At 32.8% G+C, this 140,718-nt stretch overlaps 18 protein-coding genes and 2 long non-coding RNA genes across 25 annotated transcripts in view; 8 read left to right on the top strand and 12 right to left on the bottom strand.

Moving 5' to 3' along the window:
* The window catches only part of LOC108840827 (midasin), a 22,978-nt gene extending 2,553 nt beyond the window's left edge, over positions 1–20,425 (bottom strand). The window contains exons 1-58 of one of the 2 annotated variants that reach the window (XM_018613643.2): positions 20,244–20,425; positions 19,833–20,161; positions 19,660–19,744; positions 19,272–19,537; positions 18,997–19,179; positions 18,720–18,889; positions 18,479–18,588; positions 18,271–18,390; positions 18,046–18,124; positions 17,420–17,542; positions 17,244–17,343; positions 17,098–17,167; positions 16,895–17,014; positions 16,766–16,822; positions 16,518–16,691; positions 16,323–16,445; positions 14,478–16,217; positions 14,111–14,142; positions 12,035–13,998; positions 11,073–11,944; positions 9,503–10,996; positions 9,249–9,426; positions 9,089–9,154; positions 8,756–8,826; positions 8,439–8,687; positions 8,218–8,350; positions 8,058–8,143; positions 7,876–7,961; positions 7,495–7,636; positions 7,326–7,415; positions 7,087–7,210; positions 6,836–6,990; positions 6,630–6,743; positions 6,188–6,517; positions 5,924–6,106; positions 5,704–5,805; positions 5,410–5,628; positions 5,208–5,327; positions 5,030–5,108; positions 4,805–4,935; positions 4,561–4,725; positions 4,366–4,441; positions 4,154–4,266; positions 3,978–4,060; positions 3,786–3,899; positions 3,510–3,578; positions 3,265–3,421; positions 2,994–3,151; positions 2,815–2,909; positions 2,509–2,711; positions 2,203–2,418; positions 1,873–2,094; positions 1,627–1,785; positions 1,323–1,541; positions 939–1,223; positions 710–844; positions 374–580; positions 1–282 (exon numbers count right to left, since the gene is read on the bottom strand). The exon at positions 1–282 is cut by the window's left edge and continues 2,022 nt beyond it. In XM_018613643.2, coding sequence (XP_018469145.2) covers positions 1–282; positions 374–580; positions 710–844; positions 939–1,223; positions 1,323–1,541; positions 1,627–1,785; positions 1,873–2,094; positions 2,203–2,418; positions 2,509–2,711; positions 2,815–2,909; positions 2,994–3,151; positions 3,265–3,421; positions 3,510–3,578; positions 3,786–3,899; positions 3,978–4,060; positions 4,154–4,266; positions 4,366–4,441; positions 4,561–4,725; positions 4,805–4,935; positions 5,030–5,108; positions 5,208–5,327; positions 5,410–5,628; positions 5,704–5,805; positions 5,924–6,106; positions 6,188–6,517; positions 6,630–6,743; positions 6,836–6,990; positions 7,087–7,210; positions 7,326–7,415; positions 7,495–7,636; positions 7,876–7,961; positions 8,058–8,143; positions 8,218–8,350; positions 8,439–8,687; positions 8,756–8,826; positions 9,089–9,154; positions 9,249–9,426; positions 9,503–10,996; positions 11,073–11,944; positions 12,035–13,998; positions 14,111–14,142; positions 14,478–16,217; positions 16,323–16,445; positions 16,518–16,691; positions 16,766–16,822; positions 16,895–17,014; positions 17,098–17,167; positions 17,244–17,343; positions 17,420–17,542; positions 18,046–18,124; positions 18,271–18,390; positions 18,479–18,588; positions 18,720–18,889; positions 18,997–19,179; positions 19,272–19,537; positions 19,660–19,744; positions 19,833–20,161; positions 20,244–20,348 — 13,932 coding nt within the window. In that variant the 5' untranslated portion in view covers positions 20,349–20,425. The remainder of the gene's footprint in view (positions 283–373; positions 581–709; positions 845–938; positions 1,224–1,322; positions 1,542–1,626; positions 1,786–1,872; positions 2,095–2,202; positions 2,419–2,508; positions 2,712–2,814; positions 2,910–2,993; positions 3,152–3,264; positions 3,422–3,509; positions 3,579–3,785; positions 3,900–3,977; positions 4,061–4,153; positions 4,267–4,365; positions 4,442–4,560; positions 4,726–4,804; positions 4,936–5,029; positions 5,109–5,207; positions 5,328–5,409; positions 5,629–5,703; positions 5,806–5,923; positions 6,107–6,187; positions 6,518–6,629; positions 6,744–6,835; positions 6,991–7,086; positions 7,211–7,325; positions 7,416–7,494; positions 7,637–7,875; positions 7,962–8,057; positions 8,144–8,217; positions 8,351–8,438; positions 8,688–8,755; positions 8,827–9,088; positions 9,155–9,248; positions 9,427–9,502; positions 10,997–11,072; positions 11,945–12,034; positions 13,999–14,110; positions 14,143–14,477; positions 16,218–16,322; positions 16,446–16,517; positions 16,692–16,765; positions 16,823–16,894; positions 17,015–17,097; positions 17,168–17,243; positions 17,344–17,419; positions 17,543–18,045; positions 18,125–18,270; positions 18,391–18,478; positions 18,589–18,719; positions 18,890–18,996; positions 19,180–19,271; positions 19,538–19,659; positions 19,745–19,832; positions 20,162–20,243) is intronic. The other variant, XM_018613644.2, reaches the window with a different exon arrangement.
* Positions 20,426–32,338: 11,913 nt separating this feature from the next.
* Positions 32,339–33,351, top strand: LOC130499157 (non-specific lipid transfer protein GPI-anchored 24-like). The gene is made up of 3 exons (XM_056993108.1): positions 32,339–32,780; positions 32,890–32,931; positions 33,100–33,351. Exons 1-3 carry the CDS (start codon positions 32,444–32,446, stop codon positions 33,183–33,185), a joined length of 465 nt encoding a protein of 154 aa, XP_056849088.1. The 5' UTR covers positions 32,339–32,443; the 3' UTR covers positions 33,186–33,351.
* A 611-nt stretch (positions 33,352–33,962) lies between these two features.
* LOC108843506 (protein FLX-like 2) lies at positions 33,963–38,819 on the top strand. Its single transcript, XM_056996675.1, has 8 exons — positions 33,963–34,140; positions 34,214–34,393; positions 34,491–34,714; positions 34,805–35,171; positions 37,316–37,832; positions 37,897–38,042; positions 38,128–38,198; positions 38,334–38,819. Exons 5-8 carry the CDS (start codon positions 37,321–37,323, stop codon positions 38,547–38,549), a joined length of 945 nt encoding a protein of 314 aa, XP_056852655.1. The 5' UTR covers positions 33,963–34,140; positions 34,214–34,393; positions 34,491–34,714; positions 34,805–35,171; positions 37,316–37,320; the 3' UTR covers positions 38,550–38,819.
* Positions 38,820–39,000: 181 nt separating this feature from the next.
* Positions 39,001–40,563, bottom strand: LOC108843505 (F-box/kelch-repeat protein At4g38940). Of its 2 annotated transcripts, none has more exons than XM_018616718.2 (2): positions 40,403–40,563; positions 39,001–40,324 (listed from the first exon to the last, which is right to left on the bottom strand). In XM_018616718.2, exon 2 carries the CDS (start codon positions 40,245–40,247, stop codon positions 39,264–39,266), a length of 984 nt encoding a protein of 327 aa, XP_018472220.1. In that variant the 5' UTR covers positions 40,248–40,324; positions 40,403–40,563; the 3' UTR covers positions 39,001–39,263. The 2 variants fall into 2 exon arrangements, with proteins under 2 accessions (XP_018472220.1, XP_018472219.1); XM_018616717.2 differs by having other exon boundaries at positions 40,407–40,563.
* Positions 40,564–43,101: 2,538 nt separating this feature from the next.
* LOC108839774 (uncharacterized) lies at positions 43,102–45,759 on the top strand. Of its 2 annotated transcripts, none has more exons than XM_056996660.1 (6): positions 43,102–43,328; positions 43,500–43,761; positions 43,843–44,026; positions 44,443–45,021; positions 45,110–45,301; positions 45,424–45,759. In XM_056996660.1, the coding sequence occupies exons 2-6, from the start codon at positions 43,505–43,507 to the stop codon at positions 45,598–45,600; spliced, it is 1,389 nt and encodes a 462-aa protein (XP_056852640.1). In that variant the 5' UTR covers positions 43,102–43,328; positions 43,500–43,504; the 3' UTR covers positions 45,601–45,759. The 2 variants fall into 2 exon arrangements, with proteins under 2 accessions (XP_056852640.1, XP_018468050.1); XM_018612548.2 differs by having other exon boundaries at positions 43,103–43,328; positions 43,496–43,761.
* Positions 45,760–54,278: 8,519 nt separating this feature from the next.
* LOC108832716 (F-box protein DOR-like) lies at positions 54,279–55,761 on the top strand. Its single transcript, XM_056996654.1, has one exon. It carries the CDS (start codon positions 54,310–54,312, stop codon positions 55,546–55,548), a length of 1,239 nt encoding a protein of 412 aa, XP_056852634.1. The 5' UTR covers positions 54,279–54,309; the 3' UTR covers positions 55,549–55,761.
* Positions 55,762–59,391: 3,630 nt separating this feature from the next.
* On the bottom strand, positions 59,392–63,520 carry LOC130504044 (uncharacterized). The gene is made up of 3 exons (XR_008941101.1): positions 63,158–63,520; positions 62,962–63,080; positions 59,392–59,540 (listed from the first exon to the last, which is right to left on the bottom strand). It is a non-coding gene; the product is annotated as an uncharacterized LOC130504044 (long non-coding RNA).
* A 4,289-nt stretch (positions 63,521–67,809) lies between these two features.
* LOC108829801 (putative F-box protein At3g23960) lies at positions 67,810–69,008 on the top strand. Its single transcript, XM_018603394.2, is given in 2 exon segments — positions 67,810–68,241; positions 68,244–69,008. Coding segments are annotated over 2 exon segments (1,026 nt in total). The 5' UTR covers positions 67,810–67,856; the 3' UTR covers positions 68,885–69,008.
* A 517-nt stretch (positions 69,009–69,525) lies between these two features.
* Positions 69,526–72,452, top strand: LOC108825778 (uncharacterized). Of its 3 annotated transcripts, none has more exons than XM_056996640.1 (9): positions 69,535–69,632; positions 70,103–70,196; positions 70,459–70,596; positions 70,717–70,798; positions 70,876–71,044; positions 71,132–71,268; positions 71,356–71,605; positions 71,678–71,741; positions 71,818–72,452. In XM_056996640.1, the coding sequence occupies exons 2-9, from the start codon at positions 70,142–70,144 to the stop codon at positions 72,228–72,230; spliced, it is 1,308 nt and encodes a 435-aa protein (XP_056852620.1). In that variant the 5' UTR covers positions 69,535–69,632; positions 70,103–70,141; the 3' UTR covers positions 72,231–72,452. The 3 variants fall into 3 exon arrangements, with proteins under 3 accessions (XP_056852626.1, XP_056852620.1, XP_056852622.1); XM_056996642.1 differs by having other exon boundaries at positions 70,103–70,203; XM_056996646.1 differs by lacking the exon at positions 70,103–70,196 and having other exon boundaries at positions 69,526–69,632; positions 70,457–70,596.
* A 3,999-nt stretch (positions 72,453–76,451) lies between these two features.
* LOC108842039 (histone acetyltransferase HAC2) lies at positions 76,452–81,540 on the top strand. Its single transcript, XM_018614843.2, has 13 exons — positions 76,452–76,619; positions 77,178–78,098; positions 78,181–78,462; positions 78,556–78,816; positions 78,909–79,037; positions 79,118–79,318; positions 79,419–79,561; positions 79,644–79,947; positions 80,058–80,197; positions 80,290–80,368; positions 80,459–80,857; positions 80,960–81,186; positions 81,275–81,540. The coding sequence occupies exons 2-13, from the start codon at positions 77,244–77,246 to the stop codon at positions 81,315–81,317; spliced, it is 3,063 nt and encodes a 1,020-aa protein (XP_018470345.1). The 5' UTR covers positions 76,452–76,619; positions 77,178–77,243; the 3' UTR covers positions 81,318–81,540.
* Positions 81,541–81,749: 209 nt separating this feature from the next.
* Positions 81,750–86,333, bottom strand: LOC108817413 (protein CROWDED NUCLEI 1-like). Its single transcript, XM_018590090.2, is given in 9 exon segments — positions 81,750–82,136; positions 82,239–82,392; positions 82,474–84,443; positions 84,538–84,621; positions 84,704–84,974; positions 85,062–85,115; positions 85,117–85,313; positions 85,461–85,670; positions 85,982–86,333. Coding segments are annotated over 9 exon segments (3,282 nt in total). The 5' UTR covers positions 86,111–86,333; the 3' UTR covers positions 81,750–81,923.
* LOC130501813 (uncharacterized) lies at positions 86,178–87,139 on the top strand. Its single transcript, XR_008939892.1, has 2 exons — positions 86,178–86,292; positions 86,769–87,139. It is a non-coding gene; the product is annotated as an uncharacterized LOC130501813 (long non-coding RNA).
* Positions 87,140–87,152: 13 nt separating this feature from the next.
* LOC108817403 (cyclin-B1-2) lies at positions 87,153–88,629 on the bottom strand. Its single transcript, XM_018590078.2, has 4 exons — positions 88,434–88,629; positions 88,074–88,174; positions 87,652–87,749; positions 87,153–87,392 (listed from the first exon to the last, which is right to left on the bottom strand). Exons 1-4 carry the CDS (start codon positions 88,557–88,559, stop codon positions 87,292–87,294), a joined length of 426 nt encoding a protein of 141 aa, XP_018445580.1. The 5' UTR covers positions 88,560–88,629; the 3' UTR covers positions 87,153–87,291.
* Positions 88,630–92,179: 3,550 nt separating this feature from the next.
* LOC108841216 (transcription factor TCP1-like) lies at positions 92,180–93,744 on the bottom strand. The gene is made up of 2 exons (XM_018613997.2): positions 92,491–93,744; positions 92,180–92,393 (listed from the first exon to the last, which is right to left on the bottom strand). Exons 1-2 carry the CDS (start codon positions 93,482–93,484, stop codon positions 92,383–92,385), a joined length of 1,005 nt encoding a protein of 334 aa, XP_018469499.1. The 5' UTR covers positions 93,485–93,744; the 3' UTR covers positions 92,180–92,382.
* Positions 93,745–98,180: 4,436 nt separating this feature from the next.
* LOC108833477 (uncharacterized) lies at positions 98,181–101,482 on the bottom strand. Its single transcript, XM_056999538.1, has 15 exons — positions 101,162–101,482; positions 100,991–101,088; positions 100,772–100,858; positions 100,570–100,690; positions 100,433–100,451; positions 100,270–100,343; positions 100,156–100,174; positions 99,876–100,075; positions 99,643–99,785; positions 99,368–99,559; positions 99,202–99,292; positions 98,955–99,123; positions 98,758–98,868; positions 98,587–98,676; positions 98,181–98,445 (listed from the first exon to the last, which is right to left on the bottom strand). Exons 1-15 carry the CDS (start codon positions 101,297–101,299, stop codon positions 98,441–98,443), a joined length of 1,557 nt encoding a protein of 518 aa, XP_056855518.1. The 5' UTR covers positions 101,300–101,482; the 3' UTR covers positions 98,181–98,440.
* Positions 101,483–102,885: 1,403 nt separating this feature from the next.
* On the bottom strand, positions 102,886–104,150 carry LOC130508497 (uncharacterized). Its single transcript, XM_057004039.1, has 4 exons — positions 103,822–104,150; positions 103,651–103,748; positions 103,432–103,518; positions 102,886–102,901 (listed from the first exon to the last, which is right to left on the bottom strand). Exons 1-4 carry the CDS (start codon positions 103,957–103,959, stop codon positions 102,886–102,888), a joined length of 339 nt encoding a protein of 112 aa, XP_056860019.1. The 5' UTR covers positions 103,960–104,150.
* Positions 104,151–120,836: 16,686 nt separating this feature from the next.
* Positions 120,837–121,532, bottom strand: LOC108832705 (putative lipid-binding protein AIR1). Its single transcript, XM_018606162.2, has one exon. The coding sequence runs from the start codon at positions 121,464–121,466 to the stop codon at positions 121,137–121,139; it is 330 nt and encodes a 109-aa protein (XP_018461664.1). The 5' UTR covers positions 121,467–121,532; the 3' UTR covers positions 120,837–121,136.
* A 6,784-nt stretch (positions 121,533–128,316) lies between these two features.
* LOC130498561 (putative lipid-binding protein AIR1) lies at positions 128,317–129,014 on the bottom strand. Its single transcript, XM_056992027.1, has one exon. It carries the CDS (start codon positions 128,944–128,946, stop codon positions 128,617–128,619), a length of 330 nt encoding a protein of 109 aa, XP_056848007.1. The 5' UTR covers positions 128,947–129,014; the 3' UTR covers positions 128,317–128,616.
* A 6,120-nt stretch (positions 129,015–135,134) lies between these two features.
* On the bottom strand, positions 135,135–135,466 carry LOC108832697 (fructose-bisphosphate aldolase 2, chloroplastic-like). The gene has a single exon (XM_018606154.2). The coding sequence runs from the start codon at positions 135,375–135,377 to the stop codon at positions 135,150–135,152; it is 228 nt and encodes a 75-aa protein (XP_018461656.2). The 5' UTR covers positions 135,378–135,466; the 3' UTR covers positions 135,135–135,149.
* LOC130494641 (thiol protease aleurain-like) lies at positions 135,450–136,980 on the bottom strand. Its single transcript, XM_057004038.1, has 4 exons — positions 136,969–136,980; positions 136,223–136,293; positions 135,879–136,143; positions 135,450–135,794 (listed from the first exon to the last, which is right to left on the bottom strand). The coding sequence occupies exons 1-4, from the start codon at positions 136,978–136,980 to the stop codon at positions 135,480–135,482; spliced, it is 663 nt and encodes a 220-aa protein (XP_056860018.1). The 3' UTR covers positions 135,450–135,479.
* Positions 136,981–140,718: the final 3,738 nt, after the last annotated feature.

Here is a 140,718-nt window from a genome sequence, read left to right as displayed (position 1 = left end):
CTTGTCAGCAACAGATGGTCCAGATTCATTCTTCTCATTCTTATTTTCTGCATCTTCATCTTCATCTTTGTCAAACGGCTTTTCATCAGCTTTTTCAGCATCAGAACCCGCGTCTCCCATTTTAGAGTCCAACTGCTCGTCCCCGCTTTCCTCGTCCTCCTTGTCTTCTTCCGAATCTTCACTAAGACTATATTCTTTGCCCTCAAATTCGTCGGTCATCTCAATGCCTTTATTCTTATCAGGCACATCGTCCGGACTATCTTGCTCTTTCTCTTCTTCTTCCTGCACAGACAACGTAATAATATCTATATTGGTGAAATTTTCCCATGCAAAATTCCGGAATGGGTGGAAATAAGGAAAATACGACATATACCTTCTTATCTGTGCCACGAAGTTGATCTTCATCTTCTATTTGGTCACTTACATCTTTTGCTCCCACACCATCTCCCATTCCAGTACCTTCTGCAGTTTCTGATTTTTCAGTTTTGGAGTCATCATCTTCATCGTTTTTGGAGATGCCAAACCCTTTTGTAAACAGATCAACCAGAACAGTTGCAAGGACATGGGTTATCAATGACACCTACAAACCAAAAGTTCAAAAGGTTACAAAATATTGAATTAATAGGATAACGTTATAGCCCAAACGAGTAAAAAAATAATGTACTGAATGCCTACGAAAGAACAGCAAAAAATAAAATAAAAAATATACCCTTTTACTTATCGCCAAAAACTCTTGGAGGTAAGAATCGCCAAAGTTCAATAAAAGATCCAAAAATGCTTGAAGTTGCTTCAACTGGTCTCCAACACAAGCTGAAAGGACGCCCGATGAGTTCAATAGTTGCTCCTGTGAGAATAACAGCCTCGGTTCAAATCAGGTTTGAAGAAAAATAAAGAAAGAAAAAATAACATCCCGTAGTTCAAGAGATAATCTGACTTACAATGGAACCAAATGTTTCTGACAGCAGTTTGCATAGGTTATCAAGGTTCAGGTCAATTTCTGCCTTCTTAAACAGACCATCCCACATAAGAATATTCCCTTCCTCTTCTTCTTCTTGAGAAACACTTCGTTCTTTATAAAAGCAAAGCTTGCCAATCACATCCTTAACACTAGCAAATGTATTGGCCACATTTGCTTCTAAAGCAAATTGTTCCTTGGCTTCCATTCCAGTAGTTTGGTCTCCCGTTTCAAGCAAACAGTTCAGACTTTCAGCCAGCAATTTCCCCTGCATTAAATTTATTTCGTAAATCCGACCCTAGAACCCTAGACAAATAATCTATGTGCTACACTAGAATCCATAGAGGTTGAAAAAAGATTGAGATACCTCTTTAAAGACGGGGGCAAAATGACTAAGAAGAACATCGCTGGCACAGGTTTTCTCATTATCTTTACAGAAAGCAGAAATTTGATTCTCAAGGTCGGCAAGCTGATCAAAGTTGTGGCATAGTAGCTGAACCATATGCTGTGTGACAAACTGATTAATACATTTACTTGGCGTAACGATTAAACCGTTGGAATCAAGTAGAAGCCTATCCAGTGAAGCCTGATGAAAAACACATCTTCAGACTATTGCAATTTGCAAGAATAACAGACAAGAGAGATTGAAAAGAAGTATGAGGATTCTGCACCTTTGAATTTTGAGCGATGGGAATTAGTTTTTCTATGAAGCTGAGCAAACTATGTGATGAAGTTTTAACAGTTTGACAGGAGTCCAAGTGTGTACTTCCAATTGTTCTCAGCAACGCCAATTCCTCCAGAAGCATTGCACTAATGTTATCAAATAGTTGCTGCAATATCACAGAAAGTAACAAATTAACCAAGTGTTGTTGGAACAGAGGATCAGTGCACATCATTCAAGTTAGAAGCTGAAATACCTTTTGTAGCCACATGCAATTAAATATAGCATGTTGATTTTGGGGAAAACTCAACAAAGAATCATCCTTTCTGTCCTCCTCCACTGAATCTCCCAGTAATTTTGCCAAGGGTAAAACACGATGGCGAAAGCAGTTTAGAAGTTCAGCAAAACCGTAAGCAGTTTTCCTTTGCTGCCGTTGTATTTCCACAAGATGGTTGAGAAATGAGATTGAGCGCTTGACCTGTTAACATAGGAAATTTAGTGCGAGGACAATAAAAATTTGAAACAACTGGTTAAAATGGGATTCAGAGAAGCTCGGGTATAAATTACAAGCTTTTGAAAAGCCTACCTGCTCGGATGTAATATCTGAGTGTTTTCGTTCAAGATTTAACATGAGTTGCACTGAAGCCAAGCTCTTAAAGTAAAATTCATTCGCAGCTCTCCACTCAGCCAATGAACTTTCCTTGTTTTGATCTTCAACAACCCTGGATGTATGTGTTAGTAGCAACAGATGATTTGGATCGTATGCTGGCTGGTAAAGCAACCCTTTGAAGTGATCTGACATCTAAAAAAAGATCATCATAGAATTAGTTAATCGGTAAGAAGATCATATGTCGAAGTACATAAACAGATGCAACAAACAAAAGTTTCGTACCTCTACATTTTCAAACTTGTGTTTCTGCAAACCACATTTCTCCAATGACTTGAGGAGGTCAGGCAAGGCCCTCTTTTTTGCAACATCTCTATCGCTGTTTCTCCATAGATCTGAACAGCTAGCTATCTTCTCACCAATCTTAGAAACTGTACTCCACAATATTTTCCAATCACCCTGATAGACAGGGGAAGGGTACTGATGATCTGCAAAGATATAATGCAATCTTAAGAATATGCAGATTCCGCAAAAGCAAAAAAAAAAGATCATATGGAACCCAGAGTGAATGGAGCAAGTGTACAAACAAACCTTTACCCGTCAGTAATTCTTTAAAATGCATTTCTTGGTGGAAGCATCCTACCGACTCCTTTAATTTATTCCTCCAAACAGCATACCAGGAAAACCTACCACAAAGAGTTTACATAATGGAGAGTTCAGCTTCCGTAAACTTCTAGTAATGTAGAAGGTCACAAGGTACACATGTATACCTGTCATTCAATTGTTCTGCATCTAAATTACTGACTAGAACCTCGATCCGCATGTTGGAGGCTCCATCCATTACATCTGGAGCTAGTAGAGGGAGAAATTGCACTCTTTCCTTTGCTAGGTTTGGCCTATCAAGCATTACAGGGCGCTGTAGTATGTTCTGCTCAGAAACAAGAAGACATTTAAGGCTCGAAAATGTTATATCATAGGAAGCAAAACTTCTCTATATAATAATCCCTAGAAAATGAAATAGAAGAGTCAACAATTACTTACAGAAAAATCCTGTATCAGCTTCTTGACCTTTTGCCTGGTTCTTTTAATGGGCTCACTGAGCAGATGATTATCTGGCCTCTCCCACCGACAAAGTTTTAAATGGTCTTTCAACGCAGCTTCAACAGTTTTTCTATTCAAATCTAACTGCTCCATAACACTGATAAACAAATTTGAACTAAGAACAATACCCTGGCCAAACAATTTTGAACTGATAAAACTCAAGACAGAATTGTAAAGGAGCTTACACTGGAAGAAACTGAATATAGAATCCAAAAATATTGTAGCAAATTTCAACCTTCCTCTTGTGTGAATCACTGTTAAAGAAAAAAGTATGAGTTAAGGCAAAAAGACAGCCAGTACGGAAAACACAGTCATGTTAGAACTTAGAAGTCACTGTAAACAGTGGATGTGCAATCAACATTGACGACTGAAGGAAATAACGCTGAAACCCAATTAAAACCTTCAAGAATGAAACGGACGAAGAAATATAAAAACTAGGTGATAAATCATACGCAGCTAACCTTGAATATATACCCAACGAGCTACCCATACTTAAATGAAGAAGGAAGCAAAGGAGAAGCTCAAGACGTCTCCTAAATTCACCAATATTTGACGTTTCAATGAACTCCACCAAACTGCGATAAAAGATCCATTAGATGACTGAATTTGCAAGAATACATATGTAAGCACCACAATATTCGTTTGGTGCATACCTTTGTGAAATAGACTCATTTTCATGTTCTAAAAATTCAACAGAATCCTTCTGGAAGAGAACTGAAAACAAAGGAAGCCACAACTGCAACGAGAAAATAAAATAAGTGTTACCCATAAAAGTGTCATTGTTCATGGCTACAAATTTTTCTAACTACTAGTTAGTAACTAGTCCTACCTTCCTTGCGCTTAGTTCATACTGCTCCTGAACCTCATCAAGCAATGTAGGCCAGCACTCGAATTCTAACTTCTGCCAAGAGCTTGCGAGGGAAATAATTGGCCCCAAAAGATCTATAGGACACAAAATCACAATATGGCACTCGATAAATAGAGTAAATAATGGAAGAAACAAATAGTATAACTATAGAGAGAAAAGATTATTATCCATACCAGAGATGGGCAATTTACATCCCTCTTCCTGTAACTTATGGACCTTGCAAATCAGAAATTGCAATCCTGGAAGGGCCTTCGCAAAACAATGGCAAACAGGAAAGTAATGATTATGAGGAATACTAAAACATCAACGTGAAGGGAAGGCGGTTCCATGGGTATAAGCTACCACAACTAAATGGAGTGTATGTATACCTTTGCCAACGGAGTCCTTGAAGGAATATCCATGAGCATTCGAAGGATATCAGAAAGTTTCTGAAGACCAGGATGGTCCTCTTGTTCTTGCAATAGAGAATAAATTCTCGATTGAAGAGGTGTGAGAAACTTGACCATTTTTCCCAGCTCAGGACCATCAAAGTCCTATAAAAGATATTGTCAGAACCCAGGCGGAAGTAACATAAATAAGAAAACTTCTTTAGCAATCAAAAAGCTAGCAGACCTTATAGAAGTTGTATTTACTGGCAGACTGATCGTATGAAGTGAAGGTTTTTTTGTATTCCACGCAAAGACGAAGCAGGTGTTCTGGAACAAGTTTTGCATCCAAGCTTGATGTAAATAGACCCTTCAGCCCTGTTGGAATCAAGAGATAATCCAGTAATATATTTAGTATAATGAATCAGCCACATTAAATAAACAACAGCGAGAAATGGTGTCTGATGGCCACCTTTGATCATATTTACTCCAAGTTCATAGGAATCGGTGAATGAATCCAGCCTTCTACTATCAGTAATACATCTTCCAGTCTGAATATAATACATATTGTATTGTTAGATACAAAGGAATTGTGACTAGTACTTATGCAACAATTGAAGATTTAAAATAGAAAAGCTTTTTGGTGATACCTTTTCAGAGAGGTCACAAAAACCAAATAGCTCATTATGTGTGCTATATATATTATCCACATGCTCCTGTATCAAGTCCCAATCATCCTCCAAATTTTCGTCACCCTGGTCAGTTGGCGTCTGTGGAGAACAAAAGAAAAATCAGAAGTGATAAACAATAGAATTTACAAGTTCCAGTAATACATTAGAATGAAAGGTTTACCATAAGTTTCATATCATCATCAGCCAGATACTCTTGCCAAAAACTATCCTCTGGGAAGTACTCGCCAAGGGCAGATATATCTACTTTCATGACACTCTCAATTTTGAAGTCGCGGGAACGAAATTTGTACAGCCCAGAAAGAGCGTCAGCCTTTGTTTTTACTTGAAACTTCATCTCCATCCAATATCTCGCCAATTCAAAATATATGCTCTCCAGTATCTGCAGATGGAAATTCATAGAAGTTAGATAACAAATATCTATATTCACATGCACATAACTGGCAAATAAGTTTACCTCAAAAGAAGCTTTATCCATTACCCCAGTGTTTGCAACAAAGTGCGAAACACGAGCATGCATATTTTTATATAGAGCAGTTTTGAGTTGCAACTCGGAGACCTACGGTAATCAAGTAGAACATAATATATACATAAGCAACTTTCAAAAGTCTGTTAATCCTTTCCATTCTGTGAAAGAAAATCATAATATAAATTCAAGAAATCATAAGAAACATTACCTTTTTGGAATCGTGTGCACTTGAAACAGAGATCAATTTGTGCAGCATGCCAACATCCAAACCTAAGGACTTAGCACGAGAATCTGCATCATGAGAAAGGTGCAGCGGCGGCAAACACTCAATGTAGGTAGCTGAAGCGAAGGAAGAGCCCCTTGGAAATCTCATTAAGGCATAGATTGTTTCCTGCAAGGATCATAACTCATTATTATTTTGTACACAAAATGACATGTACAAACATTTTTGATAAACAAAAGGTTTAAGTACCATGACTGAGTCAACCGTGTCTATGTCAAATCTGTTGAGAATTTTTCCCAAGAGAGCACCAGAGACAAAGAGTGATAAACCCAATTTCATCTCGTATACCGAAACTTGTATTGGCTGAGTTATATCAACATATTCGGAATAGTCACTGGATAGCCTATCAATAAACGATGTTGCCGTCTCCTGCCAGTTGAAAACTTGCTCAACAACCTGGTTCCAGTCAAGCTTGTCAATATCCTTAACCAGACTTATTGGCCGTGTGAGGAATCCCGCAAACTCAGCCAGCGCTCTTCTTAAATTCTGGTACTTATTAGGATCAGAGCGAAAAATGACCTGTTTCAGAAGGAAAACAAAAGAAACAACAAGTGAACAGTTGGGAGGTGGGATAGATCATATAAAAATCACGAAGCAAATAGGGGGGAATGCTACAGCGGATGCTACGTACCTTTCTTCGCAACTTTTTACGCTCAGTTTTGAGCTTAGATAACCGACATTCAGTTGTTTCGTCATTGTCTCCAGTGTAAAGCAATCCAGACAGATACTCACATTCTTCCCGGACCTGTTAGCGCATTGATATATGTCAATAAAAACAATCAAAGACAGACAATAAGTAACTGCTGTTGTGACCTAAACAATGCAAAGAACAACCACCTCTAAGTTAAGCTTCAGCGATGAAATTTTTTCTTGTATTTCTGCCAGCTTACAAGTGATCTTCATGGCTGGATCTATAACATTCAAGCTATTCAAAAGATTGAAGCGCAGTCCTCCAAGATAAATCCATGCCAGACCAAGATTGGAGTAGAACTCTACAAAAGTTAGGAAAAAAACTGTAAGAACAAGTACACACGTCTAAAACGGTTTACCTTGCGGAGACTAAGATTGTTACAGCCTATATACATTACCATTTGGTGAGCACTCCGAATAAAGATGTTTCGCCAATGGTTCGACATATGAGCGACTAACAGATTTCAATTTCTGATGGCTTGATAAGCTGATCAGTGAAATGAGAGACTTAATGCCATCCATCTGCATAAACGAGAAGAGACGCATAAACTTGGAGGTGTAGCTATTCTCCACAAAGATTCTAAACTTTTAAGAAGATTCCAATATGTTTTACAGGAAAGAGGGAAGACTATTATACCTTGTTCTGTTCCTTCTCAACTGCATGAAATGCAGACTTAATATCTGCAAACACTTCAGGCTCATATGACTTTTGGTGCGTATACACCATCTACAAAAGTTGAAATAATGATCAAAATCAGTGTGAAAAGAAACAGATGATACCATCAAAGCGTATCACGACTCCAAACCTGTTGGAAAAGGGAACGCGCTATTGACAGTAAAGAACCAGGCAACTCTTGATAGGATTGTGAGCTTTTCCATAGAACTCGTGAAGCAGAAAGAAATTTCATCGATTGAACAGAATAGTCCTTAACAGCAAAAGCATTATCCCTGCATAAACATTAATAAAAAAAAGCTTTTACTTTTTGTTAATAGAACCATAGTTTTACATCATAAAACATTGAAAGTGTATTATCCTGGGAGGTAAGAATTGCAACCACAGTAAAAGGCATCAATAATTGTCGCAAATGAATATTAGGTATACCAAATTTCAAAGAAAAGTATGGAACATGTTAGCTGCCACACCAAATGTTAAGATATCACAGTCATAATGGAGTTACATCACTTACAGAATATGATCAATGGTAGCTGCTTTTACAGGCTGAATCAGCATAGAAGGCGATATAACCCGACAGTTACTGATTTCTGAGATACTCTGTAAGCCCCGTGAACATGAATGAGATGAAAGAAATATGTTACATACTGCGCAATCTAGATAACGACTGAACAAAAGTCATTTAATTTTGTTTACCATGAGACCGATTTGACAATTTTTCCACAAGACAGAATGCCACCAATACCACATTTCGAGAACAAAACCAGCAATTTTGGTGTCCACTGCAACAAAGCCAAATATAAGCAACCAGATTACTTTGGTAGGTAAAAGTAATTGAATACCCGACTATATTTACCTTGTAGGACAGAGGCACGGGCTTCGATTGCCCACAGTAGTTTTTGATGAGCTACAAGAGTCTGAGGAGGTCTTGATGAGGATAAGGAATACTCAAGAGCAGGTTTAAGCAGATTTCGAACATCCAAAAGATCCTGCAACTCAGAAAAGTAAGTTTGGGGAGAAGTAAACAGGTTAACCAGGGATTTACAAAGAGACATTTTAATTCAAATATTCACTAACCTTATGTTCAGTAGATCGTGCCACCAATAGGTGCTGAAGTGCAGCAAGTAACTCTACATCTAACGAACTACTTTCACTTCTAGCAATAGAACATATCTCCATCCAACTACTAAAGCCAGACCCTGTAGCCACAATCTCTGGGCGGAAAATACAACATGCAGCAGATCTATTTTCAATATTATCATTCTCACTGACAACCATTCTATCCTGCAGTCTCTTCTTCTCTTGTTCCATCCTCTCCAAAAACATCTGGCGATGATGGTCAATTGTGAGAGGAGATAGAGATATTTGAATACACACGGTAGACGAAAACAAACCTGGTTTATCTCATCCAGCTGAACAGCAGCTGCATCATCCTTGTCGGCAATGTAAGAGGAAATACAAAGACCTGTATATAATGGAAGGGAAAAACAGGAAAATACAACAACATTAGTCACAGCTAAAATACTCTCAACTGACGGAGTAAGTTATACCCTCAACATTAATCACAGCTACAATTTCTACGTTAAGCCACAACAATCAATTATCACATGCTCGATGACAAAATTATAGATAGTGCTCAGCAATGTTTCTTGAACACTACATTATCCTTGTCTCTGAGACAAGTAAATCGAAACATGGATGAGCAGATATTAATTAATAAAAATTACCTTCCAACGCAAGCAAACATAACTCAGGGCCAGAAAATGCAATGGCTTTGGTAAAATGATCATTTCCTGCCAACACCAAACAAATGTCAGAGAGTTTAATTTCTTTAGCAGAACAATCAAAGGTGTAGTATCAAAGATTTCAGATTATCAGATATCCAACCTTGTCCATCTGATTCTGATGTTAATGGCCAAATTGTACTGCAGAGCTGTAGAAACTTCTGCTGCTTAAGGTACAACTCTGCACAAACCGGCAAGGAAGGATGGCCCCCGTAGGCCCATAGTAAAGACTTTTCTGGCTCACCATGCAAAGCTATATTGTTAATATTTTTGCTTTCCTCCTGCAGAAGACATCCGAAATTATTTAGTAACCAGTATTTTACTTTGAAGACAAAGCTAACGGATATCTTGGCTTACCAAAACCACATGAACTTCTTCAGGAAAAGAAATGTCCAACTTTTTGACAGCCTTTATTAGTGACCAAAAGGAAAACAATTTACACTCATCTGAAGATGAGATCAAATCAGACCAGAAGAATGAATGCTTTTCAATAAGTTCAGTGTACAACTGAATCAACACCGTGAAAAATGGTGATCCAACAAGTTCGCAAAGAATTTTCTTCTCCAATGCGCGAAGGGAATCCAGAAAGCGAATAAAAGAGGATACATCGGTGTGGTTGTGGTTATTTTCTGCAAGCCACTGCTGATAGGAAAGCCGAAGAACGCCAACAGAGCTAAGAGACTCAAAGAGGGTTTTGCTAAGGGGTTTTGACTGTTCATTCGATGCTGCTAAATCAATCAACTTCGAGGACATCATCGGGATTGGAACAGCATCTGGATCCACGTTGCAGAGGGATTTTAGGTTTTTTCGACATCTGGATATGTGACTCCAGATTGGATGCTGCAACTCATCTTTCAACATATTGAGAAAACACAGGAAAAAGGGACAGTATTGTTGCAGCGTGGAACCAAACCAACTAATCCACACCAGATAGAGTTGAATATCCTCTTCGGTTGCCTGTTCCATTGTCCAGTTGGCAGCATACAATAGCTTCTTTGATGCCAAATTCTGGTCGACTTTTGCTGTATCTGCCACACGAGTTGACCCAATTAAGGCTCTAGGAAACAAGATTTTATTTATCGTCCAAGAATCGGCAGTATAAATTATTCTCCGTTCCCCAGAAGCCAACTCCCTATCTCTCAACTTGACATTGTAGCTTATTTCAGACTGTTGTGATGCGTATTGGGCTCCTAGAAACTCCAGATACATGCAATTCTGCCTGACAGTTGTTTCTCTTGAGTACCACATCAAGTCTCTCAAATTGAAAGGCTTTGGCCATCCCCCAGACAGGCACATATTCCCACCCATAAATGATTTAGTATCTGACAAATACGTATCACGCCCAAGATCAACAATATCTTTTCCGTCAGTTACACCAAGGGAAGAGAGATAGATGTGCTCCCAACTTAGCTGTAAGCTCCACAGAAGTTGGTTACCATTCTTGAGCAGAAGTTGGAAGAGGTGAACCCACTGTTCAAGCTCAAGATACGTTATCCGTACACCAATGGTCTGACCATTGCGCCATGCATGAACATGTGCTTTGGCCATGGAAGCAACGAGCTTATCACCTGGAATACCTGATAGAGCAAGAAACCTTTTCACACCTCTCAGCACAAGCTCATCACAGTTAGAGGCTTCCTCGTTGAGCTGCCAATGTGGCCCCATCATAAATACCTCAACACCTCTATTCCGCATCGCTCTTGACACCTCCCCAAACTTGGGATTAACGGACAGAAACAAACGAAAGTTAGGGTGTGGAATAACAGTGACAGGTTCGCCATCAATAACCCCACATTCATTTATAGTGATCGATCCACAAGGTTCCACCAAAGAGTTGATTCTATCAAGTACCTGAAATTTAAGTTAATGATGCCAATTAGATACAAGGGAAATTATTAACAAGATATTATAAAGGGAGATTATTTACCGTGGGATTGCAGAGATTTGCATTTTCAAGAACAACCCACTCTCCATTTTCTATTGCTTTTATCAGCATTCCAGTCACCCATTCAAATTTCGTTGATTGTTTTTTCTCATCAGATTGCAGCTTCACAATTGTCTTCATGATTTGGTCCAGACTCTTCTTTGACCAACTAACGGGCAAAACACCTTCCCCCAAGACCTTAGTCATATATTCTACAATCTCGGTCAATTTGGAGAGAGAGTCAGAGTCGTTCAAGAAGGATGAAGGGTTTTCCGAGAGGCACGAATCAATCTTATATAAAAAGGAAAGCCAGCTGGACAATAGGCTCTTGCTTTTGCTCAAAAGGGTCTCCTGGGAAGACTGTGATAACAAACTGCTATACTCATCAACAAGATGCTGAACTCGAGCGACCACCAATCTGAAATTACGGAATGCATTGTACTGCTCAAAACAACCGAGAAGATCAGAGCTGTCAGTCGCTGATGAAAGATTTAATTCATTAAGCGGGAATCCTGTTAACTGGGCTAATATTCTGATCACTGAAGTCTTTCCAGATGACGATGGTCCAACTAGGATGCACAGCCATTTATTCTGCACGCAATGTGCAACGGCTTCCAGATTCTGACGGATTTCAGGCAAAATCTTCAACTGCTCACTGGAAATATTAGACTGGGTGAAATTTCGTTTAACAGCAGCAGTTCCCACAACTAAGTAACCAGGACTCAGCTGAACTCGAGGATACGGATTTATAGAAGGGATCTTATCAAAAATAGCCTTATAGATACTCAGAACTACTTTCCGGTCAGTTGCGGTACGCATTCTTTGAACATACAGAACATTGAGAAAGCTTTCAACTTCTAAGTCATATTTTTCCCCTGAAACGACATGATAACTCAAATTAGTCTAAAGCAAGTACTGTTGCCTGGAAATGCTAATATGAAAAACAAAATGATTTTAGGTACTACCTTGCACAAATTGACATGATCTGATCACATCACGTAGATTGAACTCCCATGGTGAGCCATCATGACCGAATTTTCTATCTACCATAGTACCATCATGTAGCTGCCTATTCAGCGTAATAAGCTTTGAAAGCAATGGACTGGGAATAGAAGGGTAAAGCGAGCGACATATGAAGAGGTAATCATCTTCAACTAACTCGTCCACATACACTTTTGTGAATCGGTTAAGGAAAGATTTGGGAAGACCTTTCCTGCCACCACCTTGAGAAGAAGGATTCTGACATGCAAAAACTCTAAACGTCGGGGGGCATTCAAAGGTACAGCCTAGTTCTGGAATGAAGACTTGAGCACGATGATCCAAAATGGCATTCAAACCCTCTAGAACGGATTGTGGGGCAAGATTTAGTTCATCTAACAAAACCCAGGAGCCTTCTTTTAGAGCTTGCAAGAGAATTCCATCAGACCACGCGAACTTCATGTCCTCATCGCTTTCAACAGGTAGATCCGATCCCAGCAAATCCATCATGTCAGTCTGCTCTGAAAGATTTATGCGCACAACCTTGTGCCCAGAATATTTACCCAACGCCATTATAAGACTTGTTTTTCCAACGCCAGGGCTACCTTCCAATAATATTGGTTTCGAAAGCTGCATTGCACGCAATACTCTCAACACATTCCTGCAGGTGGTTGGTGCTAAGAACTCGAATCCACCAATTTCAGTAGTTTCATCACCTTTACTTATGTAAAAAGGATCGATGCCAAACATTTCTCCATGCAGAACACTCTTACTTTCTTGACAAATTGCTTTGGCACCACCCCAGCCATATTGCTCCATTCTTGAAATATCCGAAGGGAGTGTATCGCTAGTGAGAGCCTTAAGTTGTTGTAAGAGGAAAGCAAAGCATTTTTCCCTCATATCTTTACCATCTCTCCCAGAAAGACCAGTTCCAAGACTTAGACCATCAAGTAACACGAGAAATGCTCCATGAAGAATAGCATATGCTGGTCCTACACTCTCATGTATCACATTGACAAACGCAACCCAAGAGAGGAGATCTCTGACAGTAAGCGTTCTTCCAGTCTGCAACCGGTTAAACCATTCCCAGAAGTTGATAATAGGATCTACGATATTAGATTCCTTTGAGTTGCAAAGGACAGAAAAAGCAATACTTCTGAGCTCCTCAGTCTCTGAAATAGAAGGGACCCATATCTCAGTAAAACGGTTACGAAGTGCAGGTGACAACTCCTTCTTTCCATAATCACCACCCGGATTCATGGTAGCAAGAACAAAAAACTTCTCATCAGCTACAACTTCCTCCAAGACGGGACCACCTTTCTCAGCTAAGGTCAATTTCCTGCTTGGCTCCAACACACTGTTCAGTCTTTCTAAAACACTATCATCAGCCAGAGATATCTCATCCACAAGAAAGAAGTTTCCAGCTCTCATTGCTTCCACAAGAGGACCATCTTGCCACACAAAAATTGAACGCCACTTTTGATACAGCATCACCATATTGTTCCTTATGTTTTGAAGAACATCAATATTCAGTGTTGTGACTGCCATTCCTAGTACAGAGTCATTTTTGTACTTTTCCAGAACTGAATCTATTGATTTGATCAACACTTCAGCTCTACCAATATCTGCAGAAAGATCAATATCTTGGCTAAAAGGTACCAATGCCTCAGAGAGCTTCAACTGCTTGACTTGATTCTCGTATTCCTTGACTAAATTGGATCTGTCCCTCACAGGAAAGAACCCCCCAAGGAAATCAGATGTTTCTGTGTATTGATGACAGTTAAGGATGTGCAACCTTAGCTTCTTATACTCGCTTAGTAGTTGGCAGATTGTTGTTTTGCCTCCACCAGTTTCACCAACAAGAAGAACAGGCTCACGCAGTTTATAAGAACGTTCAATGAGAAAAAATAGTCTCCACATACTTCGAGTCCAGGTGACTGTTTTGTTTTCCCTATAAAAGATTGAAGTAGCACCATAGAATTCAGCTCACAGTGACATGATAAAAACAAGCTCGAAAACAAAATGATTCAATAACAGAAGAATATGAGGGGAAAGGCAATTACATGGAAAATGGCTGTTCCAGCTTTAGAAGCTCCTGGGCCAAAAACAAAAAAAAAAACAGAACAAAAAAAATCAGTATCCACATCAGAATAACGTAAAAACCAAAACTAAGTAATAGTGCAGTAAACTAAGTAATAGTGCAGTAAGACCAACAGCTTCCTTGACACATAAATTAACAGGATGAAAGTTAGTGGACCTAAAAATACAAACGATCAAGAACAAGAAGCTCATGGTATGATAAAGCTACACAACTGGATATATGAAGTTAGAAGAACAACTATAAAAACACATTTCAGAAATTAAAATGAACTAGTTTAATAATCAAAAAACAGTTTGCAAAGAAGTTTCAAACTAGAAAACAAAACTTACCTCTTTGTACACATCTTCTTTTGCAAGACTGACCCGGAAATGTCTTTCCAACACCTCTTGAACAACTAGCTTCTCACTATCATCACGCAGCCTTTCCGCAAGGAGGTAATACCCTTCTCTGGCGAGCTCTTCATTTGATTTACCTCCATAAGCCCTAAAACGATCTGCCCACCGGAATAGATCTCTTGGAGTTATAAATCCATGTTTTCCAGCAAATGCTTTGCTACTCTGCCTGTTGCGCTGCAGGTCTTTCATCACTTCAACAATCTTTGTAGCGTGACTTTTTGCGATCTCACACTTCTCAAAAAGAATTTCACTCAGTTCGTCTTCTGGAATCTCATCAACATGAATCTCCACAAAACGGTTACGAAAAGCTCGAGACAGTATTTTGCGTCCACCATATAAAGCAGGAGGGTTCTGTGTAGCGAAGAGCATGAAATTGGGATGCGCTGAGATTGTTTCACCCAACTCGGGTACAAAAAGCTCCCTATTGTCATCAAGCAGTCTGTTCAGTGCCTCTAAGACATCAGATGGGGCCAAATTTAGTTCATCTAAGACAATCCAGTGACCACCCCTGACTGCCTTCACCAACGCTCCTTCATGAAATACAAGCTTCCCTGAAGAATCAGTCATATAGGAACCCAAATATTCTTGGATATCAGTCTGCTCGTGATTATTGATTCGAACAAACTTGTTTCCACTCAACGCTGCAAGATATTTGACAAGGCTTGTTTTCCCACTGGACGTTGGCCCTTGTAAGAGAACAGGATATCTTTTGACAAAGATGGCATGAGCCAGATGATGAAGGTGTTCAATCACACTCTTCGTCTTAACATATTTCTTGGTAGATTCATCAGAACTGCCCTTTAACTCGCCCAAGTATCTTTGAAGTGGTTGGGCTCGGCTACTTTCCCTTGAAATAAGTTCTATGAGTGGTTTCATGATCTTAGCACTGGAAGCATCTAATAAGGAGAGGAAAAACATGGAAAATCCATCATATAATGCTTTCTGAAATCCGCCAATTCCTTCTGCTTTTATCGCATACTCTAGCGCACGGTAAAGAGACCTTAAGCTATACTGTGGCTTCTGATTAGCACCGTCCTGCAAGCATTCTTCAGATAACCTTCTAGCTTCTTTGTAAAAGCGGACAATGTTGCCTACTAACTTACTGTCAGATTCACGTCCACCTAAGAATCGCCTCACAAATATCTCCAAGTCATCGTCACACAAGTCATCATCCACAGCATACTCTGTAAATCTGCTACGAAAGGAGAACGGCAAGTCTCGTTTACCGGCATCCGTGGCTGGATTCATACAGGCAAACAAACGGAAATTCAAATGTCTAGGAATGCCCATTACATCACCTCTCTCAGCTAAACAAAGTGATCCTCTCACTCCTTCGAGAACACCAACAAGCCTGCCCAATATCTCCGGTGGGGCTAAGTTCACTTCATCTAGTAAAACCCAATACCCCTCCCTGAGGGCAGTCACAAATGCACCTTCGACAAATTTAAAAACCATTCCACCTGAACAAATCTGTTGATGAATCTTCTCCACTTTTTTGGACAGACAAGTCCATTTCTCAATCACTTCTGGTTTCTTCCTCTTCCTACCAGACCTAGACCTATCTTCCCCACTTTTGACGTGATGGTCAATAGTTTTCTTTAACCCTTTCAAAAATGTTTCCCACTTCTTAGCTCTAAAGTTTTTTCGGAGCCACGTCATAACGTCTGAATCATCCTGGATACCAAAACGAAAAGGACTCAGCAAAATACTAAACTCATTCTGAACATATCTGGTTAGGAGTGAGTGCAGGAGAAAGTCTAAGAGAATAAGTTTTAAAACCTTCATCTTTGAATTTCTTCCCAATTCAATGAATTCATTGTACAGCATTTTGCACATAAGCTTTGCATCAATAGGCTTAAAACCTCCCAATAGATCAACTATATCACTTTGCTGGCTCAAGTTCTGAAAAAAAAAAAAGTAATCATAAATTATATGAAACAGTTACTAAAGAGAAGAATGTACGTTCAAACACACCAAAACTGTGAGTTTCTGTCCGATCCACTGTGCAAGATTTTGAACTAGAGTAGTTTTCCCTGTCCCTGTTTCTCCTACTAAGAGAACTGGCTCGTTGTGCTCAACAGAGCGGGCTATTTTCTCAAGTAACCGTGTGGATGTGCGTGTTTCAACAAACCTCGACCGGTCATGTGACTGGAAAAAAAAATCAATAAGTCTTTGACATTTTAATATTTGTATCAATAGGACGGAGATGCTTAAAAACTAACCGCAGTTTCGCCAAGTGGTAGAGAAACTCTGCCAATTTTAAGAGTTTTAGAAAGTTCCTGCAATTCACTGGAAAATTAATAACAATCTCAATAGAGCAAGGAAACACACTCTCATGAACACTAAGATACCTGAATTGGGGGCTTATGCTGAGATTCTGGAACAGGAACATTCCAAACGCTAGCCACGATTTCACTTACTGTCACTCGATTTTGAGTTGACATATAAGAAGCCGAGAATATATCTGCTGCCTGAGGAAAAGCACAAAAACGCCTAATTAATAAATGAAATCTAGAATAAGAGACAAGCATAAGTAAACTTCAAAGAATCTTACCTCCTGAGAAATTGCATGACCATCATACGAGGGCAGACCCTGAACCCGTTCACACAACTTGAGCAAATCTCTGGAAAAGATGACCATTCAGAAACAACAGTTGACCAATCTATTAAGAACAATAAAACTCTTGGATATATGCTTACCTCAGTGAAAATCTACTTGGGGAACTGAATGTAGCTGAGTTTTCAGTTGACGAACCAGAAAACTGGGGACGAAGAGCAGAGTTGACTTTTTCATAAGTTTCTGCAAAGATGGAAAGTGAAGTTTCACTGTGAGTACAGAAACCATATTAAGGGGAATATGCGCAGAAGGAACCTACCAATAAGTTTCTCTGTAATAGGTATCAGGTTCTGATACCGAGCACCCACAATATTTTGCAAGCTTTCACGATCTGGTGGATAAACAACAATTCTCCTCCAAAGAGGACTTAGAGAATTTCCAGCTACATTAAAAACAGACAAAAATGATACGGTTAGAGTAACGACTCTTAAGTGCAGCAAGAAAAGTAAGGGGTTTCATAAGCTCTAAAGCCACGAGCTAATATAAGCACTAAAGGACCTCATAAAAGCGTTACTATTGAGAACATTAAAAGAAAGGAAAATTAGCAATTCGAGGTAGGTTGGTTATTTGCGAATGGCTACATTAATCAATACGTAGATTAGCCTTCTCAACTGGGAACAATAGCCAAAATGACAATTCATTATAACAGCCGTTGGTTGAGCCTCTTAATCTCCCTTGATGTTTGGCTCTATGCTTCAAGCAATAAACTTCAATGTAAAGTTGCAGGCATCAAGATTACCCAACTAAACTACCCTTTAACCTAATTCGCAATTCACCTCTAGATCACATTACTTTAGGAAGATCGCATACAGCAACGGTTAGCACAGAACAGGCCAACCAATGCAACAGCTAACTGCCAAACTAATTAATGTCTGAATGATATACCTTCCCTGATGTGTGATACACTGCATTCGGGTGTGGATATGGTTGAAAACAGTTGGAAACTCTCTGCTATCTGTATCACCTGCGAAAAGTTAAGAAGCATTGAAACTTAAAAACATTTTTGAGGAAAACACACAAATACCTAAAAGAGAGTAATATAACAAAATATCTGCCTTACAATAGTGTTCCACATAAAAAGTTACAGAGCAGTAAAGAGAATGTATTTACCTCCCCCTGGCTGGTCACAAATGAGCATGAGCCTCCAAGCAAAGGTGACAAGATGAGGGGGACATCGGATGGAGCTTTGTCTATGTCCTCAAGAACCACCCAGAAACCATTCATAATAGCCTGTCCAGATGAAAAGCAAAAAATTATTAACGTATAAGTAGGAGAATAGATACTACGAGGGGTGCCATCTGAATTCCATGCAACAAACCTGGGTAAGTGAGCCAGGCTGCCATTTAAATTCTCCAGGTTGATCAGTACACACATAAGTGCCAACCAACGTTTTCCCGTCAAGTTGATCATCCATGTGGATAAATACAACTATCAAAAATAAACAAAATATAGTGAGGAATATCAAGATAGTTGTTTTTCCTCTTCCAGCATAGTAGAAGGTTCCTTGAATTTAGTTGAGTACAAAAAATTGAGATAAGTAGATATTAAAAATATCATACCATGGTTACCACTCTCATCAGCCAACTTTCTAATGAGGGCAGACTTTCCAGAGCCCGAGGGACCGTACAGAAGAACAGGACGTTTTTGACTAACCGCCAATGAGACCATTTCAAAAGATTTCTTCACCCTAGAGTGAATTTCAAATGGTTCAGCGAAAGATTTGACATCCCTGAATTGAAGAGGAAGGAAGAATCAAGCCGAAATGAGAAAATTAACATCAAGTACACGTGGCATAAGAGGAGAAATTTATTGAAAAGAAACACAAAGTAAACCGACCAGGTGTCCAGCCTTCGGATCTTCTTCAATGGCTCCTTTTCTTCAACCCCTGCTGATTGTTTCTTGTGAATACCAGGTGCAAGGGCACTAAAATCTTGAAAAGTCCGTAACCCCTTGTACGTTGGCAGCTGAATGTATGATCCAGCCCTTTCTATTTCTATATCCTGGCAAAACTCTTCCCAGCTGAATGTATCGAAGAAAATAAACCTTCAGAAACAAAACTTAAAGACGCAAACTGAATAAAGAAGTTTTTAAGTACAGTTAAAATGGCTTACCGTAGCAAGTATGAGAATGCTTCCTCTCCTTCAAAACCGTAACCTCCTGCCATTCTATCAGTGCATCTTAAAACAACAGACAGAATTTGTATCCCACACCACACAGCCTCTCGATGCTTTTGCCTTTTCTGGCTAGGACAGTCTGAGAGCCTTTTCATGGAGTCCAAGTAACAGGACCAATCCCACAACTTAGAGAAAACCTCAGGTCTGATAACCAGAAAACGATATGATACTTGAAGAGAAAGCAAGTATGCAGCCGTAGTAGCCTGATTCAAGGGAGGAAAAAAAAATCAACAAAACCAACCGAAGACTAGAAAATAGAAAAGAATAACTACGGTGTCACAGGATGCTCTAACATCTACATATGTCAAAGATAACAAGCGTTTACCTCCATCTGCGACTCAGAAATGACTTTTTCCACAAGAATCCGCTCGTATGGTGGTGGAGCTTTCTTAAAATAACTCAGAATAGACCTACACAATTAGCAAAAACCTTCTCTTAGTAAACTAATCAAGCTTATTTAGCTTAACCCATGTGTATATATATAGGCGAGCCCCTTACCCTAGCAAGGACGAGTTTAGATGAAGAGCACGACTAAAGGCCAAGCAAGCACACTCATGAAGCTCGAGCCTTTGTCCACGCCTAACATAGAAATCAACGACACTAACACCTTCCTTCAACGCATTTTCCAAGGCCGACACATCGTCTGAGCAATCACTACTACTGGAGCTGAGATCACCCACTAGATGGAGAAGAGCCACCACTCTATCAACAACTCTTCTTATAACGGGAAGGAAGTAATGAACCAAAGGAATCGTAAGCTCCGGGTGAAGAAACACATCAGACAAAGCATTTATCACTTCCTCGTTAGCCTCCACCACTTCTTCTCCCTAAACAAAAAAAAAAAAACATTTAAGCCAAACTCGAATACATGTTTCTAGGACAGTGTGGTAAGCAATTGCGAGAACGTACCTTGCTGAGAATCGAATTGAGAAATGGAAAAGCTGCGACTTTGGGGCACCGTTCGGAAAACGTCTCCAACGCGAGTTTGAGATTGAAACTCCCGTCAATAGCCATCGATAACCTGTTTGTTGAAGAGAGAGGCGCGAGATTAGGGTTTATGTGTAAAAGGAGGAGGAGGCGGCGTAGGTTTAAGGGTTTAAGAGAGCCCTTAAAGCTCTTTTTGTTCGAGTTGAAAAGGCGGTCTTCTGTTTATTGGGTTTAAGAGTTGAGAATATTAAAGAAAAAAGAAAACAATATTGCTAAATGAACCTCCTATTTATTCTAAATTTTACAAAACTCCATTTTGCAGAAATGCCCCTGGTTTCAGTTATATAAAATCAACTTGGTGATGGAATGAATCAAACCTCTTGTTTCTTTGCAGATTTTGGAATCAAGCACCAGCTATTCAAAAAAAAAAGCACCAGCTATTCGATACATTAGCTCAAGGTTTTCTTTATTACTTTTCTTACACAAGAAATTAAATATATATTATTGAAACATAGCTCATCCATGTATTTTGTATTTGATTTATGCTATGTTTTTTTTTACGGCAAACGGCTATTCTATTACTCAAGTTTGAGGTGGTTTGGGTAACCAGACCGGAATAGAACAACCAACAAAAAGTAACTTCCAATGGAAGGATCTAGTTGTCTTAGGGGGTGTTATTGGTTTATATACTTTAATGGATTTGAAAATACAAGTCAAATCTAGTGTTATTGGTTCTATAATTTTAAAATCTATATTCAAATCCATTGTTATTGGTTTTATGATTTCAAAATAAATTTTAAAATCATGTGTTATTCAATATTAATGATTTGTTTAAGGATTTGATTTAAAATTGGATTTGGTTGGATTTATGAGTGATTTTAAGTTAAAAATACAAAGGAACAAATATTGAGTTGAACCCTGTTATTTTGATAGATATGTATAGATGGTTTTCCTAGTATCTTTTCGGCACCAAATTTGGTATATGTATTACATACGTACGTTAATTATAACAAGCACTCGCAAAGATATGAGACTTTTGTTAAACGTAGTGCTGGAAAGTTCCATTTAAAAACATCAAACACTCATATACTTTTGAAAATTTTCTATTTTTTTTATGCTGGAAAGTTTTCCAGTTTTCAACTGTCCAATTTTACATTTTCCCAACTTAATAGTTTTATATTTTCTATTTTAATAGACCATCATAATTTATATATAACCTCTATTATACATTAGAAAACTAACACAAGAAACAAACACTTTGAAACCTTAAAAAAGCGTCAATGGAAGAATCACAACTAGAACCACAAGAACTGGAAAAAGAATTCTTATGTTCAATGAAGTCCTAAAAATAAAACTTTGATAGTAATGGTTTATTCATATCGCGTGGTGCATACAAACAAAACTAGAATTGATTAAAGAGATGCAAAAAAAAGAAACGTAAAATGTATACAGTTTTTCACATCAAAAATGTGCTTGGACGAGATTTGCTTGTCAAACAGTAGTGCTTAACTTTTTTTTTTATCATAGATACACATCATCAAGCATGAATTCAGAATTTCTTTGGCAATAAAAAACTTCTAATGAAAAAAAGAGATATATGCCACATGAAGATGAGGAGTTACATGTCCATATTACTTTATTGGTGCTCTTAATTTTTTTTTCAGATGATGTTTTTGAAGAAGAAACAACGAGAATTTCCAATTGCAAATTGATTTATGATAATCCACTCGGCTGATTTATGATAATCCGGTTGTTTTGATTTTGAAATATATCCATTGACTCTAAAATCTACTTACTTGATTCTAAAATCAATTGATTTATCAAAAATTTCCAAATCCAAGAAAGAATCCTAAATTCATTAAAATACTAAAACCAATAACTCCTACTTAGCTAAAAAATCTGAAATCTGATTCCGCGCTCTAGGAATATAGGAGATCTTGAAATCTGGGAAGCATATAATCAGTGTCTCTATCATCTCTAGTTCCGTAGCAAAACTTGGCCAGTCTTGAGGTTCCTTGATCATAGCAATCAAATCCTTGCAGTATGTTCCAAAGTTCTGGCATGTTGAATGCTAAAACATATTCTCCATCGCCCATCGTAGTGCTTCCACTTCTGAGTGCAGAGCTGATTCTCTTCTGGAGAAATTCTGTATTCCCATGAGTTGCGTGTTTCCCCCGCTGTCCAACCAGACCCATCCACACCCACTAAATTGAGCCTGAGATATCTAAGATCCATCCACTAAACAAATATTGCCCAAGCTTATGACTTGGGGTTCCTCTACATTACTCTCTTGTACAACTGGTGGTATCGTTTCATTGGCTTTTAAACCAAGCTTGGCACTCACTCTCAGCATATCAAACTAGTTCCAGAGGATCTCTGTCTATACCCCTAAAGAGTTTATCATTGCGAGCCTTCCAGATGTACCAAATCAGCCAGGGATAAAGATCCCTATCTTGATCTGGTTCAAGTAGACCATTCTTTTCCCAGAAGAGGTAATTCATATTCGTATAGATACTTGGTGCTGAGAAGACAACATGACTCGTTGCAGTTGATGAGTGTAACCAGACTTGTAGAGCAGGTGGGCATTCGAAAATAGCATGTGTCACTGATTCCTCTGGCTCGCCACATCTTGGGCAGTAATTATCACATCTCATATTTCGCCTTACTAGATTTCTCGTTATTGCCACTTGACCAGTTAACAATTGCCATATAAGGTGACAAATATTCTTTGGCGCTTTTATCTTCCAAGCAAAGGCTTGGAGCTTTATAATGCTTGGCTCTACCACTTGCTTTTCGTCTACCTCCTTCAACATATTTTGAGCCACCCAATATCCAGACTTGACCGTATATTGTCCATTTCGGGTAAAGTTCCAGCAAAATGTGTCAGGCCTATGAGTTGTGTTTATGGCTAAACTTCTAATAAGGGGTATATCATCTGGGCTGACATATTGCTCCAGTAGCTCAACATCCCATTCCTTAGACTCCTGATTAATTAGATCACTCACTCTCATATTTGGGTGCATCACCAGCGCTATAGGTATAGCTGACCTAGCAGGATTCAATGGAATCCAGGGGTCTTCCCACACCTTCACCTCATAACCAGAGTGTATTTTTTGCCTTATCCCCAACAACAAAAGCTCCCTCGCAGCAGAAATACTAGTCCACACATAAGAAGGTCTGTTTACAGAATTTATTCGCAAATGCGAGCTTAGTCTGTAATATCTTCCTCTCAAGACACAGGCAACCAGCGAATCCGGGTTTTGTGTTAGCCTCCATAGTTGTTTTGCTAGCAATGCCAGGTTGAATTCATGGATCATATGAAATCCAATCCCTCCTTCTTCTCTCGGTAGGTAGACTTTTTCCCATTTCGACCAGTGTATTCCTCTTTTTGGGGGATTTGAGCTCCACTAGAATTGAGCAATAGCACTGGCGATGTTTTCACATATCTCCAATGGGAGCAGAAAAGTAGACATAACATACGTCGGGAGAGCAAGCAATATGGACTTTATCAAGACCTCCTTTCCTCCTTTTGAGAGCCAACGCCCTGTCCAGCCATTCACTCTATGCATTAATTTGTCCTTTAGGAAAGCAAAGAGCTTATATTTTGAGCCACTAATATCTTCTGGAATACCCAAGTAAGTCCCCATCCCTCCATCATTCTGTATTCCCAGTACATCTTTGATATCTTGCCTTGTGGTTGCATTAATCCTCTTACCAAAGAGCAAGGAGGATTTATCAAAGTTAATACATTGTACTGATGCCTTACCATAGATCCTGATCACTTTCATTACTTCTTCACATTCAAGGGGCTCTGCCTTACAGAAGAAAAGGCTATCATCAGCAAATAATAGGTGAGATACGAAGGACACGCGCGGGTAACGCGCATCCCCGTTGTCTTTCCATGGTTCTCTACTTGATTAAGAAGGCTAACGAGCGCTTCCATGCATAGAATAAAAATGAAAGGAGACAAAGGGTCTCCTTGGCGTAGGCCTCTTCCTGGAATAATGTTTCCTCTCGACTGGCCATTCATAAGGACTTTATATTGTACCGATGTGATATATCTCATAATCCACGTAATCCATATTTCTGAAAATCCCATCTTCCTCATTACTGCCTCAAGGAACGATCATTCCATCCTATAATATGCCTTACTCATGTCTGTCTTAATGGCCATTCTTTTGTTGCGTCCACTCGGCTTTGTTCTGAGGGCATGAAACATTTCTTGAGCAATTATGACATTATCTGAAATCTGTCTCCCAGCAACAAAGGCTGACTGGGTTTCCGATATCAGTCCTAGTAATATTTTCTTCAGTCTCTGGCATAGGACCTTTGAGATAATCTTATAACTGACGTTACACAAACTAATGGGTCTAAACTGAGGCATGTTGTTAGGCTTTGTTGTTTTGGGAATGAGACAGATGTTTGTTTCATTTAAGCCGTTTGGCATTGTCCCATCAGTAAGGAATTTATTAACCATAAGAGTTAAGTCATCCTTTACTATGTCCCAAAATTTCTGGTAAAAAAATGTCGTCATCCCATCAGGTCCTGGAGCTTTTTCCGGATTCATAGCAAAAAGCGCTAGTCTAATCTCCCATTCTGAGACCGGAGTTGTAAGACTTTCGTTCATGTGCCCCGTAATGGTTGTAGGAACTCCAGATAGCGCCTCTTCAATATCTTCTGGATTAGAAGATTCAAAGATCTGTCTAAAATAACTAGTAGCAATGGCTACTAGTCCCTCTTCATCTTCCACAATATTTCCATTTGCATCTAGAAGCTGCGTAATCTTATTCCTTACTCTTCTTTGCTTAGTGAAGGCGTGGAAAAATTTCGTATTTCTGTCCCCTTCCCTCAACCAGAAAACTCGGCTTTTCTGTTTCCATAATATCTCTTCTGCCTTAAGGGCATCTGAAAGCTCCTTTCAAAGCTGCTGCAATTTCCTCAGTAGTAGCATTATCATCTGCGTACAGAGCCTCCACTTTTTCTTTAAGCTCCTCTACCAGTTTTGCCGAATTAATATTGTGTTGTTTTCTCCACTCACTCAAGGCCTTCTGACAACTAGAAATATGTTCCATTATAGTTGCATTGGGAGGTAAATCAGGAGATTTCCAGCCCTCTAAAATGACTTGTCTTAGTTCCTCGTCATCCAACCATCTCTTATCAAATTTGAATTTCCTTGATCTCCTTGTTGGTTTTTTGAGAATATCGGCAAGAATCGGACGATGGTCCGAACCCCATAATCTCATGTACTTCACTTTAGAGTGAGGGAACTTATCATGCCAGTCCGCATTTCCCACTGCTCTGTAGAGACGACATCGAACAGTTACTCTTCCTGCTCTCTTCCCAACCCATGATAGCATGTCTCCAGTGTATGGAAACTCTAGCATTCCACAGTCACTTAACATCTGATTAAAAGGTAAAAAAGAACTATCCGAGCGTTGGCGCCCTCATTCCTTTTCATTGTGACCAGTGATTTCATTAAAATATCCTATCATAAACCAAGGTCTGTTTCTTGTTGTTGAGAAACGCGTAAGACGTTCCCAAACTAGATCTCTTCTTTCTAAGACAGGATCCCCATAAACAAACGTCATAAATACTTTTATTCCATCAATGACTGCCTCAATGTCAATCATTCTGTTATTTGAAAATAAAACATTAACTTGAAATTCATCCATAAAAAGAAGAGCTAAACCACCGCTGAGACCAAGTGGCTCAACGGTAAACAAACAATCAAATCTTAAATCAGCCTGAATGTTTTGCAACATCCGCCTCTTATTCTTCGTTTCAGAAAGGAACAATAGTCCTGGGCGATGCTTCTGACACATCTCTGTAAGGCGTCGAACTGTGAGGTCGTTCTCTATCCTCCGACAGTTCCAACTGATTGTCCTCATTGATAATGTTTTGGTGAGGTTTTGGAACCCACCAAACCATCATTGTTTTTTGAGCTGCCTCTGCCCGTCTTAGTTCCATGGCGATGTTTGCTATCATGAACAATTGCCTTATGCTATGTTTATACAACTCAGATGTATCGTTTATATATCTCAGCCGTGTCGTTTATAGAACTCAGTCATACCTTAAAATCAGAAAATGTTTATATAACTCAGCTGTATCGTTTATATAACTCAATCATACCTCAAACATACTCTAAAATCAGAAAATGTTTATATAATTTAGTCGTGTCGTTTAGATAACTCAGTCGTATAGTTTATCTCACCAATACCTCAAACATACTCTAAAATCAAAAAATTGTATTCAAGTACTTAAAAAATTTATATTGAAAATTATCTTATCAATATCAAATGAATATAAATTAACTGAATGTGTATAGTTTCTTGAATTTTCAAGTTGAAACTCTAACTTGATATTGAGATATATATTCTCTTACAATCACTTATACAATTCTTACTTACAAGACTCTAACTTTATTTTTTCTTAATTCTAAACCTCAAATCATAAACTATAGAATTATAAAGTTATAAAATTATAAAATTTATCTTTGAAAATTAAATCTGATATTTTTTTATTATTTAAAGTTTAAAGGTTGAGGCTTAAAGTTTAGAGTTAAACTCAAATTTTAATCATTTTTCAAAAATTTATTTTTAATTTCTAAATTCCATTTTAAATTTTGATTTAAACCCGGAACTACATGCTTTAAATTTAAGGAATTTTTAAAACAAATTTAAAAGAACTAAAATTACAATTTATATTGTTTTTTCATGACCATTTATTGATTTTAATGTAAGGGTTCAAAACTATCTTTTTGTTTATCCTCACTATTTTTTTCATTGGTTAATCTTTTTTTTTCAGGGATCACAATTTATGGTCATTAATTAAATAAAATCTAAAGAATCACAATTTATGGTCATTAATTAAATAAAATCTAAAAGCCAAAAATATTTTCTCATTTTCTTATAATTGATGGGACTTAACACCTCTCTCTCTCTCTCTCTCTCTCTCTCTCTCTCTCTCTCTCTCTCTCTCTCTCTCTCTCTCTCTCTCTCTCTCTCTCTCTCTCTCTCTCTCTCTCTCTCTCTCTCTCTCTCTCTCTCTCTCTCTCTCTCTCTCTCTCTCTCTCTCTCTCTCTCTCTCTCTCTTCCTCTGCAAAACGACAAATCCGATGAAAGAGGGAGCAGCAAGATGTCGGATCACCATACATGACACTAGAGGAGAGAAATCATCTTCTCTAACCGACCATGATCAAAGACGACAACCACTGCATTAGATATGTCTCAGATTTTTGAGTTTTTAGATCTATGTTGTTTATGCGATATATTTGTCTTTTGATGAATCTTTCGTGACATAGTAAGAAAGATTTAACCTGTATGGTGAATCAATTCCTTTTTTTATGAAAAATGGTTTTATGAAAAATGGCACATGGCTTGAATGATACCAATATTTGTCTAATTCCCAAGACGACTGAACTAGCAAAAATGTCTAAATTCCTACCGATCATCTTATGCAATGTCAGCTACAAAATAATCCTAAAGATCATACGTCGGAGATTGAAGAAAGTCCTACAAGATCATATACCAGAGACTCAGTCAGCCTTTGTAGTTGAAAGACAGATTACTGACACCATCATGATTGCAAAAGAAATGTTTCATGTGTTACGAACAAAACCAAGTGGAAGATGCAAAAGGATTGCCATAAAAATGGATATGAGTAAAGTGTACGACATGATGGAATGGTCCTTCATTTAAACAGTTATGCGGAAAATGAGGTTCGCAGATTTCTGCATTGACTGAATTAGGCGCTGCATTTCTTCGGTTAAGTACAAAGTACTTATGAAAGGCCAAACACATGGAAATATTGTCCCAAAAGTAGGTCTAAGTCAAGAAGATCATTTGTCTCCTTTTATATTTATTATATGCATAGAATCACTCATTAGTCTTCTTAATCATGCAGAGAACCACGGGAAGATAGCAGGGATGGGTGTTACACGCGCTAGCCCCTCGATATCCTACTTTCTCTTTGCTGATGATAACATTTTCTTTTATCAGGCAGAGCCCCGTGAATGCGGAGAAGTTATAAAAGTAGTTAGGAGTTATGGACATGCATCAGGACAATGTATTAGCTTTGATAAATCATCTTTCCTCTTTGGTAAGAGAGTGATCAGTAATGAAAGACAACATATCAAAGATACGCGTGTATCCAGAATGGAGGAGGAATGGATTTCTACTTAGGAATTCTAGAAAATATTAGCGGGTCTAAATGAAAACTCTTTACCTTTCTCAAGGAAAGATTACTGAACAGAGTGAATGGATGGACATGTAGATGGCTATCAAAAGGAGGAAATAAGTCATAATCAAATCTATCTTGCTACCTCTTCCGACATATGTCATGTCCAGCTTCCTGCTCCTGTTGGAAACATGTGAAAATCTCGAAAGTGCGATTGCACAATTCTAATGGAGCTCAAATCCGCCAAAGAGAGAAATTCACTGGGCAAAATGGGAAAACTTTGCTTACCGAGAGAGGAGGAGGGGGATCAGATTTAGTATGATTCATGAGTTAAACATGGCATTATTGGCAAAATAACTATGGAGACTGGTTCAATATCCAGACTCGTTAGTGGCTCGAGGCTTGCAGGGTAAATACTATTGAATGAGTTCACGTTTGCAAATATACTGAGTGAATTATCCATCATATGTGCGGACTAGTATTTCGACTTCGAGAAAGTTATTTCTATTGGGAATTAGACATAAAGTCCATTCCGGATATGGAGTCAATGTTTGGGACGACCCTTGATCCCTACGACACCTACTAGACCGACTCAGCCAATTGCACAAGTTTGCCCGGAAATCAGTGACCTTATTGACAGAGAATTAAAGGAGTGGGATGTTAGGCAACTGAAAAATTATGTTGTCCACGAAGATATACCTCTAATCAGAAGTTTGGTCATAAGCCCAACTAATCGTCATGATTCATTTTGCTAGAATTTTACAAAAAAAAATGGAATATACAAAATTAAATATGGATATTGGGTTGCACGCAATCTTTTGGAAAATTATGAAGATAATGAGATTCTGGCATCTAGTATTCCAAGCCTTTGCTTGGAAAATGCACCTTAGAAGTTATGTCATCTTATTTGATAAACTGATAACAAGACATATGGAAGTTAGAAGGAACTTGATATGTCACAATATGTGATGCAAGAATTATTGTCCAAGATGTGGATAACGAGAAGAAATTGTTACACATGCTATTTTTGAATGTCCACCATCTTTGTAGACATGTTATTTATCAGCAACTTCGTATAGTTTTAACACCTTTTCACTATCGAGCATTTATGCCAATATGAATTAATTATTGTGGAGGAAGAGCAACATCGAAGATCTAGTTTGGATAGAGATTTTTATCCCTGGATAATATGATATAGTTGTAAGATTCAAAACGATGAACTATTTATGGGAATAACAAGGATCCTTTGAAACTTGTTAGATATGCTGAAAGCGAATGTCAGACATGGTTTGATGCAAATGGATTTGCTGATTCTTTAGGTAGGTCTACTCGGTCTTTTCATAGAGAATTGTTTTGGAAAAATTGTCAAAACAGAAAAAAAATTCAGTATGGTTGTCCCTATAGTATAAAACCATAATTTAGCTGTCCTTTTAATATAATTTTTTTCATAATCCCAAAAATAATCCTTGATTAATCTAATTAAACACATTAAATTAATAGTTTTTTTTTTTAAATTAACTAAAACGTTTTAAAAAGGGAAAATGAAAATAAAACTTTTAAAAAAGTTTTTAATAAAAATAAAATTCTTAAACTTTATAAAATAAAAATAATTCACAATTTTTTTTAAAAAAACGTTAAATAAAATTTATAAAATACATTTTACAATTTTTTTTTATAAAAAGTTTAAAACATTTTTGATAAAACTTAAATAAAATAAAATTTTTAAAATTTATAAAAATAAAAATAAAACTTTACAAAAAGTTTTAATAAAAACTTTTAAAAAATTATACAAAATATTTACAAAGTTTTATTTTTATAAAAAGTTTAAAACACTTGTAAACTTTTTAATTTCATCAAACTTTTTAACAAAATAAAAAAAATTAATTTTTTTTTAATAAAAGTTTAATAAAGGTAAACTTTGTAAACTTTATAAAATAAAAATAAAACTTTACAAAAAGTTTTTGGTAAAAAACTTTAAATAAACTTTATAAAAACATTTACAAAGTCTTTTTTATAAAAAAAAAACTTAAAACGTTTGTAAATTTTTAGTTTTATTAAACTTTATAAAAAATAGAACAAAAGTTTGTGAAAATCACAAGACAAACTATGGAGATATCATAGATTGATGAAGAAAAAAATGCAAAATCATTTTTAACAAGTAAAATCGACCATAACACGTTTTAGGAACTTAGAATTTTTTAGGAGATTTTTAGAATATTTTCTTAACTGAAATTTCATTAATTTTCGCTAAAAATCAGATATTCTTATCTGTATAAGGCGTCTTCTAAAAGTTTAGAAGAATGATAAAAATCCTGAATACACTTTCTATTTTGAATAGACGTAAGAGTACATTGTAGAAAACATATTCTCCGAAATTTAGAATATTTTATAAAAACATAAGATGCATTCGGAAGAAAAGTGGATACATTTACAATTAGTAGAATGCACATTTTTTTTATTTAGAAATTTAGTAAATAGTAGAATTGACGTTCTAAAAGAAGTAGATGAACGTGTTTATTTTATAAATCGTTTTCTACTATACAATTTTTCTTAGAAGACGCATTCTAGTTTTAGTAGAACGTATTTTAAAATTTTTATTTATCAAAAATTTTTGAACAAAACAAAATTACAAGCTTGTATATATTGGTGTTTTATTAATTTTTTATATTTTTAATAATTATTTTTATTCACAAAATTATTTATTTTATTATTTTTCAGAAATTCAAATGGTAAAAATAAAAAAAATGGACAAAAATGGTTTTATACCAAAGGGACAACAATCTAATTTTTTTGTTTTCTTTTGATATTTTTCCAATTTTTTCGTTAGTTGTTTTATTCCGTTTTCTTATCCTCAAATTTGAATAATAGAATAGTAGTTTGTTGCGAGAAAAAACATACGTCAAAATTTAGTAGCATATATGATTTTAAAATTGACTAGTAAAAAATAAATCAGTAGAAAAATAACTTTAAAATCACAAACTGATATCTGTTTTATAATAAAAAGATTTTAGGACAACACTTAGTTTAAAATTTAAAACTGTAATCGTGCGTTCCACAACTGTTGACCTGAATTTTCATTTAAATGTGATATACTAATTAACAGGAGGAATATTATTCGAACTTCGAAGTATTGTCTACCTATGACCATTCCTTGGAATTAGAGTTGTTACAGTTGTAGCCAGTAATAAGTATATTTAAGTTTTAGATTAAATATGTTTTGGTCTAATTAAAGTTGCTAAAACAATTACTCTTTCCGTTCCCAAAAGTAAGATTTTCTAAATTTTATTTATGTTCTACAAAAATAGAATTTTTTATATTTTTAAAGTATTTTTGTATATTTTTATGAAACATTAATTGTGAATATTTGAATTGATTAAATTTGATTGGTAGATAATTATTGGAAAGTGTATAGATAAATAAATAGTAAACTAAGATGTAAATATTTGTTAGATTCTTAGTAAATATGAAAACTCTAGAAAAACTTACTTTTGGAAATGGAACGAGTATTTTTTGGGAGAAAATTGTAGATAATAATAGCATTTACAGTCCTAAACCAAAACACGGCAACTGATTTATTTTCTTGGCTCTCTATATCTCTCATGGTTCAGAGGGAAAATAGTTGATTAATGAGACTAGTGACTACTTCTGATGCCAACGTGATTCTTGCTGGACATTTTTTTTTATTTTTGTGAGAAATGCATTTAAGTATTTACATTTGTGTTTGTCAACATTTATAAACTGATTGTGAAAAGATTAAATAAAAGCTGTAGAAAATCACATACACCAACACCACATAGTTGTTAAAAAAAAAATAAACACACACATATATATATATATATATATATATTCATATTCTACAAAGTTCTATTAATTTTCTATAAATACGAAGGGGACACCGAAGGATAGGCCAAAAGTGATTGAAAACATCCTATACTGTCAAAATCCCTTTTTTTGTGAAACAAAAAACTATCCAAACCATTATCACATTATATCCCCTGGCATTAATAATGTCCCAAACAACAACGACCACGACTCTTGTCCTCCTATCTGTATTGCTAATTGCAGCGACAGTAGTAAATGGGCAAGAAGCGATGGCCCCTCCTCCAAACGCTGGTATGTTTTGTGAGGCTAACTTAGGTTTATGTGCAGCGGCACTTAAAATAGGAGCAAAACCATCAGATGAATGCTGCACAAGCCTAAACAAAGCAGTGAAGACGCAGTTGAAGTGCCTCTGCGCTATCCTCACAAACCCGCAGGTATTGGCCGGCTTCAATCTCACCGTGGAAAATGCTTTTCACATTCCTCAGAGTTGTGGCATCGATGCTGGACCTTCTATGTGTTCTGGTAACTTTTATATTAACAAAGTTATTTTATATACTTTTGAAATTTTAGAAACATTAATTACAAGTATGTTATATGGAATATTTGATATTTATCCTCTTTTTTCTTATAGCCGCTAAAGCTCCGTTGCCGAATGGGGTTCCACCGGTGTCAGGTGAAAACAATTGCTTTTTCCTCTTGGACTACAACAAATTCGTTAATGAGAAATAATGTAGAGCACTTTAGGGGAACGTTAGCCAAAGTTTTGCTCAAATAAAATTGGATTAGATCGAAGCTTTTCTTTATCATTTTATTGTTAGTAAAATGAGATTTAATTTTGTAGGACCGCCTAAGAATGCTGCAACCAATCTCGCGGGAACTGGATTGGTCGGGATCGCCTTAATGACGATCTCTTTGATGTTTTATTGATAATGAATCTTTTATCTGATTGTTTTATATCCATGTAAGAACTTGGTATGATTTGACAGTTAAAACTTTGATGTAATTTTTTTATCCTTCGGATTATGAAATTGTGTTCCGGGATCGATATTGTTGTTGTCGTCAAAAATTTGATGTATTTTGTTTCCAATTCATTTTTAAAATATGTTTATTAGCCTACATATTTATTTAATTTTTTGGATGTTAACCTTGTTCGAATAAATAAAATAGAAACCCCAATAAATCAACGTAATTATTAATACGAACAAGAAATAAGTTTTCGCCTACGTTACATTCTCATAAGATATATATACATAATATATATATATATATAAGATATATATATATATATATATACAATTTAAACTGTTGCAGTTGGAGATCATCTGTTGTATCATTTATAGCGGGCGAATCTGCTTCAGCTGAAGGAAGATTGATTTTTGACAACAATATTCAGGTTCAGAACGCTTACGAATCTCAACTGATTCTTCACTCATTTCAACAAGATGATGATCATCAGATGAGATTTTGTCATTCTTGCTCATCAATTTCTTTAACTATATCGGTAAAAGAGGACACTTTCTTTGTTGTGGCAACCACCACAGATGCTGGAAAGTCGTCGCTCACATTAGACCATCTGCAACGGGAATCCTTCCCAAATCCTTAGAATGATTAATGAATATAATAATAATATTTTGGCTTAATTAATGAATGATCAATCTTTGGAGAAAGATTTTAAGGACTCAATCCTTAATACACGTGTCTCTCTCTCTCTCTCTCTCGCACCATCATCTCCCACCATGGCTCCTCTATCATCTTCCTTTAATTTTTTTAATAGAATCTGAAAGTTTTGGTTGGTTAATCTCTATTCAAAGAATCTATTCACTTTAGTGTTCTTGATCCTTCAGTTCTTAGATGAAGAGAAGTTCAAAGAATCTGTTCACAAGTAAGTTCTTTAATCTGAGGCTAGATTTGTCTGAACGGTTTTGTAATTTTTGGTTTGATGTGTGTGTGTGAAGGCTAGAGCAGGAATCTGGGTTCTACTTTAACATAAAGTACTTTGAAGAGAAAGCTCTCGCTGGTGAATGGGACGAAGTGAAGAAGTATCTCTCAGGTTTCACTAAGGTTGATGATAATCGTTACTCTATAAAGATTTTCTTTGAGATCAGGAATAAAAAGTATCTCGAAGCTCTAGATCGGTAAAATGATTTTTTTTTATTAGTTCTTGCTTGAAAGTGAATAGGCTCGTGTGGTTCTTTGTATTGATGATGATGATTACATTTGTGTTTGTTTCAGGAATGATAGAACAAAAGCTGTTGAGATATTAGCTAAAGACTTGAAAGTCTTTGCTACGTTTAACGAGGAGCTTTACAAGGAGATCACTCAGCTTCTGACTCTTAAGAATTTCAAGTGATTTTTGTTTGGTATTAATGAACACATTGCCTGCTGAGAGAGAGACTTCTTATCAAGGAGAGAAACAGAACAATAGATGTGGCAAGAGGAAATATTTCGACAAGAAGGTGAGACCGTGAGAGAGAGAGAGAGACACACAAAGTTAGTTTGCTTGCATTATGTTCCATACACTGATTCATGTCCGTAACATGTCTTAGGTGAAAAGCTCGACGAGAAGCTGCCGTATGTTCATGTTAGAGCTCGACGTGGTCAAGCAACATATAGTCATAGCTTAGCAGAACGAGTAACTTTTGCATCTTTCATATTACCTCTTCATTAGTGACAATATTGTATAGTTTTCATGATTTAGTTAAGTGTCTTTAATGAAGAAAAGTGGTTTCTGGTGTGATAAAATGGCCAGTTAGGTAATTATGTAATGCCTCTGTATAGCTCCATCGCCGAATGCTCGGAGGAGAATATTCAGAACTTGGGTTTTGGAGACTGAAAAGACAGATGAAGAAAGCAATGGAGTACATGAAGTTAGGGGATTCCGAGCTCAATATCAGCGAGATTACTATGGGCACTGTAAGAATAAGATTCATCTCCTTCTCTATTGCTATCTGATTAGTGAGTTGGTGTTGTGTAGCTTAATCGATTGAAAGTGATTTTTGTTATGGCCCCTAAGAAATATGAGTGTTTATCTTATCTTATGCATTGGTTTATGAGTGAGTGATTTTGAAAGTGATTTTAGCTTAATCGATTGAAAGTCTCAACCTTTTTTCAAAACTACAAGAGTAAACAAATAGCACTTCTACTCTTTGTTTTGATAATACTAAGGACTCCCCTAATCAAGAACACCATTGCACACACTTTTTAACTAGAGTCCTTAACTATTCAAAAAAAAAAAAACTTTAATAATCTTAAGGACTTCCCTAACCAAGGCTTTGATTAGTAGAACATTAGCATTAGCATTATGCTCCACATTATCCAATCAACATTTGTTAGAAAAACATTTAGAAAAGCATTTACTAAATGCTAATGCTCTCCAAATGCTCTCTAGCAAATGTTCTTATATGAAGTTTTTGGAAGAGCATTTGCATTTACAATTTATAAATTTAATAAATAAATATAATTAGTTCATTTATTTTATTTAATAATATAATAAAATTATTTTTATATCCAGAAAATGAAATTTTGATTTATAAAATAAATTTACAGTATAAATATTTTCTTAAATAGTATTTCACATTTAAAATTGAATTTAATTATATAAATTATATTATATTTTAAATGCAAAATATTATTTTTTTAAAATAGATATTTTAATTGTAATTTTTATTTTTAAAATAAAATTTTCGATATAAACATAATTTTGAAATTATTAAATAAAATAAATTAATTATATCTATTTTATATATTAATATATAAAATAAAAAGATATATATAATGATAATTTACTTATTTTGTTTAATAATATTCAAATTATTTATATCCAAAAATAAATTTATATTTTGTTAAATAATATTCAAAATTATTTTATATCCAAAAATAAATTTGTATTTTTTAAAAATATATATTTTTAAAAAATAATAATATTTCACATTTTTTTTAATTTTTGTTATTAATTGAGCTTCATTATTTTTAATAACAAATATGTTATTAATATATATATATATATATATTATAATTTAATATATATAATTTTTAAATAAATATATTATATACTAACTTTTATAAAAATTAAAATTGTATACTGCTACTACTTTACTGATCATCTTATTAAAAGTTTTAATAAGAGCATACAGCTTCTGCAGCATACTGTTTCTACGGCATACTGCTACTGCTTTTTCATCAGCTGTAGCAATCGAGGCCCAAGTCCACCATTATAGATGCTTTTAATGTGACTTAACTTTTCTTTTTACTGAGCAGTTTCCAAATCATAAACAAAACGTAGAAAAAAAAGAATATAAAAAATCTTGGATAAACAAAATCACATTAGTCTTCACCATCAGGACAGTAGAAACATAGAATGAACCAAGCAATCCCAATGGAAGAAGAAGAAGAAAAAACGATCAGAGTCTGAGAGAACGGAAAAGAGACTCGGTATTTGTTTCTGGATCGGGTATAACGTTAAGGGAAATATGCCTCTATAACCATAAAAAAAAAAACTCAAACCTATTATCTAACCAAAAACACTCTCTCTCTCTCTCCCCTTATTTCTCTTTCTATCTCTCTAACTTTTCACTAAAATCTAATTACCACTTTTTTTGGTTATTTGGAAATAAGCCCTAACGTTAATTAATCCAGACCTTTTAGATTTGTTCCCGGGTCGGGTAAGACCCACTCGATACTAGACGGGTGAACACTAGCATATACGGGCCGGGGCTGTTGCCCGATTGGATAATACAAAACCATACCCAAAAAACCGTTACGAGAACACAATTTTTTTCCGGTTCACCCCTGAAAAAGCTGCACGTCGGTTTAAAAACTCTTCGCCGCCGCCGATTGCTACTCTTCCTCTCTCTCTCAATCTCGCTCATACTGTCGATCAAAATCATCCAGTAAGCTCCTCTTTTACCATAACTGCTTCTAAGGGACCCGACCCGTCCGTCGATCTCTTTTCTGATCCAACCAACCTAGATTATTCATGATTCAATCGGAGTTAGTCGGAATCTAATTCTTGATTTTAGCCCTAATTTCATTATTTGTTTCTCTATTGTTTTTCTCAGTTTTGATGGAAAGCAACGGAAGAGTTCCTCCACCGCGTCGTCCTACCCTCCCTCACCACCCGAATACTTTCGGCACCTTTCCCACGCTTCCTCCACCTCAACTCATGGAGCACAAACTCGCGTCCCAGCACGGCGAAATGCAGAGGCTAGCCATAGAGAACCAGAGGCTCGCCGCCACGCACGGTAACCTTAGACAAGAGCTTGCAGCCTCGCAGCACGAGCTGCAGATGCTGCACTCTCAGATCGGGTCCATGAAGTCCGACGGTGAGCAGCGGATGAGCGGCCTCGCCGACAGAGTCGCGAAGATGGAGTCGGAGCTTCGCAAGTCCGAGGCTTTGAAGATGGAGCTGCAAGAGGCACGCGGAGAGGCGCGGAGCCTGGTCGTGGCGAGGGAGGAGCTCATGTCTAAAGTTCATCATTTGACTCAGGAGATCCAGAGGTCTCGCTCCGATGTGCAGCAAGTACCTGCGCTCATGTCGGAGCTTGATGGTTTAAGACAGGAGTACCAACAGTGCAGGTAGGGAAGTTTCTTTTTTTTTAGTTATGTAAGTTTTTGACTTTTTTGGTATCTGATTCTGTAGGGCAACGTATGACTATGAGAAGAAGTTTTACAACGACCATATCGAGTCGCTTCAGGCGATGGAGAAGAACTACATGTCTATGGCTATGGAAGTACAAAAGCTTCAAGCTCAGTTAATGAACACTGCAAATTCAGACAGGAGCGCCGGTATTAAATTGTTCTATTATTAGCTTTCATTCCTCCATATTTTTTTTTAGTAATTTAAGAGTTTGTATTTGTCAATCAAATGAAGGTGTCCCTTATAACACTGCTGAAAATGACCCTTCTCAGAGTGGAGTTGGTTACTATGGTGATGCTTACCAGGTTCGTGAGTTTCGCTCTTTGCAAGCCTAGTACTGTAGCATATAAGTAGAAGGATGAGGTCTAGATGTGGTTAAAACTTTACTCTCTGCTTGGAAAAAGATCTTGAGCTTTAAATGTTTATGTTACTTTTTGCAGGGATACATCCCTCCTCCACCAGCTGTTGGTACTGCAACTGCACCAAATTCAGTTGTTGGCACAGCTCAATATCCTTATCAAGGAGGATACTTCCCTTCAGGACCCGGTTACTACTTCCCAAGAGGCCCTCCTCCTCCTCCTGGTTCATATAACCCGCCTCATGGATCATCCAACAATACGCCTTACGGCGCTGCTGCAACTACTGGTCCACGCTGAAATCCTAGTCGAATATGAGGCTGAGTACATATAGTAATAACTCGGCATCCTCGTATGTTGTTCAACTGTGGGGTTGTTGCTGGTTTTTGATTATCTCTGTGTATGGTCAAGAGATGCGGGTACAGTGGTTACCTTTTAGTGTTACTGTTTATCTGAATTTTTTGAGAGTTATTTTAACTTGAATTTATAAGGAGAGACTGTTTTGGACAAGTTTTGCCACTTTAGCTTGATGGGGGAAGAAACAACAAAGAAGATAACATTTTTAACGCAGTCGAAAGGATAATTGATGGATTGAAAAATTATATTTTGGTAGATGACTACTCTCTCCCTTTCGTTTTAATTGATGTCTGAAGATCTTATTTTTGTTTCTGTTTATTTGATAAATTTAAATTAGTGTGAAATTTTAATGTTGTTTGGTGTTTTTGTCATTGTGTTAAAACATCACTGAACAAAGAAGATGAAACGCCGCCTTGATTAGAGGTTTTCAGTCTACATCCTTATAAACTAATAAAGCAAGAATTGTAATTCCACACACTGTATTATTGCAAAATTCAAAGCAGTAATTTATTTTACAAGAAATTCCACACACTGTATTATTGAAGATTCAAAGCAGGAAAGGTTGAGAAATACAGGAAAATACAAAATAGAACAACACAAACAGCAGCAGCAACTTCAAACCACAACGGGGATAAATGGAGGGAGAGGGTTACTCAATCAAACCGCAACAGCAAGAGCTTTGGTAATGTGAAAATTACCACCCGCAGTCAAACGGAGATCATATGACTGATCAACATGACCCCAAATCAGACCTCCATCGGGTCTTTCCAGCGAAATCTCTGCACAGCAAATCTCCCTCGTTATCCCCGAAAATTTTCCTTTAGGAAACAACAAAACCAGTTTCCCACCATAGCTAACAGTCTGCGACCAACCAACCCGTCTCGTTTCAGCCAACAATTTATCCACGCCTTTCACCACTCCCCAACACCTCTGCTTTGGGTCAAACCATCTTAACTTGTTCTTCCAATAATCGCGATAGTACAAAACATCATCAAAGACACACGCGTTCTCCCACTCCTTGGAACTCAGTACCTCTTCCGTTTCCCATTTGTTTTCCTTTGGCTCATAAACAAAGCTCTTGTTAATATCCCTCATGTAAATCTTACCACCCATGGCCACCACACAACCATACATCCCCATCTCTGGCTTCTTCATCTCAGGCTCCCACGTCTGTGTTTCGGTATCGAACACCACCACCACCTTTGAATCAACACCGCAACGATTCCCAACGACGTAAATTCTCCCGTCAATGAATTCAGCAGCTGTGTCAGACATGGGGAAAGGCATGCTCGGGAGTGTTTGCCGAGTGTTGGATATAAAGTCGATACTGAAAGCACTCGATGTCATCATAGTTGATCCCACCAAACACGTAAATCCTCCAACCAACCGCGACAAAGCTTCCACCGCGAGGCATAGAGGGAATGCGAGGGAAAAGAACCAAGCGTAGGCCATTGCGGTTGGCTTTCGGTAGAATAGTATACAAACGCTCATCACCGTTGTCCCTGTTGTAGAGAACAACAGTGAGATAGTGATCAGCGCAATCCAAGGTAGACCTTTTCTTGTACAACCTAGGCGATTTAATGAGTGACCGGAAGCGCTTTGAAAGGAGGGAGACTCTTTTATAGTCACGCCTAGGTACATGTGCTGCTACGATTTCAACGAGGAGGTCATCGGTTAGTGACTCGATCGGAGACGAATCGGAGTGCTGCTTCTTTGCCCTAACCATTGGAATACATACTCAGCACAAAACCCAAAATATGGGCTCAAATCAACAATCACAGTGAGATTGATACGACTTACAAAATGTTGGAGTTTTCCATTTTCTTCTTCTCGTCGACCCCTCCTTAATCCTCTGCCTTCGACGACGGCGATTGCTTCTTTTTCTTTTCTTTTCTTTCTTTTTACACATCGGCCAAAACAATTGCTAAAGTCGTTTTCTTCGGCTCTAGAGTGGAACCCGTACTCAAAACATGATGAATTAAAAACTATATACAGTATATGCTGCTTTATTAGGGGTGAGCGTTCGGATATCCGTTCAAGCTTGGGTCGGGTATTTCAGATTTTCGAGTATTTCAGTATAGAAGTATAATACATGTTCGGGTATTTTTGAACTTCGAGTTCGGGTATTTTTAGTTCGGGTTCGGTTATTTCGGTCGGGTTCAGATATTTAGATTTTGAAAAAAAAATTTATTTTTAAGGTTCTTGTATTTAAAAATTTAGTTTTCGATTAACTGACTTTTTATTTTTTAATAGATTGAGTTATTAATAGATTTGTAGGTAAATTTCAAAAATAAATAGACGTTCATTTGGCTATTATTTTTAGAATTTAGACGTAACTTTTGTTAACCAAAAAAAAACTTAACAAAAAAAAAACGTAACTTTTGTTAACACATGAAACAAAAAGCTTGATATTCATTTTAACTGAATATCAAATCATTTTTCTGTAATTATATGTATATTATATAATTTTAAAGTATGTATGACCTCAATATAAATATTTAAAATAAAATGAGAGATGAAAACTAGAAATATAAGGGTAACTAAGTATATATATCTTCGGTTATCTTCGGATATCCATTCGGGTTCGCGTATTATCCGTTCGGATTCGGATATTCAATCTCTCGTAAATCAATATCCGTTCGTATATTTTGTTATTTCGGTTCAATTTTTTTGGATCGGGTTCGGGTGCAGCTTTGGATATCAGGTAAATTGCTCACCCCTATGTCTTATATTCTAAATTACAAAATCGCCTCTTCCGACATGGATATGAAAGCCTTTGAACCTTAATCACTAGACTACGAAGAGAGCGATTTTATTAAATAATTATGTAGAACGGAAGAAAAGCTTAGAAGAAATTATTAACATGGTGCAAGTAGATCTGATCTGGAGTGAATCTTTATAAAATGATTCAGATGATACGGTTAAACGTAGATTCTCATAAATCAGATAATATTATCGATTGTCGAGTCGTTTATATAATATTCATTATATTAAATCAACGTTAGAAAACCGTAAAATAGCCTTAAGTGACCAATTTTATAAATAAGTACAATAAAGAATACAAACATTGATTGTGACATAACTAGATTTCCCAATTTTTTTTTCGGTTCTTTCTTTTCTCTGTAACAGTTGCCGGTGATGATCTATAATTAGTTGATAGAAAAAAATTACTTACAATAAATACAAATAAAATGATCGACTAAATAGTATAGTTCATATGTTTCTTATATTTAAATCATAAAAACAATATTATAAATGAACATATAAACATAAATACTTAACTTTACGAGAATATACAAATGAAAATAAATGAATTGAAATATGTAAACAACATAGTAAGCAATAAATGAAGTGGTTTAGGATTACTATACACAAATTGTTTGAAATTATGAAATGGTATAGAAATCTATAACATTTTGAAAGTTTTAACATTTGATGTTATTTGATTTTTAATGTAGTTTTAGATGATTTCAATAAGTTGCAGAAATTTAAATGATTTTTGTTAAAACATGCTAGAGTCTCATCTAAAATAGTGGGATTTGGATTTTTATTTTTATAAATAAGGAACTCTCCTCAAACACTTTAGAAGCACTTAGGAGGATGTATTCAATTTAACATTTGATGTGATTTGATTTTTAATGGAGTTTTAGATGATTTTAATAAGTTGCAGAGATTTATGTGATTTTTATTAAACTACTCTAGAATATCACCTAAAACCATGTGATTTGAGTTTTATTTTTTTTAACTAAGAAACTCCATCCAAACACCCTAAAATCACCTCAAAACTTTAAAAATCCACAACTTAAAATATTTTCAATAACAGTGGATTTTAGAGTACTTTACGAAATGTCAAGTTTAATAACAGTAGATTTTAAATGAATTTTTAAAATCCATGTTTGAATAACAGTGAATTTGTCATTTTAATACAAATCACCTAAAACTCTCGGTTAAATACACCCCTTTAAAGTACTCTAAAATCTCTATCTTAAATTTTGTTTAATAACAGTGGATTCCACAATGTTTTATAAAATGACAAGTTCAATAACACTGAATTTTAAAGTTTTTTTTACCCATGTTTGAATAACAGTGGATTTATTATTTTAATACAAATCACTTGAAACTCTTAGTTAAATACAATCCTCTAAAAATCTTAAATTAATTAACCCAATGATTATAAATGTATATTTATTTTTATTAAAACTTCTTTTGATTATATTTTTTTATGATGCTATTTTGTGACAAAAACTTGGTTTGGTGGTATTTTTGTTTTTTTCTCTATTTTTATTTGCGAATTAATTTGGACATTTTTTATAGGTATAAGATACACTAGGTTAAAAGAAATGGCCGAAATGTAAAAGATTGTATTTTAAGTTTTTAACAAATGATAGTATTAAGTAAGAGATAAGATTAATTAATTTTTAATAAGGACATTCTCTGGACCAAATACGCGATTTTAACTGAAAACTTTGTATTATAGGATTAGGAAACCTACTCACGACTTGGGAAAGAGTCGAAATGGTTCGAAAAATGTGTCGCACTCGCACCCAAAATTAATTCAAACTCCCGCCAGAGTTGCATCGAAATTGTGAGTTTTCTTTTCAGTCATTTACAAGATCTGAGAAGAAGAGAGTGTAACGCAGAGAACAGACATATCTGCCACAGATTCCTAATATAAAAAAAAAAGAGATACTTCGCCTGCAAATCTGTACCAATCAGACTGAGGTAAAATTCCGCAAAAACAAATTGCAGTTTCTAGGGTTTCTTCATCGCTTTCATTCTGCTCTGATTTAGCTCTATTTCATTATTCTATGGGATTAGCCGCATCATGTGATTATCGCCGCTCTCTCTCTCTCAATTCTCTCAGAATCTATGCTGCTGCTATTCTGTAGGTAGGAGTAATGGAAAACGTGGTGGCAACAGTGAGTGGCTATCACGGCTCGGAGAGGTTCAAGCTCATCAAGCTTATCTCCCTTTCTGGTGCTAGTTACGTCGGTGCCATGTCTAGATCCATCACCCATCTGGTTTGCTGGAAATTCGAGGGGAAAAAGTACCATCTTGCTAACAAGTTTGGTACGGTAGTAGTCAATCATCAGTGGGTGGAAGCTTGTGTCAGGGAAGGCAGACGTGTTTCCGAGGCGCCTTATACCTTTGAAAGGTTTGCTTATTTGCTGTTTTTTTCTTCTTGTTTGAAATGTTAGTTGCTAAAGCCTGATGATTTTATTTTGTTTTTTTCTAGTGGGGATGAGGTTGGACCTTTGATGGTTGAACTTCCTGCGGATTCTGGGGAAGCTAAAGTCGCTAAGAAAGTTAAAAAGTCTGGTGAAACTTTTGATAAATACTTTGCTAATGGTGAAGAAAGCAGGAGGAGCGGCCGTACTTCTGAGCTTTCCACTTGGATGGACTCTGTCTTGCTGAAAGAGGTAGCCTCGTTCTCTTGTCCTTTCTTTGCTTGGGAGCTTACACCTTTTGAATTCTCTGACTTCCACGTATAAGTTTAGTTTTTTTTATTGAATGAAAGCAGTAGTACAAACGTTTTTGTCTTGTTTTATGTATCCAAAAGATCAGAAATAGCCTAATCAGTTTGCATGGTTTTATGTATGATTCGAAAGATAGATGTGGTAGTAGCGTATCTTCATCAGATTTGGTTTTCATATTGTGATTGAGCTACAATGATTAGTCACCTGGTCATTGTGGAACGAAGCATTCAAATCAGCACAAATACAAATGCTTACCTGCATCAATGTTTTTTTTTATTTTGGGTTTAATACTCGCATCAAATTTATGTGTTTGGTTAAGTTTGTTTTTTCTGTCTCTAAGATCCTTTTTTGCTCTTCAGAAAAACACAGAAGCAAACAGACACTCGGTGCGACTAAGAACAAAGAGGTCAAGTAACATTTTTGAAGACAAAGAAAACACTGGCGTGGCCGAATCTTCACGGAAAGGAAAGAGGCGGTTAGTAAAGCCACGCTCTTCCAGAAACCTTATCAACCTTGATTCTGATGACGAATCTGATAGTAACTGTCATGGCGTTCCTTATGAGCAACAAAGAACGTCTCCGGTTAATGATGAAAATGTGGACTGTGTTTTAGAACAAGGAGAAACATCAGCTCGTGGACATCCTCGTGACTATGAAACACAAACCTGGGATGCAGAGGAAATAGAGGAGTCTGAGAATTGGAATCATTCAGCTGTATTCAAACGCCCGAGATCAGTTAATGCAGAGAGTAAACCACAAGATGATGAATCAAACTTCAACGGACTCGATTCAAGAGAAGAAGAGACAGAAGCAACTAAGATGGTCTCTGCTCAGGTTTCTTGTGTCATATGCTGGACGGGGTTCAGTTCCACTAGAGGCATTCTCCCTTGTGGCCACAGGTTTTGTTATTCCTGCATCCAGCAATGGGTAGACCGTTTGGTGAGTTATCATCATCTCCAGACTAAATTAACTTCTAGATAAATCAAGGTACTGTCATATGATACAACTATGATATATATATCTGCAGGTTTCCGAAAGAAAGAAGAAAACATGTCCATTATGCAAGTCCGGTTTCGTAACCATTACAAAGATAGAAGACGCAGGATCTTCTGATCAAAAGATATATTCACAAACAGTCCCTGACCCATCTTCAACAAACAACTCTCTTGTAGTACTCCCTGAAGAGGAAGAAGAAGAAAGGCAAGGTTTCAATCCACTGGTAATGCCTTCTATCTCTCTCTCTCTCTCAGTCAAGAAACAAACCGAGAGAATCTCTAGTTTCTATGCGCTCTTTTTGATTGTTACATTGTTCTTGTTTTTTTCTTTGGTGTGTGGGTGCAGTCTCGAGCTTCAGCGTGTGGCAGATGCTCCCTCAGTGAGCCAGAGGATCTTCTCATTAGATGTCACATCTGCAATTTCCGGCGGATCCATACTTACTGTTTAGACCCTTATCTGGTTCCTTGGACCTGCAACCATTGCAATGGTCTTCAAATGCTTTACCAGCGTCGTGGCTACTAAAAAAAGTGACATTATTAAAAGATAAACTCATTTATTTATGGTTTTGTCAAATGAGTATCGGAACGTCATTAAAAAACTAGTTTGTGATAATTTGTTCTGTTTTCGTTTACATGAAATGAACTCAGCTGGGAACAGATTTCAGTTTCATCCTAAATGCCATTCGCTCTCTCTCACTCATTTGTGCTTCGCTGATGATCTGATGGTGTTTGTGGAGGGATCAAAAGGCTCTATTGAAGTTGTGTTAGCTGTTTTTGAGAAGTTCACAAGCTGGTCGGGTCTGAAGATTAGTCTCGAAAAGTCCACCATTTATATGGTAGGTGTGCCGGTTGAGGAAAAAAGAAACATATTAAGGAACTTTCCTTTTGCTGAGGGCATTCTACCAGTAAGATACTTGGGTCTCCCGCTAATGACACAGGTGATGAGGAAATCAGACTATCAATCTCTGGTAGAAAATATAAGACACAGAATAAGCACATGGACGTGTAGATTCTTGTCCTATGCAGGGAGGTTGCAATTGATCAAAACAGTCATCACGAGTATTGTCAATTTCTGGTCTGCCGCCTTTAGGCTTCCAAGTCAATGTGTAAAAGAGGTGGAGCAACTCTGCTCAGCTTTCCTATGGTCAGGTCCCAGTCTTAAAACTACTGGCGCCAAAGTTTGCTGGAAGGAAGTCTGTAAAGAAAAAGATGAAGGTGGATTGGGAATAAGTGCTCTAAAGGAAGTGAATAAGGTCTGTTGTTTAAAGCTTATATAGAGGCTGCTGTCGGGTAACTCACTGTGGAGTAAATGGATTCGGTCAAATCTGCTGAAACAGAAAACATTTTGAGAAGTCAATGAGAAATCTCAAAATGGGTCTTGGATGTGGAGGAAATTATTGAAGCTTCGGGAGGTTGCTAAGCTTTTCTATAGAAGAGAAATTGGTAATGGGCGCCATACATCTTTCTGGTTTGATAAATGGAGTGACAGAGGTGTTCTGTTTGACATCTTGGGGGCTAGAGGCTTTATAGACATGGGTATCCGCAGAGAAGCAACTGTCGAAGAAGCAGTCTTTAATCCCCGTCGGAGAAGAAGACACAGAGTGGAAATTCTAAATAGCATAGAAGAGGAGTTAAGGAGTTTACATGAAAAGTTATGTGACGCAACGGAGGATGTAAGTTTATGGAGATGGGAGTCGGGTTATAAACAGGTTTTCTCTACTTCTGAGACTTGGAAGCTTACTCGGGAGAGGAAGGAGAAGTGTACTTGGGCTCGAGGCACATGGTTTTCTCAGGCTAATCCAAAGTTTGCTTTCATAGTTTGGCTGGCAAATTTGGATAGGCTCTCGACAATGGATAGAATTGCTAGATGGAACCCAGGAGCAGATACCACATGTGTTTTATGGAAGGAGAATAGGGCGCACTTGTTCTTTGAGTGCCCTTACTCTGCTCAGATTTGGGAGAGTCTTGTGAAAGGAATCATGGGGGATAGGTATTCAGGCACCTGGTCAGATATTATTCAGATGCTTACTGGTGCTGGAAATTTGGAGAAAAAAAAGCTCTTCTGCCTCAGATATACCTTTCAAGTTGCAATATATGCAGTGTGGAATGCAAGGAACAAGGTTAAACATGGGGAGAAATTGCCTCCAGTGACTGTCTTGAAGAAACTGATAGACAAAGGAGTGAGAAACAAGTTGAGCTTACTGAGAATGAAGGGGTTGAAGGGGATGGAAAGTATACTACAGTTCTGGTTTAGCACCAGATTATGATTTTGGTTTTTGGAGGATTATTTCTATAGGAAAATGTATAGAGAAATGATCTAGAAAGAATGTAACACTTGATGTAAATAGGCTTTTTTGATGAATAAAATTTAACATTCATTCAAAAAAAAAAAAGAAAAATGTTCAGAAGCTGTTTAAAGTTTTTACCTTTCAATAGCATTTCTGCGTAATTTTACCGAATAGAAGCCGCAGATAGAAACGAATCTAAGCCAAATTCTATGACTGGAACCAAATGGAATTTGTGTGTAAATTTATCAAATACTAAACTGAATCTAAATGTTTAACCAAATCAAATCAAATTTTATCAAGAATCATTGATTTTAGGAATAAGAGACGGTCGTTAGAATGAGACAATTTATGTTTGGGTCCTTTATTTTCTTCAAGTTCATGCGCTGTAAGCATTATGAGAAAAACATTGGAAGACATTAAATAAAGTTGATCATTCCTATGCAATTTTTGAATCTATGAGCTAACCATTTACACTTCGTATCAACCTAAAAGCGAAGCGAAGTGATCATAAAGAGAATATATAAGTGATGAAAAACCCTTCACCAAAATTTCTCACTTTGATGGTCACTACTAGTGATCACTGGAGTGAGCTGATGGAAAATAATTTGTCAGCCAATGAATTATGGAGTCTGGTGGACGAGGATTACAACGAAACAATAGAGGGAGCCAAAGTGGCAGCAAAGCAGCTAATGATTGCTGGCTGCAACTGTCATTGCTTGGCTCATGTATACAAGGGACACCTTCCGCCGGTTTGTCTTATAGTGTTAGTACCCAATGAGTCATTCTTTTTTGTCCTCTCAAAGGATAGTGTCCCTAAAGTTAATTCTTATTATTTGCAAATTGTGCCAGCCCTACAACATAATCCTTCTTTTCATTTCACTTTTAACTCCAATCAGATTTCAAAGTAAACCAACGTTGAAATCATACTTGATTATTTTTCTCGACCGAGAGTTAATATCTATCTCAAGTTTGAAGAGTTTATGAATCTCAAAGAACACTGATTAAATCCAGATAAATTAACCAAAATAACATATGGCTCGAATAAGCTCAGTTGACATAACTACCTCTCTCTCACACACACACAAAACTTGTGGATTGTTTTAAAACATATCATGTTCACCAATATTTAGCTGGACGATATCATTGAAGGTTCATTTTCATCTGTTCCTTTTTCTTCTCTTTTACATATCTTGTCTTCTTCCCCAATTGTAGAAGTTGTTTTGGGTTTTTGTTAAGTAGCATTCATGATAGCATCTAAGGTATACTATTTTGTCATCACATGATGTCTTTTTTGTCACTGAGAAATGCTTGTTGTCCTCACACTATTGGATGTTAGTGCTGTCTAATTTTATTCTCTATTTATTGTCCTTTTATACTGTCTGGCCTCAATCTCCATACCTTCTTCAACTCAACGAGCTTCTATAATACTCTGCATCTTCATATAATACTATCTAATACGTTTCTTTTAAAAAATAAAGAGATGGTAATTAACTACTGTTGAAACTAGAGATGAGACAGTTTAAAATATATGGATTTGAATCGTTTGTCATAACCTAATTACAACTATTCGGACTAATTCCTGAATCTCAGATAAGATACATATTATTGGTTATCTAGATCATGAAGTCTACCTAAAGTAAATACAAAAGGTTAAAATAAATAAACAGAAATGAAAGTACATTGTTTTTTCCCCTAAAAACAGAACTCTAAAATATTTTATAAGAGAAATGAAAACATTTTGTTATAATTAATACGCACCTAACAACATCACTACGTTCAAAATATTCAGCTAACAGATTCAGGCTGTATGGATTAGTTTTCTTTTTTGAAGTCCAAATATAAATTTATAATATATCTTATTTTAAATAATTAAAATGGCTGGTTATCCAGACCAATTCAATTTTGAATAATATAACAGACGTTTCTCGCAAAAAAAATCTAATTAGAACGGCTTATAGATATACCGAATATTTTGGTACATTCTTAATGAAATCCAACTCAAGGGCATATATGTAAAATAGAACTATAATATTGTAATTGTATTGATGTTCAACTCTATCCATTTCTAGTACTTTACAACTGAAAAATTAAATTAAGGAGAAGAGAGATTTGGTATTCAAATTTTGGTTTGTAGCAATGTAGAGGCATGGGCATTAGCATGCATGTCTCTTCACCTAACTCAAGAAACATCTATAATGTCTCAACTTCTTTTTAGGTTATGAAGAGTCAATTAACAGCGACACCACTTATGCCGAAGTTTTTAAGAATACATCAACAGTTTTACAAATGAATTTAAACTTCTTAATGGCGAGCTTCACTTCTATTCAATCTAAATCACAAAGCCACAAACCATATAAAATCATATAATACTATTATGGATTTCTATGAACTTAAATCTTCTATTTGTTGGTGTTAGTATCACATGCATTAAATCATATAAAATCATGTATACTTTATGAACAGTTGCGTTTTGTATATAAACTACTTAATTGATTTTGACTATTCTTTTTAGAATTACTTTTGTTAGATTGGGAAGCACCGGATGTACTGACAATATATAACAAAAATCTCGATATTCAAGATTGTGATATTTTACCATATAAAAATATTGGATTGTGACAAGAACTTAGAAACTGTTGGTTGAACAACAAATTAATCAAAATACGTCTGATTCAAATTAAGCCTTTAGAACTTAGTTACCAATCATTCTTTAGTCAATGATAATGAATTCCACCGAGACGAAACTAACATTACATCTTGAAGTTTCAGGCACATGGAGATTACATGCTTTGGTTCTAAGCTGTTTGGTACTAAAAAAAAAATCAGATAATAAAAAAATATAATGTGAATTGATGCTAAGGTTACGTACGAAAACTTTTTCTTTTTCTTTAAGAGCTGTTTTCTGAAGTGGTTCCAAACCATCTTTGTGATGGCTTCTATTCTAACGGGTTTTAAAAAACGTATATTATGTTTCATATAATCATTTTTAGAGTGACTAGTTGTTAAAATACTTCGAAGTCGAAGGAAGGAGGGGGGGGGGGGGGGGGGGGAGGGTCGAAGTATATCTCATATTTTTTTCACAAAATGTAATATTGCGACAGACGAGCAGGATAGTAATAGTCATAATGGACGACAAGGAACAAGGTCGACAAAAACATCGTATACAGTATTTTTTTTGTTTTTGTTTTTGTTTGAAGTTTGAAGATTACATTTTCAAATATGGTCAATGATTTCTCCACAAAATCTAGTTCGAAATTTCACTTTTTTTATCTACACATACAAGTACAACTTAGAAAGTCAACTTGGCTGATAAAAAAAATGTTCTCTTTATTTTAGTATTTTCTACATGGCTAAGAAGTAAGAACCTAAAGTTATTCAAATATCATTGCAACGTTATAAAGTATTCCAAAATGGAAGTTCATAATCTTAAAAAAATAGAAACCACAAAAAAGAAATATTTTTTTCTTAAAGCAAAGATTAGTGAAGAGAATTATTAATGACCATTAATGTTGAACTCACCTAATAATCATCCATTAGCCAAGATGAGATCCATCACATTAATCATCCATATATAACCTTTCACACATACATACACGTACAATATTTTAGATATGTATAAACAGATGTGTACACGCAAGCCCATATGTATGTATGAATATGTTTTGGATGGTAAAAGATGGCATCAGAAAGCATAAGTTCTTGAGGTCGGAGAGTCGGCAATTTGAAGAGTTTGCTGGATAATTTTGTGTGCCTTTCTGCTTCTTAACTCAAATCTCATACTGTCACTCTTCTCTATCTTCTCATAGGATGAGGATGACGATGAAGACGATGAAGACGCTAATGATGATCTCTTCCTCATCCTTAGACTTGTCTTTATTTTCAACTTCAAGCCTTCCACAATCTTACCCAATCTCATCCTTACCACTATCTGATTTATTTGGAAAATTTTAGATTTTTTAAATTACAAAAATTAATCATAGGTTTATGTGCTTGGTAATGATTCTATAACTTAATACAAGATTAATGTATCGTATATACACTTGGATATAGATGAATCTCAAAAAAAAAAGAAAAAAACTCTTATCATTTTTCTTGTAGTTAATCTGCAAGATGAAAATAGAAGTAGCTAGCTGGGAGACTATATATATATACCCTATGAGTATATGATATACGTATATGTGAACATCTACATACATGCAATGATTTAAGGGAAAAAGAGGCAATGATTTAAGGGAAAAAGAGGAAAGATCGAACCTTGCAGAAGTGTGACTTGGAGATATTAGAGAAGATGAAAATGGAGAATACACGGGAGCAGGCATACATATATATATGTGTGTATACTTGTGGTGGGAGGCTGATGTCAAAGCTTGTGAATATGTGAGACTCGTGACCCTATTTTTCAATCTTTAACTAATACTCTTTTTTAATAAACAGGAAATATATGTATGGTTAGTATTTGGGTACGATGGTTTGATTTGTCCAAGATTCAGATTTTGATGCATCACCAAATCATAGTTCTTTGGGAATTTCTCAAAAACAAAAAAAGTTATTTGGGAATTATGTTTTATATTATTTTATTTTGTTATATGTATCTTTTTCTCCTGAATACTAAAGCTGAATGCGAAAGAGAGAAATATGAAATAAGATAGAATAAGTTTTCTTAAACTATAAAAAAAGATTTTTTCACATGGATGATTTTAGGCAGTATTTTTAAAATTGGACCGAAAGTTTAACCATATACTTTTTGGGTCACTATATTTTTTGGATCACTGTTCAATATGGTTCGACCGAGTTAAATATGTTTAATATATTTTTATTGTATAAATTTAAAAATAATAATAGTAAATATGATATATAACTAAAATATAAATAAATTTAAAACATAAAACATTATAAATATAAATTAGTTTTATATTTATAATGAATGATTTATAATTTTTGATAGATTTAATGGTTTTTATCATTTTAATAACTCTGAGATCTAATCCGACATAGTGGGTGATTGGTTGGGCTGTTGCTGTAAAAATTTAGCTTAAAAGTTGGGTTGTAAGTGTTTTGGCTGTAGCTGTAAATTTGTTGCTTAGATTTTTGGCAGAGATTTTTACTGTAATTATGTTGACTGTAGCTTTAAGTTATTTGACTGTAGATTTCAAAATAAAACATGATTGGCAAAATATTAAAAATTGTAGTTGTAAATTTTTGGTTGTAGTAGTTTAATGTAATATATAGAAAACCTTTATGTTATTGAAACCCCTAAAAACTTAATAGTTTATAATAAAAACCATCTAATAATAGTAAAACCACTATCTAAATAATAATAAATTTTACCTAAGAAAATTCCATAAATTCATTGTAATCTCATCACGAAAACCCTCCATGTATTGTCTAGAATCAACCATTTGAACATCTTCAGGTTCTTAAATCTCTTCATCTAACGTTGTTTGATGGTTGTCACCTTGCTCCCAGTTTGCTTCAAAATCAGGATCTGGTATAGTTGATTTCCTTACAAAGTTATGAAGTGTCATCGTTGCTGCCACAAGTTTTCTTGTCGTCTGAATATCATATCTTGTTCGCTTTTGCATTATCCTCCATTTTCCTTTCCACACTCCAAATGTTCTTTTAATAACACTTCGAATCGATGAGTGAATACGATTAAATTTTTCTTTTTAGTTGCTAGGAGGTGCTTGATTTTGAAACTGGCTGTGATGATATCGGGCTTGTCTATATGGTCCCAGATATCCACGCCGTAAAATATATCCTGAATCAACAAGATAGTATTTACCTATATGCGGATGCAGAAAAATAGGATCACTTTCCCGTTATTACAAGAACCTTTGCATCATGAGCATACCTAGGCACACCAACAATATATATATGTAAACAACATATCTAAGTTGCATATTCCCAAAATGTTCATGCTGCATTGGTTTTTCCTATTCCAGTATCGTTGTTGATCTCGTCCAGAGACCATAACAGAAACATGTGTTCCATCCATTGCACCAATACACCCTTTGAAGTTTGATCCGTATTGCCTATCTGACTGCAGCTTCTGGTGAACTTGAGTGAGGTTCATTGGATCCGGCTTAAACATATCTATTGCCATAAACTCCATAACATCCAGAACTTCATGAAACTTTCTAAATATGCTCTCTTGTGAATGTCCGAACATTCTCATGACATTTCTCTGTGTGGCATTGTGGCCACAAATGTACAGAAATATTGCAACACTCTCTTTCACCGTTATGTTTCGTGATGATTTCATCTTGTATTGATTCTCTATCTTGCTACAAAGATCAAGAAATACCTCTGGACGCATTCTTAAGAGAAAGTGACACTGTAATGGATATGTCCATAGATTAAATCGTGGACAAGGTAATGACCGTGAGTAGGATGTGCACACAATGGTTGTCTAACAATTTTCCTTATCTTCACTTCATCTGATAGTTCAGAAATCAACTAAAATCCTTCTTCATCTCCATCTTCTATCATACACCAAAATAGTTATACAATCTGTAAATAAAAAATGATTTAAATATAAATGTTTTAAATTTGATATTATAGGAAACTCAATTTTATTGGTAGTTCTACTCTAATTTGGTTATCCAAACTATTTCTAACTCGAGTAATAAAATACATGTTTGATTTTAAAAAACGATGATATATTTTTACTTTGTTTTAATACTTTTATGTAATTCTTGTAATTGTATTTCGTATCAAAAGATTTTATGTTTGCAATTTCTGTAATTTAACTATTAGAATTTATTCGTGTGTTTATAAACAGCTTTACTCTATCTATAAAAAAATGGAGTAAAAAAAGTTTACTTTGGTTCCAAAGAAAAAAAAAACTGCCTACTACCGGGTCGGATAAAAGATCCAATATCCATTGAAATGGACTGATACTAGTAGAGAGAGAGAAGCTAGGGTTCAAATCACTGTATCCCCCCATGAAAACACGGAGGCAGCACGCCGCCGCCGAGGAGGCTCTAACCATTTCCAGACGCAGTACACTACTATCTCCATTCTCGATCGGAAACTCAGAGACGATCCCAATCGATCTCATACTCGAAATCTTCTGGAGATTGCCGGCTAACTCCATAGCGAAATGCCGCTGCGTATCCAAGTTCTGGGACTCCACACTCCGCCGCGCAGATTTCACGGAGCTTTACATCACCAGGTCTCTTGCTCTTCGTCCGCAGCTCTTGCTCTCTTGCGTGGAGAACGAGGAGCTGTTCTTGTTCTCCATACCCCAGGTCCAAAATCAAGATTCTGTAACCGCCAATTATCACTCGAGGTTCCCCTGTGGAGGACGCTCCTCTAAAATCGTCGGTCCGGTCCGCGGTTTAGTCTGTTTTACGCATCTTAAAAAGTATAAGAGAACCGCGCCGGTTATATGTAACCCTAGCACGGGACAATCTTTAGCTCTACCCAACGTGAAGACAAGGAGTACTCTCGTGAACAGTTTTCTTGGATTTGATCCGGTTGGTAAACAGTTCAAGATATTGGCACTGACCACGAGGGATTATCATAATTGCGAAGAGCATCAGGTTCTGACTCTAGGGACTAAGAGAAAGATGTCTTGGAGGAAGATTGAGTGTTCGGTGTCCCATTATTTTATGCATATTACTCATGGGATATGCATCGATGGTGTTGTGTATTATGTAGCTGGTGTGAATGGGCCTCCGATGGCTAATGGTATAGTTTGCTTTGATGTTAGGTTTGAGAAGTTTAGTGTTGTTAATAGGGATGAGGAGATGGCATTGTGGAGTCAATCAACTCTTGTGAACTACAAGGGTGCATTAGGTGCGCTTTTGTCTGAAGGGTTTACCGAAGTTACCGGAGAAACTAAATGTTTTGAGTTGTGGGTTTTGGTAGATGCTGAGAAACATGAATGGTCGAAGCATATATCCATATGTCTGCCCCCGTTGTGGAAGGACATAGTTGCAGATGCCACTTTGTTCTTTGTTGGTGTCACTGCTACAGATGAAATCGTGTTGTCGCCGACCTATGTATCCGAGCCTTACTACTATTCATCCGAGCCTTACTGTTTCTATGTTTACTACTACAACATCGAGAGCAATACAATCCAAAGAGTTGAAATCCAGGGAATGGATGCGTTTAAGGATTGTAGTGTTCGCATCTCTCTAAACCATGTAGAGGACGTGAAGCTTTTGCAATATATTTAGGACTTTATAACTCTAGCTTTATAACAGGTCATGGGACCTTACTTCTCCTTATGCTATTTGATGATTTTTCTCTGTTTTTCTGTTTGTGTGATGGTGGAGACTGTATCAATCTCTGTGTTTACAGTTTAGCCTTTTGAAATCTTCTCGTCATGAGTAAGCCACTTTGTGGGTTGTGTTTGTGAGTTATATATTATTTCCACTGGTAAAAGACCACATTGACACTACATTTGACGCTGATCTAGGTAAGTGCTTACACAAATCTGTTTGACCTGGATAAATTAATTGTGCCTCTTTTATCTCTGCCATCCCTGTTAATCTTTTTGTCCCAAGTATTTGTTGTTTTTGTTTCTCTGTTACATTAAATAAGAGAAATGAAGTTACATTTGTTTAGTGTGTTCCATGAATCATCAAGTAATATAAGTGAAGTTACGTTCGTTTATGCTTTTTTTTCTAACATCTTATGAGTTATAGAAAGCCAACTCGATGTGGTAGATTCTTCTAGGGGTGATAGAAACACTTGTTATTTCCAACTCGTCAAGTACTAATCCGTAACAGAGATGTCTAACATGAGATATTTTCAAAAATAAATATACTCGCAAAAAAGTGGGCAGGACGGATGGCCGCATATACCCCCTTTAACTTATCTAGAATAACTTATCTAGAAGTAGGATTTAGAGGTTTAATGAATCTTCTGTGAGTTATTAAAGAACCGCGAGTCATTAGATTGTTCAATACGAAATCCTATCCACTAGATTGTTTCGTAATTTTTCCGGACCATATGATCAAATAATTAAGCAAAAACATATTTAAACTTTAAAAGATACTTAAAATGTTTAATAAAATTATTAGATAGTCACTAAACAAATATATGTCAAACTAAAAAAAAGATAAAATTTCAAAATTTAACCCTAAAAATAGTAACAATATAATAAGACCATATACAATGGTTCAACACCCATTTTATTATTAACACTTTCATTTTCTCTTTTTGACATGTCACATCATTTTCTCTTTCTTCCACCTCATTTATTCAACACCCACTTCATTTTAACCATCTACAATAGTTTGTTTAAAAAAATTCAACACCATACTCCATTATTTTTAATTCACATTTTTATCTTTATAATATAGTACCAATATATTAATAATATTTTAATTCTAATTAACACAAAAATTAAATAATGTAATTTTTAATAAGAAGAATTTGAATTTTTAAAAATTTATTATTAGGATCTATTTAACAAAAAAATTAAAACATTAAAAAATATTTTAAAATGACGGTTTTTTTTCTGTATCCAAATAAAATAAGAATAGTCTCTATTTATAGATTGTAAAAAGTTATGAATTTTGATATAAGTTTTATTATTTAAAAGTAAAAATATTATATAATAAATAAGTTTGCGTTATTAGGTGAAAATAAAAACAAAATAAATCTGCACAACATTTATGTCCAATCAATTTGCGACATGTGGCAAAACTGGTCCACATAAAATTTTATCAACATGTTGGAACTTTACAACAGATGTTGAAGCTACTTAGATTAACACAATTGATCAACACCCTCATTGTATGAGTTTCAACTAGTTTTCAACGTCCCCATTGTACATGGTCTAACATATGTTACAAACTCTAAACCAAAAACTATTAATGACTCAATCTACATTTACTCATCTAAATTAAAAATAATTTAATTTTAGTAAAACTGAATTAATTCAATTTACATTTACTCATCTATCCACTAGATTGTTCCGTGATTTTCCCTGTGATCAAATAATTAAGCAAAAACATATTTAAACTTAAAAGATACTTAAAAATGTTTAAATAAAGTTTTTAGATAGTCACTAAACAAATATATGTCAAATTAAAAAAAAGATAAAATTTCAAAATCTAACCCTAAAAATAGTAACAATACTATAACATATGTTACAAACTCTAAACTAAAAACTATTATGACTCAATCTACATTTACTCATCTATATTGAAAATAATTCAGTTTTAATAAAACTAAATTTACATCATTTAGAAATGTTTATTAATACATGATTTCAATTTTTTTTCTTCATCAAAATATTTTTTATAAAATTATTTTGAAAATCTACTGAACGAAAAGAATTACGAAGAAACCTTCTCAAGCAAAGGGTTATTATTATAAAACTCAACTAGACCTTGACCCGCCCGACCGGGCGAGTATTTATTTTATGTTTTTACCTTTTTATTTATGTTAATTAGATTATGTATTTGTACTATTTAAATACAAATTTAAATTGATAATTATTCTTTTACATTTATATTAAAAACTAAAATTAAAATTATATGTTTAATAAATATTATGATACAAAATTTTAAGTTTCCAAACAAAAATAATATAGGAGTGGGTCATTTTTTTTCCAATTCCAAAATCTTAGCATCCCTTAAAACAAATAAAATAAATTTATAAACACATAAAATATATAAACATATTTGGAAATATAATTTATATTAAAATAAATTTATTAAAGAAAAATAATCTTGCGTTGTTGTTGTTTATTTTTATAGCTTGACCCGTGACTGTATAAATTTTTTTCAGCATAAATATTTCTTTTCACTTTAATTTTTTTTTGTACTAATAGTATAATATATATATATACATATATATTTGATATATATATTTGTAAATTAAAATGTATTACATAATTTTTGATATAACATTTTAAAACATAGCAATTTTATTTATTACTTTGAATAATTATACTTTGTGATTTTAGTTGTCTATTATATCACAATGCATCATATAAACGAATCTAATATTTATAATTAATTGTACTTATATTATGAAAGAATTATACTAATAATTTATGAATAAAAATCTATATTACTAAAGTGAAATTTATTTTCCTACAGAATTTTCGAAAAAGGGTTTTAAACGATTTGTAAAAATAGATTCTTAAATCATTATCTTGAAAAATAATAAAAACAATAAAAACAAATATGAAAATGATAATGATAACTTGGGCCGGGTGATTTTCAAAAATTATGACTTTGGCCATAGATGATTTATAAATGGTTTATTAGGCTAACGTTATGATATGTGCACCTATTATCATTTTGGCCATAATAAAATACGTACATGAATATTAGGAGCAATGCAAAATAAGGAATGCCTATGTTTTAGGAAAGTCGTTTTTAAAAAAATTATTGTTCTCAAATCTTTTTTAGTTTAAAATTTGATTTAGGAAATCATTTAATAAATTAGAAAAAGACATGAATTGCTTAAATATAGGATTATTAAATACTTCAGTGGCATAAACTTGTAAATAAATAGTAAATCTTAGGGTTAATCCATATGTGTACTTCTGTTTTAATAAAGTAGATGACTTTGGCCATAGATGATTTATAAATGGTTTATTAGGCTAACGTTATGATATGTGCACCTATTATCATTTTGGCCATAATAAAATACGTACATGAATATTAGGAGCAATGCAAAATAAGGAATGCCTATGTTTTAGGAAAGTCGTTTTTAAAAAATTTATTGTTCTCAAATCTTTTTTAGTTTAAAATTTGATTTAGGAAATCATTTAATAAATTAGAAAAAGACATGAATTGCTTAAATATAGGATTATTAAATACTTCAGTGGCATAGACTTGTAAATAAATAGTAAATCTTAGGGTTAATCCATATGTGTACTTCTGTTTTAATAAAGTAGATACATATTTTTGTTTGGTCATAAGAAAGTTGTTGTAATTTCATCTATACTATTAAAGTAAAATACCTAATAGCTTTTTGCCACTAACTTTTTGAGTTATTTACCACCAAATGCCATTACCTTTTTTTTTTAAGAAATAAATGTCGATCCCGTTTTTAGACCAATCAGAATTCTTTTGTTTTTATGACTTATCCATAATCTGACCAATTTACAACCGAACAAGTTAGGCCCATTTCCAAATAAGTCCATGCATGTGAAAAGGATGTTCAGCCCATCAAAATCATCTTCATAATCAAACCTTATACCCTGAAATAAAAAGATGTTTTGGGATTAAAACTCTAAACAAACCCTCCATAGCCAATAATTCTAAACTATAAAAACACTATCGATTAAATATAACGTATATACTTCACAAGAATATAAATCAATGTTCAAATTCATATTTTTTAGTTCATTCCTCCACGGCTCCACCTACCTATATGCTATTTCAAATATTCGTTTATGAAAATGCAGTGTATACTTATGGATAGTATTGACACTTTAATTAAGCCAAAAATATGGAAATCGAATTTGAACCAAAGATATTACAGGATATTCCCATTTTCAGTTAGTGTAATTATAAATAAAGTTCTCTAAATTTTTATTAGGAAATCTATTTTATCTTTTAAACAGCCACTAATTTATATATAGCACATGAGATGGTACATGGCTTGAAGACCAATCCGAACTGCAAAGGAGAATACATTGCAATAAAAACGGATATGTCTAAGGCCTACGACCGAGTAAAATGAGGTTTCTTGGAAATTCTGTTTAAGAGAATGGGTTTTGACAGCAAATGGATCCAATGGATCATGATGTGCATTCGCTCAGTCACATATACTATTCTCATCAATGGGCAAACCTATGGAAAGATTACACCGGAACGTGGCATTAGACAAGGTGACCCACTCTCACCGTTCCTATTTATACTATGTGCAGAAGCGTTAGTGCACGTTATGAATAGAGCTGAGATGGAAGAAGACATCACGGGGATGCGTCTAACGAAGAACTGCCCCTCTATTCAACATCTGCTCTTTGCCGATGACAGCCTATTTCTGTGTAAAGCAACGTTGAAAGAGTGTACTAGCTTCTTACACTGTCTGAAGTTATATGGCAAGGCATCTGGTCAAGAGATCAATTTTCACAAGTCATCTATAACGTTTGGCGCTGACATCGACCCAATAATGAAACGCCTGATAGCTGAGCTGTTGGAGATTGAGAACGAGGGTGGGGCTGGCACGTACTTGGGACTACCAGAATGCTTCAGTGGCTCGAAACAAAAGCTGTTAGCTTTTATAGGCGAGAAACTAGGCAAAAGACTTAGTGGATGGTACTCTAAAACGCTTTCACTTGGTGGAAAGGAGGTGTTACTAAAGTCTATTGCCATGGCTCTCCCGGTATATGCTATGTCCTGTTTCAGACTGACGAAACACCAGTGCCAGAAAATTATGAGTGCAATGTCGGCCTTTTGGTGGAATGCGTGTAGTGACAAGAAGAAGATACACTGGGTATCTTGGCCAAACCTCTGTTTACCGAAGGAACTTGGAGGTCTAGGCTTCCGTGACATCGAGGATTTTAATCAAGCCTTATTGGCTAAACAAGCTTGGAAGTTGCTAAATGAACCTCAAAGTCTTTTGGCGCAAGTGTACAAGGGGAGATACTATGCTAACAAAGACTTCTTAGACTGTGGTCAAGGTTATAGACCTTCTTATGCTTGGAGAAGTATCTTGTTTGGGCGTGAACTACTACAGAAGGGTCTCATTAAATCTATTGGGAACGGCAGAGATACATATGTCTGGGGAGAGAAGTGGATTTTGGATGAGACACCTCGGAGGCCTATCAACCGCCAACTTCTCTTTGACGTAATGCTCAAGGTATCGTCATTAACAGATGGCTCAGGTGGTTGGGATAATGACAAACTTGCGGAGCTATTCCCTCCTAATGAGATTCACAGAATCCAGCAAATGAGGCCAGGTGAAACAGAGGATTGCTTTATTTGGGCATACACAAGACATGGAGCATATACTGTTAAAACTGGCTATGAGATGTTAGTGCGAGAGAAAGCAGTAATGGCAGGAGTGATTTCACAGCAGGAACAGATTCGTAACGGTCTGAAGAAACGGATATGGAAAATTCCAACCTTGCCAAAGATACGTATGTTCCTTTGGAGAGCAGTATCAGGAGCACTTGCGGTAGCTGAACGCCTTAATTACAGAGGCTTGGATGTGAATCCCTCCTGCAAATTGTGTAATGGAGGAACAGAAACGATTAATCATGTCTTATTCCAATGTCCAATAGCTGCTACTATATGGTCTGCGGCAGGAAACCCTCTTCATGTGGATACTCTGGTCCGATCTCTTGAGGAAAGTATGACTTCTATTTTCAATATGATGGAGGACAAGAGCCGGTCCCAGGTGTCAACGCGAGCTATTCCGTGGATCCTATGGCTAATCTGGAAGAATAGGAACTCCATTCTTTATGCTGATACACAAGTCTCAAAGGATAAAGCATTGAGCGATATGATGCAGGAAGTTGAACAATGGTTTGTCCTTAACCATTCTGCAGTTCAGAACACGGGTGAGAGGATCAACGTTGAGACATGGCGTCCACCAGAGGAGGGGGTTATAAAATGCAATGTTCACGCTAACTGGCGCAATGCAGTACTTCACAGTGGAGTAGCTTGGATAGCAAGAGACGAGTCGGGGAACGTATCACACCATGCTCGAGATGCGATCATCAACACACCTAATCGTTTGATAGCAGAGTTACGTTGTGTGAGTTGGGCCCTCAATAGTCTATCTGACCTTGGAGTGACAAAGGTGATCATTACATCGGACTACAAGGAGGTAATACAAGCTTTAAAATCTCCTACTCAATGGCCAAGATACAGAGACTTAATCCATCAAGTACTAAAGCTTAAAGACAAGTTCGTGATGGTGGCATTTGAAGTTGAAAACGTCTCTGCAAATGGGATTGTAAGAGAGATAGCGAGAAGTGTATTAAGAGATGGAAGATTCCAATCCTACTTAGCATTGGGAGGTCCATCTTGGCTACATGATAGGCTTGCGAGAGAAAGGAATGGAAACGGCATTTGACTCTTATTTAGAGTGTTGCGAGTTGTCCTTTATGATCACTACCTTGTGGTAGAAGGCTTTGCCTTGGTTTGTTTTATTCTGTTTTGTACTCCCTCCTTTGATTAATATCAAATTCAGACGTTCAAAAAAAAAATTATATATAGCTTAGATACCAAATCTATTTGAAGTATATTCTTTAACTCATTCCGTGATTTCCATGTTCAATTTTACAAATATGGCGAGTATTCATATTTTTAACAACATAATATTCACTATTTGATACCTATAATAAATCTAAAACAAAATATAGAAAAAGAAGATTATACGATATAGCTACAATCACGGTTAAAAGAATTAAATCTAATCATATCGCGGGTCCAATACACAAAGAATATCTTGGGTTTCAAATTGGTAACTGAAATTTTCGAAATATTAACTAGAAAATCTCGTGAGATTTTGAGTATGCAACAAGTTTTTCCAAAAACCTAAACACCTCTCCCTATTATAAATAGCAGCGCCTCTTCCTAATCAAACTCACACCATCAAACAAACAAAGGGCTTCTAAATTACGATAGTGGTTAAAACTATCTATTTTTGCTATCAATACTACTAACCTTTACCATGTTTTATTTTGTCAGATGTGCTGGGCAAAGTTTTGGATTGTGTTGAGGCAATACCATTCAGCGTCCATTCAGCGTACTTGGGGAAGCAACGTAAAAAGCTGGAGGTGATCCTAAGCGATATCAAGTAAGTTTTCTGTCATTTTAAAACAAAGATAATTCCTTACATTTGGATGAAATTACAACTAACCTGTTCTTGACTTGCATCTACTAAGTCCCTGTCCCATTTTCTTCAGATGAATAAAGCTCTGTCTCTAAATTTTTAACTGCACGCACCTGCACATGAATTGTATACATAATTAAGTCAACTCACTAACTCTAAAGGAGATGAGATTAACAGTCTCACGTATAATAAAAAAGCTATAGTGGGAGACTTATCTGTGTACAGTTGAAGAAATCCTTAATTATTTAACACAAAGACATCAACTTAGATTTAACTTTTGTTATCTTCCTGTGCCTCTTACGACTTCATTGAATTGATCGGAACAGGTACAGTTGACAACCATCTCGGACTCATCGTTTTTATCACAGATGGCTTCATATTCGACATGCAAATATTTATGAACTGAAACAAATTTATATGCATTGATGTTAGAGATTTGTAAAAATATAACTACAGAATCTATATAATTTAAACGAAAAGTGAGAGAATATAACCGTATAGAAATCGGAGAATGAGAGTTGTCGGTAGATCTTGAATTCAATCGTCGTTCTGTTTTGCAGAGAGCATTTTCTTTTCATCGATTCATTTTCTGGAAAAAAAAAACAATTTGCTTCATCTGATGTTGTCACGTTAATGTGAGTGTGGGCTGGATCTTTTAAATAGATTGGTATTAAGTGATCAAATTATAGATGATGAGCTGGGCTATATAAGAGCCCAAATGTTACACCCACTAGATAATGAAAAAAATTATGGATAACCCAATTCAAAATAGATTAACAAAGTCCAAATTTGTGACGAAAAATATTATATTCAATTTACATAGATACTAGGTGTTTTCCTCGAAAAAATCTGATAATATTTTTTAAAATTGATTAAATTATTCATATGCTTAATTTGTTATTAATATTATATAAAATTGAATAAATGTGTGAATCCTAAAACTTTGTGAATTTTTTATAGTTTGAAGAAAATAATAAATGGTTATTAAAAACATAATCTCTTTTTAATTTCATGTATATATTCATAGTTGATGCAAGATTGCTAAATAATGCTACGCACAAAAATATATTTAATATATATATATATATATATGACATAATGATTTAAGATATATAGTTTTAGTTTGTATTGGACTATGAGTTGTAATAGCTCTTTTTTATTTAAAATCAAAAATTGAATTTAGTTGGATTAGAGATGTCCTAAATCTTAAAATCGAGTTTTAAGATTTTAGTTTATGCATTGACGCTTACTGTAACCAATGATAAAAGGCTTCCAAGAAAATCAAAATTTCTAACCTTTTTAGGACATCTCCAAAACTTGATTTGGTTGATTTTAAAAGTATAAATATAATATAAAAATTATCTAATTAGTCCATTTTGCATTCATTTAAATTATAGTTTTATTGATTTAAAACTAAAATGAAACAATTCATTTTCTTACCCCGTCTCATTTAAATTAAAATATGTGTTCATATTTTTGTAATAGAGTGGGAGTAATATGTTTCTTTTGTATTGTCTTATAAATATTTTTTTCTTATTTATCTTATATGTAGATTTGAATGCAGAAAATTATAGTTTTCATTTGCTTTTTTTTACATATTTTTAATCAAAAAATACATAAATACAATTTATACACTCGAAAATAAAAACCATAAATACAGTTGTTTATTTTTAATGTTGGGTTGGTAGTGTAAGTTAACGGTTTGGTAGAGATGTATTATATCAGAATAGTATTTGTATAGTTAATGTATTCATTAAACATTTATTGTTGGAGTTTAAATCTTCCTTTTTTAAAATTTTAGAATATTCTCTATTGTCATAAACTTTAATATTAGAGTGTTTTAGATAATATTAATTATTTATATTAAACTATAACTAAAGAGTGGCATAGCTTTGTAATTAACTTAAAAATCAAGGGCAAATACCTATTAGGTATTTTACTTTAATAGTATAGATATTAAATAAATATGTAAAAATTGCATAATTGTCAAAAATTAAAATTAAAATAAGAAACTAATGATTTTACTATTTAATTTATTTTAAAATTTAATTTTAATAATTTTCTTAAAAAATGTATACATTTTTGAAAAATATAATTAATTTAAATGATATTTAGAAATTTGAAATGCCATAGTTGAATATATGTATTTTAATGATGATTTATGAATTATTACCATATTCTAAAACAATCCAAAAATACAAATCGAAAATAAATGTAATATATGAGTAATTATCATATTTTAAAAAGTTTACCAAAAATATAAATTAACATTAAATGTTATTGTCCAAGTCATATTAATCTATAAAAATGTCATCAATTTTAGTAGCCATGTCATATTATTTTTTGAAAATGATTGTAGAAAGACATGTGACAAAATCACTTCTCAAATATAGTCTAGGGGACACTACATTATATCAAATTATTAAGAAATTAAATTTATGTTTAAATTTTAAATAATATGAAAAATTAATTTATTGCTGTATAAATATACAACTTCGTATAACATGTCTTACCATGTATGCATAATTTATAAAAATAAACAGTCATTATAACTAGACAATATAATCTTATTTATAAAGATAAAATTTATTAGTTACAAAAATTAAGAGAAAATTAAAAGAGGGTCAAAATCTAGTCTATACTATTAAAGCAGAATCCCTCATAGGATTTTGCCCCTAATGTTTGAAGATATTTACAAAGAAATACCACTCATTAAATACTAATCTATTATTTTAAATTTTTAAAACAACATAATTGCCTAACAATTAAAATCTGGCGGATGTATTAATCTCAGTGGGCTGTCAATCAAAAGTCCATTTTTATGTCTACTCCAATTATAAATTATAAAGAAGCCTTAAAGAATTTAACTTATTATTATACAACTAATAATTAAAGATTATATTCCACGTAACGTGTTAGAAATCGTGTATATACAGTATAAAAAACCTATTCCCGAGAATTACACGAAAATATACAATCCCTAAACCATATAATATAACAAAAATATACAAAAATTTGACATAAGTTATAAAAATAATCTTACAACGTATATGACTTTAGTATTATTAAAAATATTTTTGTAATGATTTTATATATATATATATATATATATATACATTTAGAAAGTTAATCCTAAAAAATTGATGGATACTAAAAATATCTCATTCTTAAAACTTGGTGATCAATTCAATATCACTTAAAACGAAAACTAACTAAAATATTAACAATTATACTTTTAAAAATTAAAATTATAACCAGTTTTAAAATATAAACATCATTTCAAAAATAGTATATGACGGATCTAATAGAAAAATATAATATTTTGATTCTCATATATGTAACTTTAGATATATTTAGAAAATTAACAGTACTACAAAATTAAATATGTTAACATATGCTATATATATATATATATATATATATATATATATATATATTGGAGTCTATCTTTTTGACGACGATATGAAAACACTGTTTAAAACTAAAAATTGTACTAAGACAACTTTAGAACTATTTGTTACCTAATAAAAAGGTTAAAAAATCATATATATATATATATATCAAATTAATTAACAAAATATGTCCGCGCTTTAAAAGCGCAGGTCAAAAAGTACCTAATAATATACTTAAACTAAAATCCCGAATCTATTTCAAACCAAATCAATTCCAGAATATTCTCTATAACATTCCTTTTTTCTTATTTATTACACACAATAAATTCAAAAGATAATATATAGAAACAAGATTTTCCGATTGAACTAAATTAACTTGATGAACAAGCATCAAATATATTTGACCGCTTTCAAAATATTAATTATAAATCAAAAATTTTAATAAAACAATTTTTTTTAACTTTAATAACATTGTCTTAATTTTAACAGAATATTAATATTTGACCACTTTCAAAAATTCTCAGTTATAAATATAAATATAATAAATTAGCATCATATTATATATTATTTTGTCCATTTCTGAATAAGTATCATTTTGACATTTTCACACAGATTAAGAAGCTAGCTGAAATATATGTAAATTGTTGTTACTTACACTTTTATGGCCAATAATATTTAAGATAAATAAAATTATTTATAAATCCAAAAAGTTTACAATTAATTTTCAGCTGAAAGTAAATACAATTTCCATTGGAATTATAAAATGATATTTTTTGTATAATAATATTTTTTTAAATGACATGCTTTGTATAACAAGAAAAAAAAAATTAAAACGACAGTTATTATAAAAAAGGGAGTCTTATCTTTATATTTCAAGAATTATTATCCTAAACATGTAAAACAACTACTACACGTATACAAAAAATGCATTATATAATATTTGAAAATGAGACAATCCGGCGCTTTGAAAGCGCGGGTCAAAATCTAGTTAGTCTTTAAAGTTAGTTTAGCATTTGACTGAGTTTAGGGTATACTTTTATATTCAAAATCAAGTTTTTAATATTTTGCATAAATCTCTGTTAGAATTTGGGTTGGGTTTTGAGATATTTTTAAAAATTTAAAAAATTAAAATATGAAAAAAATTAAAGTAAAAAAGTTATTTTGATCATTTTCCTTTTTGGAGTCTGTTTTGGTAAAAGAAGCTTAAAATATATATTTTAGAAAATTTCCCTTAATTAATATCCAAAAGTATTTTTAAAAAACATGAAATATGTGCACGCACATTACTTTTCAGTTTACAAGGGAGTATCTAGGGTTTCAAAGCACTATTTGCGATGAAAACATCCCGACGCAACACACAATCTCCGGTCTCAGTTGGAAACTCAGAGACGATCCCTATTGATCTCATCATCGAAATACTCTTGAGGTTGCCGGCGAAGTGGATACCTAAATGTTGCTGTGTATCCAAGTCTTGGGCTTACGTACTCGGCCGTGAATATTTCACGGAGCTTTTCATCACCAGGTCTCGAGCTCGTCCGCATATCTTGCTCTCTTGCATAGAAAACAGTGAAGAGTCGTTGTTATTCTCGATACCTCAAGTCCAAAAGCCAGATGTTATAGCCGCCAATTATATTATGAGGTTGCCTTCTACACATTACTCTGAAAATATTGGTTCTCTCTGCGGTTTAGTCTGTTTTACACATCTTAAGTCTCGTAAAAAGAGCCGGTGATATGTAACCCTAGCACAAGACAATTCTTAACTTTACCCCACGTGAAGACCAAGAGTGTTGTGGTGAACAGTTTTCTTGGGTTTGATCCAATTGATAAACAATTCAAGATATTGTCCATGACCTCGAGGACTCATATAAATTGTGAAGAGTATCAAGTTCTGACTTTAGGGACTAAGAAAAAGATGTCTTGGAGAATGATCGAATGTTGCATACCCCATTCTTATGTTCAAAATGATGGGATATGCATCGATGGTGTTATATATTATGTAACTATGGCCAATTGGCGTCCAAGGGCTATTAGTATAATTTGCTTTGATATTAGGTCTGAGAAGTTCAAAGTTATTAATAAAGCTAACGAGATGTCACTATGGAGTTTATCAACTCTTGTAAATTACAAGGGTACATTAGGTGCTCTTTTGTCTGAAGGGTGCGCCAAAGTTACCAGAGAAACTAAATGTTTTGAGCTGTGGGTTTTAGTAGATGCTGATAAACATGAATGGTCGAAGCATATATCCATTTCGCTGCCCCTGTTGTGGAAGGATATAGTTGCAGAGGTCAGGATATATTTTGTTGGAGTGACTGGTACAGATGAAATCGTGTTGTCGCCATGCTATTTATCTTGTTTATCCTAGCCTTATTGTTTCCATGTTTACTACTACAACATCGAGAGCAATATAATCAGAAGAGTTGAAATCCAAGGAATGAATGCGTTTAGGGATTGTAAAATTCGCCTCTCTCTAAACCATGTAGAGGACGTGAAGCTTTTTCAATATATTTAGGACTTTAAACTCAAGACTTTGTAACAGGTCATGGGACCTTACTTCTCCTTATGCTATTTGATGACCTTTCTCTGTTCTTTTGTTTGTGTGATGGTGGAGACTGTATCAATCTCTGTGTTTACAGTTTTGCCTTTTGAAATCTTCTCTTCATGAGGAAGCCAAACAATTTTAGCTTTATGAGTAGACATATTTTAAACCCAACCCTCCCTCATCTTTGGGTTTACAAACCTCTGACCAAACAATTTTAGCTTTATGAGTAGACATATTTTATTATATTGTTACAAAATTACGTAATGAAAGCATGCAACAATTATATGTATGCTGAATCCCATCAGTACACTGTACACCACAAGCCACCGCTCAAAGTTTTGACTTTTGACCATGTAAAAACGAACTACAAATATAGACGGGCCGGGATGTTTGGGCCACTACATGGGCTTTTAGTGCACTTGGTGGTATCGAATGATTTCCTTGGGCGGAAAAACAAAGAGGCTGGCTCTCTTTTGAATCCTCTCCCCCACAGATCTCTATCATTCATCGCCATTCTCCTTCTCCTTCTTCTTCGTCTTCACTGCCACACTTTCGTTTCCCGTTGACAAAAGGTAAAGCCTTTTCTTCTCTTCTCGTTTTCTTCTTCTACCTCTTATCTTTTATTGTATTCACTTTAAAAGTAAAAAAAAAAATTGTGAGCTTCGTGTCGTTTCATATTCCATTTCAATTTTGAATTTTTGAAACTGGGTTTTACTCGTTTAGTCTATGCGAGACGTCTCGAATTTAGGTTTATAGTAGAGATTCTTGGGCTGTTCTCGTCACTGTTCTTCAACCCTAAATCTTTTTGAAGTTTCTTCAGTGAACCAATTTTGAGTCTTGAATTTTTCCTCTTTTTTTTTCTGACTGGGGTTTCAATTGGGTTTTGGGGGAAACAGTAAGAAGAAGCTGGATCTTGTCGTGTGGTTTCTTGATGATTCTTTCTGTTTACCTGAGCTGAATGTTGTTTTGAGAGTCCTTAGAACTGAAATCTTATATTCTTTAGCCTTTGGTTTTCTCATTTGCTGATTGTGAAACTCTTCTAGGAGGATATAAATAATTCAGGATTTAATTTAAAAAAAGATGGCAGCTTCAAGCTTCTCTGGTTTAGAAGGTCAGAAAGATGAACACAATTCTGGTAAAAGGTCCTTTCTTTTATTTAAAAATTAAATGGCATATTTTTACTGATTCAGGAAATTGCTTAGCGTTTCCATTTTTCGATATTTCCTTTTTCTTGGAGTGCTTTACTTTGATCTTTTAGTATATGCTTTTGGAGGGTTTATCTGTTTTTAGTCCAAGGGAAAAGGCTCTGAGTTTTGTTTGGTATTTGATTGTTTTAGTTTCAAATAACGAAGAGCTTTTGGGTTTTGTTTCTGTTTGTGATTCTTTGCTCTTATCAGACATGGAGGAAGACATGGATCTAACAGAAGATGATTTCAGAAATGTCTCTGGCCAGTTCTCAAGGGATACATCCACAGCCACGACGGTTAGAGATACTGTCAATGTCAGTGCTGAAACTGTGAAAGTGGATGTTAGTTGTATCCTTTTTTTTTGTTCTTTATATGATTCAAGAACATATTAGGATTCATTTTGCTCAAACACTTTGAATGCATGTGGTTACGTTTTCGTTCTTTTTTTCCATAATTCCATGTGATCAGCTAAAACTGGTGTTAAAAGAGCCAGAACAATCTCTAACGAGCATCAACCTTCAGTCCATGTTACTTATAAACACTTAACAAGGTTAGTTCAATAGAAGACTATCTACAAGTTACTGTTGGTGTTTTTTGTATTAATTCTTGCTCTCCTTCATCTTACAGAGCTAGCAAGCAGAAGCTGGAAAGCTTACTACAGCAATGGTCAGAATGGGAAGCAGAACAAACTTCTCTTCTTTGCCAATCTGATCAGGATCAAGAACCAGTACTAGAATCTGGTGAGGACACATACTTTCCTGCTTTGCGTGTGGGATTGCAGAAGTCATCATCTGTGGTGAGTGAAACTGTCGCCAAAAGCATATAGAACTTTGAAGTTTTTCAGTAATCCTTAGTGATAGGTACATTCTTCTTGCATGTGCAGTCATTCTGGTTCGACTGCAAAACTGGTCAGGATTCTCTAAAGGAGTTTGTTCCAGTGGAGAGCAGCACTACTCCTCTTTATAACCGTAAATTCACAATTGGTTTAGATTCAACCGTTGGCTCAAGTAACGTGGAAGGGTACACTAATCTAATCTGATTTTTGTGACATACTTAAGTATCTAACTTGTGCATTCTCTTGAAACTTTTTGTGTTTTATTGTTCCAGAGGCTTGGAGATTATCGATGATGATCCTCCACGCTGCTTCAACTGTGGCGCATACAGTCATTCAATGAGAGAATGTCCAAAGCCTTTTGATCGATCAGCTGTTAGTATTGCACGGAGACAGCATAAAAGCAAAAGAAGTCAAAGTTCTCGTCTACCTTCTAGATATTATAAGAGCGCTCAAGGTGGAAAATATGATGGCTTGAAGCCTGGCTCACTTGATCCAGAGACTCGTCAGCTTCTTGGTCTTGGGGTAACTTTTCAAACCTATTCATTACTACACCAGTGAGCTCTCTGTTTAAGCAAAAATACTTGTCTTGTCCAGGAACTGGACCCTCCTCCGTGGCTTCATAGGATGCGAGAGATTGGATATCCACCGGGATATTTAGGTAAAGCTTCTGAGCCATCATTATACCAAAAGGAATGTTTGTTCACACGTTAGTTGTCTCTTCTCTCTATATGTAGCTGTGGAAGAGGATCATCTCTCTGGAATCACTATATTTGACGAGGAAGAGACTGAACCACCAGAAGAAGGGGAAGTGAAAGCTGAGGACGGTGAGATATTGGAAGTAGCAAGCTCTTCAGAGCCGGAAAGGAAAATGACAGTTGAGTTTCCCGGTATAAACGCACCTATCCCAGAGAACGCAGATGTGTGGATATGGCAACAGAGGAAGAACACAGGGTATGGTTACAATCATGATCACCAATACAGAGGAGGCGTAATGGGACCTCCAGGTGTGGAGCTTTCGTCGAGTTATCCTCCAAGGTATGGTGGTGGCATTAGATATGATCACGGGTTAGGTTCAAGAGCAAGAAGCCCTGGCTCGGAATCAGAAAGAAGGTATTACTACTCTCCGTATAATCAAGATTTGAGGTAGAGAGAGATAGAGGAGAGTGATTTAGATTTTAGCAGCAGGAGATGGATTAATTAGTGAGTGAATGTGGGAAATGTATTGTATTGTTTAGGGAGCAATGTTTCTTTTTTTTTTGGATCTCGCTGTAACGAGTGCTAACATGCATGGTGTTTTTCTTTATTCAAGGGAGGTTTCGTTTTGTAACAGTTACACCAATATGGAGGTTTATTATTCATTTACCTCTCTCTCTCTGTTCTACAATTAGTATGTTAATGTTTATATAAATATTAAAAGAAAATGTTATCATCAGCTGTGATAGAATCCGAAAAGATGGTGAACCGGTGCAAATCAAGGCTCATTCGACTGTACCTGTAGTGCAGTTGAAAAAGTGACAGAACAATCAGGCAGATGAGATAGAGCACTCATATCAGCTCACGTATCTTCCTCCGGGGAAGAAACCAACAAAGATCCTAATGAGTTTATTATAACCTACGACAAACTTGCAGGTGTGTGTGTCTTCATTGTTGTAGCTCTCTCTCTCTCTGCTTGTGACACATTGTCTTCTCATTGCGCTTCTGTGTAGTCAGCTTGAAGTGTACCTACTTTGCTAATAAAATGGCTGCGAGTCTCGTGTCATTGTTACTCAACTCCTATATTGTTTATGGAGTTATTCTTGGGTTCACCCACTAGGATGAACATTTAGGTTCACCAACCAATATAAACTTGTCATTTTAAATTCAGTATCTTTTAATTAAGGAAACAAATAATTTGTCAAACTATATTATTTTCTCAAAATAAAATTTAAAAATAAATAAAAATAGTATATAAAAACGAATTAAAAAAAATTAATGTTGTCAACAAAACACTAAATCATAAACTCTAATACTAAACCCTAAAAAATTCTTGGGTTCACCCACTTGGTAAGGGCCTTGGGGGCCAATTGTCATGCCCCCGGGTTCGACGCTAGGCGGGGGGAACTACTCTTCTGTATCACCAGCGGTATTGGGTGTTGGGCCTTGTCCTCAGCCCAGGTAATACCCTCCCGGATGAAGCGGACCGCTGTCTGACCGGGCCCTGGAGAATGACACACGAAGTGGGGAACCCCAGGATTATCAAAAAAAAAAAAAAAAAACCAGACTGCAACGAATTTCACGAAAATGTAACTTTAACAACCCTTCTGGTCATACTACTATGTTTTTTTTTGTCCCAGAGGTTAACTACTATGTAACTTTACGAAAATCTTTTAATAAAAGAAAATAAATTATCAACCAATAATTATATGGGATAATTTGCAAAATACCATATTTAGGATTTGAAATTTGAAAAATGCATTGATTCTATTTTTTTTTGAAAACTACACTTTCTTTAATGTGAATTTACTTTTTATCCCAATTTAGTATTTAAATAATTAATATACAAATTCGTAATTAGTAAGAATATTATAATTATTGATGTTTAAGATAAATATGTGTTTAAAGATGAATATGTTACAATAACAAAGATATATAAAATAAATAAATTATGATATGAATTTTATTTTATTTTGTTAACTTTATTTAAACACAAGTCATGTTGCATTCTATACCAAATTTCCATTCTTCAAGTCATCATCTACCGATAGGTACCAAGTAATTCATGTATGTGTTTATTTTGTTTTACTTTGAATATGTAAAAGAAGAACACTAATTAACATTAAAGCTTTGACTTGTTAATCTTCTTTTTAACGTGGCATGAATACCATTAACTCATATTGAAGTAATTTGCATCCAAATTTTCTGCTCTTGTCTTCACTATGAATTTCCATGATTTTTTATTCATCTTCCACTCTCCTAAATTTCCAGCTAAACACAACATGTTTTTTTTTTTTAAAAGATAGAACTATTGTCAGAATAAAAAAGAAGCAGAAAAATTAGAAACTGAAATCCAATTCATGAATCAACAAACCTCTTGAAATGAGAGGAAGAATCTGTAAAATTAGAGAGAAATGAAAAAAATCAGAAACAGAGATAAAGAGACCAGAAGGTGTTGTGTTATTTTATTTTTTCAAATAATATTTTTTAAAAATATATTCAAAAGATATGAGAAAGATATTGTGTAGTATATTAAAAAGATATTATGCATATTTTCTAACGATTTTTCCTTTTTTAAAACAATTATTAAAAAAATATAATAGGAATTGAAAAATATTAAGATTGGGTAATTTGGTAAATTTATATATAAATAAGTGTATTTTTTCAAATGCTTAAATCAAGGGTGTATTTTTCAAATTATAATCTTGTTGAAGTGCATTTATCCAAATTTTCCCTAATTATATTTTAGTTATTTTGAAAAGTTTATAAATGTATGAGTTTTCAAAATATTATCTTTTTATTTTTATTTTTTAATTGTCGACACTTATTTCTATTAGATTTTAAAACAACATAAATTGCATTATACATAAATTTACTAAACTATATGTAGAAATCTAAAAAATAACTAACTAAGTTTAATAACAAATTAATCAATATCTTATTCTACTAAGAAAAAAATATTATGGTTGAATTTAAAGAAATAGATGCAATCTAATATTTCCAAAGAATAACCAAATTGACTTTATCTTATACTTTTAAACACATACGTCTAATTAAAACAATGTAATATTATTTATAGCAAATCATGCATATAAATTACAAAATAATTTAAAATTGAAAAATAGTTATTATATATTTATTTTGTTAATATTTATATCATGCATAAGCACAAAAGAGTTAATATTAATGTTTGTATGCTTTCTGCATATCCGCTGGTTAAACTTTTTTTACTGTTAAAATCTAGTGATATAAAACTCAGTAAACAACTAAAAGTAAACTTAGATATATGTAGCATCGAAATGAAACTGATATTTAGATTTAGAACGAACAGACATTAGTCACACCATAAGCTTAGAAAATAATCAATTGTACGTGATAAGAGAACAGTTTATAGAAAATTAGCCCAACGACTGTATTTTTTTATTTTCTAGAACGAAGAGAAATTTGATCGATAACAAAAAAGTATTTCACCGACTAACCATGTCATCTTAATTTCTCATGTTTTCTCCTACTTTATCTTCTAATTTCTTTGTGTTCAAAAAAAAAAAAAATCTTCTAATTTCTTTCTACCTTCTTACTACAAATCTAATATTTTTAAATATAGTCATTCATCAAAATTAACCTAAAATTAACCTATGAATGAAAACCAGTTAGTTGGGATAACTAAGAGACACAATTATATAAATTAGAGTTATTAGATTGAGCTGATGTTGATTTCTAGTTTTTAGTTTTTGTTTTTTAGATTTTAGTTTTTGGTTTTTAGATTTTGGTTTTTGGTTTTCAGTTTTTGGTTTTGATTTTTGATTTTTAGATTTAGATTTAGGTTTTTAGTTTTAATGTATTTTTTAGTTTTTTTCAAAAGATTATTAATGCACTACTTTAAAATAATGCAACAAAGTATTTAGAATTACCATTAAACTTTATCAATATATTGTGATTATTATTTTAAAATAAAATACAGTAACATTTTTTAATTATTATATTTTATAAAAAAATTATATTATAGCAAAATATAAACCAAGATATATATATATATATATTATTTAAAGTTAAGTTTCAAAATGTATCATATTTTGGCAAATCAAATAGTTTTTACAAAAACAAAAACTAAAAGCTAAAAACTAAAACTTGCTTAGATGAAAATTAGTTTCTGAAAAAACAAAAACCAAAAACGAAAACAAAAATCCCAAATAATCATGCTATGAATAGTGAAAAACCAAAATATTTAACCGAAAGAGACTAAAAAAATAACCGAAGTTAAATAGATTAAAACCGCAAAAATATATTAATTAGAGAAAAACCTTTAAAACTAAAGATAAAATTTCTATAAACCGGAAAAGAAAAACATGAAGAGAAAAATGAGTTTTGTACTTTATACCCGTGAGAAAATGCTGGAAAACTATAGATTTTATTGATGCAATCATAAATAATTGCCACTGGAAGATTTAAAACAAACATAAATCCTAGATTGAGAAAAGACAACCGTAAGTGATAATTAATGGATGCATATATGAAAATAATTGGATTAGATATTAAAAAAAACGAAATACTAAACCGAAATTGATCAGGAAATAACCGAAGTTAAATAGATAAAAATATCTTAAAAAGACATAAATTAGAGAGAAACCCTCGAAACAAGAGATAAAGTTGCTATAAATTAATCAAAGAAACAATACTTTTAGATTAAGAAATTGCCGAAACCCTAAGCAACAACAAGAGAGAGAGAGAGAGAGATCAACGAAGACTTTCACTTTCAACATCTTTTCTTTGTCTTCTCCACTTCTCGAGCGCGCGAACCCAACCCCCCCCACAGTAAAACACTATTCGAATTTTGAACAAAGAGGTTCGTTCCTCTTCCTTCCTTCTCTCGATTTAGGGTTTTGTCGGGGTTCGTATTCGTGCGATTTCGTTGCTTGTCCTTACCGATTAGTGGGGGGTTCTTGTCGGATAATGCGTTTTAGCTTACGTTATGTAATTAGGGCTTCGTGGCTTCAATTATTAGGGTTTCGAGCTTCGAAATTGAGTTTTTTTTAGGGAGAATGTCAAATCAATTTGGGGGTTTTGTTAAAAAAAGCATCAACCTTTTAGCTGTGCCTGAAGCTGATTTTGTTTTACAGATCAATCACTGATAGTTTAAACAGCTTTTAGCTTGTGTAAAATATGATTGATTCGTTTCAGGTGGATTTATGGATCCCTGTTGTTGTTTTTGTTAGTGATGAGTCTCTTGATACCATCACTTAGTTTTAACTTGTGCAACAAGCAAGAACAACCTAGGATTGTATACAAATGGTTTGGTTTTGTTAACTGTCGATTTGGTTGTTTTTTTTTAATCTGATTGTTACTTGTGAGACCATAAGGACCTGCATGATCCTAACATTCTCTGATTGTTTGTAATTTGCAGGGAATGTTCAGAATCAGTTGATTATATAACCCTGTCTTCTCTGTAGTATTGGTCTTCATAGCCCCAATGCCGCAGCCGCCTGAATGGTACAGGGGTATGATGCCTTCTTATCTTAACCCCAATCCTAATCAACCAGACATTCATGTTTTGAATCAGCAGTTGAACATGCTACCAGATCTTACATCTGATAGAAAGGCCCAATACCTAGCATCCAGAAGACTTAATTATCATATCGGAGTACCAAGACAGTTAAACTTTGATTCTGATAAGGAGGAACGGAATGTGGAGTTTTTTAGAGAGATGTTTCAGTCAGAGATTGGTGATTATCCATCAAAGCGACCGAGAGCTGAAACACCGGTACAGTTGAGTCTTTCTCCTTGGAACGATTCATCTAGACTCCCTTCTCTTCAGCTATGTCCGGATCCTGCTCTCACTGTAGAGCAGAAAGTTTCCACTCCGGTGAAAGGATTCGAGGAGGTTTCTTCATGTGCTAGAAGATGTTTCAGTACACCCGGAACGTTAGTTCATAGAAGCCCTGAGACTTTCAGCGGTTGTTCTGACGTAACGAAGGTAGATGTGATGGACAGTTCACCTTTGGACAGTAAGCGTGTTCAGGATCTTGGTACTAGCAAAACTGTGAAACCTGCAAGACCAAATGTAACCCGGGTTTACTCTTTTGCCGACTTCTTTACCATCGAAAGAGAGACTCAAACCGAGGAAAGGCCGCTGAAACATGAGAAACTTGGACCTGGAGCGGACGTTGTTGAGCCGATGGAATGTGATGAACAGACCAATTGTGAGGTTAATGCTGACTCAGTGCCTCTGCAAAAGAGTAATAGGAGAGGTGTCTCACTGGTGGAACGTTTCACAGAAGAAGAAATAAAGTTGCATATTAAGAGCCTCAAGGAGGGAAGTATTCAGGTAACAATTGTTTTGGCCTTATCCATAGTTTTTTTGCTTGTCTTTTGATATGTTTGGTTATTAATCTTTTTTTTTCCCACAGAGAGTAAATGGAGAAACTTGTGACCCGAAGGATATATGTCAACTGTGTGACAATGGCACACTCGTGTTACCAGCGCAACCAATCTACTGTTCTCTTTGCTCCCGCAAAATCAAAGATGAATCTTCATATTACATCCCCGAGGAAAAAATAAGTGATGCGCAGCATCAAATCTGTAATCCCTGCTACAGTCACAGCAGAAAAAACTTCATGTTGTTTGGAGTCAGTGTCACAAGAGACAATATGCTTAAAAAGTATAACGCTGACAATCAACACATAGAAGAGGTAAACTCCATCTCTCTCTCTCTCCCCCCTATATATCTTTCTCAGTGCATCAATTTTTACAAATTACGTTACATTTTTTTTATCATGGTGCAGTGGGTTTGTTGTGAATCTTGCGAAAAGTGGCAACATCAGATATGTGGTCTCTACAATCAACAGAAAGACATTGACAAGACAGCAGACTACATTTGTCCCTACTGCTTGCTAAAAGAGCGTAAAAGTATCGAAAATACAGATTTGGGGGCGAAAGATTTGCCTGAAACCATCCTCAGCCACTTTATTGAACGGAGGCTATCCAGACGCCTCAAAGAAGAAAGACTCCAAACGGCAAAGGCTACTGGGAAGAGCGTTGATGATGTAAGAATGATGTGGTTTCTGATAATTTGAGATTCGGTCTGAAACTTGGTTTTTCGTTTCTTTATACTGAGCTTGTTACTCTTTCTTTACAGGTACCAGAACCAGATGATCTTACTGTCCGGGTCGTGTTTTCAGCTGACAAAACCTCACACGTCAACAAAAAATTTGCCGATTTGCTTCATAAGGAACACTACCCTAGTGAATTCCCTTACAGATCAAAGGTGAGAAGTCATATTTTTTCTTTCGATTCAGTTATGTATCTCAAACCATGCTTGATTTTAACTAATTTCGAATGTTTCAGGTCATTCTTTTGTTCCAGAAAGTTGAAGGAGTTGATATATGCATCTTTGCGTTGTTTGTTCAAGAGTTTGGATCAGAATGTAGCCAACCAAACCAACGCAGCATATACATCTTGTACCTCGATTCGGTCAAGTACTTTAGACCCGAGAGAGTGACATTCTCTGGAGAAGCTCTTCGAACTTTCGTTTATCATGAAATATTGGTAAGCTATTCATTGTTTTTCTCTGTTTAGGACTAACTTTCTTAGAATCTAAGTTGTTATTGTCATTGATATGTTTCATTTTTTCTCTCTTTTTGGATAGATTGGATATCTTGAGTATTGTAAGATTCGGGGTTTCACTACGGGCTATATATGGGCGTGTCCACCTCGAAAAGGAGAAGACTACATTATGTATTCTCATCCTAAGACTCAGCAAACACCCAACACTAAGAAGCTTCGCCAATGGTCTGTCTTTTCTTCCTTTTATGTTTGGTCCATTGTTTTTGTGAGGAAATTGGATTTTAACATTATAAACACGCTATTTCAGGTATCATTCCTTGCTGGATAAAGCAACCGAGCAGAAGGTAGTGATGAACGTTACAAACTTGTATGATCGGTTCTTCGTTTCGGCAGAAGAATCTACATGCAACATTACGGCTGCGCGCTTGCCTTACTTTGAAGGATCTTTCTGGTCCGACAATGCCGAGCTCCTGACTCAGGCTTTTGAGAGAGAAAGCTATGACGAGTTGCAGAAGAAGGTTAAATCTCTTTCTAGAAGAGCACTAAAGGGTGTCAAAAGTAAGGATGATCTCGACGTTGATGATGCTAAAAACATTCTCATGATGCAAAAGGTAATATGATCATTATACGTTTTTTGAATGCACTTAAGATTTATATCTGGATACATTACTTTGGAGTGTTTCAGGGCGTTTAACCTTTGGAGTATTCTTGTTTTGTGTAGCTTGACAAATTGATATCTCAAAACAAGGAGGATTTCATGGTCGTGGAATTGAATTATTCATGCACACGCTGCTCAAAGCCAATATTGTCGGGATTGAGATGGTTTTGTGGGAAGTGCAAGAATCTTCAATTGTGTGAAAGGTAATCAATCACCTTCTCTCTCTCTGTGTTATTTATTTCGGTTACTCCGTTTTTGGTTATGTTAACAAATCCCTTTCCTTTATTGCAAACAGATGCCATGATGCAGAAGAAGAGCTTCCTGGGGAACACACACATACTATGAATGACAAAGAGAAGCATTCGCTTTCAAAGGTTATTACAGCATTCTTGTTTTGATGTTCTCAAGTTTAGGGATTAAAAAGTGAATTTTTTAAAAGATTGGGTTTTGTTTGACTTCTACAGGTTCAGGTGAACGGCATACAATCTACAACAACTGAGGATAATGATGTCATCCTAGAAAACAGTATGTTCGAGAGCAGACAAGTGTTCTTAGGCTTTTCACAGAAGCATAACTACAGCTTTGACACGCTCCGACGCGCCAAGCATTCTTCTATGATGATACTTCACCATCTCCACACTTCAGACAAGCATCATATCTCTCAGAACTCCAGCAGCCTCGTTCAAGTGACTTGTATGACCTGCCAGAAGGATGTTTCAGAAACGATTTACTACTCTTGCTTGATTTGTTCGGGTTGCCGAGTTTGCATTGCATGTTATAACAAGAAGAGCACAGTCCTTCGTCTGCTTCATCTCTTCCCAATGACCCCTTCCACACACGGGACGCCTCCTAAACCCGTAGGGGTGAGTATATTATGTTCTTGAAAACAAACCAAAGCTTTCTTTCTTTTTTTTGTTTTTTTTTTGTATTTTACCTGTTTTCTGATTTGCGCAACTTACTCGCAGGCTCTTGCGATAATCGATGCTTTGTTGCATGCACATAAGTGCAGAACCATGGCCACTGGTTCGTGCTCATACCCGAAATGCAATGATGTTAAAACACTATTCAATCACAGCGTAGTGTGCGAAATCAAAAAGAGAGGAGCTTGTAAGATTTGCAATAATTTTCGGCAGATGATAAGTATTCACGCGTGCCATTGCCAAGATCCCACTTGCTCCATACCGCGCTGCAGGTAAATTTTTCATTTTCTTGTGAGTTTAGTCATCTCTGCAACTCCAACTTTTACTATAACTTGATGCTACTCTCTCTTGTGTTCTCAGAGATACGAAGGAGTACTTTATTAAGAGTCGTCTGCGGCAGTAAAGAAGAGTCGAATGACTTAATTGTACATTCCTAAAGATAGTGATGCTGCTTATAGAAGAAAATGTACAGATCATAAAACGCTTCTCTTACATGAGATACTTAACCGTTGTTCATTTCTGTCAAGAGTGCTTCAGAGTGTTGTTGTCCTTTTAGTTTTGTCGTTAGTGTTCAATAGAGAGAGAATAAGACAGGCCATAAAGCCTACAGTTAAATTTACTGCTTGGCTAATCTTTTAGAAAGAGATGTTTGTTTCTTCTGATTTGCATCTTGCGTTCTCGTTTCTGTCTAGATTTGATACACTCCATTACCAAATCCACCTAATCTATAAGATTTCTCACTCCTTAAGTTTGCTTAATAGGGAGTTGCATAATCATCTAAACAGACCAAAATAATTGAGAATTATACTCTTAACCAGCTAGCAACAAAGTGGTAGAAAGCAAGAAAGATACCACTCACTTTGGTGAGAAAGATCCACACAAAAAAAAGGCTATAACTAGAGATAAAGAAAGAAGCAAACACTAACATATAAAAAAAGAAGCAAAACACTAACATTGTCAACAGATTATAACATAATATGCCAAACTACATCCTGATCAAAGATGGGGGCTACGTCGTCAAGAAAGTCCAGAACTTCTTACCAATGGAGACTTTCCCGGGATGTTCTGATTCTGATTCATATTCTTCACCATCATACTCGTTTCCGCCAGAGTCAGCCCTTTGAGGTGTTTTGTTCACATCCTCTTCACTCATTGCTCCACTCTCACCTATTCTTTTGGCCGAACCAGCATATGTATCCTCACAGTCTGCCATAGCTTCACGCTATTGAAACATATTGAAATAAACAGATTGGTCAAGAAAGAGAAATCAAAAGAAAAGGGAAAAAACAAGGTGAAGATTTAGTTGTTTGTGTGAGCATTTTACCTCCACCACATTCGTGCTTACTCCTTTATCGTCACTAATAGCAACGCCTACTGATGCTGTAGCAGTGATTTGAGCACAGTAAATACCCTTGTCTTGTTGCACTCCACCAGTAGTCTCTTCATTCTTCTTACCAAGTGCGGTTTTTCCAGCCACCCTAATAACCCAAATGTTAAAACAGTTTATGAACTGCCTGAACAAAAAGAAGAATAAGCAGCTCCAACGCATTATAAGTAACCTTGTAGATCGCCGGAGATTATATCTTTGTCCCACCACTTCTTGTTTTTCTGATGCAACCTTTTGCCGCCTCTTCCCACGCTGACGTTCTCCTCCGGTGACACTATCTGATTTTCCATCGCTCTCGTTACCATCCTGCTCAGTATTACAAGTTCTCAAAGAACCCGTACGTCCACGTTTCCGTCCATTCTTTGAAGCTTCTCTATCAAAACGACCAGGTTCACCCGTGCTTTCATCATTTGCTTTAGCAGCAGTGTCCTCAACATTTTCTGTTGAATTGAATTCTATAGATTCTCCATAGATAGCTTTAGCATCTTCAACAACAGCTTTGACAGAACGTGTTCTTCTGACTCTGGCTTTCCCCCTCATGCTTGATTGACCATCAGCATTTGGATTAGACAAAGAATCTGCAGCAACTTCTTGAGTCTTGCTGTTGACGTTGCTTTCAGACTGGACCTGAAGCATAGTTGATGGTCCACTGTTCACGTTATCTTGCTCAGTAGACTCAAGTTCTTGGTCAGCCAAACTCAGAGTAGCAGATGTTTCTCCCATTTTTATTGCGGACAACTTAAGAATCTTCGAAGTACATTTCCGGAGCCATGACGCTGTCCCACCAGTTTGAACTTGCAATCCTAAGGCGGTAGCAGTTGGCGATATATCCCTCATTACCACCTGCTGTGGTGCTTCGTTCTCAAGAATGTTTTCCAGTTTTGAGAAACTAGGCATTTCTAGTTTGTCAATGTCAGGAAGAGCGAGCTCCGAAAGCAGTTCGCTGCAGTGGTTGCAGTTCCTATTACTTTCCATGGAAGAAAGGAAACGGTTTCTCTCGCTGATAAACTGTTCCCGCTGTTCCTTCAGCTTCTTGGTTAAGGCAACAAGGCCATCAACATCTTTCCGAATCTCTGTCTGCTGCTCTTCAAGATGTTTTTTACTAGCTTCGGTTTCTATCTTTTCTTTCTCTATTCTCTGTCTACCGATCTGCACTTCCGTCATTTCTCTTCTGGCTAGGTCTCTTAGGTAACTAATATTGCTCAGTTCCTTCTCCCTCTCTTCCTCAAACAACTTCTCTTTGGCTTGCAGCTCCCTTTCTCTTTCTTCCAGTTTACTCTGCATGTCAGACTCGAGTTCCCTTTTGAGCATTTCAATATCGTGAAGCAGTTGACTTCTTTCGCTCTCAGCTTTCTTAGAAATCACCGAACGCTCATGCTCCATAGTATCTGCAAACGAAGCTTTTGCCGCTTCAAGAGTTTCTAGCTCCCTTTTCATGTTGTCATTTGCTGCCACCTGTTCCTTTTTCAGCCTTTCTTCCTCAAAGTGACTGTTCTTCTCTAGGTTTTCTTTTTGATCATTTACATTCTTTAGTTCCGTCTCGATCTCAGCTTTCCTCCCATCAAGCTCTTCCCATTCTTTCTCAAAACATTCCCTTTGTGCCTTCAGATCCTCAACCTCTTTCGAAAGCAGCTCCTCCTGAGACCTGCACTTTTCTATTTGCTCCTTTAATTCGGTTTGCAGACCAAGATGCTCTGACCTCTCCTCCTCAGTAACTCTAAGCTCCTCCTTCTCTTTATGAATCTCTGATAGCTGTACTTCATTCTCAGCCTTTATCTTCTCGACTTCAGCTATAAGACTGAGTATATTTTCTTTATCCTCGGCAAGTTTTCTCTTCTCAGTTTCCAATGCCTTCTCCTCGCTTTTCAATGCTTTCTCTCTGCCCTTTATGCCTTTCAGTCTTGCTTCAAAATCTTTTTCTTTTTCTTTATGCTTCTCCAGTTTCTTATCTAATGCCTGTTCACGTTTAGCAACCTTTTCCCCCATGTGCTTCCACTCAACCTCCCTCTTTTCCACCTCAACAACCTTGCTCCTCAAGCTGTCATCAATAGATTTTCTTTTCTGCTCCATTTCCAACTCGAACTCACGCTGTATTGCCTCCAACTTAGCTTGCTGTTCATCAATTAGTTGCTGAACTTCAACCTGTCAATTAGCCAGAATAAAACAACTAGCACAGTCAAAACTCAGACTGCACACATTTAACAGAGAGATAGAGTGTGAGGGAGAGAGGGCTTGCCTTTTCTCTGGCAACCAGTTTCTCTTGCATATCTAGTAGCTCACGCTCTTTTGTCTCTAAAGAGTTCTTCAGCACATCAGTTTCCTACATCCAGAAAAATAGTATGTAAATGGACAAGATTCCAAGCACTGTAATAGAATACTAGAAGAAGAAACAAGCTGCTTACTTGCTCCTTTAAAGTAAGAGCTTTGATCCTTGAGGTGATATCGCTTTCCTTTTTCTTCAACGCAAGGTTCGCAGCATCTATCTTCTTATGTGCCTCTTCAAGTTCTTTTCCCTTTTGCGTGATTATCATATCGCTTTCATTTGCTCTATCCTCTCTCTGCTTCACAATCATTTGAGATTTAGCAACTCTTTCTTCTCCTTCTTGCAACTTTCTTTCCCATTCACGCAAGTCCTCCCTCTGCTTTGACAAGGTTGCCTCATCTGCTTCTCGTCTGAGTTAAAAAAAAAAAGTTAAACCAATGAAGCATTCCACTAATAAGAATCAAGGAAACTATTCAACATGCACAAGAGATAAGTACTCAGCAATGTAGGCAAATCGCTCCCTTTGAAGAGAACTTTCTCGAGCTTCCACCTTTGGACTTCCTCTCCACCTCTGAGCTCTTCCTACTAACTTCAGCAAGTCTTGCATCAACAGCACGCAGCTTTGCCTCAACTTCCAGAGACTTTTCTTCAACACTTCTTACCAACGCATCTGCCTCAGTCAACTTCGAGTCAGCTGTAAATTTGATCTCTGCGTTTTCAGAGCGTAGCTCCCGCAGCGCCTTCTCCAGCTGCATCAGTTAGCAAACGTAACCCAATTAGAACTATGTAAAATATAAAAATCTGAAAAACATATGTAAAATCTTCGAAAATAAATAGAATTGTTACATAGAAACATAAAGAACAGTACGGAAAGTTTGACAACTGGAGAGTCTTACATCAAGTGCACACTGCTTTTCAACCCCCAGAGCTTTCTTCAAACCCTCTTCTCTCTTCTCAACATCTGCCATAGCAACCACATGCGCATTGCGTTCTCTCCTAAGGCACTCATTTGCATCTTCAAATTCTAGTTGAAGCGTTTCGTATTTAGAACTCCACTCCTTTTTCTCTAGCAGAAGAAGACCCATACTGTGTTGATACTCAAAAAGCTGCTTCATCAGAACAATAAATCAGAAGCAGAAGCACACTAATAACAGTAAGAACTATTTAAACTTCACGTCCATAACTAACTGCAGGTTAAAATGAAAATCTATAAAAAAGCCACAACATTGGTTACAAAGTCAACATAGTGCCACGTGGCGTTGCAAACATAAGAAACTTTTTTTTTTTTTTTGAACATACAAACATAAGAAACTTTCAAACGACCAAGTTATTATTACAAGAAACCAAACACAAAAAGTAAAAGTAACGAACCAGAGATGAGAGAGATTACAAAAAAAAAAAAAGGGACAAAGCCCACCTCTTTTTCAAGCTCTGAGATTTTATCAGGCAATCTTCTTGGATCATCATCGTACTGGATCTCACTGGCCCGACCCGTGACTGGGGTCACCATGTCTGGGCCCTTACCATTCGACCAACGCTGCCACATCTTTCCCAATTTTTCAGAAACAAATAAAAATCATAACTTTCTCTCACTGACTTCACTCTCTCTGTCTCTGAAGAAGAAGACGAAGAAAAGGCTTATCCTTTTACTTGTTTGGATGGTTCCGGATTTAAACGGAGTTCCTAAATTCCGGTACCGAAACTGATTTGAAGTCCGACAACGTCTCTGTAATCTAACTACTCTCTCTCTCTCCTCTGTTCTCTGTGGCTCGCGCGGATCGTTTCTTTCTGTTTTTTTTTTCTACTTTATATTATGATTGCAGACCCCTAACTTTCTCTTTATTTACATTTCGAGCCGCCTTCTTAGTGATTTGCTCAAAAGTCCTTAAGGGTAGATTTGGAATTTTAGATTTACAACGGTTATGAGCTGCCTACCTGCAAGTGTGCAACCTTTTGCTTAAGACGAAACTATCCCTGATGATGAATAATGGTTTTTAACAACTCCACTCTGATTCAGTAAAGTTAACTTTAGATAATTTAGAGTTTTGCTCATGGTAAAAGATAAAATCTGATAATTTAACAACGTAGATAATATAGTTCCTTTTTTTGTCGGCAGATAATATAGTTATTGTATGATATACTTACCAAAAAGGAAAAATATATCAAGATTTGGCCGTTTTATTTCTTTTATCATTTCTATTCAGTAAATTAATTCTGCAAAAGGCACGTGTTCTTTGGAGATGGATAATTCGAAGAAAAAAAAGAATAAAGAAAATTAAAAATAAAGAAAAAGAAAGCCAAGGTGGCTAAGAACTGGTGCTGCGTGCATATTGGGCGTTGAACTGTTTTGACGCAACGCAAGTATATGTTCCGTCTCCACGTGACTCTCCCATCATTGTGAATGTGCCTTTTCTTTTCCTGAGCAACTGTGAATGTGCCTTTTCCACACTGGTATTTTTGTGTTTACGCTTACAATTGGTTTTGTCTTTCTTAATTTTGCTCCAACAGATAATATAATATTGATTATGAAGTCCGGATGATTCTTCTATTTGTTGGAATCACCACCATACTATAATTAATCCACAATATTAATTGCCCAGTTTCATCTGATTTCAAACTTTATAGTAGAAGTCTAACGTCGAAATAAGTTCACACACTTGATTCAATCATCATTCAAAAGCTAAAATGACGTAACATCCAACAAAACCCCCCACCCATGAGGGTTCCTCACATGAAACTTGGGGCAACCGGGCCCTTTGAGATGCCAAGACGAACTTCCATCCCGTGGTGGAAGTCTACCGGCTTGAATGTCTCCGAGTCACGAGGATCTGCAAGAGATACGAACACAAGTTTCAGATCATCTGATATCCAATTTTTAAAACCAAGGCCACATTTAGACCCCCTTTCATTACTTAATCTTGGGCAATAACAGCATAAATAAGTAAACTAAATGCGAATTGCAAAAAGATAGAATCTTTTGCTTCTAGATTTTCATCTAACAGTGTTCTGCTAGTGCATACTGAGATACCATCAAATAGGGTGTCAACAGATCTAGAAAAGTGATTGTGGCATTGAGGAACATGTTACCATTTAAGTAATCCTCAAAACCAAAGTTATCAATGGCTCCTGTGTAGACTTCTAACCCGAGCATTGACGATGGAATTGGTCCAGGAGGTCTTTGAAACCTAAATATTCCACAGAGAAACAAGGATAGAATAAGAAGAGTGCAAACAAATATTTTTCTTGCACACCAGCAGAACAAATGCAGCAAAGAGTTTAACACCTCCCTATACTCCCCAATGCAAACATAGATAGTGTCAAGTTTTAAACGAGTACGCGGCAAGGCACTTTAAATACTAGTAAACACATAGATACCAGTAGTAATGCACACAATCATCAATAATGAATAAATGTGGACCTTACAAGTAGCTTAGATTCACACATATAACACAATCAATCTTCATGTACAAACTCTAAGCAATCTGATCTAGTCATAGAGATGGTATTACCGTGAGAGAATTTGTCTGTCCATATCCATCTTCAATGGAATTGCAGACCCGTAGGTATGCCCAATGATTGTTCTCTTCATCGCCTCGTCCGATCTCTTTCCCTAAATCCCAAAACAAAAGTAACTGATGATCCACCAAGCACGAAAAGAACCCTAATTTTCAGCCCATTGAGAAATATATTAAAATTGAAACCCTAAGTGTCTCAAATCAAACCCAAACAGCACAATTTAAGTTTCTTTCATAGCTAATCTCTCGAGAAACAACATAGATTCGATCGGTAGATCGGAACAGAGCCAATAGCAACATGTATAATCTCAATCATATGAAAGAAAAAGAATCTTGATTTAGGGGAAAGATTACAGATTCGTAAGAGGATTCGAGTGGGTGAGATCCGACGATGTCGCTCTTAACGCCGTTGAGACCGAATCGAAGAGCGTCTCTCTTGACACCACCGATCTCATGAGCTATCTTCTTCGGAGACTCCATTATTTTTCTTCCTTCGATCTTTCTCTTCCTCTTTCTTCCTCTAGCTTCCTCTGCGGGCAAGCAAAGAAGCAAGCAAGACGGTTCTTATAATGGGCTCTCTCTCATGAATAAATTGCACGCAAAGCCCATTAGTTCGAATTTGGCCCATAGAGATTTGAGTTTGGCTCATTAGCCTGGGTTAAGTTTGTTACCGCGCTTTTGTATTCCCAAAATAATACATGAAAATACATTTTTCAAAATAATATTAGCTAAACATTAAAATATATTTTTATCTAATATTTAAATTTTATTTAGTGATTAACATTTATGATTTAGTACTGAAAGTATCTGCAACGAAAATCTTTATTTTAAAAATGATTAATGAAGGTATGAAAGTGTTTACTCCGACAATGAGCCCAAATTTATTTTTACCTATTCTTGTTAAAAAGCCTCAAATATATTTTTTCTTTTTTCCTTAATTTTAATAATAAATTTATCATAAGCACAAAGTTTTATAAGTAAATAATAAGACATATTAAAAGTTCAAAAGACAATATTTAAAATTCATCTATAAATACTTTTGTTTCACTAATTGAAAAATTCCTTAATTCTTTTTAAATGCACCAAATAGAGAGAAAATTAAAAATCTGTCCAACTCCATATAGATAATATTTTAGTTTATAGAGTATTTTATCATATTTATTTATGTAATAATATATAAAATGATATAGTTAATTATTTAAGTGAAATATGATTATAAATATTAAAATGATATAAAATTTAATATTAATTTTATATATAAGTTAAATAATTTTGGAGCAAATAATATAAAGTAAATAGTGTTTTGAGAATTTACTATTCAAAATTTCAAAAATTAAGGGTTCAAAAATATGTTAAAGAAAAAATCTCAAAATTTAATTGTTTGAAAAACTGCTGGAAATTATCTTAAGAGATGAATTAGGGAAATAATTTAGGATTTTAAACAATTTAGTCATTTACCTTTAAATTAATCATATTTTGAAGATTTTTTTTTCATTATGTACTATTTTATTATAATTTTTTTACTATCTAAGGTATTTGCCTTTTGTGTGCTGTATAGATAACAATTTTTTTTAAGGGAAAAAAATCTTATTCACACAAAAAGAGAATCCTGGTATAATTTCCCCTCCCCCTTCAATTATTATGTTTCATAAAGAAGCAAATATCTTCTTTTTGTAAGCATTTCATATTTTTAGCACATATTTGAAAAATGAAGTTGAGTTTGACGTAAATCTTCAACTTCAATGTTTATTCGACTACTAAATTGTAAATCAGTAGAAAAAATTGGTCAATCAGTAAATTTATTAAACCTACATATTGGACGCAGTAGAGGGGTCCCCAGTCGAGGTCAGACTAATAAAAATAATTAAAATAGTACCACAAAGACACGCAGAAAGATATTGTGTGAATATTAAAATCAGCTATCTGTGGGTGTTTATGAAAGAATTTAATTTTCATGGGATGGTCTGACAAATTTAATTTTATATAGTAAAGTTACTTTCACTTTTCAACAAAATCTTCTGAGATAATCAGTTTCCAGGCATTTGCTCATTAAAATATTGATAACTTAACTAATCCAGCTAGCCAAGTCTAGATAAATTGCCAGTACACTTTTTACTTGAGTTGAAGAAGATGTGCGGAGAAAAGCAAGAAAATGAAATGATTTTGATGAACTGAAGAAGTTCTGTTCAGTTAGATATCTGTTCAGTCAAAAACCAAGAAACTGAAGCTAATCCGACCCAACTCTTTCACATAGTTTTGGTAGTTTTCTCCTAACATATGTATATAGTGAAAATGTATATTCAACTAAGTTTATGCAGATAAAAATAATACAAGGACTTGATGGATACAATGCATATCAAACTGAAGCTAACCCTATAATATCAGCATTTGAAGCTGATATTTATCAACTAATTGTTTACTAAATCAAATTTAAGTTCATAAGTCTAGTTGTAGATAATAGGAAATGTTGAGTATACAAATAATCGTCTTCAATGTGCCCAACACCAAAGTAAAACGTGATAGACCAATCACATTCACTAACCGTTTCCACCATAAACATAAACGCCGTCCAGGATTATTCTGCCCGTGAAATTAATTTAAACTAGATTATGACCCGACTTTAAAAGAACATATATTTTCTGTTTTACATTTTTTTAAAGTTAGTTTTATATCTGTATGTTTAATCATATTTATATTTTTATATAATATTTCTTTAAATGATTAATAATAAGTTTTAATCTATTCTATTATAATAGTTGTATCATACATATATCAATAAGTCATATTAAAAAAATTTAATAGAATTGATTACTATAATAATTTATAAAGTGATAAAAATAGTCAGATCTTGCATCATCCTCTTCGAACATTTAATTTGAAACTACTAAATATTCGCATTTCTTTAAAACTATATATATATCTTGATTTTTCTCCGTCTCTATACATTTTTATATTGGAACTTGTGTTATGATACGGGGCAACATATAATACTAGCTAGCTAATCTATTCTATTAATTTAGGATCCTAAAATTTATCTACTATTTAGAAGTTGTCATTTAAATTTGGACATGTTCTAGAATAGGAGATGTTTGGCTCCTTAAATCTGTTTGGTTCCTTGAATATATTAATGACTAACAACTTAATTTAAACCAGCATATAAATACACATTATTTCGGTTAGATATCTTTTAAACCAACTTCCATTTCAAGCCACAATTGACAAATTGTACCTTCGAACCAGTTCATTTTAAATTCACTTTATGTCATGATACTTGTATGCCTCCCACATTCCCATGTTAGCTTCTACTAAACCTAAATCAAAATCTGCACCTACTAAACCTTATAATTTGCTTCTTTTTACATGCCACTTCACATGGTCTAAACCTAAATCAAAAACCATAATTGAACTGCAACCAAACCAAAAACTAAAAAACGTAATTCCACATTTTTAAGCGCGGGTACTATCCTAGTAAACTATTAATTTTGATCAGCTATCTTGATTTCAAATGATTTTATAGTTAGATTGTATTATTATAGAGGTAACTGCGTTTGTAATTTTCCGACTAGATTCTAAATTACACTAAAATATGAAACAAATATCTGGAAGTGGGCTTATAAAATTTTCAAGTAATAAACGACGTATAATATCTTTGACAAAAGGTGAGTTAAACTGTTCACATCAAAAAATTGAACTTTTCTTTGGTAAGTAACTACTAAAATCTAAAAAACGAGTCTTATCTGAGCAAGAGAATATATAGTGTCAAAACTAAGATCTATGTTCCACATATTTCAATTTTCCATATAACTATATCAGACGTTACATGTGTTTGTATGGATATATACTTGTATAAGTGAACCTCAACCTTCATCATCATGCATATGCAATTATGTGGGTCATAATGGAAATTAGGGTTTGAGGAAACAAACTTAATATTGAGCTTTATGTGAAACGTTTAACTAAATTGCTTACTCGTAAAGACTATTCTGTGTAGTGCCTAATCGAAAAATGAATGTTGGACTGGATCTGGGTTTCTCCAAATATTTAAATAAGTTATTGGTTTTCGTCTTCAAAATACTTTAGGTTACAATTCGCCCTTTGAAATAGCTAAACAGTTTTAAGGTATACACCGAATCATAAAAAAAGCTATCTTGATCAATGACACAGAAGATCAGATAACATGCATATATATACTAGAAGAACACAAATAACCAACGATTTAATATACATTGAAGAGGAACAAAGGGTTGTTTTTTTTGCCTTACATGTTTAAATTTGATGCCCACTGCCCGGAGAATATCAAGCTTTATGGAAACCCTGCCAGATTAGAACAAGAAAAAGAACCATATCATGGAATGCAAAGACATAAGAATCATAATTTACGCTAGAGAAGAGTCTTGAATCCAAACTTTACCCCTGGGGAAATTCCTGTTGGTGACTGCACAAAAGGTTTGATCCATAAAAGGGTTTTGATCAAAACCATAGTCCAAGTTTTGAGGCAGAATGGTATCGTAGTTGCTGCTAGAGCCCTGATCTTTCAACATAAACGTCCCATGATGCTGATTGTAACTTCGATCCATATCTGTGGGAAGATTGACCTTCGTCTTAGTTAAGATACATTCTTGATTATCAAACTCTTGGATTGCTTCCTTGTATAAAGAGTGTCCTTCATTGAAAATTACAGACCTCTTGAATGGGTCCATCATTTCAGTTTGTGTGATCTTGGAGACGGTTTCTGGATGATCATAGGTCATCTCTCTTGTTATCTGCTTTGACTTTCCCCTAGATTTTTCCCTTAATCCCTTTGAAGATATGTTGCTCTTCTCTGTCTTCTTGACCTCACATACCACTTCTTGGCAGGAATCTGGACTCGAACCATACACAAAGCTCTTAGCACCATCATCTTCATCCTCTTCTTCACCACCCCTATTGTTTCCAAAGTCTCCATCCTTGTTGTTGAGCTTTTTTTCTTGGACAAGCTCATTGATGGCTCTTCTTGATTTCTTGAGAAGCCAGTCCAATGTTTCACTGGCTTTACCAAACCCCAACACATCCTGGAGATCAAAGAATTGGCGAGCAACTCCAATAGAAAGCCTTACCCTCCTGTCTCTAAGACCTTGCGCCGTGTGAATCTTGCTGTGTCTATCTTTCTTCACTGTCTTCTTGATTTCTCTCGACACCTCAGGAATCTCAAACCCTTGCTGATTCACAGCACTGTTTGAGTTAAACGACATGTAATCGATCAGAGACTCAGGCACGGCTGATACCATTTGACCCGGAGATGCTGTTGACTGATGATTGTAGGGATTACGGATGGTGCCTTGATGGCCCGGGAGTGAAGAAAGGTAAAGAGAGAGAGGGTACACTCCACTGTTACCATTATTGTAATCATTGTTGGAAGAAGACATCACCGAGCTTCTCGAATCAAAAAAATCAAGAACCAATAATCAAGAATATGCGTTTTCTTTTAAAAATAATACCACAACTTTCACATCATCAAAAGAGAGAAGCAGCTAAAAAGAGGAAAGAGAAAACAAGAAACCCAGAAACAAGAGAGAGAGAGTAAGCGTCCAATTCTGATTTCTGACACCAAGACAAAAACTGCTTTATAGATATTAATGGTCGATACATGAGATGTGTAACGAAATTGGTTATCTGTAGAGTGACGAAGACATGATTTTGTCTGTTAACTGAAGATCTTCTCGCAAAAGAGGATTTTTTTGGTATGATTTAGAAATATCGTTTCTTTTCACATTCAATTTATATATACAAGTAAAAACTTTCAGCCTAGGGTTTAACTTTTTACGGTTTTCAATTCCAGATTCTATACGAATTAACTTAAAACTCAGCTACTTTTAGTGTCATTCTTTTTTCTTGAACAACATTTTTACTACGTATACGTATGCAAGTTGATACATTTGTATGTAAATCTTGGGAATGCCAATATCAACTGGTCCGGAAATATAACAACAGAAAACTGTGAAATGGATTCGTTTTCCATCTAGATCATAAATACTAGGCTTTAAGAGTCAGTATTTAAAGATGTTTTTGAATGTGCAGTATTTTTCTTGTCAGGATCTTTAATAAGATCTGCTTTTCATTCTTTCTTTTTTATCCACAGGTCCTTTAGTTTCTTTACTAAAATAGTTACTACCTGCCATGAAAATGACAATTAAACTCTTATTTGGGGTGAAAATTTTGTTCCGAAATAAATTGTAGTTTGTATTATATAAAATAAACATAGTTTACAAAAAAAAAATTATATAACATAATCATTAACCCCTTTTTAGGTTGTTAAAAAAAACATTAACCCATTTTTAGGGTTTTGTCAAAAGAAAAGGGAAAGTGGCTTCAATGTGACCCGAGTTGGTTCCCCCGTACAATTCCATAACGCTTGTGAAAGGATTTGTCGTTTTCAAAATTTTCATTTTGACGTCCATAGCCTTTAGTCAAGGGTTGTTCTTATTTCAGAGAAAACAACAGAGCTATATATCTCTACTATTACTTGCGAATTGGTTTTTCTCAACAGAGCTCTCACGTTAAAAGTTACAGTAGTTAATATTGATACTACCCTTAATGAACTATTATATAAAATTTGTTACTATATAATTTTTAAGAGTCATATTAACAATATAATTTTATGTATTAGATATTATACACGAGAGCAAATCAAAGTATCAGGTTTTTGGTTCTCCAACATACATTTTCAGATAATGTTTATACAATAAACTATAGTTTATCAAATATATTTTATTAGATATGATAAGCTATTGCTATTGTAGTTATCATATATACCTTATACATGTAACTTTTTTTTTTGAAAATATTATACATGTAACTTTGCTTATGAAAACTAAAAAACAGACTTAAACCTATAAGAAAACTTTGATAAATATTTCTATAAGTAATTAAATTTATTTACTTCATTAGATTATTAATTATAATATAATATAATAAAAATTTACCCAAAAATAGAAACGAGTATAAAAACTTATTACATCAGAATATCAGATAATTCATTAAAACTGATATAGTAAAAATGTATTTTAAAATAAAAAGATAATTCCTATATATATTGTGTTATTATCCAAAAGTATCTTTAATGTATTTAAAAAATAATTTACTTATATTTTTTTTTGTTATCCAAAAAGAATATCTTTGATTAATGAAAACACAAAAAATAGAAACAGAAAACGCATAATTAAAAATATTTATTATACATGAGAGTTTTCAAAAAAAATATTAACACAGTAATGAACATATTCATATATATTGATGATTAATTTTTATATATAAATAATTTGATATACGGTACAAAACTTTTTAAAAACATAAATAATATATAACTTATAAAAATAGTTTTTGAATTAGCAATACATCTATTAATAAATCATTGTAAAACGATTATGCATGTTGGCACAACACATTTGCGAAGTTATTTTTCCCAACGGAGCTGTCACATTAAAAGTTAGAGCGGTTAATATCATTTATACTTTCAATGAATAAATATATAAAATTATCCACATAATAAAAATAAATTTTAGTCACCGATGCCTTATCACAAGAAGCATGGCTCGAGACGAGAAGACAAAGGGCTGGTGATTCAATATTTAAGTGATTTGTGTAAGACTTGAAAAAAATATTTTATGTAAAAACATATGTTTTATAAATTTACTGAATATAATTTTGAGCTCAGTTCATGGACTTGGATCAAACCAAGGTTAAAAGTGTTGAACTTTTGTTCAAGGCAAGTGTAAAATGAAGAAGTAAACAAAATGTTAAAACCAAATATAATTTTGTAAATCAATATTGGAACCGGTTTGTTAAAATATTAACACATTCAGATTTGTTAAAATATTTTTTGTTTATTTGTATTTTTTATTCAAAAAAAATCCTAAACCCTAAACATGTTTTTAAACCCTAAACATATGCTTTAAACTTCAATATTTTCATAATATAATTTCAGTATTAAACTTAAATTATTTTAGTGATTTATCTGATAATTTATTATTATCTAAAAATCAATAAAGAAATTTAACGATAATATCAAATTGATATTTATATTATATTTAATTAAGTATTATATATGTATTTATTTTATATTTGGTTTAGTAATATTAAACCAAATTTATTATATATATATATAGAAATATATATATATATAAATATATAAAATATATATTATTTTATAAGTAAATTTGTTTATGTGTCATGCTCTACATAGTTTTAGGTTATTTTGTTTATTAGTCAAATTCTCCATAAATAATTTTAGTAAGTTAGTTGATAATTTATCATTATCATCTTTAAATAATTTAGTGATTTATCTGATAATTTAGTGATTTATCTGATAATTTATTATTATCTCAAAATAAATAAAAAAGTTTAACGATAATATCAAATTTATATTATATTTAATTAAGTAATATTAAAATATTATATATGTATTTATTTTATATTTTGTTTAATAATATTAAACCAAACTTATTTTAAATATATATATATATGTATATATATATATATATATATATATCACATAATTAGATCGAATCATCTATATTTTAAAATAAATTTCTTAGAACAATCAAAATCACTCTCATCTATACTATTATTTAAGAAGTAAATTTGCTTATGTGTTATACTCTCTATAGTTTTAGATTATTTTGCTTATTAGTCAAATTCTCCATAAATAATTTTAGTAATTTATTTGATAATTTATCATTATCATCTTTAAATAATTTTAGTTATTTATCTGATAATTTATTATTATCTCAAAATGAATAATTTTAATGATAATATAAAATTTATATTATATTATATTTAATTAAGTAATATTAAAATATTATATATGCATTTATTTTATATTTTGTTTAATAATATTAAACCAGAATTATTTTAAATAATATATATATATATACGAATCATTTATTTCAATATTAATTATATGGACAACAAATTATCTTATTGTAAACCAATAAAATATTGTCATTATCTCAGTTTGTTTTCAAAAAGTTTTTCTTCCAAATTATCATTGAACTTTACTTTTTATTTATTTTGTTCTCATTTTGTGTGTTTTAGTGTTTTTTGGTAATTTAATACATGCTTCTGGTTCAAAATACAAAGTAGATTAATAGAAGCCAAAATTTCACATTCTTACTTTACTCTATTGTGTGAAATATGTTTGATATGTAATTATGGTCTTATTGTTTTATAGTATTCATTTGCGTTAAGAAGAAGTAGACCGAAATAAAAATCAAGAAAACTAAAATGATTAAAAAATATAAAAAATGAGTTGTCATGATATTTAAACCATAATACATATAATAATGAATATTAGTAAAATTATTAAGCCCGCAAATGCGGGCAAAACACCTAGTTTATTTTTAAAACCAAAAATATATTTTTTTAGCAAATTATATCATTTTAATAAGTAATTAGATATATAACAGTTTAACGGTAAAGTTAAGATCTTTTTCAAAAAATAATTAAAAGTTAAGTTGATTTTTTAAACATTTGAGGAAATATTAATATAAATTTAAGGTTTTAAATTTATGTTTGAGGAGAAATTAGAGTTTAGGCTTTTCCTTTTATAGATTTAGGGTTTAGTTTTTCGAGTAGTGTTTAAGATTTAGTTTTGGATTAGAAATTAATCGCAGAGCTGAGTAAGAAATTATAAGATTACTAGATATAATTTGCATATGCTTTGGAAATGTTTTATCCCTAAGATTCAAAAGGACAAGCAGCCTTGTTGTGTTTATTAGGGGTGGGCTAAGAGCATGATTATCGCTAAAAATGTTTTTGGGGTTTTTAATTTTTTTTTCTTTTTTCTTAAAAAATAATAAAAAATAAAAATAAATCAATCGTGGATCGTTACGTGTCAGTGAAACCCGCAAACAGTACAAAAAACCTTTTAAAAAACGTTTCTTATTTAACGACATTTTAACATGGTTTTTGCAAAAAGTTGATGGGATCCATGCATAAGAACCCTGCCCCCACCACTGATAATTATGCTCTAAGATTATATTATAGAAAGTTACAAAACTAATATGGATTCTCATATGAGAATAGTTTCAACTTTGTTTTATCAAAGATTACTGTGACTAAAAATAAAATTAACTAAGATTATAACTGATGTTGATAATATTATGAAACAGCCAATATTGAGTTGAGGATTCCTCATTATAATAAGAGTTTGAGGCATAAAACAAGCGCATCATCAAAACAATAGAATTAGCCGAGCTAATGGAAAGAAGCCAAGATAAAAAAAAGGGAAGAAATGAGTTAAATGACTTCTGAAAATTACATGATGGCCTTCTTCACTCTTTAATTAATGTCCACATTTGCATATTTTTATGATCGATTCAGTTTCAACCTACAAAAAAAAGCAAATGATTAATATTGTTTCATGCCCAGGAACTTGATTAATTTTGACCTTTTAAATGGATATATATATATATATATATATATATATATATATATATATATATGTGTATATATATGAGAATGAGCTCACCTTTGGCAGAGATATACTTCTCAACCTCTTGTTTCTGCTCAGGCTTAAAAGTTAACCATTTGTCATGTGGAGATAAATCACCACATGTATCTGTGCATGAAATAAAAGGATGAGATCTGAAACACTCTCCCATTAAAAAACGTTAAACAAAGAGTTCAGTAATTTTCACACCTTGAAGCAAAAACCTTGGTTCTTCTTTAAAGCACTTTAGTTTCCAGAGAACACGACCATCATCATTCAACAGGATCGGGTCGGTTCCAGCAGCATCACATCTTTGCCTCTCTGCAAAACGAGTTTCATTAGGTTAAGCATGAAACTCAATATTTGTAAGACCATTAATAAAGAAAAAAGGGCATTTTTAGATTTACTTCTAGATATCATGCCCTTTGCCTCCAGCATCTTGTCATGAGCTTCTTTAACTTCAGCTTTTATTTGAGACAAAATTGCATGATGCTCTTCAATGGACAATGGTGCTCCGTTTCTTTCCATATGGGCTTTGACAAGATCACCTTGCATCTGCTGCCTCAGCTGTTTCTCCTATGATTAGAAAAAGAACAAAGTTTTAACACAAATAGTTTTGATAATTTAATAACATTTTGCAGAATATAGAAATACCTTTTCCTTTGCAGCTGCAGCCTTTTCTTTTGCTTCTCTTCTCTGTGCTTCAGACTCCACACTTTTGGTCTCAATGAAATTTCTCATTGCGCTAGAATGATTTCACACAAGTTTGTCAAGTCATAACAAAGCATAAATTACAAGAAAAGTGAATATAAATACATACAGTGTGCTAAGTGATTCATCACATAAGAAGTTTAGAAGCTTGAGCCTTGTTGATGCATCCATCGTCTTATACTCAGAGACACCTGAAGTGAAAGTCTCAGGTGGGAACACATCACTCAGAACTCCTGACTGCAATAGGCACTCTCCAAGAGCACTGAACCAAGTGCTGTCAGTTGCACTTAGAGACAGAGACCTGTAACAAATCATTCAAATGCATCAGAAATAAGAACATACATATACATACCATTTCAGGGCAGGAGTAAAAAAATTTCATACATATCTCTATCATGTGATATTAGTTCCAACAACTGGATCATCATTGGGATAACAGCGCAGTATTGTTGCCTCCTTGTGCTACGCCCACACGAGAACATCTCAGAAACAATAGACTCAGCTTGCCCTTCTTTCAAATCAAGAGCCTATTAAAAAAAAAGACCAAAATGAAACACAGATTAAGAGTAAAACAACACAAGGAATAATTACAGATGATAATTTTATTTACCAATTACCTCTCCAAAGGCTGAACAAAACTCAAGAAACTGCAATACATTTCCTGTTTCTTCACTCGGTATATCAATGCCTGCAACAGTAGTCAAGCTTATACCAATAGGAAGTTTAGCCTCAATCTGAATCTCCTCCTCTTTCACTTCGTTGCTGGCTTTGGCTTTCTTGGTCTTGCCAGCCGCTTTGCTGTTCTCCTTGGCAACATCTGATTCATAACATTTAAACAGTTAGTCTTATGTCTGTTCGTTTTAATACAAACAAAAAGCAAACCGCCACCACTTGTACCTTCAATGGAGACATCACCCTGCAGAAAGAATATAAATCAAATAAGCAACATATATAAATAAACATGAATCTTTATATCTAAATAAACTTGAACAAGATTAGATAAATGAATACCAGGTTTGCCTTTGTTAAGCCGGTTTTGGCTTTCTTCTTCTTGCCCGCCCCTTTGTTGCCCTCATTGGCAACATCTGATTCATAACATTAAAAACAGTTAGTTTTAGCCTCCCCTTTCTAAGACAACAAATATTAAGAACAGAGTCACTGTTGCCACTTCTACCTGCAATGGAAACATCCTCCTGCATAAATAATATTACCAAATCAGCATAATTAACCCAAAAAAACATAAAGCATAGATTACAAACATGTTGAACTAGACTGTGTTTCACAAGAGTAAAAATGAAATAGCAGATTTACCTTTTTGGAATAAGCAAAGCTATCATCACCCTCAACTTGTAGAAGCTCAGAGACTGATGATAACCCACTTGCTTTAGCTTTGTGTGACAATATTCCTGTAGGGTTCAGTCCTTGTTCCTTCCTGTAAAAAACCCCCCCAAAACACAGTTTTACCTCAATGCTCAACTCTTAAAAACCAATTAAAAATAATAATAATAATAACCTGCAGAAACTGCAATTGCAGAGGCCTCTGCATTTAGGACAATTCCAATCATTTAAGGTAGCTACCTCTTCTGCCCTCTCACCATACCTATTCATTCATATATTAACAGATGAGAACACACATAACCGCAGGAAACAAAACAAGAAGTTTTTTTTTTCTTTTAATATATGTGGTTAAAAGAAAAAAGAAAAAAAAAACAAGAAGAAGTAGAAAGCAAACCTGTTCAATAAGCAGGTGTGGCAAAAGTTTAGTTTGCATTGTTTGTTATTTTTCACTGCCTTGCACGACGCAACGAAGTCCATCGTCTTCTGCCGACACTGCAAGAAAGAAGAAACATAACTTGAATCGATTATGGCATAATCAGAGAGAGAGAGATGTTTTTTTGTTCACCTGGTGACAACATTTGCCGTTGCTAGAATCGTAGATCCTCCCTCCGACCACTCGAACGCCTGGGTTCGTTTTGCGTTTCGATGGTTTCGCGCCGCCGCTTGGTTTCTTTTTGGGCTTCTTCGATGCGTCCAAAGCCATAGCAATCCGCGAAGAGATGGGAACTTTACTAAGTGGGGTATTGAGGGATGATCAGAGGAACTCAGTCACTGGGACAAGAAGAGAGCAAGGAAGCTATTTATTTTATGAGATTGAGAGACTAAAGACGAGATTTTAGGAGAGGGAAAAGCAAAATTTCGAAAAGTGATTTTGCCGCTTGTGATTTCATTTGCTGGTGGTGTCCCTTTGGACTGAAAGTATATTTTTCTCATTAAAAGGAAGTAAAATTTTTAATGGTCAAATTCACATTTTCATTAGAGGAAGTAAATCCGAATTTAATTTAAGTTTTGACTTTTTCTTTCTAAAGTGGGGGGTTATTGAATCTAGAAATTAGACTGAATTTTTGAAGGAGTTTATGTTTCCATTAAATTCCAATGTTATACAGTTGTTTTATTCATTGATTCTTTTAAATTCTTGTGTTATTAGTTTAAACTAGATCATTTAACCGCGGTACACAGTGTTGTTAAACCCAGACCGGACCGGCGGTCGGACCGGGTTCAACCGCGAACTGGACACCTATCCGGGTTGGTTTAATGTCAAAACCCAACTAAAGTTGAACCGGTTAAAAACCCATGTTGAACCGGTAAAAACCCGGGAACCGAGTGACCCAACGAACCGACGAAACCCTGGTTCGTATAAAAATCAAAATTTTGTTAATAAAATAATTATTTTTCTCCCTTTTTAACATATATACTATTTTGTTTGTCACAAATTGCAACCAAAATAGAGTTTTGTAACTAATGTGTATATAATTTTTATAGGTGATGAAGATTTAGAAGGATAAAGATTTGGAGAATAAACTTTAAATGTTTTTTTTCCTATTGACTTTAGATTTGAACTATTAATTTTTTTTTATCACATTTCAATTTGTTATTTTTGAAAATTTTCTAAACATTATGACTATTTTTTGAAAAAAATATATATAATATTTATAAAATAATAAATTCAGTTTAATCTAATCGACCCCGGTCGAACCACAATGACCCATGACCCAAAATATTTCCGGTTCACTCGCCGGTCCGGTTTTAAAAACACTGGCGGTACACATGTATATTTATACTGATGATTTAGTATAAATTGTATGATGATTTAAATTATTAAACACAAAAAAATATCTTGCAAACATAAATTATTTTGAAGAAGAGGGAAAAGGGATTTTGCCGTTTGTTATTTCATTTTCTTTGTGCCCCTTTGGGCTGAAAGTATATTTTTCATATTTTCATTAAAGGAAGTAAATCCAGATTTTATTTAAGTTTGACTTTTCCTTTCTAAAGTGGGGATATTGAATCTAGAAGTTGGACTGTATATTTGAATTTTGTGTTATTGGATTTAATACTTGTGAGCATTCTTTTTTAAAATATTAAAGTATACTGTTATTAAAGTTAACAATTTTTAATTCTGTTAGATATATGAGTTATACAGTTTTAGTACATTTTGTGGTTATTGCATTTAAAATAAAATTTACTGAAAATTCACTATAAAATGTAAAGATCGAATTATGTGCTCTTTTTTTAAGATATGATTTGAAGATCATTCTTTATTTCGTTTATTTATCAGATATATATATGTCAAGATTCATCGCCGCTATAATACGATAGATTTGGAAATGTATTTTCATTATACTTTTTAAAACTATATTATCATCTTGATGAAATGAAAATATATTTTGTCGCAATCTATCTTGCATCGTATTGGATGAATGAAATCTTTAGATTACTTTTTTCCCCAGATTTATTCAAAATAAATAATGATTATGATTTTTTATTTTATTTTTCTTGTATTGAGACACAGTGGTATCCTTACATCTGTATATAATAATATAGAAATACTAGGATCGGTCTGGACTACGTCCGGGCTTTTTGTTTAAATTTAAATGTTGATTATATACTTAGTATGTTTATTTCATTTATATTATCTATTTTATAATATAAATGCCAAAAAGTTATAAAATCATTTTAAATTATTCGTTGTTTTTGTTTTACGCATTCCAAAATTTTTAATATCCACTTTTTTGTTAATATAAATCTATATATAAGATGATGAATAGAATAAACAAAATTATTAATTTTTAGTTATGGTGTTTAATTGTCCATAATGAGAAAAATAATAATAACCTGCAGAAACTGCAATTGCAGAGGCCTCTGCATTTAGGACAATTCCAATCATTTAAGGTAGCTACCTCTTCTGCCCTCTCACCATACCTATTCATTCATATATTAACAGATGAGAACACACATAACCGCAGGAAACAAAACAAGAAGTTTTTTTTTTCTTTTAATATATGTGGTTAAAAGAAAAAAGAAAAAAAAAACAAGAAGAAGTAGAAAGCAAACCTGTTCAATAAGCAGGTGTGGCAAAAGTTTAGTTTGCATTGTTTGTTATTTTTCACTGCCTTGCACGACGCAACGAAGTCCATCGTCTTCTGCCGACACTGCAAGAAAGAAGAAACATAACTTGAATCGATTATGGCATAATCAGAGAGAGAGAGATGTTTTTTTGTTCACCTGGTGACAACATTTGCCGTTGCTAGAATCGTAGATCCTCCCTCCGACCACTCGAACGCCTGGGTTCGTTTTGCGTTTCGATGGTTTCGCGCCGCCGCTTGGTTTCTTTTTGGGCTTCTTCGATGCGTCCAAAGCCATAGCAATCCGCGAAGAGATGGGAACTTTACTAAGTGGGGTATTGAGGGATGATCAGAGGAACTCAGTCACTGGGACAAGAAGAGAGCAAGGAAGCTATTTATTTTATGAGATTGAGAGACTAAAGACGAGATTTTAGGAGAGGGAAAAGCAAAATTTCGAAAAGTGATTTTGCCGCTTGTGATTTCATTTGCTGGTGGTGTCCCTTTGGACTGAAAGTATATTTTTCTCATTAAAAGGAAGTAAAATTTTTAATGGTCAAATTCACATTTTCATTAGAGGAAGTAAATCCGAATTTAATTTAAGTTTTGACTTTTTCTTTCTAAAGTGGGGGGTTATTGAATCTAGAAATTAGACTGAATTTTTGAAGGAGTTTATGTTTCCATTAAATTCCAATGTTATACAGTTGTTTTATTCATTGATTCTTTTAAATTCTTGTGTTATTAGTTTAAACTAGATCATTTAACCGCGGTACACAGTGTTGTTAAACCCAGACCGGACCGGCGGTCGGACCGGGTTCAACCGCGAACTGGACACCTATCCGGGTTGGTTTAATGTCAAAACCAAACTAAAGTTGAACCGGTTAAAAACCCATGTTGAACCGGTAAAAACCCGGGAACCGAGTGACCCAACGAACCGACGAAACCCTGGTTCGTATAAAAATCAAAATTTTGTTAATAAAATAATTATTTTTCTCCCTTTTTAACATATATACTATTTTGTTTGTCACAAATTGCAACCAAAATAGAGTTTTGTAACTAATGTGTATATAATTTTTATAGGTGATGAAGATTTAGAAGGATAAAGATTTGGAGAATAAACTTTAAATGTTTTTTTTCCTATTGACTTTAGATTTGAACTATTAATTTTTTTTTATCACATTTCAATTTGTTATTTTTGAAAATTTTCTAAACATTATGACTATTTTTTGAAAAAAATATATATAATATTTATAAAATAATAAATTCAGTTTAATCTAATCGACCCCGGTCGAACCACAATGACCCATGACCCAAAATATTTCCGGTTCACTCGCCGGTCCGGTTTTAAAAACACTGGCGGTACACATGTATATTTATACTGATGATTTAGTATAAATTGTATGATGATTTAAATTATTAAACACAAAAAAATATCTTGCAAACATAAATTATTTTGAAGAAGAGGGAAAAGGGATTTTGCCGTTTGTTATTTCATTTTCTTTGTGCCCCTTTGGGCTGAAAGTATATTTTTCATATTTTCATTAAAGGAAGTAAATCCAGATTTTATTTAAGTTTGACTTTTCCTTTCTAAAGTGGGGATATTGAATCTAGAAGTTGGACTGTATATTTGAATTTTGTGTTATTGGATTTAATACTTGTGAGCATTCTTTTTTAAAATATTAAAGTATACTGTTATTAAAGTTAACAATTTTTTAATTCTGTTAGATATATGAGTTATACAGTTTTAGTACATTTTGTGGTTATTGCATTTAAAATAAAATTTACTGAAAATTCACTATAAAATGTAAAGATCGAATTATGTGCTCTTTTTTTAAGATATGATTTGAAGATCATTCTTTATTTCGTTTATTTATCAGATATATATATGTCAAGATTCATCGCCGCTATAATACGATAGATTTGGAAATGTATTTTCATTATACTTTTTAAAACTATATTATCATCTTGATGAAATGAAAATATATTTTGTCGCAATCTATCTTGCATCGTATTGGATGAATGAAATCTTTAGATTACTTTTTTCCCCAGATTTATTCAAAATAAATAATGATTATGATTTTTTATTTTATTTTTCTTGTATTGAGACACAGTGGTATCCTTACATCTGTATATAATAATATAGAAATACTAGGATCGGTCTGGACTACGTCCGGGCTTTTTGTTTAAATTTAAATGTTGATTATATACTTAGTATGTTTATTTCATTTATATTATCTATTTTATAATATAAATGCCAAAAAGTTATAAAATCATTTTAAATTATTCGTTGTTTTTGTTTTACGCATTCCAAAATTTTTAATATCCACTTTTTTGTTAATATAAATCTATATATAAGATGATGAATAGAATAAACAAAATTATTAATTTTTAGTTATGGTGTTTAATTGGTTGAACTATATAAATGTTTCATTTTGCTTAAAAGTTAATACTGTTCATAAATTTTGTTTCAAATTAATATCTAAGTAGTTTAATGGATCCTCCCCTTAAATTTACAACCCTATATATTTATGTTTTATTATTTGTTAAATCAGCGGTTTAATTTTTTTCATATTTTAGATAAAAGCTTCAAATAATCGGACCTATTATCTAAATATTCATCTATCTTACTTATATATGTTTTGATGTAAAATATTGTAAAATGTATAACCAATTAAATTGATTCAACAGATAATAGATGAAAAAACTCGAATGCATATAATATGTAATCATACATCATAGGTGAAAATGGCGACTTGAAAATAACAAATTTCAATTTATTTTTTGAGAAAAACAATTTCAATTTTTTTTGGCCAGATTTCGGACCTTCGTAATTCCAATCTATTATATTAAAAGAGAAGTCACAACTTCATTTCATGTGTGAATTTTAAGTTGAACTATCCTTAATTTTTTTTATTAAATGTATTTTAATAAGACTAATAATATAATCTTTGAAATATTTTAATCATAATATATTTTGATATCTTTTAATTTAAAATTTAATATATATATATATATATATTTCGAAAAATCCGTTTAAAAAATCAGTTTAAAAAGATCTTAACAAGATCTTAGTTTTCAAAAATTATATTTAAATATTTTCACTAATTTCAATAATTAGTTATTAAATTATTATTATACATTAATATATTCACTTATTGTTAATAAAATGAAAAATAAATATTATATCCTCTTTTTATCTATTATACAATCACAATCAATCATATAAAAGAAAATTATTATGTTGATCTAAATATTTTAACAATATCTTAATTTTCAAAAACTTTATGTAACTATTTTCACTAATTTTGTAATTAGCAAATAACTATTATTATGCATTAATATATATTCAGTTATTATTTATAAAATTAAAAATAAAAATTCTATCCTACTTTTATCTATTTTATAACCATAATCAATGATATTAAAAATTATTATATAAAATATAATTAAATTATATAAATTTATAAATTTATAAATTTAATATTTATAAATATAAAAATTTATAAAATTATAAATTTAATATTTATAAATATAAAAATTTATAAAATTATAAATTTAATATTCATAAATATAAAATATTACGTTAACAATATAATATGATGATAGAACGGCTTAAAATTAGGAGACTATTTAACACATATATTAATTTTAACATATCTTAAACTAAAGTATATGCAATAATATATTATGTAAAATGAATTAACGTAAAAATATTGCTAAATAAAATCCAGTTTTGAAGGGCGAGTAAAATATTTAACATAAACAAATACAATATAATTTTCAAATATTTTTAAGCACATATTAATATGTTTAATAACTAAATGCAAATACAATAAGATCTAGGATCTTTTTAAATTTCAAATTAAAAGATATCAAAATATATTATGATTAAAATATTTCAAAGATTCTATATATTATTAGTCTTATTAAAACACATTTGATAAAAAAATTAAGGATGTTTCAACTTAAAAATCACACATAAAATAAAGTTGTGACTTCTCTTTTAATATAAATAATAAATAATAGATATATGCATAAAAAATAGAAAATAACACTCGCGCGGTTGTGCGGATCAAAATCTAGTAATAATTATCATAACAAAAGAAGTATCATATCCTTGTTGAGTTATTACTTACGATTGTTATTCCGTGCTATGCACGGATATCAATCTCTCTTCAATTAGTTGATCATAAAAATCTAATATAAACTTTTTCCAAAAGAAAAAAAATGTAATATAATTTTAATCAAAATAAATTATTAGTTTTCGTAAAATATTTTACAGACAGGATAAGAGATGGCTGAAATAAGTTGATAATCGTCATAAATTTTCAATTAGAGTGATTATTTTATATGAATAGTGGCACACGATATTAGTGGCACTGAAACAAAGAGGTTGAAGGGATGAAACGATAACATTGATTCAATTAAATGGATACATGTTTGTAGAATATTTCAAAAGTAAGTAGAACATATACCAAAACACAAATATACTTGAAATACAATATTTGATGACATACAGAATAACAAACTTAATGTAGTTTAGTGCAAGTTTTAGATAGGACGATGCTAATAAATTTACTATTTTAATTTTCTGTAGATTAAATTGACATTTTATGTTAATTTATATAAATAATAATATATAAATGCTAGGGTTGGTCCGGACTACGTCCGTTTTTTTTGTTTAAATTTAAATGTTGATTATATACTTAGTATGTTTTTTTCATTTATATTATCTATTTTATAATATTAATAGCCAAACAATTATAAAATCATTTTAAATTATTCGTTGTTTTTTTCATGCATTCCAATTTTTTTTAATACCCACTAATTGTTATTAGAAATCTATATATAAGATGATGAATAGAATAAACAAAATTATTAGTTTTTAGTTATGGATTTTAATTGGTTTAACTATATAAATGTTTCATTTCGCTTAAAAGTTAATACTGTTTATAAATTTTGATGAAAATTACATTAAAAAGATTTACGTAGGCTGCTCTTATTAATTTTAATTTTATTGATTTACATTTAATAGTATATATAATTGAATAAGACATCATATATTGATGATATCTTTAACATTAGTTATTTTATAAAAGTTAATTACTTATAATAGAATATATAGTTAATAAAAAGTACATAAATATAATTTTAGGAATATATATATATATAATAATACTGATTATCTTTTTTGGAGACTACCAAAGAATTTTGATTTCGGTTTTTTTTTCTGGGATTATATGGTACATTTGGAAGAACATAAATAGTAAGATTTATATAAAAAAATCAGGTGATCCGCAGGAAATCCTTAGAATGACAGAGGTGGAGGCAAGGGTCTGGACATAATAACAACAACTGGCCCCGGAGCAACATCAGACCAATAACCAGGATGCTGATTGGGTTTCATCAGAGGTCTCTAGAATATGTTTTATTGTTGGAGCATGGAGAGTAGAAGATAAGTTCTCAGGACAAGGTTGGTTCTGCAGGACAAATGGTTCAACCTAGAAAATGATGGGAGCTATGAATCTCTGAAGAAGCTTATCTGCTTTGCATGCCGAATGTGAAGTTTTGATATGGGCTATGGAGTGTATGAAGACTCTCAATTTTTCAGACGTAATTTTTGCAACAGACTGTTCTCAACTGGTGAAGATGATGTCCTCACCTAAAGAATGGCCGGCATTTTCTACACATTTGGAAGAATTCCAACGCAGTAAAATTTTCTTTTCTTCTTTCAAGATCCGACATATTTCGAAGGCACATAATCTTGTGGCGAACAAGATGGCACGCGGTGCGAGACGTTCCCATTCTGCTATGCTTTATGTCGACTATAGGTCTCCGGTTTGGTTCTCTGAACTGGAGGCCTATAGTCGACATAAATCATAGCAGAGTGGGAACGTCTTGCACCGGAAGAGCATAGACCATAGTTACCTCTATTGTTATAAAAAAATGAAACTTTTGGAAATAAGGATAGTAGACTAAATGAAGATTGGTTGGAAACATAGATAGTAGATTAAATACTTTTTTTATTTGTACATTTAGCCTTTATATTTATAATAAATTAATTACTTCTTTTTGTATTTCTTTTTTTTATTTGCAGATTTTGCCACTTAATTTAAAATCAAATATTAAAATTAATTAATATTAATGAGAAAGAAATAAAAAAGCACTTAATTTATTAATATAGATGTTTTCGGATCTGGAAAAGGAATATACTCAGTTATGCTTAATTGATTTGAAATCATAACTTTCCAGAAATAGTTACATGTAAAAAACTAATCTACTTTGATTCTCTACAAATCTAACATTCCAATTTAGATTTTTATTCGTTTTATATAAAATAATCTATCCCAATTCTTTAAATAATTGACATATTAATTTTATATAAAATAAAGTGAACTATAATATTTTTTGTGCAATTTATGGTTGTTATTTCTTTGCGGTGAAAATAAAAACATAAACTATAATATATAGTATATATTAATTTGCTACATCAAATTTTTAAGAAAACAAAATATCATAAAATTAATAACAATTCATAAAAAACTACTCTAAAAAATAAATAATTTTCAAACAAATAAACAAAAAAGAAATAGGTTAATATATTAATTAACTCAAAATATGACTAAATTGTTTAAAGTTTATAACTTTGTAAGACTATTAATAAAGTGTTTACGGCTCACAACATTTCACTGTCGCCCCTGTTACATGATACAGTGATTTAAAAATTTACTTAATTAGTAAAACTGGAACCATTGGATTGAAATTTTTGAAATGTTTGTATATATCATAAAAACAAAGACCCGCCCAGTCGGGCAGATTATGATCTAGTATTCTATTACATCTGTAACGAAAATTAGAGTCTGTCATGAAACAGTCTATGCACATTCTTGATGTACTTTTTTAACAACAGTTTTGGTTTTGAGAAGGTTCCATCGGATTAGAGCTGAACTATTCCCATCTCAGTTAAGAACATGTGATATGCTTGGTCAAGCTTTGGTCGAAAGAAGAAATCAAAATGCGTATGTGGAGAAGGAGAAAAGTCTCTGAATCAATTGAAGGGTTTTTAGTTAGAGACGATTGGAGGTTTATGTAGTTTCTATTGTTCTCTGTTATTGCTTAAACTTTTACAATTTGAAACTTGTATCGAGATGTTGATTCTTGTGGCAATTATGGTGAGGGGATCGATTTTAGAAGTTAGATCGGAAAATTCACCAGACAGTGTTTCCGATATCTTCTAGTGGCAGTTAATAGTTGTAAGCATTTCTTTATTTCAATAATACAATATTTTTGGAAAGATTCAAATTTACGGTTGATTTCACAATTTAAGAGGATTCAATCTTAACAACATGCCATTAATTAATGATTACTAAGAAAATATTTCTCTATTTTCAAAAATACAATATTTTGGGAGAGATTCAAATTTAGGGTTGATTTCACAATTTAAGAGGATTCGATCTTAACAACATGCCATTAGTTAATGATTACTAAGAAAATAACTAAAACTAGATTTCGACCCGCACAACCGTGCATGTTTTATTTTCAGTTTTATATGCATATATATTTATTTAGATCATTAGTATTATACATTTTCAGTTTTAAATTTTAGTTATATATTTAAATATTTATAAATCTATTTCAAATACAATAGTGTATAGTTTACAAGCTGTAAATAATCAATTTTTAAACTATCGTACGTATTTTTGCTTCTTATTATATATTTATTTTATTGTATTTGCGTTTAGTTATTAAACATATTAGTACGTGCATAAAAAACATATTTGACAATTATTTTTTATTTAATTTATGTTAAATTTTTACCCGTCTTTCAAAATTGGATTTCATTTTAACAGTATTTTCTATTTTCTATGTTTATTCATTTTACACAATATATTATTATATTTACAAAAGTGAAAGATATGTTAATTTATACATGTAGTATATAGTCTGCTAATGTTAAGCCCTCTGTCATCATATTATATTTTTAAGATAAATATTTTTTTTACGAAAATAAAATTTAAAAATTTATCAATTTAATATAATTTTATCATATTAAGTTCAATATGAGAAAATTAACATGATTGATTGTGATTATATATTAGATAAAAATAGTATATAATATTTTATTTTTCATTTTATAAAAGACAACAGAATATATTAATGAATAATAATATTTCAAAACTAATTATGGAATTAGTTAAAATAATTTACATATAATTTTGAAAACTAAGATCTTGTTAAGATCTTCTTCATAGATTTTCGAAATTTAAAATATATATACTTAAATTTTAAATGAAAAATATATCAATATGTGTAAGTTAACCAATCCTGATTTTTAAGATTAATATATTAGAAATGATATATTGTTGAACCATATGTTTAGTAATTAATGAATGGTAAGTCATTTCTAGTAAATGTCCATTTATTTAAATATCACACATGAATCAAGGTTGTAACTTCTGTTTTAATATAATAGACTAGATTTTGACCCGCCCTTAAAAGGGCGGGTATATTTTTTTCTTTTAAATTTAATTTTTTATATTTATTTTTTCTTTCTGATTATATTTGTATTTTTCTAATCATATTTGTGTATAAATTTAGATCAAAATATATTGTAATTTAAAAATTAATTCGGTATACGCACGGTTAAGGCTGAGTTGCGGGTCGAATTCGCGCCGCTGACCCAACAACCCGCGGATTTTCAACTTTGTTTTGGTTAAAAATTAAAATATGACCCGCACAACCTACAAACAAATAATATTGTACATGCATCCGCTCCGCTTAATTTTGTGGTTATCCGTAGGTTGTATACGTATTTTAAAAATCATTATTTAATTTAATTACTATAAAAGTATATTTATAATAAAAATTTATACATGACTTAAATTTTAAATTATTATTTTTAAATTCTTGTATTTAAAAAAAGTATTTACTTTTTAAATTTTTATTTTTTAAATAATTTGCGGGTCAACGGGTAGCCGCGATCCAAAATCCATCAACTCATACTAAGCCCGCATAAAAAAACTCATAACCCGCATCCGCAAATCAATTTTTCAAATAGTTGGACGAAAAAATAATTAGTTAGTGAAAGAATTCAACAATTTTTTTAAGTAAAATTTTTGGTAGTGATTTCTTTTTAATAATATAGATGAGGTACCATGTTATTTTAAATTAATTCCACACCATCATTCGATACAAAAAATTATATAAACATTAGTAATAGAAACAGAGGTTTGTACAAATCTTTCTTACGCACATATTTAAAATGTTAAAAGTTAACGGTTTAGATTAGTAACATTTAAAGTCAATAACAGTAATATGCTTTATTTAAATGAAGGAGAATCTTATTAAGTTGCTATAAAATAGGTTAGTTATAAGATTTTGTTAAATGTAATAGGTTGGACTAAAAAAATGAAATGGTCCAAAACAACTTGTATAAGTTAACTTTTTAAGACTGCTTCCCTTTTAATAGTATAGATATAATGTTTTCGGCGAGATCGTAATCATATTATCATTTTACCTTGTCTTTTTATACACACAATTAATAAGCCTGATATAGACAACACCGATTGATAGTTTTATTAATCAAATTCAAAAGAAACGTTGCAACGAAGATAAGAAGGAACAATGAAGCAAAAGGGGACGAACTTGCCGATTACACACACAAACCCATCTATCTTATTAAAGTAGAAGTACTTTAAGCTTTTGTTTGGTAATAGCGATAGGAGTCTTTAAAAAAATTAAATTTTGTTTGGTAACAAAGATAGTAGAGAATTTTGTCTTTTCCTTATTTAAATGATAGATTTAAGTATTTAATATATTTTCCTAATTTAAATAATAGATTTCTTTAATAGAACAAATCTTAACCAAAATAGATTTCCTTATAATTTTTTTGTTAACATTAAATATTTTTCAATATTTATTAATAAAAATAATAAAATAAAAATCACACATCAAAATCAATTTATATATCATATAAATAAAATATAAAATATTGTATTTATAAATTGTTAGTATAACACTTTTATAATATAATTCCAATTAGTTATAAATATTAGATTTTTATATGATACACTATGATATAATAGACGATTAAAATCACATAATATAATTATTTAAAGTAATAAATAAAAAATTAGTTTTAAAATGTTATACTAACAATTATGTAATACATATTAATTTACACATATATATAGATATTATCATTAGAACAAAGAAAAAAATTGAAGTGAAAGCAAATATTTATACGGCCATATTTAAGATTTTTTTTAACAAATTTATTTTAATTTCAAATATGTTTATATATTTTATTTATTTATAAATTATTTTATTTGTTATTAATAATGCTAAGATTTTGGAATTGGAAATATTTAATGATCCATCTCTATATTATTTTCATTAGGAATTATAAATTTATATCAAAATATTTTTTAAAACTTTTAATTTTTATTATAACTACAAATGTTAATTTTCAATCTAAATTTATGTTTAAATATTACAAATATATCATTTATAAATGAAAAAATTAAAAACATAAAATAAATACCCGCCCGGTTGGGCGGGTCAAGATCTAGTAATCCCTTGTTGCATGAGAACGTGATGTTCATCATTTATTTTAAATCCAAGAAAATTACAAACACAAAAGCAATCACTGATTAAAAGAAGGGGAATTTTCAAAAATACCACTTTCAAGATACCATTATTCATCTTTACCACCACTAAAGACATATTTTCAAAAATACCTTATTTATTAAAATGGTATAGACTTTTATATCTTTGTTTTTATATGTTTTTCAAAATTCTAATCCCAAATTCTAAATCCTAAACCTCCAATTCTAAACTCTAAACCCAAAATTTTCAACTCTAAACCCTAAACTCTAAACTATATACCCTAAATTCAATATCCTAAACTCTAAACCCTAAAGTCTAAACTATAAACCATAAATCCTCAACTCTAAACCCTAAATCCTACTCCCTAAACCCTAAACTATATACCTTAAACCGTAAAACATCAAATCTAAACCCTAAATCCTAAACCTTTAAATCTAAACCCTTCATTAAAAGTAGTGGTAAAAGTGGTTAGTGTAAACATAAAAAGTGGTACTATGAAAATGGTATTTTTGGCAATTTCTCTTAAAAGAAACAAGAAAACAAGACAATAAGTTCAAGCATTTGAAACCATACGATCTGTTTGTGGTTTAGGCATCTCTTAATATATATGTCATAAGTATACAACTTAGACGCATGGGTATAATGTCGGAGTTATATGGCCACAATTATTGAGGAGTGCGTTGACATAGATGGGAAGGTTAAGCTTGATGCCAAGAATGTTAACCTTGAGTGCGGTACAGAGACAGGCTGCAGCCTCAAGGTCAACCAAGACATCAACTAATGAGCAGCACGGCTTTACAGGTGAGTATCCCAATATTATGTTAACTACATTGAGAGCATTAGCGCATGGACCATGTCATCCTTGGATAGAATTGATCTACAACTCGTTCAAGCCTGATGGACTAGAAGGCAAAAGGTGTTAAAAAGTCAAGCAAGGGAGTTGTGAAGGAAAGAGCACAGCCGCCAGTTTGTTTAAAACAGTATAGTCATTAAAGTAATACTCTGCATGTTTGGAAACCTTTAGTGGTTATCATTATTGTTATAAAAGACTATTAAATCTGTATAATCTCCCATGACGACAAGTTAATGGCTTCATTTAGCAAAAGTTGGTGCTGCTCTTTTTGTAACTAAAATGTTCATGCCGTATTGATGGACTAATTATACTAGTTCTGCACGTTGTCAATAATATATATTGTATATTTCATCGAGAGTTATAATGCAACGACAGTTCTAACACAAAACATTCTTTAATAATAAGTTTTAGGGTTTAAGAACTTGTAGATTAAAAAATTGGAAAACACCTTTGAGTTTCCTGAGTCGTCTAAATGCGAGGATTTTCTTATAATATTATTTTATCTTTATACATTTGAAATAAAATTTAAATTTGATAGTAAGAAATTAGTTTTAATATCTCCGTTTTCAAGGATTTAAATTTTCTGAATACTGGTACGGCCATCTAAAACTTCTTTCGGAAATAATATTAATTAAAAAAACGAAAGTTGTAAAAAGTCAAATATACATGTTCATGATGACTGATATAGTTTATAAGAAGTTGTTCATGATGATCATTGATATAGTTTATTAGAGGTTGTCAGAACAAATCATATTATATATTAAGGTGTTATAACAAAAAAATTATCATGTTACTTATTTTTCAAATTATATTTTATATAATTAATTTGAATAAGCATAGGATCTACAAAACTATACTATTTATATATTTATTATCGTTACAAATAGACTTCATATATTAGTGTTCTGCTATGTCTCATTTACTTTTCACTAATAAATCCTTAGTTTTTTTATAATAAAATTTGTTATTTCTTTTAAAAAGTCAGGTTCTCTTTGACCCGTTTCCTGATGCAGAACCGTTGGGCGATTTCTGTCCAACCTAAAACTGCCTTCGCCAACCTCCGGTGATGCTCTCCTCCTTTCTCCTGCCCCTCGAGACCCTCCCGACCCAAACTCTTCCCTTTCCCCTGTTCAATTTCCACTATTATCAGCCACTCTCATTCCATTCTCAAAATAGTTTTGAAATATAAGGAGAATTTTATATGGATACTTTTCCTTTAATAATCTATATTATTAAAACTCAAGTACAAAATTAGAGTGTTTGGTTATTTGGATAGCATTTATACAAAATAAGTTTGTTTGGAAACTTGGATTGTAGTTAAAAAATTGTTTGGAAACTTGGATTGTATTTTTATTAAAAAAATATCTATATCCAAATAAAATCAGCAAATCCATTCAAACTTCCTACATTTTAGTAAACCATTAATTGATCATATATGTTTTCGTGATACACAATATTTTTCTCCTAGATTTTTAATTTAAATAAATATCATTCGAATATTATAAATGTCGTAGGAGGTTCGAGTTGGATCATTCTCGATCCGGGTTGGTTTGTAGCAACCTAAAAATATATCAATAAACTTTCATTTTAAATATGGCAGTAATAAATAATTTATATACAAAAAATACAAACTCGTGCAGGCTTGCATGTCAAAATGTAAACTGAAATAATATATAAATATGTTATATTGCTATGTAAATAATTGTTTGTATATTCTTGGGTTGACTAATTTTTGATATAGTTTATATTGAAAGAAATTTATTTAAAAAAGATATATGAACCCAAGAAAAAATAATATAAAAATATTGTACATTTGAATTCAAAATCATTTCTTTTAACAACAAACTAGACAAATATGTTGATTTCTATACAAATTACAATGTAAATATTTAATTAATATAAAAACATGTCACATTGTTTAAACAAAATATCAATATAAAAGTGTTGTACATTTATGTTCTAAACTCATTTATTTTAACAATAAGTCAAATAAATATATTGATTGAAGAGGGAATAAAATAAAGTTAGAGAAACACATAGTTTACCAGAGGAACTCTAATATATCGAATTTATTATAAAAAAAGTTTTACTAAGATAAATACATTCAATAATTACAAACAAATAATATTTTTTATAAAAGTGAAAAATAATATCCGCGCTTTCGAAGCGCGGATCAAAATCTAGTAGTGATTAAATCTAACGACCAGTTAATTGCTTCATTTAGCATGTATTCATGCCGCATTTTTGTAACTAAAATATTGCTACCGTACTGATGGACTAATTAGATTAGTTATGTATGTTGTCAATAATATATTAGTAATTTGCATCGAGAGTAATAATGCAACACCATCATTAATGCAAAACATTCTTTAATATTAAGTTTTAGGGTTTAAGAACTGGTTGATGAAACAAATGGAATAAACAAAAAAGGATTTTTGAATTTTCTGAGTCGTCTAGATGCCATGGGTTTCTTAAAATTTAAATTTGATAGTAAAAAAGTTGATTTTAATTTGTCACTGTTCTAACAGTTTCATATATTTTCTGAATACTGGTACAACAAAGTACACCTTCTTTTAGAAATAATATTAATTTTATCGAACGCAAGTTTAAAAAAGATAGACAAATATCTTAAATAGGATTGGTAAAATTTATTAGAGGTTGTAAGATCGAATCCTACTCTATATTAAGGTGTTATAACAACAAAATTATCGATGTTACATATCTTTCAAAATTATAATTTCTGTAATTAATTTGAATAGACATGGGATCTATAAAACCATTCTATTTTAGCATTATTTTTTTATCATTTTCATGATTAGACATCATGTATTAGTGTTATGCTATGTTTCAATTATTTTTCATTATGATTCCTCAGTATTTAGTTAGACAGCATAAAAATAAGGATATAACCTTTCTCACCTGCTCAACATCTACGAAAGAATTTCTTGAGAGAAGAAATAAACTATACAAAGTCGCCAATTTCATTTGGAAAAAAGTACTCCTCGCATTCAAGATAACATTTCTAAGTCATTTCTAAGTAATTTGGCATAACTAATATATGACATTTTGGTAGATTTTTAGGATTTATGGAACATATAAGCAGAAAGAGAAAAGAAGCATTCCAATATAATCAGTAAACATGACAAAAGTTTGGTTACTCCATATCTGGAGAAGTTTACTCTGAAAAACTCGCACGATTTCCGAAGGGCCGCCATCTTTCATATAAAATACATAACTTGTATCCATATATATTGCATTATATATTATTAAAATTCAAATAGTTTACATGAAATAAATTTTAATTACACTAAATAAAAGGAAAACAACAAACAATATCTTAAGAATAAATATTAGTATACAACCGTCAAAAGTATATTATCATATTCATAAATATTCACCTAATATATATATATACATATAAAAATTATTCTTATCTAAGTAATATACAGTTATTTTTAAAAAATCTTATAAATAAGTTTGTTTCAAATTAATTTATATAGTATTTAACTTAAATGATATTCTAACTACATCACGCAACATCAATTTTTTTTCCAAAAAATATATTTTCCAGAAAATAGCATTTATATGTTTATTTTTTTCTTATAGAAATATATTCTATTACATCTGTAACGAAAATTAGAATCTGTAATGAAACAGTTTATGCACATTCTTGATTCACTTTGTAACAACAGTTTTGGTTTTGAGAATGTTCGATCGGATTAGAGCTGAACTATTCTCATCGCAGTTAAGAACATGTGATACGCTTGGTCAAGCTTGGGTCAAAGGAAGAAATTAGAATGTGTATGTGGAGAAGGAGAAAAACTCTCTGAATCAATTGAAGGGTTTTCAGTTAGAGAGACGATTGGAGGTTTATGATTGGAGTTTTATGTAGTTTCTATTGTTCTCTCTTCTCGCTTAAGCTTTTACAATGTGAAATTTGTATTGAGATGTTTTTTTTAAATAAATACTAGATCTTGACCCGTGCGACCGCACGGGTATTTATTTTATGTTTTTAGTTTTTTGTTTGTATTAAATGATATATTTGTAATATTTGATCATAAATTTAGATCGAATATTAATTTTTTGCAGTTATAAAAAAAATTAAAATTTTAATAAAATATTCTTATATAAATTCAATTATCATAACTAAAATAGTATAGGTGTGGATCATAATGCTTTCGAACTCCAAATATTTGGAATTTTTATTAATATAAATTTGTTAAGAAAATAATCTCACTTGGTATTTAATTTTAAATTTTATTTTGGGTGTACTAAAGGTTATATTTGTAAATGTAATCATATTAAATTAAGTAATTTAATAATTTTGCGTTTAACGTAAAATGTATCACCGATACTGGAGATCACCTAAATAAATCTAACATTTATATGATTAGATGTATCAATGTATGTGTAAGATATATAGCAAGCAAACAAAGTTTTCGAATGACAAATATGATGCATTAGTTATAAAATTTGTAAAAAAAAAAATTAAACTTTTAACAAATTTGTGACATATAAAAATTAAGACTAAAATTTGTAAGAAAATGAAATGTAATATAATATATATTTGATCTAACTGCCAATTTATTATAAATGGGCTTACGTGTTCAATAATTTTCAGATTGGATTTTGACAATTAGTTTTATAATTACTGTAGACCGATGAAAAAGTCAATGGAAAATAATTTTTCGAAAATAAATAAGGTGATTATGTTTCTATATCTTGTAGTAGGATGGGCGTTCGGATGTCCATTCGAGGTTGATTCAGGTCTCTTTGGGTTTTAGGTTTTCGGGGTGAAAGGTCTTAGCCTCATTCGGGTATTTATAATTTTGGTTCATATTCTGGTTCGGATAACTCATTTAAATTGTTTAAAGAAACTTAAAAATCTTAAAATATAAAGTAAAAAATATATATAAAAAAAATTTGAATAATGTATGCCAAAAACTTAAACTTAACATAAAAATTAATTTGGTTCGAATATTAAAAGATAGTGATGGCACAATAATTTTCCTACCATACCATATGCGATTTTTATTATCATAAAATGTGATAAATTTAGAATTAGGAAATGTATTTATTAAACTGAAAAGACAGCAATTAATAAAACTATAAATAATTTCGAAATTAATTTAATAGATTAGGAAAGTTAAATTTTATATTTGGACAACACATTAACTCAACTGAAAAATACAAACATTAAAATAGGTAACTTAATTAATATTAGGACATCACATTAACCCAACTGAAAAAAGACAAACATTAAAATTGGTAACTTATTTAATTCTCAGTGGCATAGTAGTGTAAACAACTTTGAAAACTTAGGGGCAATTTATATGGGTACTTCTCTTTTAATAATATAGATTATAGATTAATCAACCCGAAAAACGGGAATCAGATACGGTTACAAGCTCGTTTTGTATTGAGATGTTGATTCTTGTGGCTGTTCTGGTGAGGGGATCGATTCGAGAAGTTAGATCGGAAAATTCACCAGAGAGTGTTTCCGATATCTTATAGTGGCAGTTAATAGCTGTAAATCTTTCTTCATTTCAATAATACAATATTTTTGGAGAGATTCAAATTTAGGGTTGATTTCACAATTTAAGAGGATTCAATCTTAGCAACATGCCATTAATTAATGATTACTACAAAATAACTAAAATATGATGTTTTCAATGATCATTTTACCTGGTCGTTTATACACACAAATAAGCCTGATATAGACAACACCGATTGATAGTTTTATTAATCAAATTCCAAAGAAACGTTACAACGAAGATAAGAAGGAACAGTGAAGCAAAAAGGGACGAACTTGCCGATTACACACACAAACCCATAATCCCTTGTTGCATGAGAACGTGAGGTTCATCATTTATTTTAAATCCAAGAAAATTACAAACACAAAAGCAATCACTGATTAAAAGAAACATGAAAACAAGACAATAAGTTCAAGCATTTGAAACCATACGATCTGTTTGTGGTTTAGGCATCTCTTAATATATATGTCATAAGTATACAACTTAGACGCATGGGTATAATGTCGGAGTTATATGGCCACAATTATTGAGGAGTGCGTTGACATAGATAGGAAGGTTAAGCTTGATGCCAAGAATGTTAACCTTGAGTGCGGTACAGAGACAGGCTGCAGCCTCAAGGTCAACCAAGCCATCAATTAATGAGCAGCATGGCTTTACAGGTGAGTATCCCAATATTATGTTAACTACATTGAGAGCATTAGCGCAAAGACCAATCTGCAGGGTATCTCTTGGACAAGTGCCCAGAGCAGAAGTGTGAGTGAAGAAGAGGAAGTTCAGAGAAAGGAAGAGTGCAAGAGCAATTCTTGGAGCCATTTGTTTGTGTACCGGGAAATCTTTAAAACAAAAGCTCAGGAAGTAATAGTGTGTATATTTGTTGAGAAGGGTGAAGATATATTGAGGGTTTAGTGGGTATTTATAGAATTTTCTTTAGGGGAGAAATTAGTATACTAGTTTTTCATATTTATTAATTATGGGTCGACTTTGTAAGTAGCAATAAAAGAAAAATAATAATTATTTAGTTAGCAAGACATTGGACACCCCTACACCATTTTGTGGTAGAAATTGATACCCTAGACTAAATAACTATGAGTTTTTTGGTCACAACTCCCAATTTCTACGTTTAAACAAAAATATATAGTCAAGCTGCGTACTAACACACCAATTTGGGTAGCCGTCATAGCAACCAACTCGTGGTCCGTCAGTTTTCTTTTTCGAGATAATGAAGTAATCAACTAGTAAATTTTTTTTGTATATATAATAATTTATTTTTATTTAATATACTGTTTTATTTATGCAACAAAATGATGGTATCCTATCAAATTGTTTAGCTTTTATGGTGAATGCTTACACCAACAAAAAAACGGATCTGGTTCAGGAAACGATCATCACCGAAATCGTTCAGATGGTCCAGTCACAAGCCGAGATCTTATTTACTCAGGTTTAGAAATATGAAGATGGATCTTCTGATTCAAACACGTTGACGCGGGAATAATACCGATAAACTGGTTATAGAGTTTGCATTAAAATATTTAAATTCACTTTCATTATTATAGTAATTTCAATTTATTATCCTTTTTCTTCGAACGGTTCCGGAAAATATCGTATATCACATGGACCATGTCATCCTTGGATAGAATTTATCTACAACTCGTTCAAGCCTGATGGACTAGAAGGCAAAAGGTGTTAAAAAGTCAAGCAAGGGAGTTGTCAAGCAAAATGCACCAGTCATGGCTCAGAAGGAAAGAGCACAGCCGCCAGTTTGTTTAAAACAGTATAGTCATTAGAGTAATACTCTGCATGTTTGGAAACTTTTAGTGATTATCATTATTGTTATAAAAGACTATTAAATCTGTATAATTTCCCATGACGACAAGTTAATGGCTTCATTTAGCAAAACTTCGTGCTGCTCTTTTTGTAACTAAAATGTTCATGCCGTATTGATGGACTAATTATACTAGTTCTGCATGTTGTCAATAATATATTGTATATTTCATCGAGAGTTATAATGCAACGACAGTTCTAACACAAAACATTCTTTAATAATAAGTTTCAGGGTTAAGAACTTGTAGATTAAAAAAGTTTTAATAAAAAACACCTTTGAGTTTCCTGAGTCGTTCAAATGCGAGGATTTTCTTATATTATTATTTTATCTTTATACATTTGAAATAAAATTTAAATTTGATAGTAAGTAATTAGTTTTAATGTCTTTGTTTTCAAGGATTTAAAATTTCTGAATACTGGTACGACCATCTAAAACTTCTTTAGAAATAATATTCACTAGATTTTCACCCGCCCAACCGGACGGGTTTTTGTTTCATTTATGTGTATATAATTGTTTTATTGTCATTTTCAAAGTTATTGTATCATGAGATAAATGTAGATAGTTTTTAAAAAATTAAACTTTTAGCTCCATAGATTTATATGATCGAGTAAATAATTAAACATTATGTTTTTTTAAAATTTGGAGAATAAACTATATAGTTTTTTAAAAAATTGGTTTAAGGTAAAATAGATTAATGATATACAAATAGATTAATGGTAAACATATATAAGTATACAAACTATATTAAACATATATAACTTTTTGGACAATACATTCTTGTTGCCATGGACACCGAGAACGTGTCTATCAGTCGCCATTCACCAAAATGCAGTTTGCTGTGCGTACGTTGAATGTAATTCCTCGTGCACGAACAGTGAATTTTATCACCCTGATCAAATAATAGAGATCAAAACTTAGTACATAAACGCATAATCTTACTAAAAACAGATAAGGACAAATCATCTCACAGTCTGATCAGCGAAGATTAACTCTAGAGTATCTCCTCCATATTTGGTTCTCTGTCTCCACGAATGAAGCAATTTCACTTGAATGAGCCATCCTTGCTTGAAGGGCTTGACGTTTTTGAGCAAAGAAATCATCTTATTCTGAGACATGGCTTTAAAGTTTCGAGTTTGTAGTGATGAAGAATATTATGAGTCTTCCTATCTGTATATATAGCTGTCTATTTAGTATTAGTGTATTTAATTAAGTATATTCTCTAAGATTTATAAAAGATCTTTTTAAAATATAGTATTATCTGAATTGGTTGTTATATAACGTGATTGTAGTATATAAGGTGGTTTTGTTTTGAATATTTCGAAAGAATTAAGGATAATATCACAGAAAATCAAGGCAACAATCTATTATATTTTAAGAATGCTTGGAATATTCTATATTTTTGTTCAATATCGATAATGATATGTATTATATCAAAGATAATATTGCTTTTTTAATCAAACGAAAATCTATCTATTTTTTAAAAGTTGATTTGTTTTTGATAGTTATAACTGAATATGAGTTGATATCCTATTTAATTTGAATATTAATATAATAGATATATTTTTATTTTAAAAAAAATTCAGTCTCGATCGTTAACGATGGAAGAAGTTTTATTCACATATGAAGTTCATATAAGAGTTTCAAAATGTATGAATGTACTTTAAAAATTATTCACATATCAAAGAACTAAAACAATGAAACTGTATCAAATGACCAGAAGAAAGTTCTAAAAATCATGGGAAACTGATCACACCAGACGTAATCCGGGACGTGAAGAATAAAAAATACACCAAGAAGCAACGAAGCTGTTGCTTAAAAACAAAATGCTTCAGACTTGTGATTAATTATAATTGAAGTTCTGCAAATAAAGTGAAACTGATAACGCCATGTACACCAAGAAGAAAAGAAAGTGTTGCTTTAAAATGAATTGGTCGACTTTGATGAATTATAGTATAATAATGATTGTAGATGTTCATTCGTGCCTTTCTGTTTTGTTTCATGATTTTTTTTGTTAGGTTTGGTTAATTACAGTTTGCTTTTGGTTTAATGTTTGATTAATTATAGTTTTGTTTTGGTCTAGGAGAAAATATGACGATTAGTAATTGAGATGAAATAATATGAATATTAAAAATACAATTTGACCAACTCTAGTAAGTAGTTCATTTTCTAAAATATCACACATGAATGAGAAGTTGTGACTTCTCTTTTAATAGAATAGATTTAAAAAAACGCAAGTTGTAAAAAGTCATATATGCATGTTCATGATAATTGATATAGTTTATAAGAGGTTGTCCATGATGATCATTGATATAGTTTATTAGAGGTTGTCAGATCAAATCATATTATATATCTATTATATTAAAATAGAAGTCATGACTTCTAATTCATGTGTGATTTTTTTAAAAATGGACTACCTACTAGACTTTGTCACACTACATTTTTAATCATTATTAATTTTTTAACTACTTTAATCATAATATCTTTGATATCTTTTTATTTAAAATATATATATATATATATATATATATATATATATATATATATATATTTGTTTTTAAAATTTCGAAAAATATTTTAAAAAGATCTTAACAATATCTTAATTTTCAAAATTATATGTAAATATTTCAACTAATTCCGTAATTAGTTTTGAAATATTATTATACATTAATATATTCATTTTTTTTTATAAAATGATAAATAAAATATTATATCTTATTTTTATCTATTATATAATCACAATCAATCATGTTAATTTTTTTTTATCATATGGAACTTAATATGATAAAATTATATTAAATTGATAAAATTTTAAATTTTATTTTCATAAATAGAACATATTTATGTTAAAAATATAATATGACAGAGCGGCTTAACATTAGCAGACTGTATACTACATGTATAAAAATTAACATATCTTTCATTTTTGTAGATATAATAATATATTGTGTAAAAATGAATAAACATAGAAAATACTGCTAAAAAGAAATTCAACTTTGAAAAACAGGTAAAATTTAACATCAATTAAATAAAAAATAATTGTCAAATATTTTTTCATGCACATATTAATATGTTTAATAACTAAATGAAAATACAATAAACTAAATATATAATAAGAAGCAACAAATACGTACGACGGTTTAAACAGTTGATTATTTACAACATGCAAACTATACATTTTTGTATTTGAAATAGCTTTGTAAATATTTAAATATATGATTAAAATTAAAAATATATACTACTAATGATCTAAATAAATATATTTACATATAAAAATGAAAATAATACCCGCACGGTTGTGCGGGTCGAGATCTAGTTAAGGTGTTATAACAAAAAAATTATCGATGTTACTTATCTTCCAAATTATATTTTATTTAATTAATTTGAATAGGCACATGATCTACAAAACTATACTATTTATATATTTATTATCGTTACAAATAGACTTTGTGTATTAGTGTTCTGCTATGTCTCATTTACTTTTCACGGCTGATAATTCTTTAGTTTTTTTATAATAAAATTTGTTATTTTGTTAAAAAAGTCAGGTTCCCTCCGTTTCCCGATGCCAAACCGTTAGGCGATTACTGACCGTGTTTCCGACCTAAAACTGCTTTCGCCAACCTCCGGTGATGCTCTCCTCCCTTCTCCTGCCCCTTCAGACCCTCCTGACCCAAACTCTTCCCTTTCCCCTGTTCAATTTCCACTATTATCAGCCACTCCCATTCCATCCACAAAATAACTTTGAAATATAAGGAGAATTTTATATGGATACTTCTCTTTTAATAATAGTGATTAAGTCTACATAATCTCTCATGACAACAAGTTAATTGCTTCATTTAGCATGTATTCATGCCGCATTTTGTAACTAAAATATTGCTGCCGTACTGATGGACTAATTAGATTAGTTATGTATGTTGTCAATAATATATTAGTAATTTGCATCGAGAGTAATAATGCAACACCATCATTAATGCAAAACATTCTTTAATATTAAGTTTTAGGGTTTAAGAACTGGTTGATGAAACAAATGGAATAAACAAAAAAAGCATTTTTGAATTTCATGAGTCGTCTAGATACCATGGGTTTCTTAAAATTTAAATTTGATAGTAAAAAGTTGATTTTAATTTGTCACTGTTCTCAACAATTTCATATATTTTCTGAATACTGGTACAACAAACTACACCTTCTTTTAGAAATGATATTAATTTTATCGAACGCAAGTTTTAAAAAAGATAGACAAATATCTTAAATAGGATTGGTAAAATTTATTAGAGGTTGTAAGATCGAATCCTACTCTATATTAAGGTGTTATAACAACAAAATTATCGATGTTACATATCTTTCAAAATTATAATTTCTGTAATTAATTTGAATAGGCATGGGATCTATAAAACCATTCTATTTTAGTATTATTTTTTTATCATTTTCATGATTAGACATCATGTATTAGTGTTATGCTATGTTTCATTTCCTTTTCATTATGATTCCTCAGTATTTAGTTAGACAACATAAAAATAAGGATATAACCTTTCTCACCTGCTCAACATCTACCAAAGAGTTTCTAGAGAGAAGAAATAAAATATACAAAGTCAGCAATTTCATTTGGAAAAAAGTACTCCTCGCATTCAAGATAACATTTCTAAGTCATTTCTAAGTAATTTGGCATAACTAATATATGACATTTTAGTAGATTTTTAGGATTTCTGGAACATATAAGAAGAAAGAGAAAAGAAGTATTCCAATATAATCAGTAAACATGACAAAAGTATGGTTACCCCATATCTGGAGAAGTTTACTCTGAAGAACTCGCACGATTTCCGAAGGGCCGCCATCTTTCATATAAAATACATAAATTGTATCCATATATATTGCATTATATATTATTAAAATTCAAATAGTTTACATGAAATAAATTTTAATTCAATAAATAAAAGGAAAACAACAAATAATATCTTAAGAATAAATATTAGTATACAACCGTCAAAAGTATATTATCATATTCATAAATATTCACCTGACATATATATATATTATTGTTATCTAAGTAATATACAGTTATTTTATTTTTAAATCTTTTAAATATGTTTGTTTCAAATTGATTTATATAGTATTTTACTTAAATGATATTCTAACTACATCACGCAACATCAATTTTTTTTCCCAAAAAAATATATTTTCCAGAAAATAGCGTATGTATATTTTTTTCTTACAGAAAAATATTCTTTTACATCTGTAACGAAAATTAGAGTCTGTAATAAAACCGTTATACACATTCTTGATGCACTTTTTAACAATAGTTTTGGTTTTGAGAATGTTCGATCGGATTAGAGCTGCACTATTCTCATCTCAGTTAAGAACATGTGATACGCTTGGTCAAGCTTGGGTCAAAGGAAGAAATTAGAATGTGTATGTGGAGAAGAAAAAGTCTTTGAATCAATTGAAGGGTTTTCAGTTAGAGAGACGATTGGAGGTTTATGATTGGAGGTTTACGTAGTTTTCAATTGTTCTCTGTTGTCGCTTAAGCTTTTACAACTTGAAACTTGTATTGAGATGTTGATTCTTGTGGCGGTTATGGTGATGGGATCGATTCGAAAGGTTAGATTGGAAAATTCACCAGAGAGTGTTTCCGATATCTTCTAGTGGCAGTTAATAGCTGTAAAGGTTTCTTCATTTCAATAATACAATATTTTTGTAGAGATTCAAATTTAGGGTTGATTTCACAATTTAAGAGGACTCAATCTTAACAACATGCCATTAATTACTGATTACTACGAAATAACTAAAATATGATGTTTTCAATGATCATTTTACCTTGTCTTTTTATACACACAAATAAGCCTGATATAGACAACACCGATTGATAGTTTTATTAATCAAATTCAAAAGACACGTTACAACGAAGATAAGAAGGAACAGTGAAGCAAAAGGGGACGAACTTGCCGATTACACACACAAATCCATAATCCCTTGTTGCATGAGAACGTGACGTTCATCATTTATTTTAAATCCAAGAAAATTACAAACACAAAAGCAATCACTGATTAAAAGAAATAGGAAAGCAAGACAATAAGTTCAAGCATTTGAAATCATACGATCTGTTTGTGGTTTAGGCATCTCTTAATATATATGTGATAAGTATACAACTTAGACGCATGGGTATAATGTCGGAGTTATATGGCCACAATTATTGAGGAGTGCGTTGACATAGATGGGAAGGTTAAGCTTGATGCCAAGAATGTTAACCTTGAGTGCGGTACAGAGACAGGCTGCAGCCTCAAGGTCAACCAAGCCATCAATTAATGAGCAGCATGGCTTTACAGGTGAGTATCCCAATATTATGTTAACTACATTGAGAGCATTAGCGCAAAGACCAATCTGCAGGGTATCTCTTGGACAAGTGCCCAGAGCAGAAGTGTGAGTGAAGAAGAGGAAGTTCAGAGAAAGGAAGAGTGCAAGAGCAATTCTTGGAGCCATTTGTTTGTGTACCGGGAAATCTTTAAAACAAAAGCTGAGGAAGTAGTAGTGTGTTTATATTTGTTGAGAAGGGTGAAGATATATTGAGGGTTTAGTGGGTATTTATAGAATTTTCTTTAGGGGAGAAATTATTATACTAGTTTTTCATATTTATTAATTATGGGTCGACTTTGTAAGTAGCAATAAAAGAAAAAGAATAATTATTTAGTTAGCAAGACATTGGACACCCCTACACCATTTGGTGGTAGAAATTGATACCCTTTTTTTTTTTTGAACAACAAATTGGTAACCGTCATAGCAACCAACTCGTGGTCCGTGACGTCCGTCTGTTTTATTTTTCGAGATAATGAAGTAATGAACTAGTAATTTTTTTAATACATATATATATATATACTGATTTTTTATATTTAATATACTGTTTTATATATGCAACAAAACGGTGGTATTCTATCAAATTATTTTGCTTTTATGGTGAATGCTTACACCAACAAAAAACGGATCTGGTTCAGGAAACGATCATCACCGAAATCGTTCAGATGGTCCAGTCACAAGCCGAGATCTTATTTACTCAGGTTTGGAAATATGAAGATGGATCTTCTGATTCAAACACGTTGATGCTGGAAAATATCAATAAACTGGTTATAGAGTTTGCATTAAAATATTTAAATTCACTTTCATTATTATAGTAATTTCAATTTATTATCCTTTTTCTTCGAACGGTTTCGGAAAAGATCGTATATCACATGGACCATGTCATCCTTGGATAGAATTGATCTACAACTCGTTCAAGCCTGATGGACTAGAAGGCAAAAGGTGTTAAAAAGTCGAGCAAGGGAGTTGTGAAGCAAAATGCACCAATCATGGCTCAGAAGGAAAGAGCACAGCCGCCAGTTTGTTTAAAACAGTATAGTCATTAGAGTAATACTCTGCATGTTTGGAAACCTTTAGTGATTATCATTATTGTTATAAAAGACTATTAAATCTGTATAATTTCACATGACGACAAGTTAATGGCTTCATTTAGAAAAAGTTCGTGCTGCTCTTTTTGTAACTAAAACTAGGTAGTAACCCGCGCCTTGCGCGGAATGAAATTGTTAGATCAGCAACTTTTCGAAAATATTAGAAAGTATATATATATATTTTGAAATTTGGGTTTTGGGTGTTTTTTTTTTGGGTTTAATCTCGGTGGTGCTGATTTTACGGCATAGACGTCACTGAGATAGAAACATGTGTAAAATGATTATATTTCAACCTTTCTTTTCTTCATTTCCGATAACATTCATCTTTAACTAAGAGATAATAATGTATTAAATTACTAATTATATTGGGGAACTATAATATAAAAATGCGATACCATTTAGAAAAATATTAAAATACATCAAATAACACTTAACAATGATAAACATACACAATGAATATTTCTCAATTCATCACATAAAATTAAACATTGAAAGACAAAATAAGAAAATAGACGTTGATAATATAAGCTTCCATACATCTCCCATAGAAAATGTTATTACAACAATCCCCTCCAAGTTTATACTTTATTAGTTGCGAAGACATAAAACTGGTTCAGGCTTTTGTAGTAATAACAAATCTCCCACACTTCCGCCATGCTATCGTGACACAAATGTTGTGCCCATGGCGCCATGTTTACCATATTAACATGATAACACCTCTTCACTTCGACCGAGATTGAACTAAGTGAATTATTTATACTTTCCCAGCATAAATCGGAGGTTGTTATACTTAGTTTCCATTGAAGTTTATCCATAAATTTTTTTCCGGTTGCCAAATGACCTCGGGCAAACATTAATAACCCGTAGAGATAAATTCCGTTTGAATAGTTTAAGCAGGCTGATTGGCGAAGATGATACATACCTATGAAATTGTTTTTGTGTTCAAAGTACTGGAGTATGCCCTCAATGTAGTGTCCTTCTGGATTGTCGTTCGTCATGCAGAGTTCCTTGAACTTTTCGTGTTGAGTCTTCATTTGAAGTGGTTCGTCTACAAAGTAACGGAGACTGATGTTTTGGAAATAGCTTTTGGCATCATCATTAGGTGTATTGTCTTCGTCTTCAGATAAGATAATGATTTCGGGTGTGGTGTAGTTGTTAACGGTTATATCAGAACCCATCTTGCTGATACAAAGCTTGGAAGCGTTATTATTATAATGTCATAAGTATCATTATTCTCAATCTCTATGTATCATTATTCTCAATCCCATTATTCTCAATCTCTATGTATCATTATGTCTAATTCATATACTACATGTTACGTTATTATTATAAGTGCATAAGTGGATCGTAGTTCTCTCTCTCTCTCTCTCTCTCTCTCTCTCTCTCTCTCTCTCTCATCGTAAACCTTTTTTTTTTACAAATATAAAAATGTAAACATTCCTTTAATTCATCGATTATCTTTTAACTACCACAATTTTGTTTTATATGGGAATGTTTCTTAGTTTAATATTTTATCATGAATTTTTCTTGGGTGAATTACCAACTAATCATAGTTTGCCAATTAATATACAGTTTTTAAAAATATAATAAATAAAATAATAATAATTTGTGTTAAGTTTTTAAAATAAATAAAAATATTAGTAGCTGCCAAAAGATGAAATTTTTTTAACAATTTTAAAACCGTCACAAAAGAGTAATCATAAACATTAAACACTATACCCTAAAACCTCGGACAAAACTTAAACACTTGGGTAAAAATCCAAACACTAAACCCTAAATTCTTGGATATACCCTAAACCCTTGGGTAAATCCTAAACACTAAACTGTAAACTCTTGGGTATAACCTTAAACACTAAATCTCTCTCTCTCTCTCTCTCTCTCCTCTCTCTCTCTCTCTCTCTCTCTCTCTCTCTCTTGGTATCCCCTTCATCGTAAAACCTTTTTTTTTTTGAAAAATATAAAAATGTAAACATTCTTTTAATTCATCGATTATCTTTTAACTACCACAATTTTGATTTATATGGAAATGTTTCCTAGTTTAATATTTTATCATGAATTTTTCTTGGGTGAATTACCAACTAATCATAGTTTGCCAATCAATGTACACTTTTTTTTAAATATAATAAATAAAATAATAATAATTTGTGTTAAGTTTTTAAAATAAAAGAAAAATATTATTAGCTGCAAAAAGATGAATTTTTTTTAACAATTTTGAAACCGTCACAAAAAATTAAATCATAAACACTAAACACTATACCCTAGACCCTTGGACAAAGCTTAAACCAATGGGTAAAAATCCAAACACTAAACCCTAAATTCTTGGATATACCCTAAACACTAAATCTCTCTGATATATGGTGTTTTATACATCATTGTATATATGTTTTCTAATTGGTTTTCAAGTCTTTATCGAGTGTTTCTAGTTCTTTTCGAGTCATTACAGGTCTGGAGTTGCACTGGATGGAAGATGGACCTGTTGGAACAAAAGAGGTAGAAATCAGTGCAGTTTGGTGATTTTCTACATCATTCTACGCTATTCTAGACACAAGAAACCATTGGAGACTTTAGGATTTGAGGATTTTGCTTATTGTAAAGGGAGAAGGCTCCATCTCTCTCTCCATAGAGAAGATTACCCTGAACCCTCTTTCTATCTCTTTTATTAACATGCAGTATTATTCAGATTTGATCTCTGTGTTTTCTTTTGTTATGATTGAGTAGTCGATCTAGTTAGCCTAGGGTGTTAGGGTGTTAGATTGTGAGCTAAACATAGATACATATCCATTGATTGTCTTCATTCATAACTGATCTTATTGCTTGCACTAAACTGGCCATTCAGTGCATGAACTTAGGTTTAATATGTTCATTAACCGTGTAATAGGTTGCTAGACATGTTATGAAATGAGCATTGCATCCCTAATCAGCGAAAGTAGATATTAGGGTGTTTTGTGAACTGATCAGATCTGCTCTTAATGTTCATCATCAGCTCTCAGACCAAGCGACATCTTAGGCGCTGAGGTTGATTGATGAAAGGTGAAACACCACGACAGTGGGTTGATCTAGCAGTGTGTTCTGAGTTCTAGACTGATTCATTAATCGAACTTGAATAATTGTTTGGCTCATGATTGTAAGCACCCGTTGAACCCTAGGTTAGCTTCTCATTAATCTGAAAACTTAAAACCAATTTGTTGCTTGCTTGATACGATTTCTCAAACCTTTAAAACCCCCATATTGTTTTAGCTTGATATTGATCCCATAAAGATAAAGTGTAATAGTTGGTCTTTGTGGATTCGATCCTAAGGTACTACATCGACATACCATTCGATTGTGGTAGTGTGCACATTAGGTTAGTTGGTGTGCGTATACACGTAATATCTCTCTCTCTCTCTCTCTCTCTCTCTCTCTCTCTCTCTCTCTCTCGGCATCCCCCTCATCGTAAACCTTTTTTTTTTTGAAAAATATAAAAATGTAAACATTCATGTAATTCATCGATTATTTTTTAACTACCACAATTTTGATCTATATGGGAATGTTTCCTAGTTTAATATTTTATCATGAATTTTTCTTGGGTGAATTACCAACTAATCATAGTTGCCAATTAATGTACAGTTTTAAAATATAATAATAATTTATGTTAAGTTTTTAAAATAAATGAAAAATATTAGTAGCTGCTAGAAGATGAAATTTTTTTAACAATTTTAAAACCGTCACAAATGAGTAAATCATAAACACTAAACACTATACCCTAAACCCTTGGACAAAACTTAAACCCTTGGGTAAAAATCCAAACACTAAACCCTAAATTCTTGGATATACCCTAAACCCTTGGGTAAATCCTAAACACTAAACTGTAAACCCTTGGGTATACCTTAAACACTAAATCTCTCTCTCTCTCTCTCTCTCTCTCTCTCTCTCTCTCTCTCTCTCTCTCTCTCTCTCTCTCTCTCTCTCTCCTCTCTCTCCTCTCTCTCTCTCTCTCTCTCCTCTCTTGGTATCCCCTTCATCCTAAACCTTTTTTTTGAAAAATATAAAAATGTAAACATTCTTTTAAATCATCGATTATCTTTTTACTACCACAATTTTGATTTAGATGGGAATGTTTCCTAGTTTAATATTTTATCATGAATTTTTCTTGGGTGAATTACCAACTAATCATAGTTTGCCAATTAATGTACAATTTTTTTTAAATATAATAAATAAAATAATAATAATTTGTGAAGTTTTTAAAATAAATGAAAAATATTAGTAGCTGCCAAAAGATGAATTTTTTTTAACAAATTTAAAACCGTCAAAAATTAAATCATAAACAGTAAACACTATACCCTAAACCTTTGGACAAAGCTTAAACCCTTGGGTAAAAATCCAAACACTAAACCCTAAATTCTTGGATATACCCTAAACCCTTGGGTAAATCCTAAACACTAAACTGTAAACCTTTGGGTATACCCTAAACACTAAATCTCTCTCTCTCTCTCTCTCTCTCTCTCTCTCTCTCTCTCTACATGGATGGGAAAGTCACGTTTTCTTCTCTTTTATCTTTGCAGGGTCTGGTCTGGTGGTGTAAGCCATGTTTTTATTGTTGAAGAAAGAAGAAAGGCTTGTTGCCTTGTTTATGCATTATCTCTTAGTTTAAAGGAAAGAGCTCACACCAATGTATAAGCTAACATACCTGAAATTCTGAACTATTTATTTATTTTCTGTTTCTATGTATATTTTTATTTTTATAAAAATCCTTTCGAGAAAAAGAAAATATTCACAAACTCTCCCAATAAGGAAAAATATATACAGCTTACTGGCAAGAATGGAATGAAACCCATTAGTATTATTCATATATGTCTTTCTATATGTAGATCTCAAAATTATATTTACTTTTTCTTTAAGATAATTGATGATGCATTATGTAGTTAGAGTTAGAGCTGTGCAAATCAAACCAATTATTTAAGCAACCGATGGTAACATTTTTGTAAGAAATGAGTGTCTAGTTTAATGTGAACGTATAGTATGAAGAGAAGAGGTGGCGAAGTGGGATCTCACATCATTTTATCGTGGACTATTTCTAGAGAATAATTTTCAAGTTTAAATGATCAAAGATTCAAGATAAGATAACTTCAATATATTAAAAAGAGTAGCTAATGCAAATTTAAGCAGAGAAAATATATAAGTGTTTTGACATGATAACCAAACCAAACTCAAAAACAAATGTAAGTCAAAACACTTGCTTCGTTGACCTCTTCAACATTGTTGTCTTCAGTAGGAGTAGCCTTTGACGAACATACCCTCATTAGCCTCTTCAGACTCACCTTCTCCGGTGTATTTTCCGAGCTGAGCCAATGAATTGGCCTTGGCTCGAGCCAAAAGAGTGGTCTGAGCTGAGTTCACGTTCTCAGCTCTGCCTCCCCATGTTTTCAGACAAGTGTTCTGCAGAGCACGTGCGTAGGAGCAGGACACGTGCCACGGGTTTGGTGCCTGGTTCATCGCGTTCAGGTTCAACGTTGCCTCCAATTCAGACTGTCCTCCGGACAAGAACTGCAGAAAAAAAACACAACCAACTTAACTTTTACCTCAAGCAACCAAGATCTAGGTTTTCCTCATTAAATTAAAAAAGAAAAGAAACTCATTTTGAAATCCAATAGAGCTTGCCATGATTCCAAGGATGGCTGGAGGGATTCTGTTGCGGAGGAGCTTAAGGGTGTAGGAGGCAACTTGTTCAGGAGTAGCTCTGTCCTTAGACTCAGCTCCGGGAGTCACCATGCTCTGCTTCAGGAGGATACCTACGTACAAGATGTCACTTTTTCTAAGACAAATGCAAGTGGGTATAAGATAACCTGGAATGCTATGCTTACTGGTCGCACCAATTAATCCAATCGCATGCTTCAGTTCATCTTCAGCACCCTGTTGTTATTGTTGTTTGAATCCTCATTAGAGAGTACAGAATGTATATGTATGTTTAAGGAAGTATCCGTAAGAGGTGCGTACCATTGTAATGTTGACAGAGTCGAGGACTTGTACACCGACGTTTTCAGCTGAATATTTGCAGGTTCCGTTTTTAGCTGTGTAAGGATAAGCTTCCTCTGTGTCAAGGCCACCGTTGGATTTGATGTATTCAAAGGCTTGGGAAGGAAGGCCACCATTGCAGCCAAAGTTGTTGAAATCTCCAGCACAGTCCACAAGCTGTTTCTCAGAGAGTGATATTCCTTTTCCAAATGCTTGATGATAAGCCGCCTCAAGAGCTCCGGTCGTACTGCAGTGCAGAAAATGTTAATATGACAACAATCTTGATAGAAAGAGAGATCTACAAAAAAAAACTCAGGAAATATTACCTAAAAGTCCAGCAAGATCCACATTTGCCCTGTTCTTTGACTGGACTAACAATACCATCTCCCCAGTCTTTCTGCAGTTAAATATAATTTCAGGAGTCATAACCAAATTTAAAAAGGGTCTGCAGCTAAATACGATCTTTATCCCCTTGCTGAGATGGAGATTCAAACTATATGTTGTTATTGTGGTTGTTTCTTGTCGTTTAACGTCAAAGCTATGAAAAAAGAATGTCAAGAGAAATTGTTCGAGCATAAAAAAAAATCGTTAAGTTTCTTGTTGTTGAAGCAAATAAGGAAAGAAAGCTAAGAACTAAATGATCTGTTTTTCTTAAAATCGTTCACAGAGTGACACGTGGAATGAAGCCTTCTCATGCATTCTCACGAAAACCGTTTAAAGAAAACCTTAAAAATGCTTCTCCTTTAATATATAGGGGATGTTCATGCAGTATCGATGGACTAATTATACTAGTTCTGCATGTTGTCAATAATATACTGTATATTTCATCGAGAGTTATAATGCAACGACAGTTCTAACACAAAACATTCTTTAATAATAAGTTTCAGGGTTTAAGAACTTGTAGATTAAAAAATTGGAATAAAAAACACCTTTGAGTTTCCTGAGTCGTCTAAATGCGAGGATTTTCTTATATTATTATTTTATCTTTATACATTTGAAATAAATTTAAATTTGATAGTAAGAAATTAGTTTAAATATTCTCCGTTTTCAAGGATTTAAATTTTCTGAATACTGGTACGGCCATCTAAAACTTCTTCGGAAATAATATTAACTAGGTTTTGACCCGTGCGGGTGTATATTTCAAAAATATATTGCTATTTATTTTTTATGTTAATATCAAAACTGGATAAAAATTCAAATCTGAAGAACCGAACCGATTACGATCCAAAAGAATAATATCAAACCCGAACCAAAATTGATTAAATATCCAAATTATTCAAAATTTTGATATTTAGACAACCGAAACCATAATCAGTTCGAACCGAAGTATTTTGGATATCAAAATGTATCCAAAAAAGATTTACATACTTATATAGATATTAATTATTTTTAGTTTTATTGTATATAAAAACATACAGAATATATATAATACTTTTAGGTTGGTTTAAATACTTAAAAATATATTAAAATAGTCAATTATAAATATCTAACATAGTGAGAATACACTCAAAACACCAAAAATATTTAAAATAATTATTGATTTTGATCCAAAATTTAGACCAAACCAGTTTATATGTTAAGTTTAGATATTATGATATTCAGATTTATATACAATATATTATTTTATTTATAGATTTTAAAAAAATTCAAAATATATAATGAATTAAAAAAATAAAATTAAATGGGTTATCCGAACCTGAACTGAACCCGCAAAGATCCAAATATAATTTGAACTGAAATTTAGAAATATCTGGGGCTGAAATCTTTGACCCCGGAAACTCGAAAACCAAACAGATCTGAAACGAACCCGAATGAATACCTGAACGCCCAGCCCTAGTCATAATTGGAACTGAAATTTAGAAATATATGAATGAGGCTGAAATCTTTGACTCCTGAAACCCGAAACTCAAACAGATCTGAAACGAACCGGAATGGATACCTGAACGCCCAGCCCTAGTCACTATTATGTATCATATATATGTCATCATATAATTAATTGTATTGGTCCATCATATAAATAATCATATAATTAATAGTATTCTATATGTATCATCTTATAAATAATCACATATATTATATTATTAAAGTTTAATTTGAAATATAAAAACCATAGCTTAAGTTGGTATATGAAATTAATCTTTTGGTTGTATTTTTCTTATATATATTGAAATTTTTTTTTTAATAATGGTTATTGAAAAATATTTTAGTAAAAGTAAATTTATGAATATATGCATATTTTAAATCAATACATTGATATAAACCAACTTTAAATTATTATTTTGATTTGAAATATGTATATAAAATTTAAATTTTATTTTATGATTATTTTAGACAAAACAATGTTTTTAGGTAATTAGATTAGTCCATTTTGTTTATTTTAAAACTGGAATACTTTTATCCATGTTTCAAAATTTTAATTTTTTGCATTATTTTTTATGAATTATTATTAATTTGATGATATTTTTTTTGAAAATTGAACTTTTGAAATTTTTATATTTGACTAAAATAAATAAGATAATAACACTGTTTTTAAAAATTATTTTATATAATATACTACTTATATTTCAGTTTGTGTTTTTATTTTCACCATAAAAAATTGTAATTAAAAAAAATTGTAAATATAGTGACAAAATTGTGAATATAAAGAAATATAGAATGAAGGTGGTTTAATTAATTGTAAAAAACAATGACTAAAAGTTTAAATAAAAAGAAGTATTAAATATGTTATTCATGTTTCTAAACAACTCTCATTTGTTATCCCTTAAATTATTGAAAATACAATGGTTAAATGTGTAAATAAAAGAAAGTACACATCTCTACTATCCATGTTTCCAAACATATCTCATTTATTCTACTATCAATGTTTCCAAATATATCTCATTTATTCTACTATCCTTTTTTCCAAACAATCCAATTGTGTACTTCAACTTTAATAATATAGACTATATCTTAACCCGTACAACCAAACGGATGACTATTTTCATTGTTATACACATTAATATTTGGTTACATGAGCAGTGTATATAATTCTAATATTTAGTATACATATAAATATTGACATCAAAATATTAAACAGATACCATAAGAAATAATAAACATTTTAAACTACACGATTTTGGAATTTTGCTAAATGTAGTATAATATGTTTTAAGTTTAACAGTATGTTACTGTATGTAATGTAGTATATTTACCGTAGATGTTGAAGGTAAAAGATGTGCATGTGTCATGTTTGATATAGTACGTAGTACATCTATAAGCTACTAAAGAATTTTAATTGCCGGTTAATTTATATAGAACTATTCTTATATTCCGGTTTACTCTCAACTCTTCATTTAATTGTGTGGTTTACAATAACCCTTGAATTATACTGAGTGTGTAACCTAGTTGTTGATCCCGGTGGTGATTAACGCCGAATCGTCTATTTCTCCTTTTCCTTAGTGCAAAACCCTTTGTTTTTAAGTCTTAATCACAAACTTACTAAAAGAAAATTTCATTTAGCAACCACCACTATCCTCCGGTGATGAAGCTTTCAGTGACACCGTCTCGTCTCTATCTCCGATGAATGACCACCCGTATAATACAAAATAGAAACATCCGCTTTTGCTTCGTCCTAAATACATTATCAATTAGACTTTTTTTCTTTTTGATCAATTAGACAATTGCAATGAATTCTCAGTTATTAGATTATAACCAATCGTATATGTTATTTGATTTTTTTTTGAACCCGTGATATTGATAGTTAGATAATGATGTTTTAAATAGTAATTTTATTTATTATTTAGATATTATTAGATAGATACAAAAAAATATAATTAATTAATTTTCTAAAGGTTGGTCCAAATAAAAAAAATCATACATAAAAGAAGTCATGATTTGTATTTTAATATATTAGATTTTAAAAAACGCAAGTTGTAAAAAGTCAGATATGCATGTTCATGATGATTGATATAGTTTATAAGAGGTTGTCCATGATGATCATTGATATAGTGTATTAGAGGTTGTCAGATCAAATCATATTATATATTAAGGTGTTATAACAAAAAAATTATCGATGTTATTTATCTTTCAAATTATATTTTATTTAGTTAATTTGAATAGGCACAGGATCTACAAAACTATACTATTTATATATTTATTATGGTTACAAATAGACTTTGTGTATTAGTGTTCTGCTATGTCTCATTTACTTTTCACTTATAATTCTTTAGTTTTTTTATAATAAAGTTTGTTATTTCGTTAAAAAGTCAGGTTCCCTCCGTTTCCCGATGCAGAACAGTTAGGTGATTCCTGGCCGTGTTTCCGACCTAAAACTGCCTTCGCCAACCTTCGGTGATGCTCTCCTCCCTTCTTCTGCTCCTCCAGACCTTCCTGACCCAAACTCTTCCCTTTTCCCTGTTCAGTTTCCACTATTATCAGCCAACTCCCATTCCATCCTCAAAATAACTTTGAAATATAAGGAGAATTTTATATGGATGCTTCTTTTTTAATAATAGTGATTAAGTCTACATAATCTCCCATGACGACAAGTTAATTGCTTCATTTAGCATGTATTCATGCCGCATTTTTGTAACTAAAATATTGCTGCCGTACTGATGGACTAATTAGATTAGTTATGTATGTTGTCAATAATATATTAGTAATTTGCATCGAGAGTAATAATGCAACACCATCATTGATGCAAAACATTCTTTAATATTAAGTTTTAGGGTTTAAGAACTGGTTGATGAAACAAATGGAATAAACAAAAAAGCATTTTTGAATTTCCTGAGTCGTCTAGATGCCATGGGTTTCTTAAAATTTAAGTTTGATAGTAAAAAGTTGA

Source organism: Raphanus sativus, chromosome 2 (assembly GCF_000801105.2).
Source record: "Raphanus sativus cultivar WK10039 chromosome 2, ASM80110v3, whole genome shotgun sequence".
Classification (NCBI taxonomy): Eukaryota; Viridiplantae; Streptophyta; class Magnoliopsida; order Brassicales; family Brassicaceae; genus Raphanus; species Raphanus sativus.
Note: the sequence above shows the minus strand (reverse complement) of the source record. Positions and strands in the feature narration are given on the sequence as shown.

Coding starts and splice junctions, on each gene's coding strand:
- LOC130499157 (XM_056993108.1), top strand. CDS start 32,444: ATGTCCCAAACAACAACGACCACGACTCTTGTCCTCCTATCTGTATTG. Junction 32,781..32,889: donor TGGACCTTCTATGTGTTCTG/GTAACTTTTATA, acceptor TTTTTCTTATAG/CCGCTAAAGCTCCGTTGCCG. Junction 32,932..33,099: donor TGGGGTTCCACCGGTGTCAG/GTGAAAACAATT, acceptor TTAATTTTGTAG/GACCGCCTAAGAATGCTGCA.
- LOC108843506 (XM_056996675.1), top strand. CDS start 37,321: ATGGAAAGCAACGGAAGAGTTCCTCCACCGCGTCGTCCTACCCTCCCT. Junction 38,043..38,127: donor AAATTCAGACAGGAGCGCCG/GTATTAAATTGT, acceptor AATCAAATGAAG/GTGTCCCTTATAACACTGCT. Junction 38,199..38,333: donor ACTATGGTGATGCTTACCAG/GTTCGTGAGTTT, acceptor TACTTTTTGCAG/GGATACATCCCTCCTCCACC.
- LOC108843505 (XM_018616718.2), bottom strand. CDS start 40,247: ATGTACCTAGGCGTGACTATAAAAGAGTCTCCCTCCTTTCAAAGCGCT.
- LOC108839774 (XM_056996660.1), top strand. CDS start 43,505: ATGGAAAACGTGGTGGCAACAGTGAGTGGCTATCACGGCTCGGAGAGG. Junction 44,027..44,442: donor ACTCTGTCTTGCTGAAAGAG/GTAGCCTCGTTC, acceptor TTTGCTCTTCAG/AAAAACACAGAAGCAAACAG. Junction 45,022..45,109: donor AGCAATGGGTAGACCGTTTG/GTGAGTTATCAT, acceptor ATATATCTGCAG/GTTTCCGAAAGAAAGAAGAA.
- LOC108832716 (XM_056996654.1), top strand. CDS start 54,310: ATGAAAACACGGAGGCAGCACGCCGCCGCCGAGGAGGCTCTAACCATT.
- LOC108825778 (XM_056996640.1), top strand. CDS start 70,142: ATGGCAGCTTCAAGCTTCTCTGGTTTAGAAGGTCAGAAAGATGAACAC. Junction 70,799..70,875: donor ACTTATAAACACTTAACAAG/GTTAGTTCAATA, acceptor TTCATCTTACAG/AGCTAGCAAGCAGAAGCTGG. Junction 71,045..71,131: donor TGCAGAAGTCATCATCTGTG/GTGAGTGAAACT, acceptor TTGCATGTGCAG/TCATTCTGGTTCGACTGCAA.
- LOC108842039 (XM_018614843.2), top strand. CDS start 77,244: ATGCCGCAGCCGCCTGAATGGTACAGGGGTATGATGCCTTCTTATCTT. Junction 79,948..80,057: donor ACATTCTCATGATGCAAAAG/GTAATATGATCA, acceptor TGTTTTGTGTAG/CTTGACAAATTGATATCTCA. Junction 81,187..81,274: donor TGCTCCATACCGCGCTGCAG/GTAAATTTTTCA, acceptor TTGTGTTCTCAG/AGATACGAAGGAGTACTTTA.
- LOC108817403 (XM_018590078.2), bottom strand. CDS start 88,559: ATGGAGTCTCCGAAGAAGATAGCTCATGAGATCGGTGGTGTCAAGAGA. Junction 88,175..88,433: donor TCGAATCCTCTTACGAATCT/GTAATCTTTCCC, acceptor TTTGGGATTTAG/GGAAAGAGATCGGACGAGGC. Junction 87,393..87,651: donor TTTTGAGGATTACTTAAATG/GTAACATGTTCC, acceptor TATCTCTTGCAG/ATCCTCGTGACTCGGAGACA.
- LOC108841216 (XM_018613997.2), bottom strand. CDS start 93,484: ATGTCTTCTTCCAACAATGATTACAATAATGGTAACAGTGGAGTGTAC.
- LOC108833477 (XM_056999538.1), bottom strand. CDS start 101,299: ATGGCTTTGGACGCATCGAAGAAGCCCAAAAAGAAACCAAGCGGCGGC. Junction 101,089..101,161: donor ACGGCAAATGTTGTCACCAG/GTGAACAAAAAA, acceptor TCTTTCTTGCAG/TGTCGGCAGAAGACGATGGA. Junction 99,293..99,367: donor GATGAATCACTTAGCACACT/GTATGTATTTAT, acceptor AAATCATTCTAG/CGCAATGAGAAATTTCATTG.
- LOC130508497 (XM_057004039.1), bottom strand. CDS start 103,959: ATGGCTTTGGACGCATCGAAGAAGCCCAAAAAGAAACCAAGCGGCGGC. Junction 103,749..103,821: donor ACGGCAAATGTTGTCACCAG/GTGAACAAAAAA, acceptor TCTTTCTTGCAG/TGTCGGCAGAAGACGATGGA. Junction 103,519..103,650: donor CACACCTGCTTATTGAACAG/GTTTGCTTTCTA, acceptor ATGAATGAATAG/GTATGGTGAGAGGGCAGAAG.
- LOC108832705 (XM_018606162.2), bottom strand. CDS start 121,466: ATGGCTCCAAGAATTGCTCTTGCACTCTTCCTTTCTCTGAACTTCCTC.
- LOC130498561 (XM_056992027.1), bottom strand. CDS start 128,946: ATGGCTCCAAGAATTGCTCTTGCACTCTTCCTTTCTCTGAACTTCCTC.
- LOC108832697 (XM_018606154.2), bottom strand. CDS start 135,377: ATGAACCAGGCACCAAACCCGTGGCACGTGTCCTGCTCCTACGCACGT.
- LOC130494641 (XM_057004038.1), bottom strand. Junction 136,144..136,222: donor GGATCTTGCTGGACTTTTAG/GTAATATTTCCT, acceptor TCTGCACTGCAG/TACGACCGGAGCTCTTGAGG. Junction 135,795..135,878: donor ACTCTGTCAACATTACAATG/GTACGCACCTCT, acceptor CAATAACAACAG/GGTGCTGAAGATGAACTGAA.